Genomic DNA, 144179 nt, shown 5'->3' on the forward strand with positions numbered 1-144179 from the left:
TCCATTCAGGTCCGACCTTAGACTCCGCCTCCTCCAGCAGAGCCAGCGCTGATTGGCCGAATTCCGTACTCTGGCCAATCAGCACTGGCTAATGCATTGTATTGGCGTGATGAAGCAGTGCTGAATGTGTGTGCTTAACACACACATTCAGCTCTACTTCATCGGGCTAATAGAATGCATTGGCCAATCAGCGCTGGCCAATGCATTCTATTAGCGTGAACTGAGTTTGCACAGGGGTTCTAGTGCACCCTCGGCTCTGCTACATCAGATTGCTACATCTGATGTAGCAGTGCCGAGTGTGCATCAGATGTGTAGTTGAGCAAAACTGACTCAGCACTGCTAAGTCTCTGCATTCGCATAGGAATGCATTGGCCAGCCTTCGGCCAATCAGCGCTGGCTCTGCCGGAGGAGGCGGAGTCTAAGGTCGGACCTGAATGGAGACTGGTGTGGAGCGATCTTAGACTCCGCCTCCTCCAGCAGAGCCAGCGCTGATTGGTCGAGTTCCGTACTCTGGCCAATCAGCACTGGCCAATGCATTTCTATGGGGAAAAGTTAGCTTGCGAAAATCGCAAACTGACAGGCATTTCCATGAAATAAAGTGACTTTTATGCCCCCAGACATGCTTCCCCTGCTGTCCCAGTGTCATTCCAGGGTGTCGGTATCATTTCCTGGGGTGTCATAGTGGACTTGGTGACCCTCCAGACACGAATTTGGGTTTACCCCTTAACGAGTTTATGTTCCCCATAGACTATAATGGGGTTCGAAACCCATTCGAACACTCGAACAGTGAGCGGCTGTTCGAATCGAATTTCGAACCTCGAACATTTTAGTGTTCGCTCATCTCTATTCAAAAGTAACAAATGCAGAGACCTTTACCTTTCAGTACATGCTCTGTAAAACCCCATTCACACGAATGTAATTTGTGGGCACGTAATTCTGGATCTGCACAGTTTTAAGGTTAAATTGCCGTGTTTACACTCCACGATAATTTATTGGGTTTTGAATCGCAGTTTGGGCACTAAGTCTCAAAAAGGTTTGCCATCACTGCCATAGACCATAATGAGGTCCATGTGCTTTCCACACGGTCTCCGCACTGAACATGCGGACAGAAAAGTAGTTCATGATTTACTTTCCTGTCTGCATGACTCGTGCGGAGACCATGCGAAAAGCACACGGACCCCATTATAGTCTATGGGGTTCATGTACTTTCACTGCACACCGCTTGCCAATGCGTTCGGTAGTCTGTTAGGGGGGAGGTCCCCATGCGAACTCCCCCGAATGGATTACTGACGCAGATGTGAACCAGGTCTCAGTGTCAGACACCTACAGATAAGATAATGATAACCTATTCTGTGGATAGATCATCAGCATCAATACATACCTCCCAACTTTTGAAGAACCGAAAGAGGGACAAAATGTGCGGCGCGCGTAGCGTGCTGCGGCAAATTTAGCCCCGCCCACTTTTGTGTTGACTCCGCCCACTTGTTAATTTTTCATGTGCCCGCACACAGTATAATCCTCCTACAGTCACCCGTAAATTATATGTCCCCCCTCTATCTCTCCCCCAGTTTCATATACACCCTTCATCTGCCCCCAGTTTCATGTCCCTCTTCCATCTCTGCCCCCAGATTCATGTCCACTCCATCTCTGCCCCCAGATTCATGTCCCCACATCTCTGCCCCCAGTGTTATGCCGTCCTCTCCTTCATCTGCCCCCAGATTCACGTTCCACCTCCACATTAAACTTACCTTCTCCTCCGCTCCCTCGCCGCTCTCTGCCCGCCTCTCTTGCTGACACATGCGGCTGAAGGAAGGAGCTGACACAGATCAGCTCCTCGCTTCCCCGCTGCCCGCCTCTCTCCCTGACACATGCGGCTGAAGCTGCTCGCGTGCTCGCTTCGCCGCTGCGTCTCTCTCTCGCTGACACATGCGGCTGAAGCGAGGAGCTGACCTGTGTCAGCTCCTCGCTTTGCCGCTGCCGCCGGCTCCTGTCTTGTACATCGCGTCTACAAGCCAGGAGCCGGCGGCAGCAGCGAAGCGAGGAGCTGACACAGGTCAGCTCCTCGCTTCAGCCGCATGTGTCAGCGAGAGAGAGACGCAGCGGCGAAGCGAGCACGCGAGCAGCTTCAGCCGCATGTGTCAGGGAGAGAGGCGGGCAGCGGGGAAGCGAGGAGCTGACCTGTGTCAGCTCCTTGCTTCAGCCGCGTATGTATTCAACTCAGATCGGCGTCCTCTGGACATACCTCCCTCCAACCGGGACTGCGGGACATGTCACCCAAATCGTGACTGTCCCGCGGAAATCGGGACGGTTGGGAGGTATGTCAATAAATGCATTTAGGGACGAATTATATAATTAATATATCCCAAACTGTGAATGCTGTAAAAGAAAAGCTACAATATCCCGCCAGAAATGCTGGGTTTTTTACATCTTGCTGCACAAAAAATGGAATAAAAAGTGATCAAAAGTCATATGTGCCCTAGAATAGTATCAAATGGTATTAAGAACTACAGCGTAAAGAAGAAAAGTCCTGGAAGTGATGATATAACGATAAGATGACCCCCCCAGAGCCCTGAACATCATCCATTCTGTTTGAGATCACATGAAGAAGATCTTTGCTTAGTTCTCCAAGATGTTTAGAACAATCTCCCTGCTGAGTCCTTAAAAAAAATGAATAATTGATACTGTTTTAAAGGCAAAGGTTCACACCAAATATTGGGGAAGATTTATGAAGACTGGCATTATCAACCGTTGGTGGTGCAGGTTGAGCTTATTGCCATGGCAAGGTGCACCTGCATTCAACAGTCCCAAAGAAAAAAAGGTATGAATTCAGCATTCAGTCCAGTATAATATTTAAAAACTGTAGTACTTTAATTAGGCCATCTTAAAAAATTTGAACATATACAGAAACCAGTGAAAAAATAGAAAAACTGACACAGCACTTACATGACAATGGTTACACGAAAAAACAAAAGCCGCCAGGCGGCTTTTGTTTTTTCGTGTAACCATTGTCATGTAAGTGCTGTGTCAGTTTTTCTATTTTTTCACTGGTTTCTGTATATGTTCAAATTTTTTAAGATGGCCTAATTAAAGTACTACAGTTTTTAAATATTATACTGGACTGAATGCTGAATTCATACCTTTTTTTCTTTGGGACTGTTGGATAAATACCTGCACCGGCAGGGTTTTAGGTTGTTCGTGCAACAGTGCCAGTATATGGAATAATTTTTCCTGCTTACACATTGGGTCCACGTAAAACAAACACCTAGGGCTGTGAAGCATTTTTCTAGTAGCACCTGCATTCACTCTTCATATCATATGGCATTGCTACCATGGGCAAGCCCACCAGCCATCTGCCCAAGGCTTATTTAATTAGAAGATAATATTGGTGAAAAACACTTCCCTTTTATTCCTTCAGAGGCCACAGGTCCAGTGAGAGGAGGCTGTTTGTAGTGTAAACTAACCATATTATGGCTAAAATACATTTGTCTTTCAGGGGAGGCATTTTCTGAAAGTCTACAAGCCACCCTACAAGATGCTTTCATTAGTTCGATACTGATTTTCCTGCTGACAGACTCCCTTTAGGCCCAAAAAGCGGTGAGTCATTTTAATGTAGCAGCCTATCTAAAAGAGGCCACCTTGTCGCTGGCAGAAGGACTTATACAGTTTTATATACTATAGGAATTGGCAGTACTGCTCCTGATGCCATCAGAATGATGTCGCAACTTTTTGCATTTGCAAATCTATGTTCATAGCTGGAATAGATTTCCAGCATCATTTACACCAGGTCTCCCCATCCCTGCCTCATGCATTTCTGGGAAAATGGCGAGGGTAGCACAAAAAAAAAAAAGTCATAAATTTTTTTGCTGAAGCATCAGATTTGCACAAAAAAATTTGACTTTTCATGTGTTGTATGCTAGATAACTAAAAAACATAGTAAAAAACATAATAAATCTGCCCCAATAATTTGATTTAGATTTCTCTTTATTTTTTTGGCATCTTGTTAATTGACTATTAACAATTCTATTTCTGAAAGCAAATCTACTTTGCAATATTTCTTCCACACCTGCCTAAAACCTTTGCACAATACTGTAAATATACAGGTTGGACCCCACCCCACCAGTACAGACCAGCTCTTACACTTCAGATGGGTGAAATTAAGCACCAGTTGTGTAAGTCCTTACGGCTGAGGCCCCATATTGCAGTGACATAGATTTTTTGGTTTCAGATTTTGCTGTAGTTTTATGAGCGACAGCCAAGAATAGCTACAGAAGTAAAGGGAAATACAGTCCTATGAAAAAGTTTGGGCACCCCTATTAATCTTAATCATTTTTAGTTCTAAATATTTTGGTATTTGCAACAGCCATTTCAGTTTGATATATCTAATAACTGATGGACACAGTAATATTTCAGGATTGAAATGAGGTTTATTGTACTAACAGAAAATGCGCAATATGCATTAAACCAAAATTTGACCGGTGCAAAAGTATGGGCACCTCAACAGAAAAGTGACATTAATATTTAGTACATCCTCCTTTTGCAAAGATAACAGCCTCTAGTCGCTTCCTGTAGCTTTTAATCAGTTCCTGGATCCTGGATAAAGGTATTTTGGACAAACAATTCAAGTTCAGTTAAGTTAGATGGTCGCCGAGCATGGACAGCCCGCTTCAAATCATCCCACAGATGTTCAATGATATTCAGGTCTGGGGACTGCGATGGCCATTCCAGAACATTGTACTTGTTCCTCTGCATGAATGCCTGAGGATTTGGAGCGGTGTTTTGGATCATTGTCTTGCTGAAATATCCATCCCCGGCGTAACTTCAACTTCGTCACTGATTCTTGAACATTATTCTCAAGAATCTGCTGATACTGAGTGGAATCCATGCGACCCTCAACTTTAACAAGATTCCCGATGCCGGCATTGGCCACACAGCCCCAAAGCATGATGGAACCTCCACCAAATTTTACAGTGGGTAGCATGTGTTTTTCTTGGAATGCTGTTTCTTTTTGGACGCCATGCATAACGCCTTTTTTTATAACCAAACAACTCAATTTTTGTTTCCAAAATGAAGCTGCCTTGTCCAAATGTGCTTTTTCATACCTCAGGCAACTCTATTTGTGGCGTACGTGCAGAAACGGCTTCTTTCTCATCACTCTCCCATACAGCTTCTATTTGTGCAAAGTGCGCTGTATAGTTGACCGATGCACAGTGACACCATCTGCAGCAAGATGATGCTGCAGCTCTTTGGAGGTGGTCTGTGGATTGTCCTTGACTGTTCTCACCATTCTTCTTCTCTGCCTTTCTGATATTTTTCTTGGCTTGCCACTTCTGGGCTTAACAAGAACTGTCCCTGTGGTCTTCCATTTCCTTACTATGTTCCTCACAGTGGAAACTGACAGGTTAAATCTCTGAGACAACTTTTTGTATCCTTCCCCTGAACAACTATGTTGAACAATCTTTGTTTTCAGATCATTTGAGAGTTGTTTTGAGTAGCCCATGATGCCACTCTTCAGAGGAGATTCAAATAGGAGATCAACTTGCAATTGGCCACCTTAAATACCTTTTCTTATGATTGGATACATCTGGCTATGAAGTTCAAAGCTCACTGAGGTTACAAAACCAATTTTGTGCTTCAGTAAGTCAGTAAAAAGTAGTTAGGGGAATTCAAATCAATAAAATGATAAGGGTGCCCATACTTTTGCACCGGTCACATTTTGGTTTAATGCATATTGCACATTTTCTGTTAGTACAATAAACCTCATTTCAATCCTGAAATATTACTGTGTCCATCAGTTATTAGATATATCAAACTGAAATGGCTGCTGCAAACACCAAAATATTTAGAACAAAAAATGATTAAGATTAATAGGGGTGCCCAAACTTTTTCATAGGACTGTATATAGGAAGTTGTTATACTTCTAACTTCTGTTCAATCCAGTACTGGGTTTGGTTCATAAACGCAGAAAAGTCTGCAGGAAAGAAAAGCTGAGTTTCTGCAACATGGTACCTCAATCTAAGACATTAAGCTGTAGCAAAAACTGCAGCAGAAACAAATCATGGTTTCTCCTGCAGCGCTTTTCACAAAAAATCCACAGTTTTCCTGCTTCTATTTTACATATACGGAAACCACCAGCATCTCTGTAGGTATAATTGACATGCTGCAATTTACAAAAACGTTAACATTTTTGAAACTGAGATATTTCCACTGCGGATTTCTTTTTTGCAATGTGTGAATGAGATTAGCCAGAATCCATAGCTCCCGATTTTAGACTGCTTTCCTGCATGGTTTACCGCATGTCCCGCTCTGCCACAGAAGTGTTTTGCTTATTAACAAACTTTCCTCCGATCACCATCCGCTCTTATAACAGTAAAAAGGTTGTAACTGGGATAAGAGCGGGTGGTGATTGGGGAAAAGTTTGACTAATGTACTCAGAAGGACCTGTGTGACATCAGACAGTCACGTGACTAGGTATGCATGTCTTAGCATCCCATGCAGTCCAGGAAGAGATGGAAACACTTCAAGAGGGCTCACGAGGCTCCATTACAAGTATATGTGTGTTATTTCGCGGACTGCGGCCAAGAATTCATAAAACAAAACCAGCCAAAGGTTCATCAGTATATACATACAAACCAGCATCCTTTCAAATGCAGTCACAAAGGAACTGGGGGGTAGACTGTGTGTGAGGGGAGACATGTGAGATGCAGGGCAGACTGTGTGTTACGGGAAGATGTGGGGGTGCAGGGTGGACTGTGTGTGACGGGAACATGTGGAGGTGCAGGGTGGACTGTGTGTGGGGGAGAGATGTGGAGTTCGGGGTATACTGTGGAGGGATGTGGGATGCAAGGTTGACTGTGGATGGGAGGAGAGATGTGGGGTGCATGGATGTACTGTAGGGAAGAGATGTGGGGTGCAGTGTGTACTGAGTGTGGGGGAGATGTGGGGTGCATTGTGCACTGTGTGGGGGGAGAGGTGGGGTGCGTGGGTGTACTGTGCAGGGAGAGATGTGGGGTGTAAGGTGTAGTCAATGAGAAATGGATGGGAAGGGGCGACACGGTGGCTCAGTGGTTAACACTGCAACCTTGCAGCACTGGAGTCCTGGGTTCGAATTCTGCCAGCAACAACATCTGCAAGGAGTTTGTATGTTCTCCCTGTGTTTGCATGGATTTCCTCCCATTCTACAAAGACATACTGATAAATGTACATTGTGATCCCTGTATGGGGCTCACAATCTACATTTAAAAAAAAAAGACAAAAAGATGGGAATGGGCAGAGTAAATTTAGAAGTGGGTGGAGATGAATTTGTCACGTCCCGCCCACATTTTCTCCCTCTTTCTGTCCTTTAAAAGTTGGGAGGTATGTAGAATTCCATCCACTTTGCAGGTACTATAAAACGCCTGGATTTATGCCATGACATTTCTGCCAAGGCCAAATTGCGCCCTGTATTCTACATGTGGCGCTGGCCTAAAAGAGGTTGTGAAGCAGATAGAAGAAGCTCTCAGACTAGGGATACAGAAAAGCTTTCTGTGTGAGAATCAAATGTGAGTAAACAGTTGCTGGAGTGTGGTTTTGGTAAGCTGGCAGAACAAAGCTCTCCAGTTGTCAGGCAAGAATATTTGATGCAAAGTAAATGCTGAACAGGCAAGGATTTATTTTGTGGTTATGTTATTTTTGTTTGCAACCCTTTAAGTAAATCTGATGGCAAGACAGCTTAAACCTATGTGGTATTGTAGTCTTGGTTTGAACGTGAATGCAGATATTGAGCCATTTGACCCCAGTAAAGGCGATTAGAGATGAGCGAGTACTGTTCGGATCAGCTGATCCAAACAGCACGCTCCATAGAAAAGAATGGATGCACCTGGTACTTCCGCTTTGACGCCGGCCGCTTAACCCCCTGCGTGCCGGCTATGTCCATTCATTTCTATGCGAGCGTGCTGTTCGGATCGGCTGATCCGAACAGTACTCGCTCATCTCTAAAGGCGATACTGATGAAAAGTCAAGTTACATACAGGCTACAGTGAGAAAAGTGGACATTAAAGGAATATTCCCATGAACATAATCATATCTATGTGTGTAGATAATTAAAAGTTAAGCATTTTTGCAAATATAAGTATTCGTAATATAAGTCTGTTGTCTTGATTGGTTGACAATGGATACGACTACGAATACAGAAACTTTCTATGGTCTGGGACTTGTCAGGAACCCAGCCATGATTTTCTTATTGTAGCCGGGTTATCAGGCAGGGACACTACAAGTATTAGAAGATATCCCGGCCACAATAACGAAATCTTGGCTCATTTTCTGACCTCAGAAAGTTCCTGCTTTCATGGTATTATCCCCTGGCAACTGATCAAGACAACAGACTGTGACCACAAGATATTTAGAGAAAATATTTAAAACTCTGCAATTTTTTTAATTACTTATATTTGCAAAAAAGGTTAACTTTTAATTATCTACAAATTTAAAAATGGTTATGTTAATGGGAATACCCCTTTAACCCTATCACTGTAATATTAAGATAGATATTGAGTCTTCAAATATGGCTCCTTCTCAGAAGCAGAACAGTTGCCATAACCGCCGGTTCTCCTCTGTTTCATACAACAGCAGTAATACAATCACAGTCTTCTCTGATCATGGGCATTACCCTTTCAAATGGTCCATTCACACGGAGGATAATGGCGCTTTATTTGGCGCTGAATTTTCGGCGCTGAAAAAAAAAGCCTCCCATTGATTTGAACGGGTTTTGCTAGCTTTTTTTTTCCTCCGTGTGAATGGACCCTTTATTTAAACCTAATTATCCTTTCCAGCGCCACACCACCTCACTTTCGGTCAGAAGGAAGGCACCCGCATAGCAACATCGCGGGATCTATGACAGTTGGAAGCCTTGTGATGATTTGCAGCCTGTCATAGTACTGTATCTATAGGCATTTTGTCACATATTGCAATACAGCTGTAATGCAGTCTATGGCACAAAGACTGGATTTAAGCTCTCTAAGGGTTAAAAAAAAAAAGCCAAAAAAAAAAAAAAAAACTTAAATAAATTATGGATCCCCATATATGAAAATGTATGAGCTACAGACATATGAAAATATTTTTCTCATATAGTGAATGGCATAGCATAGTGTATGTCCATGAAAGTGCACAGACTGCTCTTATTCACATGGCAGTGAATAATGGCCATGCAACGGAGGTCACATAGGCATTATGATCCATGATTTTCACTGAGGCTATTCACATGCCACTGTCTCTATCTATCTATCTATCTATCTATCTATCTATCTATCAATCTATCTAATATCTATCGAAAAATGGACTGTTACGTCAAAGAAACAAAGATGTGAAATAAACTCAATGTGTTGTCAAAAGGGAGGTGTGTCGGACCAGTCATTGCAAAAGCTGCTGTCTCATATATCCTTTTCACGTGAAGAAACCCTTACCATCTTCTTACATATAAAAAAGTTATGGGTGTCCAAATATGGAGACTCCAAGAAATGTTTTTTTTCAAATTGTAGGTAACTTTATTTTGGCTCTACAGTAAATGCTGTAGAAACAAAGAAAAAAAGGGCACAAATGCAATTTTTTTTCTAAAACCCCTCATTCTAATTTTTTTGCAACTTATTAAATGGTACCACTATGTAGTATATTGTAAATGGACCCACTGGGGGTTATTTATTATTTCACAGCATACTCATAGATACAGCAGGGAAAAGAAACTCCACTTTGGCCGCTCCCCCTTTCCCTGACAAAGATCAGGCAGCATAACATCTGCAACATCTGGAAAATAAAGGAGCAAATGCATCATAAATAAAGCGCAGCCTAAAATATAAATAATAGGTGGAATTTTAGCTCAATAACTGTGCCCCATTGACTTGTATTGGTCCATCTGTCTGTGAAAATAGAGAAAAGTAGGACATATCCTACTATCAGGGGCGTAACTACTGTAGAGGCAGTGGAGGCAGCTGCCACAGGGCCCGGGCCATTAGGGGGCCCGGTGATGGCCGCTACCGCTGCGTTTTTGTTTTTTTTTTAATAGGCCGTTACGGGCCCTATTCACTTGCCAATCCTGGCTGGGCCGGGATCGGTAAGTGACACTGCGGGCCCCACGAATACTATCATTATACTCGGGGGGGTCTTTGCAGACCCCCGAGTATAATGATCGGCGGACTGAGAAAGGTAAGGGAACGTAAAAAACACTGTTACTTACCTCTCCACGATCCTGCCAGGCCTACTTCCTGATGTCTCTGACGTCACATGAACCCGGCCTGCGTCCCGGGTCATGTGACGTCTGACGTCATTTCAGAAGGACAGCAGTGAAGAAGACAGCGTAGGGAGCCGGGGTCTGGTAAGAAACAGTAATTTTTTATGTTTTTATTCCCCCGGGTCTCCGATTATTATACTCTGGGGTCTGAAAAGACCCCAGAGTATAATAATTGTTTATGGGTGTCCACTATGGGGTATACTACTGTGTGCAGGGGACACTATTGGGGATAATACTGTGTGCAGGGGCCAGTAAGGGACAAAATACTGTGTGCAGGGGCCAGTAAGGGACATAATACTGTGTGCAGGGGCCAGTAAGGGACATAATACTGTGTGCAGGGGACACTATGGGGGATAATACTGTGTGCAGGGGCCACTATGGGGCATAAAACTGTGTTCAGGGGCCACTAAGGGACATAATAGAGTGCGGAGGAGGGGGCGGTCGAGGTCTTCGACTTCAGTGTCAGTTGGGGGGGGGGCCCATGTCAAAAGTTTGCCAGGGGGCCCCGCCATTCCTAGTTACGCCACTGCCTACTATTTAATGGTCCATTAAAAAACAAAAACATATATCTCCCTGTTGACTCTTATTATTCTAAAAATGGACGTTGCATGTCCATTTTTCACTTTCATGTGCGTGCTCATCCCACTAACATATGGTATATAAAATCTTTGTATATGCTATGTAGTAACTGCAAAGTACTGTTCCGAGAGGTAGCAGATTATTTTTGTCTCTTTTATTGGGACATAGTATACAGTGTTTTTGCTTCCAGTCATATACAGATAACGCGTGACACAATTATGGTAGAAGCCTTAAAATATTAAACATTCCCTTCGTACCTGGAGGACAATATATAATTTTAGCTCCAGGTAACAATACTGACATCTGATACTTTCTCAACTCCCTGAGAAATAAGTTGTCGCTGAATGTTTCTGAAGAGAACAGAGGAGCTGATGAATGATGACATGAAAAGAGCGTATAGGAGAAGGAATACAGCTGGAATACACAGCTTATGTATAGGTTGTCTGTTCCAGTAATACTTAATGTGTGTCTAGATGACAGATCACTTTAAGATCTGAGATTCTGCAGTTTTTAGGAGAACATCCTCAGCTGACATATTTTTCAAATAGGAATACCTTTCTCAAGACTAGAAGTAAAAAGAATAACAAAACAGTAAATGCAAGTGACTTTTGGAAAGTCTCTAGATCTGGTTGTTAAACTGGATCACAGCAGCAGCTGTCGGCTAAATCTTGCCCCAGTTAGGGGGCATTCACACGAAGGAAGTTGAGTGATTCTTACGTGAGTTATCGTGCCAGAATCAGCGCCACTTTCCTCTGTGTGAATGGAGCCTTGCCTTGTAGGTTTACCACTGTGTTACAACTAAACACACCTTAGTGGATGACTGCAGACCAACTAGGCCACCAACTAGGCCACAGACTAGGCCACAGACTAGGCCCTGTTTCAGGGGGTAATAGTTCTGGGGACTCTATTTATTATATTAATATAATTGGGTAGATTTAGACATGATGTGGCTTATGGCTTCAGAAGCATTGCTCAGGAACGAACAAAGTTTGGAATATACTACGTTGTACTATATAACCCCCCCCCCCCCCCCTACTGTATTTGTATAGGATTCTGTTGTTATGTGGAATATTTAGAACATTTTAAATGTTTTGCTTAATTTGACACTAGATTTAGTCTGGCTGTAATGGCCATTTTGCCTTTTTTAGTTGACGAATGGCTGGCTATCTTAGGCCTGGTTCACATCTGCGCATGGGTTTCCGTTCAGGAAGTCACATAGTTACATAGTAGATGAGGTTGGATAAAGACATGAGTCCATCAAGTCCAACCTATAACCCTACAATCCCTACAGTGTTGATCTAGGGGAAGGCAAAAAAACCCCGTGAGGCTCATGCCAATTGCCCTATTTCAGGGGAAAAAATTCCTTCCCGACTCCAAATCTGGCAGTCAGTATAAAACCCTGGATCAACATGTCCTTAAAATCTAGAGACCATAACCCATTATATTTTTCTCTTCAAGAAAGGCATCCAGGCCCACTTTGAACTTGTTCAGTGAATCCGCCATCACCACTTCCTGGGGCAGAGAGTTCCAGAGCCTCACTGTTCTTACTGTGAAGAATCCCCTTCTATGTTTCTGGTGAAACCTTCCCTCCTCCAGACGTAGGGGATGTCCTCTTGTCACTGTCACTGGCCTAGGAGTAAAAAGATCCTTAGAAAGTTCTTTGTATTGTCCCTTCATGTATTTGTACATTATTAGATCTCCCCGTAGACGTCTTTTCTCTAAACTGAATAACCCCAAGTTTGTTAATCTATCGTTGTACTCCAGTCCACCCATTCCCCTAATCATTTTGGTTGCCCGTCTTTGCACTTTTTCAAGTTCACTTATGTCTTTCTTGTATATCGGGGCCCAAAATTGTGCACAATATTCTAAGTGTGGCCGTAGCAGTAATTTGTATAGAGGCATAACCATGTCCTTGTCATGAGAATCTAGACCTCTTTTGATGCATCCCATAATTTTATTTGCCTTGGCAGCAGCTGCCTGACACTGGTCATTAAAGGTAAGCTTGCTGTCCACCAAAATCCCTAAGTCTTTTTCATTGGCAGTCTTACCCAGTAATTTACTATTTAGTACATAGTTCGGGGGATATTGTCACTCCTTAGGGAGAGACCACCATATAGGTGTGTGGAGACTTGTTAAGCCTTTAGCACTCCACTTTGCAAGGAACTATGGGAAGAATATGCAAATCCGCCTTCCATGATGTAATTAGGAAGACAGTTGCTGCCTCATTGTTGCAAACCAATAGAGGGCGCTCACTGGAATGTGCAAGCCTGTCTTAAGACAGGATTCCAGTGAAATAACCCAATAATGGCTGCTCCCTTTAGCCTCATGCCCGACCTTCCAAGAGGCCTTTGTTTAGCAATGACGCTGGGATTATTACCAGGTTATAGTCTCTCAATCGAGGACAGCTGTTTCGATCTGGTTGGATCTCATCAGCCCGATGTAGAGAGGACTATAACCTGGTAGAGGTGAGAGGCTTAGACAGGGTTCGGGGGATATTGTCACTCCTTAGGGAGAGACCACCATATAGGTGTGTGGAGACTTGTTAAGCCTTTAGCACTCCACTTTGCAAGGAACTATGGGAAGAATTATTGGGTTATTTCACTGGAATCCTGTCTTAAGACAGGCTTGCACATTCCAGTGAGCGCCCTCTATTGGTTTGCAACAATGAGGCAGCAACTGTCTTCCTAATTACATCATGGAAGGCGGATTTGCATATTCTTCCCATAGTATTTAGTACATAGTCATACATTTTATTATGTTGCCCAAAGTGCATTACTTTACATTTGTCAACATTAAACGTCATTTGCTAAGTCTCCGCCCATGCTTCCAGTTTCCTTAGATCCCCTTGTAATATTCTACTATCCTCCTCATTATTAAGTACCCTACAAAGTTTAGTATCATCTGCAAATATAGACACCCTGCTTTGTAAACCCTCTACCAGGTCATTAATAAAGATATTAAACAAGAGAGGACCTAATACTGACCCCTGCGGCACCCCAATGGTGACTGTGACCCAGTCTGAATATTTACCATTAACAAGTACCCTCTGTTTCCTATCAGTGAGCCAGTTGCTAACCCAAATGCATATGTTTTCCCCCAGTTCCAACACTCTCATTTTGCATACCAACCGTTTATGTGGAACAGTATCAAAAGCCTTTGAAAAGTCCAGGTACACCACGTCTACTGCATTACCCATGTCCAGTCTTGAACTGACCTCCTCATAGAAGCTGATCAGATTAGTCTGACAGGACCGATTCCTCATAAACCCATGCTGATTTGGTGTTATAAGATTATTTACATTGAGATACTCCAGGATAGCATCTCTTAGAAAGCCCTCAAATATCTTTCCCACCACAGAAGTTAAACTTACTGGCCTATAGTTTCCAGGTTCCCTTTTACACCCCTTTTTGAAAATTGGCACCACATTTGCTATTCGCCAATCCTGTGGAACAGACCCAGTCATTACTGAATCCTTAAATATTAGATACAAGGGTCTACCTATGCCCATGCTTAATACCCTCAGAATTCGGGGGTGTATTCCATCTGGACCGGGCGATTTCTCTATTTTAGTGTTTTGCAGGCGGCGCTGCACTTCTTCCTGGGTTAAGCAGGTGACATTTAATTGAGAGTTTACATTACCCCTAATCATGTTGTTGGCCAATGGATTTTCTTGTGTAAACACTGTAGCGAAGAAGGCATTTAATACTTGTGCTTTTTCCTCATCCTCCTCCACCATTACACCCAGATTATTTTTGAGAGTGCCCACATTGTCAGTTTTTATTCTCTTATTATTTATGTAATTGAAGAATAATTTTCAATTACTTTTACTTTCCACAATCTAATCCACATAAAAAAGTAGTTACTTTAGGAAACCCGCGTACCCCATAGGCTATGATGGGGCCCATGTGGTTTCTGCTCAGTTTCCGCACAAAAAATGCGGAGAGAAGAGTGCTGCTTGCAGAACTTTTCTCTCTGCATTTTTCATGTGATGAGGGGAACGAAATGGCCTGAATGCAGATGTTAACTGGGCCTAATGTAGATGCTAGATATAATGTAGATAGGCCTAATGTAGATTTCATATTTTAAATAAACAAAGAAAAACACCGAGCGGCCAATAGTATAGTATTTCTAGATCCCAATGGGGTTAACTTCCATCCTTAGGGAGAGACCACCTTTTCAGGAGACTTATACAGCCATAGTTGCTCCACTGCAAGGGAACATGGGAAGAATATGCAAATCTGTCTCCACATTATGCAGTAAGGACTTCTGGGAAAGTCGGGCATGATGTTCAGGGTGCTTCCCATAGAGGGCAGCATAACAGAGGTACTGTCTCCCTGTTTACATCTTGGGAGATAGATTTGCATATTCTTCCTAGATCCCAATGGTAATAAATATAAAAGGCAGGTTCTTACCTGACTAGGTTGTGTTTACACAACCCTTTGGAGGTGTTGGAACCAATCAACTGAGGGCTCCTCTCTGTGTGGGGACGGTTACAGCTGCAATAAATTCCAGAACACCTCAAGGTGTGTATTGGCAGTAGGAAAAGGACCAGACATGGACCCACTGGGAAACCAAGTCTCAGGAATTGCGCTTCCACCACAATGAAATTTGAATCGGCTTTATTTAGCAAAACATTACGCGTTTCGGGCTTCGCACAGCCCTTTATCAAGTGTAATAAGCTCAGCTGATATTTTGGGACAGTTGTCAGCTGAAAATCTTAGTATTTGGCGAGATCGTTCGCTTGTCGCTGATCATTAGCCAACTTGCTAAACTATCCTCTGCTCGGGCAGCCTAGTTGTTAATGATGATTGTAGGATTGTTTGTACAAATGATCCAATTCTCAATCAGATCACTGCTTGGCAGTTGCACAAAATGTATGGCCATTCTAAATAGACATAAGCATACCTATTGCCGTCAGGTAGGAAACATGTTCTAAATGTGAATACTATCTAGAACTGTCTGAAATATATACCAGTACCAGAAACTCCCTACAGTAAGGGTATGTTCACACGGCAGAATTTGCATTCAGCGTGTGAACACTTCCGCACGGCTAGCCGCGACGGGATGCCGGTGCAGTGCACTGGCATCCAGTCGCGGCATTCTGCTCCGGATTAGGCCCGAAAAATAGGCCTAATCGGGAGGGAGCTTTGCACCACGGACGCCGCGGCTGAGTCAGCCACGGAATCCACGGTAAAATAGGGCAGCTCTCTTTTTTTTTTCTGCTACTAGCTAGTGGAAAAAAGAAGCAAGCAGATCCCATTGAAGTCAATGGGAGCCATTTTTGTAGCCGGATTTTGAGGCGGATTCAGTGTCAAAATCCACTCCAAAAAACTTGTGTGAACATATCTTAACTGTGTGGTAGGGGTTATCCTCAAGGATACACTGAATTTCAGTCTTTTTGGTGTATCCTAAGGATAAGGGTAATGTTCCTATTGACTACATTCTTAAATTGCATTTTGGCAACATAATACCTTTTTCCCACCATCTGTAGAGAGGTTATAAAACCGTTCCAGAGATAAAGATTTTCAGAGGGAATGTAACACACAAGGTCAAGGGTATCCTAAAATGGTGTTATATAAGGCCTATGCCAGGGCAATGGTAACAAAGTGAGTGAATCTATTGGATAAACATCTTGACACCACCTAAAAAAAGGTGCAATGGCATATATGATACTGATAGTAGAGATGAGCGAACACTAAAATGTTCGAGGTTCGAAATTCGATTCGAACAGCCGCTCAATGTTCGTGTGTTCGAATGGGTTTCGAACCCCATTATAGTCTATGGGGAACAGATACTCGTTAAGGGGGAAACCCAAATCCGTGTCTGGAGGGTCACCAAGTCCACTATGACACCCCAGGAAATGATGCCAACACCTCTGGAATGACACTGGGACAGCAGGGGAAGCATGTCTGGGGGCATCTAACACACCAAAGACCCTCTATTACCCCAACATCACAGCCTAACAACTACACACTTTACACACTCAATACCACCTCTCTGACAGTAGGAAAACACCTTGAAACATGTGTATTTGGCACTTGCAGTGAGGAGAGCTTGTCACCAGCAGTGAATTTGGCCCTTGTAGTAAGTTGAAGTTGGCACCAACATTTGTTTTGAAAATCAGGGTGGATTGAGCCTCTAACCAGCAGAGTTTGGGCAAATTCATGGTGGAGGGAGCCTCTAAACACCCCAGTTTGGGCAAATTCATGGTGGAGGGAGCCTCTAAAAACCCCAGTTTGGACCAATTCATGGTGGAGGGAGCCTCTAACCAGCCCAGTTTGGGCAAATTCATGGTGGAGGGAGCCTCTAAAAAACCCAGTTTGGACCAATTCATGGTGGAGGGAGCCTCTAACCAGCCCAGTTTGGGCAAACTCATGGTGGAGGGAGCCTCTAAACAGCCCAGTTTGGGCAAATTCATGGTGGAGGGAGCCTCTAAACAGCCCAGTTTGGACCAATTCATGGTGGAGGGAGCCTCTAAAAAACCCAGTTTGGACCAATTCATGGTGGAGGGAGCCTCTAAACAGCCCAGTTTGGGCAAATTCATGGTGGAGGGAGCCTCTAACCAGCCCAGTTTGGACCAATTAATGGTGGAGGGAGCCTCTAAACAGCCAAGTTTTGGGAAATTCATGGTGGAGGGAGCCTCTAACCAGCCCAGTTTGGACCAATTCATGGTGGAGGGAGCCTCTAACCAGCCCAGTTTGGGCAAATTCATGGTGGAGGGAGCCTCTAAACAGCCCAGTTTGGACCAATTAATGGTGGAGGGAGCCTCTAACCAGCCCAGTTTGGACCAATTCATGGTGGAGGGAGCCTCTAACCAGCCCAGTTTGGGCAAATTCATGGTGGAGGGAGCCTCTAACCAGCCCAGTTTGGGCAAATTCATGGTGGAGGGAGCCTCTAAACAGCCCAGTTTGGGCAAATTCATGGTGGAGGGAGCCTCTAAACAGCCCAGTTTGGACCAATTCATGGTGGAGGGAGCCTCTAAAAAACCCAGTTTGGACCAATTCATGGTGGAGGGAGCCTCTAAACAGCCCAGTTTGGGCAAATTCATGGTGGAGGGAGCCTCTAACCAGCCCAGTTTGGACCAATTAATGGTGGAGGGAGCCTCTAAACAGCCAAGTTTTGGGAAATTCATGGTGGAGGGAGCCCCTAAAAACCCCAGTTTGGACCAATTCATGGTGGAGGGAGCCTCTAAACAGCCCAGTTTGGGCAAATTCATGGTGGAGGGAGCCTCTAAAAAACCCAGTTTGGACCAATTCATGGTGGAGGGAGCCTCTAACCAGCCCAGTTTGGACCAATTAATGGTGGAGGGAGCCTCTAAACAGCCAAGTTTGGACCAATTCATGGTGGAGGGAGCCTCTAAAAAACCCAGTTTGGACCAATTCATGGTGGAGGGAGCCTCTAACCAGCCCAGTTTGGGCAAATTCATGGTGGAGGGAGCCTCTAAAACCCCCAGTTTGGACCAATTCATGGTGGAGGGAGCCTCTAACCAGCCCAGTTTGGGCAAATTCATGGTGGAGGGAGCCTCTAAAAAACCCAGTTTGGACCAATTCATGGTGGAGGGAGCCTCTAACCAGCCCAGTTTGGGCAAATTCATGGTGGAGGGAGCCTCTAAACAGCCCAGTTTGGGCAAATTCATGGTGGAGGGAGCCTCTAAACAGCCCAGTTTGGACCAATTCATGGTGGAGGGAGCCTCTAAAAAACCCAGTTTGGACCAATTCATGGTGGAGGGAGCCTCTAAACAGCCCAGTTTGGGCAAATTCATGGTGGAGGGAGCCTCTAACCAGCCCAGTTTGGACCAATTAATGGTGGAGGGAGCCTCTAAACAGCCAAGTTTTGGGAAATTCATGGTGGAGGGAGCCTCTAAAAAACCCAGCTTGGACCAATTCATGGTGGAGGGAGCCTCTAACCAGCCCAGTTTGGGCAAATTCATGGTGGAGGGAGCCTCTAAACAGCCCAGTTTGGGCAAATTCATGGTGGAGGGAGCCTCTAAACAGCCCAGTTTGGACCAATTCATGGTGGAGGGAACCTCTAAAAAACCCAGTTTGGACCAATTCATGGTGGAGGGAGCCTCTAAACAGCCCAGTTTGGGCAAATTCATGGTGGAGGGAGCCTCTAACCAGCCCAGTTTGGACCAATTAATGGTGGAGGGAGCCTCTAAACAGCCAAGTTTTGGGAAATTCATGGTGGAGGGAGCCCCTAAAAACCCCAGTTTGGACCAATTCATGGTGGAGGGAGCCTCTAAACAGCCCAGTTTGGGCAAATTCATGGTGGAGGGAGCTTCTAAAAAACCCAGTTTGGACCAATTCATGGTGGAGGGAGCCTCTAACCAGCCCAGTTTGGACCAATTAATGGTGGAGGGAGCCTCTAAACAGCCAAGTTTGGACCAATTCATGGTGGAGGGAGCCTCTAAAAAACCCAGTTTGGACCAATTCATGGTGGAGGGAGCCTCTAACCAGCCCAGTTTGGGCAAATTCATGGTGGAGGGAGCCTCTAAAACCCCCAGTTTGGACCAATTCATGGTGGAGGGAGCCTCTAACCAGCCCAGTTTGGGCAAATTCATGGTGGAGGGAGCCTCTAAAAAACCCAGTTTGGACCAATTCATGGTGGAGGGAGCCTCTAACCAGCCCAGTTTGGGCAAATTCATGGTGGAGGGAGCCTCTAAACAGCCCAGTTTGGGCAAATTCATGGTGGAGGGAGCCTCTAAACAGCCCAGTTTGGACCAATTCATGGTGGAGGGAGCCTCTAAAAAACCCAGTTTGGACCAATTCATGGTGGAGGGAGCCTCTAAACAGCCCAGTTTGGGCAAATTCATGGTGGAGGGAGCCTCTAACCAGCCCAGTTTGGACCAATTAATGGTGGAGGGAGCCTCTAAACAGCCAAGTTTTGGGAAATTCATGGTGGAGGGAGCCTCTAACCAGCCCAGTTTGGACCAATTCATGGTGGAGGGAGCCTCTAACCAGCCCAGTTTGGGCAAATTCATGGTGGAGGGAGCCTCTAAACAGCCCAGTTTGGACCAATTAATGGTGGAGGGAGCCTCTAACCAGCCCAGTTTGGACCAATTCATGGTGGAGGTAGCCTCTAACCAGCCCAGTTTGGGCAAATTCATGGTGGAGGGAGCCTCTAACCAGCCCAGTTTGGGCAAATTCATGGTGGAGGGAGCCTCTAAAAAACCCAGTTTGGACCAATTCATGGTGGAGGGAGCCTCTAAACAGCCCAGTTTGGGCAAATTCATGGTGGAGGGAGCCTCTAACCAGCCCAGTTTGGACCAATTAATGGTGGAGGGAGCCTCTAAACAGCCAAGTTTTGGGAAATTCATGGTGGAGGGAGCCCCTAAAAACCCAGTTTGGACCAATTCATGGTGGAGGGAGCCTCTAAACAGCCCAGTTTGGGCAAATTCATGGTGGAGGGAGCCTCTAAAAAACCCAGTTTGGACCAATTCATGGTGGAGGGAGCCTCTAACCAGCCCAGTTTGGACCAATTCATGGTGGAGGGAGCCTCTAAACAGCCAAGTTTGGACCAATTCATGGTGGAGGGAGCCTCTAAAAACCCCAGTTTGGACCAATTCATGGTGGAGGGAGCCTCTAACCAGCCCAGTTTGGGCAAATTCATGGTGGAGGGAGCCTCTAAACAGCCCAGTTTGGGCAAATTCATGGTGGAGGGAGCCTCTAACCAGCCCAGTTTGGACCAATTAATGGTGGAGGGAGCCTCTAAACAGCCAAGTTTTGGGAAATTCATGGTGGAGGGAGCCTCTAACCAGCCCAGTTTGGACCAATTAATGGTGGAGGGAGCCTCTAAACAGCCAAGTTTTGGGAAATTCATGGTGGAGGGAGCCCCTAAAAACCCTAGTTTGGACCAATTCATGGTGGAGGGAGCCTCTAAACAGCCCAGTTTGGGCAAATTCATGGTGGAGGGAGCCTCTAACCAGCCCAGTTTGGGCAAATTCATGGTGGAGGGAGCCTCTAAACACCCCAGTTTGGACCAATTAATGGTGGAGGGAGCCTCTAACCAGCCCAGTTTGGACCAATTCATGGTGGAGGGAGCCTCTAACCAGCCCAGTTTGGGCAAATTCATGGTGGAGGGAGCCTCTAAAAAACCCAGTTTGGACCAATTCATGGTGGAGGGAGCCTCTAACCAGCCCAGTTTGGGCAAATTCATGGTGGAGGGAGCCTCTAAAAAACCCAGTTTGGACCAATTCATGGTGGAGGGAGCCTCTAAACAGCCCAGTTTGGACCAATTAATGGTGGAGGGAGCCGCTAAACAGCCCAGTTTGGACCAATTCATGGTGGAGGGAGCCTCTAACCAGCAGAGTTGGTGGAAATCAGGGTGGAGGGAGCCTCTAACCAGCAGAGTTGGGGGAAATCAGGGTGGAGGGAGCCTAGTATTAGCAGAATTGTGCAACGCTTATGGTGGATGAGTATGAGGATGCGGAGGAATTGGAGAGGTTGAGTACAGACATGGAGTTTCATGTTGGGGTGCTTTACACAGGTGGGCACAAAAATGACGGCTCTACCCAGTGGTGGTTCATTTTTATCAAAGCGAGCCGGTCGGCACTCTCAGCTGACAGACGGGTGCGCTTGTCAGTGATGATGCCACCGGCTGCACTGAACACCCTCTCAGATAGGATGCTGGCGGCAGGACAGGACAGCACCTCCAAGGCATATAGGGCAAGTTCAAGCCACAGGTCCAACTTCGACACCCAATACGTGTAGGGCGCAGAGGGGTCGGAGAGGACAGGGCTGTGGTCGGAAAGGTATTCCCGCAACATGCGCCTATACTTCTCACGCCTGGTGACACTAGGACCCTCCGTGGTGGCACTTTGGCGAGGGGGTGCCATCAAGGTGTCCCAGACCTTAGACAGTGTGCCCCTCGTTTGTGTGGACCGGTGAGAACTTGGTTGCCTACTGGAGGAACTGCCCTCCCTGCCGCCAACGTCACATGCTGGAAACATCTCCATCATATTCTGCACCAATTGCCTGTGGCAAGCATTGATGCGATTGGCCCTCCCCTCTACCGGAATAAAAGACGAGATGTTGTTTTTATACCGGGGGTCAAGGATAGCAAAGATCCAGTACTGGTTGTCCTCCATGATTTTGACAATACGCTTTTCGGTTGTAAAGCACCCCAACATGAACTCAGCCATGTCTGCCACAGTGTTAGTTGGCATGACTCCTCTGGCCCCACCGGAAAGTTCAATCTCCATTTCCTCCTCATCCTCCATGTCTACCCATCCGCACTGCAACAATGGGACGATTCGAAGTTGCCCGGAAGCCTCCTGTATCACCATCACATCATCGGACAACTCTTCTTCCTCCTCCTCCTCCTCCTCCTCCTCCTCCATTAAACACAGTGAAGCGGACAGATGTGTGGACCTACTCTCCAGCTGTGACGGATCGGATGCTATCCCTAACTCCTCTGTGTGATCTGAGTTATCCCTGATGTCAATCAGGGATTCTCTCAGAACACACAAGAGCGGGATTGTAAGGCTCACCATCGCATCCTCAGAGCTCACCCTCCTTGTGGACTCCTCAAAGACCCGTAGGATGTCACAAAGGTCTCTCATCCATGGCCACTCATGGATGTGAAACTGAGGCAGCTGACTTTGTGGCACCCTAGGGTTTTGTAGCTGGTATTCCATCAAAGGTCTCTGCTGCTCAACCACTCTATTCAACATCTGAAACGTTGAGTTCCAGCGTGTGGGGACGTCGCACAAAAGCCGGTGTTGTGGCACATGCAGGCGTTGCTGGAGAGATTTTAAGCTAGCAGCGGCTACTGTCGACTTGCGAAAGTGGGCGCACATGCGCCGCACTTTCACCAGTAGCTCTGGAACATTGGGGTAGCTCTTTAGGAAACGTTGCACCACTAGGTTGAAGACGTGGACCAGGTTCCGGCCGTTATCACAAACGACCATGCCTGGGCCCAGGTGCAGCGGCTCAAACCATATTGCCGTCTCATCGAGGAGGGCATCCCTCACCTCGGAGGCAGTGTGCTGTCTGTCCCCCAAGCTGATCAGCTTCAGCACAGCCTGCTGACGTCTACCAACGCCAGTGCTGCAACGTTTCCAACTCGTAGCTGGGGTCAATCTAACAGCGGAGGAGGAGGCGGTGGCGGAGGAGGAGGCGGTGGCGGAGGAGGAGGCGGTAGAGGAGGAGGAGGAGGGGGGTGTTCTTCTCGTGTCCCTGCCAGGAATGTTAGGCGGGGAGACGAGGTACACCGGGCCAGTTTGGGAAGCAGTCCCAGCCTCAACTACATTCACCCAGTGTGCCGTCAGTGAAATGTAGCGTCCCTGTCCGCATGCACTTGTCCACGCGTCGGTGGTCAAGTGGACCTTTGTGCAAAGCGCGGAACTAAGGGCCCGCCTGATGTTGAGTGACACGTGCTGGTGCAAGGCGGGGACGGCACACCGGGAGAAGTAGTGACGGCTAGGGACGGCATAGCGAGGTGCCGCAGTTGCCATCAGGTCCAGGAAGGCGGGAGTTTCAACAAGCCGGAACGCCAACATCTCCTGGGCCAGCAGTTTAGCGATGTTGGCGTTCAAGGCTTGCGCGTGTGGGTGGTTAGCAGTGTATTTCTGCCGCCGCTCCAATGTCTGAGAGATGGTGGGTTGTTGTAAAGAAGCGCCTGATGGTGCCTTTGATGGTGCAGGAGAAGGAGATAAGACAGGAACAGGGGAGGATGAGGGAGAAGTCAACAAAGTGGCGGAGGCAGATGAAGTGGTGTCCTGGCTCGTCCTCTGGAGTGCATCGCCAGCACAGTCAGCAGTGGCAGTGGCAGAGGCAGAGGCAGTGGCAGAGGCAGTGGCAGTGGCGTGAACGGCAGGCGGCCTTTGTCCTGCCGTTGCTGCCTGCCACTGATTCCAGTGCTTGGATTCCAAATGACGGCGCATTGAAGTGGTGGACAGGTTGCTCTTCTCAGAGCCCCTAATCAATTTCGAGAGGCAAATTGTGCAGACAACACTATATCTGTCCTCGGCGCATTCCTTGAAAAAACTCCACACCTTCGAGAAACGTGCCCTCGAGGTGGGAGTTTTTCGGGGCTGGGTACGAACTGGAACATCTTGGGAGATTCCGGGTGTGGCCTGGCTTCGCCTAAGCTGCTGACCTCTGCCTCTGCCTCTAGCTACCCTTTTTGGTGCTGCACCTGCCTCAACATCCACACTACTTTCCCCGCTTGACATCCCCCCTGTCCAGGTCGGGTCAGTGTCCTCATCATCCACCACTTCCTCTTCCAACTCCTGTCTCATCTCCTCCTCCCGCACAATGCGCCGGTCAACTGGATGCCCTGACGGCAACTGCGTCACATCATCGTCGATGAGGGTGGGTTGCTGGTCATCCACCACCAAATCGAACGGAGATGGAGGAGACTCTAGTGTTTGAGCATCTGGACACAGATGCTCCTCTGTTAGGTTCGTGGAATCGTGACGTGGAGAGGCAGGTTGAGGGACAATGAAAGGAGCGGAGAACAGCTCTGGGGAGCAGGGACAGTTTGGGTTATTGTTCTGTAAAGCTTCGGAATTTTGGGAGGAAGGAAGACAAGACTGTTGGGTAATAGGAGGAGAGGAGGCAGAGTCTGACTGGCTGCTGGACAATGTGCTGTAAGCGTTCTCTGACAGCCATTGCAAGACCTGTTCCTGGTTCTCGGGCCTACTAAGGTTTGTACCCTGCAGTTTAGTTAATGTGGCAAGCAACCCTGGCACTGTGGAGTGGCGCAATGCTTGCTGCCCCACAGGAGTAGGCACGGGACGCCCTGTGGCTTCACTGCTACCTTGCTCCCCAGAACCATTCCCCCGACCTCGCCCACGGCCTCGTCCACGTCCCTTTCCGGGAGCCTTGCGCATTTTGAATTCCTAGTTAGAAATTGGCACTGTATACCAGTAGTAAAAATTGTGGGTGCACGTAACCCCAATATATTCTTTGAATTACCAGTCAGAAACTGGCACTATATGGCAGTAGCAAGAAATGAGGGTATTTATAACCCCAATATATTCTTTGAATTCCCAGTCAGACAATGGCACTGTATACCAGTAGTAAAAATTGTGGGTGCACGTAACCCCAATATATTCTTTGAATTCCCAGTCAGAAACTGGCACTATATGGCAGTAGCAAGAAATGAGGGTATTTGTATTCCCAATATATTCTTTGAATTCCCAGTCAGACAATGGCACTGTATACCAGTAGTAAAAATTGTGGGTGCACGTAACCCCAATATATTCTTTGAATTACCAGTCAGAAACTGGCACTATATGGCAGTAGCAAGAAATGAGGGTATTTATAACCCCAATATATTCTTTGAATTCCCAGTCAGACAATGGCACTGTATACCAGTAGTAAAAATTGTGGGTGCACGTAACCCCAATATATTCTTTGAATTACCAGTCAGAAACTGGCACTATATGGCAGTAGCAAGAAATGAGGGTATTTATAACCCCAATATATTCTTTGAATTCCCAGTCAGACAATGGCACTGTATACCAGTAGTAAAAATTGTGGGTGCACGTAACCCCAATATATTCTTTGAATTACCAGTCAGAAACTGGCACTATATGGCAGTAGCAAGAAATGAGGGTATTTGTATTCCCAATATATTCTTTGAATTCCCAGTCAGACAATGGCACTGTATACCAGTAGTAAAAATTGTGGGTGCACGTAACCCCAATATATTCTTTGAATTCCCAGTCAGAAACTGGCACTATATGGCAGTAGCAAGAAATGAGGGTATTTATAACCCCAATATATTCTTTGAATTCCCAGTCAGACAATGGCACTGTATACCAGTAGTAAAAATTGTGGGTGCACGTAACCCCAATATATTCTTTGAATTACCAGTCAGAAACTGGCACTATATGGCAGTAGCAAGAAATGAGGGTATTTGTATTCCCAATATATTCTTTGAATTCCCAGTCAGACAATGGCACTGTATACCAGTAGTAAAAATTGTGGGTGCACGTAACCCCAATATATTCTTTGAATTACCAGTCAGAAACTGGCACTATATGGCAGTAGCAAGAAATGAGGGTATTTGTATTCCCAATATATTCTTTGAATTCCCAGTCAGACAATGGCACTGTATACCAGTAGTAAAAATTGTGGGTGCACGTAACCCCAATATATTCTTTGAATTACCAGTCAGAAACTGGCACTATATGGCAGTAGCAAGAAATGAGGGTATTTATAACCCCAATATATTCTTTGAATTCCCAGTCAGACAATGGCACTGTATACCAGTAGTAAAAATTGTGGGTGCACGTAACCCCAATATATTCTTTGAATTCCCAGTCAGAAACTGGCACTATATGGCAGTAGCAAGAAATGAGGGTATTTGTATTCCCAATATATTCTTTGAATTCCCAGTCAGACAATGGCACTGTATACCAGTAGTAAAAATTGTGGGTGCACGTAACCCCAATATATTCTTTGAATTACCAGTCAGAAACTGGCACTATATGGCAGTAGCAAGAAATGAGGGTATTTGTATTCCCAATATATTCTTTGAATTCCCAGTCAGACAATGGCACTGTATACCAGTAGTAAAAATTGTGGGTGCACGTAACCCCAATATATTCTTTGAATTACCAGTCAGAAACTGGCACTATATGGCAGTAGCAAGAAATGAGGGTATTTGTAACCCCAATATATTCTTTGAATTCCCAGTCAGAAACTGGCACTGTATACCAGTAGTAAAAATTGTGGGTGCACGTAACCCCAATATATTCTTTGAATTACCAGTCAGAAACTGGCACTATATGGCAGTAGCAAGAAATGAGGGTATTTATAACCCCAATATATTCTTTGAATTCCCAGTCAGACAATGGCACTGTATACCAGTAGTAAAAATTGTGGGTGCACGTAACCCCAATATATTCTTTGAATTACCAGTCAGAAACTGGCACTATATGGCAGTAGCAAGAAATGAGGGTATTTGTATTCCCAATATATTCTTTGAATTCCCAGTCAGACAATAAAGATAAAGATAAAGATAAAGATAATCCTTTAATAGTCCCACCTTGGGGAAATTTCAGCGTGTTACAGCAGCATAGTAATACAGATACAGGATAATACAGAGTAATATGTTACAGACGTAGACACAGATAAGCTGAGAAGAGAAGATATACTAGGAGTCCATGGCAGCTAAGGAAAAACAGAAGAGAAAGAGGAAGACCTCATGGTCATCCTCATAATCATTAGTTCTCTGTGCGGAGTGCTCTTCGTTTGGTCTGATGTAGATTATACAGCCTGGTCGCAGTTGGAAGGAAGGACCTGCGATAGCGCTCCTTCTCACACTTGGGGTGAAGCAGACGGTCGCTTACAGTGCTGCCAAGTCCCATCAGGGTCCCATACATGGGGTGGGATTTGTTCTCCCGCATGGAGGTCACCACAGACAGTATCCTTCTGTCACCCACCACCTGTACTGGGTCCAAGGGGCTCCCCAGGACAGAGCTGGCCCTCCTTATCAGCCTGTCAAGTCTATTTCTGTCCCTGGTTGATATACTGCTTCCCCAGCAGGCCACACCGAAAAAGATGGCTGAGGCAACCACAGAGTTGAAGAAGGCCCTAAGAAGTGTCCCCCGGACTCCGAAGGCCCTCAGCCTCCTGAGCAGGTAGAGTCTGCTGTGGCCCTTTCTGTGCAGCGCCTCCAGGTGATCAGCCCAGTCTAGTTTATTATTGAGGAGCACGCCCAGGTACTTATAGGTCCTGACTATCTCAATACATGTTCCTTGGATCTCCACCGGGGTCGGAGCACCTCTCCGTTTACTAAAGTCCACCACCATCTCCTTGGTCTTCCCAGCATTAATCCTGAGCTGGTTCTGCTGGCACCATTCAACAAAATCCCGGTTTAAGTCTCTGTATTCCCTATCATCGCCATCAGTGATAAGACCGACTATAGCAGAGTCATCGGAGTACTTCTGTAAGTAACAGCTGGATGAGTTGTGCCTGAAGTCAGCAGTGTACAGTGTGAAGAGGAATGGGGCAAGAACTGTACCTTGAGGTGCCCCCGTACTACAGATCACAGTGTCAGACACACAGTCCTGGGCTCTCACATACTGAGGGCGGTTTGTCAGGTAGTCTAGGATCCAGTTGGACAGGTGATGGTCCACACCACCAAGGTTCAGCTTCTCCCTCAGTAGCCCTGGCTGAATGGTGTTGAACGCACTGGAGAAATCAAAGAACATTATTCTCACAGTGTTCCCGGGTTTCTCCAGGTGAGAGAGAGCTCTATGAAGAAGGTGGATGATGGCATCATCTACCCCAATGCCTGGCCGGTAGGCAAACTGGAGGGGGTCCAGAGCGAAGCTCACTAGGGGGCGTAGGTGTGTCAGGACCAGTCTCTCTAGGACCTTCATCAGGTGGGATGTCAGTGCTACAGGTCGGTAGTCATTGTAGCCCATCGGGTTGGGTTTCTTTGGGACTGGTACCACGCAAGATGTTTTCCACAGTTGAGGTACTACCCCCAGCTTCAGGCTCATATTGTACATGTGCGTTATAATACCACACAGCTGGTCACTGCACATTTTAAGAACTCTTGCGCTTATACCATCTGGTCCCCCCGCTTTGTTCGCTCTAATGTTCTTCATTTCCTTACACACCTGAGACTCCTGCAGGATCAGATAGTCAGATTGCAGTTGACCGCAGGTCGGTGGGGGTTGGGTCTTGGTGTGTGAGGGGAGGGCGGTTGGCTGACATGCTGGTGGAGGGAGCATTTGCTTGGAGTCGAATCTATTGAAGAATAGATTAAGCTCGTTAAGCCACTTCCTGTCCCCTACTGTTCGGCGCCCTGTCTTTTCCTTGTGTCCTGAAATTGCCTTAAGGCTGTCCCACACCTCAGAGATTCTACCCTCCCCCATCTGTAGCTCCATCTTCCGTCTGTAGTTGGCTTTCCCTTCCCTGATCAATTGTCTCAGCTGTTTCTGAACCGCCCCCAGGCCATCTTTGTCCCCAGACCTAAAAATTCTCTTTTTTTGCTTGAGGAGAGTTTTAATCTCAGAGTTAATCCATGGTTTGTTATTGGAGAAACACCTCACCTTCCTAGTTGGTACCGTGCTGTCCACACAGAAATTAATGTAGTCCGTTATGCAATGTGTGAGTCCCTCAATGTCCTCTGGAAATGAGTCTTGAAACACTTCCCATAAAGTTATATCAAAGCAGTCCCTTAGAGACTCGACACTTCCCTCTGACCAAATCTTCACGGTACGGGTAACCGCCGGTTCTCTGCGCACCAGTGGAATGTATGTGGGTCGCAGATGTACCAGGTTGTGATCTGATCTGCCTAGGGGTGGTAGGGCAGATGAGTTATATGCATCCCTTACATTGGCAAAGAGCAAGTCCAGCGTCTTGTTGTCTCTTGTATGGCAGGTTACATACTGTGTGAAGCCTGGTAGAGTGGATGCTGAGACATGGTTGAAGTCTCCAGACACTAGGAGCAGAGCATGGGGGTGAGATGATTGCAGCTCACTCACAACAGCATGGAGGACTTCACAGGCAGCGTCAGCTTTAGCAGAGGGGGGGACATATGCAGCTAGTACGATAACATGTGATAGTTCCCTTGGCAGGTAAAAAGGTCTCATGCCCACGGCTAGCAGTTCAATATCCTTTCCACACAATTGTTTCTTAACCACAATATGTCCTGGATTACACCATCTCTCATTGACAAATATTGCAATTCCTCCGCCTCTTCGCTTACCGCTCTCCAGTGTTCTGTCCGCCCGAAGAAGTTTGAAGCCCTCCACGGAGGCAAGTATGTCCGGAGTGATTTCAGTAAGCCAAGTCTCTGTAAACAGCATCATACTGCACTCACGAAACTCCTGTTGATGTCTGGTCAGTGCTGTCAGTTCATCCATCTTATTCACAATTGATCTCACATTCCCCATAATGATGGACAGGATCACATGCTTTTTGCGTTTTCTTCCTTCGCGTCTCAGTATGCCGGCTCGTTTTCCGCGTTTTCTGCGTTTTCTAAGTCTCCTTATTAGTTCGTGGGGGATGGTAAGAGCATGCTTGTCCTGTAGCTTGTCCAGCTTGTCCTGCAGCATGCTTCTAAGGTGTAATAGTGTCTCCTTAGTGTAAACCAGTCTTCCTTGTCTGTGTGGAGGCATGCTTCAGACAAAAAGGCTCAAAAAGGATTTCTTTATAAGAGTTTCTGCATCAAATTCCAGCCCATGGTAAGTTCTTATACTAATACTCCTTATAGTAATAGAAAAAAGTGAAGAAAAAAGGACGGGATAGAGAAAGATCAGTTTAGTTTCAGCAGCTGTAAACACATGCAGCCACACACTAGGCAGGCGCAGGCAAAAAAAAAAAAAAAAAAAAAAAATGGCACTGTATACTATATGGCAGTAGCAAGAAATGAGGGTATTTATAACTCCAATATATTCTTTGAATTCCCAGTCAGACAATGGCACTGTATACCAGTAGTAAAAATTGTGGGTGCACGTAACCCCAATATATTCTTTGAATTACCAGTCAGAAACTGGCACTATATGGCAGTAGCAAGAAATGAGGGTATTTGTATTCCCAATATATTCTTTGAATTCCCAGTCAGACAATGGCACTGTATACCAGTAGTAAAAATTGTGGGTGCACGTAACCCCAATATATTCTTTGAATTACCAGTCAGAAACTGGCACTATATGGCAGTAGCAAGAAATGAGGGTATTTATAACCCCAATATATTCTTTGAATTCCCAGTCAGACAATGGCACTGTATACCAGTAGTAAAAATTGTGGGTGCACGTAACCCCAATATATTCTTTGAATTACCAGTCAGAAACTGGCACTATATGGCAGTAGCAAGAAATGAGGGTATTTATAACCCCAATATATTCTTTGAATTCCCAGTCAGACAATGGCACTGTATACCAGTAGTAAAAATTGTGGGTGCACGTAACCCCAATATATTCTTTGAATTACCAGTCAGAAACTGGCACTATATGGCAGTAGCAAGAAATGAGGGTATTTGTATTCCCAATATATTCTTTGAATTCCCAGTCAGACAATGGCACTGTATACCAGTAGTAAAAATTGTGGGTGCACGTAACCCCAATATATTCTTTGAATTACCAGTCAGAAACTGGCACTATATGGCAGTAGCAAGAAATGAGGGTATTTGTATTCCCAATATATTCTTTGAATTCCCAGTCAGACAATGGCACTGTATACCAGTAGTAAAAATTGTGGGTGCACGTAACCCCAATATATTCTTTGAATTACCAGTCAGAAACTGGCACTATATGGCAGTAGCAAGAAATGAGGGTATTTGTAACCCCAATATATTCTTTGAATTCCCAGTCAGAAACTGGCACTGTATACCAGTAGTAAAAATTGTGGGTGCACGTAACCCCAATATATTCTTTGAATTACCAGTCAGAAACTGGCACTATATGGCAGTAGCAAGAAATGAGGGTATTTGTATTCCCAATATATTCTTTGAATTCCCAGTCAGACAATGGCACTGTATACCAGTAGTAAAAATTGTGGGTGCACGTAACCCCAATATATTCTTTGAATTACCAGTCAGAAACTGGCACTATATGGCAGTAGCAAGAAATGAGGGTATTTATAACCCCAATATATTCTTTGAATTCCCAGTCAGACAATGGCACTGTATACCAGTAGTAAAAATTGTGGGTGCACGTAACCCCAATATATTCTTTGAATTACCAGTCAGAAACTGGCACTATATGGCAGTAGCAAGAAATGAGGGTATTTATAACCCCAATATATTCTTTGAATTCCCAGTCAGACAATGGCACTGTATACCAGTAGTAAAAATTGTGGGTGCTCGTAACCCCAATATATTCTTTGAATTACCAGTCAGAAACTGGCACTATATGGCAGTAGCAAGAAATGAGGGTATTTATAACCCCAATATATTCTTTGAATTCCCAGTCAGACACTGGCACTATATGGCAGTAGCAAGAAATGAGGGTATTTGTATTCCCAATATATTCTTTGAATTCCCAGTCAGACAATGGCACTATATGGCAGTAGCAAGAAATGAGGGTATTTGTATTCCCAATATATTCTTTGAATTACCAGTCAGAAACTGGCACTATATGGCAGTAGCAAGAAATGAGGGTATTTGTATTCCCAATATATTCTTTGAATTCCCAGTCAGACAATGGCACTGTATACCAGTAGTAAAAATTGTGGGTGCACGTAACCCCAATATATTCTTTGAATTACCAGTCAGAAACTGGCACTATATGGCAGTAGCAAGAAATGAGGGTATTTGTAACCCCAATATATTCTTTGAATTCCCAGTCAGAAACTGGCACTGTATACCAGTAGTAAAAATTGTGGGTGCACGTAACCCCAATATATTCTTTGAATTCCCAGTCAGACAATGGCACTATATGGCAGTAGCAAGAAATGAGGGTATTTATAACCCCAATATATTCTTTGAATTCCCAGTCAGACAATGGCACTGTATACCAGTAGTAAAAATTGTGGGTGCACGTAACCCCAATATATTCTTTGAATTACCAGTCAGAAACTGGCACTATATGGCAGTAGCAAGAAATGAGGGTATTTATAACCCCAATATATTCTTTGAATTCCCAGTCAGACAATGGCACTGTATACCAGTAGTAAAAATTGTGGGTGCACGTAACCCCAATATATTCTTTGAATTACCAGTCAGAAACTGGCACTATATGGCAGTAGCAAGAAATGAGGGTATTTATAACCCCAATATATTCTTTGAATTCCCAGTCAGACAATGGCACTGTATACCGTAGTAAAAATTGTGGGTGCACGTAACCCCAATATATTCTTTGAATTACCAGTCAGAAACTGGCACTATATGGCAGTAGCAAGAAATGAGGGTATTTGTATTCCCAATATATTCTTTGAATTCCCAGTCAGACAATGGCACTGTATACCAGTAGTAAAAATTGTGGGTGCACGTAACCCCAATATATTCTTTGAATTACCAGTCAGAAACTGGCACTATATGGCAGTAGCAAGAAATGAGGGTATTTGTATTCCCAATATATTCTTTGAATTCCCAGTCAGACAATGGCACTGTATACCAGTAGTAAAAATTGTGGGTGCACGTAACCCCAATATATTCTTTGAATTACCAGTCAGAAACTGGCACTATATGGCAGTAGCAAGAAATGAGGGTATTTATAACCCCAATATATTCTTTGAATTCCCAGTGAGACAATGGCACTATATGGCAGTAGCAAAAATAGTGGGTGTATATAGCCCCAATTCTATTACTAGGGGACTTGCAGGGTATTTCTGGGGTGAAGGTGGGGGGGCACACCGTTGGAACGGGTATCGGGGGTATATATCGGGTATACGGGAATACACTGACAGTGTATTCCATTCAGGATCCTGGGAAAGCTGGGTTGCGGCGATTGAGCCCGTCAGTGCCACGTTACACTGACAAGCTTCTCCCTGGAATTTAGCTCTTACAAGAGCTGTTGTGGTTGTCTTCTCCTTCCTATCCTAGCCTGTCCCTGCCTACCCAGAATCTAAGCCCTAGCTAGCTGGACGGAAACCTCCGTCCTCGGTGAATTGCAAGCTCAGAATGACGCGAACCTGGGCGGCGCTGTTCTTTTAAATTAGAGGTCACATGTTTTCGGCAGCCAATGGGTTTTGCCTACTTTTCTCAACGTCACCGGTGTCGTAGTTCCTGTCCCACCTACCCTGCGCTGTTATTGGAGCAAAAAAGGCGCCAGGGAAGGTGGGAGGGGAATCGAGTAATGGCGCACTTTACCACGCGGTGTTCGATTCGATTCGAACATGCCGAACAGCCTAATATCCGATCGAACATGAGTTCGATAGAACACTGTTCGCTCATCTCTAACTGATAGTACAAAGACTTTAAGGATTTGTATGGAAATCTTGGCCACTTTACTCAGATGCAGACCTGAAGGAAGTGTTATCTGATGTATACAATAGGGGGAGGAATTTAAGAGAGATGTGTACTATAACCATTTCTCAAGACGTAATCCGAGGAGCAAAAGTTCCTGATTAAGATCTTCTGTCACTGTCACCTTTTGGGTATTGTGCTTTCTGTACTTTATGCCCAAGTTTTGTCCATCCAGTGGATGGCAAACTATATGATATATGGCAATTCTTATCTAAACCTCATTCAATATACAACAATCCACAAAACTTTTAGGCAACTACGGAAAAATGCTGAAAAGTAAGAATGCTTTCAAAAATAAAAGGGCTTATTTTTATCAATTAACAAAATTAAGTGAATGAACAAAAGAGAATTGTAAATCACATCGATATTTGGAGTGACCACCGTTTACCTCCAATACATCATCAATTCTTCTAGGCACAACATTTTTGAAGATGTCCCAAACATCTTAGAGAACTATCTACAGATTATCTATAGAAGTTGACTTGATCAAGTCCTTCTATCTCTTCAGACACAATGACATAGAGTTCAGGGCTCTGTGGGGGCCATATCATCACTTCCAGGACTCCTCCAAAGGGTGGTCACCCCAAATATTGATTTTATTTAGATGTATCTTTTCTGAGTTTTCAGAAAGCTGTTGGCAGACATTTGTGGAGGCTGTGTGGAAAGATCAGCCCCCCCCTTCTCCATCCCCTATTTTGCAGCATTTTTCCACAACTGACCAAAACAGTCGTGTATATAACTGCTTCACTGGGATTGGGCTTTTGGTAAAGAAATGATAGCCAAATTATGCCAGATAAGAATAACAGAGTGTACATGGCATGACTGAATGATCTGTTCTTGGTCTTTATTAGTGTTGAGCGAATAGTATTCGTCGAATACCTTGTCAGCATAGGAATGCGTGTAATAGGCCGAACACCAAGGCGTTAAACGCATTGAATCTTCGAAGTGTTTAACCCCTTGGTGTTCGGCCGATTACACGCATTCCTATACCGGCGAGATATTCGATGAATACTATTTGCTCAACACTAGTCTTTATGAATCTGACTTTGAGAAACGTTAGTTTATGACAGATGAAACTGCAGCAGAGCCGGCCATGCAATCACAGCTTGCCTATTCTGCAGTGCCGGCTGGTCTACTCTGTACAGTGTAACACTAGGTTCACACTAACGTTTGGTCTCCAACATTTGGGTCTACATGGGGACCTGAAGGATGGAGACACTGTCTGCTTAAAAAGTGGCTACCCATGGAAAACTGCAAACCCTGTAGCCTATAATGGGGTCTCCTTGAAGGACTTTTCTCTCTGCTGATTTTAAGCGGAATCCTGCAGAGACTCCAGCACAGATGTGAATCCAGCCTGAGTCTGTGAGATACACAAATGGAGCAGCTCACTGAAATCCTCTCAATTAATAACATTAATTATAATTCTTCTTCTCCTGTCCTAAGTACACTAATCCCTAGAAGCCAACATTGTCTTATTTGTGCATTATCTTAAATCTCTCTACTGAGAACCCCATAAAATCTTTTCTTTCTGAAATAGCATTTTCTACTCCCTGTGAGTCATCCGTGACCCTAAACCTATTAGCCCATCATAATTGTCTGTTCCCTGTCATGAGGGCTGTTTCCTGGGCATTCTGGGCAAGCCTATCTGATCCCTAAGAGTTCTTTCTCTACTCTCTCCTTGCTTTCCATATGGCGGCCACTGTTTCCACCATTTGTGAGAACTGAACTCCAAAAAGTTCTGAACTGGTTTGCTCATATATAATAGTTATTGGGGATTTTACAACTATTTTAAAAGAGAAACTTTGCTTAATGAATGGTTGCTGTGAAGTAATACTTTCCTTTATACCTACCATACACTGGTTTCTTTTGTCATTAGTTAGGGCTTTAACCAGATCAAACAACTGATCAGTCATTTTGTGGACTGTACTTATCTCCGTTGAACCCTGCTGCACACTCAGCACTGCTGCATATCTGTGTGTGCTGAGCTCGGCTGCTTCTCCGTGTAGCAGAGCTGTGTCAGCACTGCTACATTTGAGATCGGACCACAATGGAAACTGCTGTGGACGGATCTTAGACTCCTCATCCTCCGGCAGAACCAGCGTTGATTAGCCGAATGCTGTATTCTGTATGGCATTTGGCCAATCAACGCTGGTCAATGCATTTCTATGGGAAAAAGTCAGCTTGCGCATATCGCAAACTGACAGGGATCCCGACCGGATAGAGCCCCAAAGAGCTGGGTGAGTAACATTCCCCCCTACATAAAGGTAATCCCTAGCTAACCCTGCCTGTAGATCTGTCCCTGTCTCACAGTCACATAGTTCACAGTCTCAAATTAATCGAATGTTAAAGGGGCTCTATCAGCAAAATCATGCTGCTAGAGCACCACATATGCGTGAATAGCCTTTAAAAAGGCTATTCAGGCACCGTAAAAGTGATATTAAACTACCCCCACCCCCCGTTTTCAAATAAAACCCTAAAACAGAATGTGATCTACTTACTCATCGTGCACGCTGGGCGGGCATTCAGGGTGTGTCTTCTTCTTCATCCATGCCTTCTCTTCCTCCGATGTCCTCAGGTCCCGTCCTCCTCCGGCGCTCGCGAACTGACGTTGCTTAAAAAAAATGGCCTGGGCGCATGCGCAGTAGCCGTAGTAGAAGCCGCATGCTACTGCGCATGCGCCCAGGCCATTTTTTAGCAAATGTCAGTTCGCGGGCTCCGGAGGAGGACGGGACCCGGGGACATCGGAGGAAGAGGAGGCGTGGATGAAGAAGACGGCGCACCCTGAATGCCCGCCCAGCGTGCACGATGCGTAAGTAGATCACATTCTGTTTTAGGGTTTTATTTTAAAACGGGGGTGGGGGGGTAGTTTAATATAACATTTACGGTGCCTGAATAGCCTTTTTAAAGGTTTCTCACGCATATGTGGGGCTCTATCAGCATGATTTTGCTGATAGAGCCCCTTTAAGCAGGGTTCACACTAGCTGCGTCCGTTACATTTTGCATTATTTTAAATGGGACACCATGCAGAGTCCTTTACTGTCCGTGTCTGTCCTTAAGTGACGGTTTACAAGATGTCCGTCTTTACAAGCGGACAGGTAAATTCTACTTAAAGGGGCTCTATCAGCAAAAATATTTAAATCGGATTTGAATCGCCGGAAGAAGATGACAATGAAGCCGGGACCGGAGGGCGTCGCCGAAAGAAGAAGAAAGAAGATGTAGGCATGCCAGAAGAAGACGTCGGATTGTGAATCACCGCCCAGCGTGCACGCAAAGGTATAATTTACATCTATGTTTTTATAGTTGTATTTTAAAACGATAGGGCGGTTTAAAATAAGATTAGCGGTGCCTGAATAGCCTTTTTAAACGCTATTCACGCATATGTGGGGCTCAAACAGCATAATTTTGCTGATAGAGCCCCTTTAAGGACAGACACGGACAGTAAAAAGTAAAGGACACTGCATGATGCCCCATTTAAAATAATGCAAAATGTAACAGACACAGCTAGTGTCTGATGCTAATGTCTGCGCAAGATTTCGCGCGGACATTAGCTGTCGGACACCGGTGCTAGTGTTAACGCCCCCTTAGTTTTTGCTCCTATGCATTTGGTTTTGTGGCAAGGCTGTCCAAGCCTTAAAGGGGTACCTCCAGGGAATTTTTCAATATCTACTTTCTACATAACTCTGTTTGTAATGAAGCACAGGTTCCTGGGCTGGATCCAACCACATGTTCTCTTTCCTCTTCGCTGCCAGTTACTTGTACTGTGGTGATTGGATTTACTGTTATATAAAGACTTATACAGCTAAAAAACCTGGGGTAGGAAGGAACCAAACCTGTGGTTCATCACAAACACAATCCCTGATCCCTGGGCTTCCTCTCAATTCTTCTCAGCACCCCTCCCACTATTCCACCATGTTCCTCCTTTATTTTCTTGCATCTATTGACCCTTACTTTTCTGTGATGTTGTGTTTCTTGTGTTCTTCTGGTTTATCGCTGTCTCTTTCATTGCTATTTCCCTGGTGCTGCGGTTGGTGACTTCTCTGTGGGTGACTTCTCTGTGGGTGACTTCTCTGTGGGTGCCTTCTCTGCAGCACTTCAGTATTTTTTTCCTCTGGTTATAATTACTAACATATACAGTGTGGTCTTAATTGCTTTGCTGCTGAAAATCAATATATACTGTGTATAAGTTGCTTTATAGATATAAGTAGGCTAAAAATACAGTTACAGTTTATCAATAATTCATGATGTTTCTTAGATTACTGTTTGGCTTCAAAGTTTCCATGTCAAAATTACATCATTGTTCTCTGATATGTATATGGACTCAAACAACGTACAAAAGAAAAATGCTATGCACTGACTAAGCCGCACACATTAAGCAATTTCATTCAAGCTCACCAATTTTGGTTTCTTCCAATCCCCTCCCCCATGACAGATGACAGGAAAGAAAGATGCTGGACGTCAATATGTCTCCTATTCTTTGTTTCCACGAAAGCTAAGCAGCTGCCAGAAATACCTGACAATAGATTGTCTCCCAGTCCCTAATGAAACACACACTCATTTGGACGAGCAGAGCGTGCAAGTTTGTGGGGCAGTGAAGAGGGATAGTTTGGAGCCCTCACTCCACATTGTCCCTGTAAATTATTATGCAGGATGGCCAGATGAATTTTATTCCCCGTTGTCTGAAAGTAACAACCGGCATAGATTACACTGGTCAACAGCCAAAATGTTTTGGGCATCAAACCAGTTGTTCTTAACTAATTTTGGGGTGCTGAGATTGAAATTGATGCTAAAATTTTAAAATTGGCTTTACTTTTCATGATATAGACGTGCATTTTATATTTCTATTTATATTTGGTTAAGAAAGCCTACCACCTGTATTTTGGCTGCAAAATAGGCGACCAGGACAAGAGTTGGGCTCCACACATATGCTGTAATACATGTTCTTCAACTCTCAGACAGTGATTGAACCGGAAGAGTCAGTCTATGCCGTTTGCAGTGCCAATGGTCTGGAGAGAGCCATCTGACCATAGTGACAATTGCTACTTCTGCAAGGTGCCTCCAATTGGGAAAGGAATTTCAAAAAGAAAGAAGTGGACTTTACAGTATCCGAATATTCCATCTGTGATACCCCCAGTAGCTCATTCTGAAGAATTGCCAGTTCCAAATGCTCCAGAAACATTCTCGCTCGATTCCACTGACGAAGAAGAAAGAGTTTGTCATGAACCATCTACCTCGTCAGATCCAGACTTTCCTGCATCACTCTCCACTGAACCGCACCTTATATCGCAAAGTGAACTTAACGATCTTGTTAGAGATCTAGACCTGCCCAAGAGTAAGGCCGAGCTCTTAGGTTCCAGACTTCAACAGTGGAATCTGTTGGCAGATGATGTTCGAATTTCTTTCTTTAGGAACCGTCAACAGTCTCTTGTCCAATTCTTCTTCAAGGAGAGTGATCTTGTTGTATGCAATAACGTTTGTGGTTTAATGAATGCTCTCAAAATCAGCTATAACCCCGATGAGTGGAGGCTATTTATCGATTCATCAAAGCTAAGTCTTAAAGCTGTCTTACTTCACAATGGCAATGCACTACCATCAGTTCCAAATGGTTATGCTGTTCACATGAAGGAAACCTATAACAACATGAAAGAGCTCTTGAGATGCATAAACTATGATCAACATCTGTGGTGCCTCTGTGGTGACTTGAAGGTGGTAGCGCTAGTGCTTGGTCTACAGGGAGGATACACCAAGTACTGCTGCTTCCTATGTGAGTGGGACAGTCATGCAAGATCAGAACACTACAAGAAAAGAGACTGGCCACTCAGAAAGTCACTGCAGCCAGGGGCTAAAAATGTTACGCATCCAGCACTTGTTCAAGCAGGAAAGATTCTGTTACCTCCTTTACATATCAAGCTTGGTCTTATGAAGAATTTTGTAAAGGCAATGGATAGAAATGAAGAGGCATTCAAATATTTCCTCTGTAAGTTTCCAAGGTTGAGTGAAGCGAAGATAAAAGCAGGAGTCTTTATTGGTCCTCAGATTCGTATGCTTCTTCAAGATGACGAGTTTTACCATTTGCTGCGTGGCAAAGAAAAGACTGCATGGGAAGCATTCAAGTTAGTCGTGACTAATTTCTTGGGAAACACCAAAGCAGATAATTATGAAGAGTTGGTTGAAAATCTCCTGAAGGCATTTAAAAACCTAGGATGTAACATGTCTTTAAAGATTCATTTCTTACACTCTCATCTAGACTTCTTTGCACCAAACTGTGGAGCGGTGAGCGATGAACATGGTGAACGATTTTATCAGGAAATTGCGACTATGGAAAAGAGATATCAGGGTAAATGGAACCCATTAATGCTTGCAGACTACTGCTGGACAATTATCAGAGACAATCCCATGTCTGAATACAAGAGACATGAGTAAAGGAGCCGAATAGCAATTCAATAAGGATCTACGTTCCAAAGTTCAATAAACATACTTCATTTGTAAAAAATTCTTAGATATGACTATAAATTATAGTTGATTTTAGATAGAACTAAGTTTCCTAAGAATATATTTCCAAAATTTTAAAAACAGTAAACTTGTACCTCTATTATTGCAGAAGTAATAAATATGTATCATATTCTATACAATTCACAAAACAGTAAAATGAGAACTCTTCGATATCATAGAAACTAGAGCCAATTGACAGTTTTCCTTGTGATATTTGAATTCAGCACATAAAAATCATTAGGGAATGACTCATTTCATTTCAGAAACAAACAACTTTTGAAAATTTGTTGACCAGTGTTATCACATTACTAGTTAGGGCTCGTTCACATTTGCGCCCGGTCTCCATTCTGCAGGTTTCCGTTTCCTGCACAAAACAGGCAGGATACAGAAACCTGCAGGACTCTTTCATACCCATTCAATTGAATGGGTTTGAAAGATGTCCGGCTGTGAGCGAAACAGAAACCGTTTTTTTTAAATCGGACACAGAGTCGTACATGCAGTACTCTGTGTCCGATTTTAAAAAAACGGTTTTGCGTTGGAGAGCATAAAACGCTCACCACTAGAGATGAGCGAGCACTGTTCGGATCAGCCGATAGAAATGAATAGAAGCACCTGTGACGCTGACTTTGCCGGCGGCCGGCCGGCGTCACAGGTGCTTCCATTCATTTCTATGGGTGCGTGCTGTTCGGATCGGCTGATCCGAACAGTGTTCGCTCATCTCTACTCACCACCACTCACGGCCGGACCCGCTCTGACAGCTTTTTGTCTTCTGCCTGCAGAAGATGGAAAGCTGAGAATGGAGACCCGAGTGTGAACCTAGCGTTAGAAGTTAAAACCAGTTCAGGTGCGACTCCCTCCTCCGGTTTTCTTACACTTAGGATCACTGGGTAGATTTACTGAGCACTTGGGTACCAGATAAACAGGCCTAGTGGACTTGTGTGGCTAGGTAATCTGTGCATTAACCAGTTTATGGCATTTTACATAGGACTGCAAGTTGCGACTTAGTATATTAATGACAATATATAGTAGCATGCATGGTTACTATTTACTATTAGCGATTGGGAAGATTGTTTTATTCCTCAACTGACAACATAGGCATACTATAGACAAACACAAGGTAAACCTTATTTGGTAGAAAAACCTATGAGGGCAGGTTCACACCTGTGCCCGGTCTCCGCTTTAGCCAATCTGGCGGGTTTCCGTCTTCTGTCCCGAGAAACTGGACAGGGGAAGGAAACCTGGCAGTCAGTTTTCAAACCCATTCTCTTGAATGGGTGTGCAAAGTGACCACCTGTGTGCATCTTCTGACTCTCTGCAGCGAAACCGTTTTTTATTAACCGTACACAGAAGTGAAGGTAAGGTCAGAGTAACTTGGTAGAAGATGTTGCAATTTGTTTGAATGAGTTCTATAGCAGGAAGACTCCAGGTAAATGTAATTTGATAGAATAAGATGCATAGTGGATAGGACTAAGTGAAGGTAAGATAAGTATTTAAGTGCCATTTAGTAGAATATGATCCATAGGAGATTAGAATATGTTTAGGTAAGTGAAGGGGACATCTCCCCTACATGATTATTTGTGATCTGTCTGTGACTCATCTGTGCATGAGTTATCAGTTCCTATGAGCTTCAATGTTTTTTATTATAAAGGTTTTATGTATATATGGGTCCATCCACCCTACATTTTAGTGTAATATTTATCCTTCTGTTTGTAATTGTTTTACTTATTGATGTATTAGTGCAATTTTAAGGTTATCTGTATGCACTTGAGAAAGAGCAAGATAGGCTCGAAACACGTTGTGCAAATAAAGTTTGTTGATTTACCCGGGCGAGCGCGGTTCTTTTGTTCTCCCCTCGAGTGAGAAGGTCCACCCCCAATATTGTCACATCAAGACCCTGTCATGACCAGCCCAATCTCCAGACCTGAACCCCTTTGAAAACCTCCGAAATGTAATCAAGAGGAAGATGGATAGTCACAATCCATCAAAGAACTGCTTAAATTTTTGTGCCAGGAGTGGCATAAGGTCACCCAAAAGCAGTGTGAAAGACTGGTGGAAAGCATGCCAAGACACATGAAAACTGGGATTACAAATCATGGTTATTCCACCAAATATTGATTTAAAACATGACTGAGTTAAAACATTAGTATTGTTGTTTCTAAATGAATATGAACTTGTTTTCTTTGCATTATTTGAGGTCTGACAGCACTACTTCTTTATTATTTTGCCGATTCCTCATTTGCTGCAAATGAATACAAATTTTTTTTGCTATGAATTTCGGAGACATAGCCTGAAATAGAAGTGCCGATATACAGTGGGGCAAAAAAGTATTTAGTCAGTCACCAATAGTGCAAGTTCCACCACTTAAAAAGATGAGAGGCGTCTGTAATTTACATCATAGGTAGACCTCAACTATGAGAGACAAAATGAGAAAACAAATCCAGATAATCACATTGTCTGATTTTGTAAGAATTTATTTGCAAATTATGGTGGAAAATAAGTATTTGGTCACCTACAAACAATCAAGATTTCTGGCTCTCACAGACCTGTAACTTCTTCTTTAAGAGTCTCCTCTTTCCTCCACTCATTACCTGTAGTAATGGCACCTGTTTAAACTTGTTATCTGTATAAAAAGACACCTGTGCACACCCTCAAACAGTCAGACTCCAAACTCCACTATGGTGAAGACCAAAGAGCTGTCAAAGGACACCAGAAACAAAATTGTAGCCCTACACCAGGCTGGGAAGACTGAATCTGCAATAGGCAACCAGCTTGGATTGAAGAAATCAACTGTGGGAGCAATAATTAGAAAATGGAAGACATACAAGACCACTGATAATCTCCCTCGATCTGGGGCTCCACGCAAAATCTCACCCCGTGGGGTCAAAATGATCACAAGAACGGTGATCAAAAATCCCAGAACCATGCGGGGGGACCTAGTGAATGAACTGCAGAGAGCTGGGACCAATGTAACAAAGCCTACCATCAGTAACACACTACGCCGCCAGGGACTCAGATCCTGCAGTGCCAGACGTGTCCCACTGCTTAAGCCAGTACATGTCCGGTCCCATCTGAAGTTTGCTAGAGAGCATTTGGATGATCCAGAAGAGTATTGGGAGAATGTCCTATGGTCTGATGAAACCAAACTGGAACGGTTTGGTAGAAACACAACTTTTCGCGTTTGGAGGAAAAAGAATACTGAGTTGCATCCATCAAACACCATACCTACTGTAAAGCATGGGCGTGGAAACATCATGCTTTGGGGCTGTTTCTCTGCAAAGGGGCCAGGACGACTGATCCGGGTACATGAAAGAATGAATGGGGCCATGTATCGTGAGATTTTGAGTGCAAACCTCCTTCCATCAGCAAGGGCATTGAAGATGAAACGTGGCTGGGTCTTTCAACATGACAATGATCCAAAGCACACCGCCAGGGCAACGAAGGAGTGGCTTTGTAAGAAGCATTTCAAGGTCCTGGAGTGGCCTAGCCAGTCTCCAGATCTCAACCCTATAGAAAACCTTTGGAGGGAGTTGAAAGTCCATGTTGCCAAGCGACAGCCCCAAAACATCTCTGCTCTAGAGGAGATCTGCATGGAGGAATGGGCCAACATACCAACAACAGTGTGTGCCAACCTTGTGAAGACTTACAGAAAACGTTTGACCTCTGTCATTGCCAACAAAGGATATATAACAAAGTATTGAGATGAAATTTTGTTACTGACCAAATACTTATTTTCCACCATAATTTGCAAATAAATTCTTACAAAATCAGACAATGTGATTTTCTGGATTTGTTTTCTCATTTTGTCTCTCATAGTTGAGGTCTACCTATGATGTAAATTACAGACGCCTCTCATCTTTTTAAGTGGTGGAACTTGCACTATTGGTGACTGACTAAATACTTTTTTGCCCCACTGTATTGCAATGCATTGTAATGCATTGCATTAGTGATCATACCCCCTGGGGTTCAAGACCTCTAGGGGGTCTAATAAATGCACAAAAAATTAATAAAAAAAGGTAAAATAAATATAAAAAAATGTAAAAGGTATTACAGATTCAAATCACCCCCCTTTCCATAGAACACATATAAAAGTACTTAACCACTTAGCGCAATTTCACGTACATGCACGTCAGGGAATGTGGTTAGTTCCTGCATCCCCACATGCATGTACGTGATGGAGATCGCACGGGCTCAGAAGCAGAGCCCGTGCGATCACCATGGGAGCCCAGCTGTATCTGACAGCCAGGCTCCCGCTGTAACAGCAGGGACGGTGATTGCACCGATCCCTGCTGTTTAACCCTTAAGGTGCCGCGATCATGGCACCTTAAGTGTTTGCCGGCTATAGTGGCTGCGGGCAGCGGCATCAGGAGCCTGTGTTAGCTGTAACTTACAGCTAACACGATGCTCCTTAAACCTCCATTGGAGCGAGCTCCGATAGAGCTTTTAACCCCTTGCATGCCGGCAGGGCCGCCGATAGGCCAGTACTACTGGTACTGGCGTCAGGGGCCCGGCCAAATTGAAAAATGGGGGGGGCCCGGTTTTGGCCCGCTACCGTGTGCCGGCCCCCTGGCGCCCGTAGCAGTCATTGTGTATGTCCTATTTCAACTCAGATCTGCATCCAGAGGACGCAGATCTGAGTTGAAGACATATGCGGCTGAAGCAAGGAGCTGACACAGGTCAGCTCCTTGCTTCGCCGCTGCGTGCCTCTCTCGCTGACACATATGCGGCTGAAGCGAGGAGCTGACCTGTGTCAGCTCCTCACTTCGCCGCCGCCGCTGCTACTGGCTTGTAGACGCGATGTGATCACATAAATAAAATGTAATACATAATGGGTATGTCGCAAATTAAAGTAGTTTTAAAATGGCGGCGGGGGGGGGGGGGGGCAGACACTTAGGCTGTATGGGGCCCCAAAATTCCTGATGGCGGCCCTGCATGCCGGCATCAAACATGATGCCGGCATCCAAAGGGTTTAGTTGGCTTGCTGTCGGCACCCCCCGCGGTGAGATAGAAATTGCAGCCTGGGGTCTGCCCAGTGACCTCCAGGCTGCTAAGACCCCCTGTTACCTGGTTGATCCTGCCGGCACGAGAGGAAGCTAGTCTATGTGTTTACATAATTAGCTTCCTCTATAGACTGCAATACACGTGTATTGCAGTCTATAGTTAGTATAGAACCAGCGATCCTCACTGATCGTTGGTTCTAGTGTCCTTATAGGAAAAAAAAAAAAAAAGTTAAAAAAAATAAAATAAAATTTTTTTTTACAGTTATAAAGCGCCCAAAACTCCCTTTTTCTATGCAAAATGAATTACCGTATATACTCGAGTATAAGCCAACCCGAATATAAGCCGAGGCCCCCTACCACAAAAACTGGGAAAACTTATTGACTCGAGTATAAGCCTAGGGGGGGAAATGCAGCAGCTACTGGAAAATTTCAAAAATTAAAATGGTCGTAGTTTTTGGGTGCAGTAGTTGCTGGGTGCTGGGGAAGGGGAGGGGGTGTTTTGGTTGTCTGTCTGCCCCTTCCCTGAGCTTGAGGACTGAGTTTTTTCCCCCCACTTGGAATACAGTCTGGCTGAATATAGGGTATCTGCAGTGCTCCTATTAACCCCTTCCAGACGGAACAGGAGCACTGCAGATCCCCTATATTCAGTAGGCCGGGCACTTTTAGACACAGGGATACCTAATGTGTATGTGTTTCATAGTAATTTTCAACTTTTGTATTTTTACTTCTAGCCGAACTTCTACTACGGCTACTGCGCATGTGCCCAGACCATTTTTTTTATATCAATGTCAGTTCATGAGCGCCGGAGGAGGACGGGACCCGAGGACATCGGAGGAAGAGGAGGAGTGGAGGAAGAAGAAAACACACCCTGAATGTCTGCCCAGCGTGCACGATGCGTAAGTAGATCGCATTCTTTTTTTAGGGTTTTATTTTAAAACGGGGGGGGGGGGGGGGGGGGGTAGTGTAATATAACATTTACGGTGCCTGAATAGCCTTTTTAAAGGTTATACACGCATATGTGGGGCTCTATCAGCATGATTTTGCTGATAGAGCCCCTTTAAGGCACTTTTGGGCTGTGTCCTTAAGGGGTTAAATACTGTGAAACACATACATGTTAGGTATCCCCGTGTTTGAAATCGCCTGCTCTACAAATCTATAAAAATATTTTTCCTGTACGGTAAATGCTGTCGCGGTAAAAATAGTTAAAAGTGCCAAACCGCCGTTTTTTCACTGTTTTGATTCTGATAAAAATTTTAATAAAAAGTGATCAAAGCAATAGCATTTCCCGAAAATGGTAGAACTAAAAACTACACCCAGCCCCACAAAAAAAGACACCCTATGCATCCCCGTACATGGACGTATAAAAAGTTACGGCTGTCAGAATATGGCGACTTTTAGAAAAAAAAATTTTTAACACAGTTTTGGATTTTTTTTTTTTTAAAGGGGTTAAAATGTAAACAAAACAATATAAATTTGATATCCCTGGAATCATACCAAAACACAGAATACAGGGGACATGTCATTTTGGCTGCACAGTGAACGCCGTAAAACCAAAGCCCGTAAGAAAGTCGCAGAAATTCATTTTTTCTTCAAATCCACCCCATTCTGAATTTTTTTCCAGCTTCCCAGTACATTATACAGAATAATTAATGGTGGCATCATGAAGAAAAAATGTCCCGCAAAGATTAAGACCTCATATGGCTCTGGGAGTGGAGAAATAAAAAAGTTATGGGATTTAGAAGGAGGGGAGTCAAAAACGAAAATCAAAAAATGCCATCAGCAGGAAGGGGTTAAGAAAGGCTATTCTTCTCCTACCTTTTGATGTCTTCTCCATACCGCCGTTCGCTTGAAATCCCTGTTTTGTCGGTATTTAAATGAGTTCTCTTGCAGCACTGGGGGTGGGCCCCAGTGCTCAAACAGCACTGGGGGTGTCCCCAATGCTGCAAGAGAACTCTGTCCAGCACTGCCTCCATCTTCTTCAGCAATGGCCTCTTCACACGTCTTCTTCCGGCGAGCAGGGGGGTCAAAATTCAACACATGCGCAAGTCGGCTCTGCCAGCGGGCCGCGGGCAGAGCCAACTTCACATGTGGGCAACCATTTTTTTGTGGCCGCTTATGCGAGCATGCGCAGTACGCTCCTGTAGTTCTATGGAGTAATGATGGAGTAAATGATGTCCATAGAGGAGACATTAACAGTCTTACTTTTACAGGTTTACTAAGAATAGATGTTCCCCCACATGGAGGTGACAGAAACCGACAGCTCCTGCAGGAAGAAGCTAAATTAATCATGCTCACAGAAGCAACAGGTCCTTTAGGGCTTAATGACAGGCTCGATATGAGCGTCTTTTTATAAGCATAAATAGTGTTATACATCTTCCACTTATTTAGTATGTTTAATAGCACTGCCATAGCTCTATTTATAATGGTATAATAACTTTTTGAATAATGTATCTTTTTCATTCCTTTTTGCATACTATGTGTGCTTCTACTGTTATGTATCCCGTATGTGACATGAGTGCCTATATTTGCATCTTTTGGCATTTCCATAGAAGCATTAACCTTATCCTTAGTACACATTACGGAATGATACTAAAAAGGCTTATTCCATAGATGGTAGTCTCGACACTTAGTTTGCCTTTAAACCTGCTTAAAATCTAAAAAACAGTCTTTATTATAATCCGTTCCTAAATAAGTCTTATATATAGACACAATCAGAGATTGTATTTATCTGTAGCTTTGTATGAGCAGAGAATCTCTCTCACTTTAAACGCTTCTGATTGGGTATTCATTCTTACAAGAGTTCTCATTGTGGTCCGATTCCTTGCCACTCCCACTTATAGGCATAGCTTAAGTCGGCGGTCTTCTGGTTGGATGTTACACTGCCATGTGCTATTCAAACGTTCTTTAATGTTTTCAGCTTCAGTTTTCTTTGTGGTCCGCTCTCCGACCACTATCAAATGAGCTAAACTCGGCATCATTCTAATTGGATGATGCCTTATACTGAAATTAACAGAAGTTGCTGTCCTAAATATAGGTTTTATAGCTCCTTTAATAAAAAGAATACAACTTATACTCTTTCTAAAGTCGGAGTAAAGCCACAATGATCATTTAAGCTATTTGTATGTAAGTCACCTTCATAAAGATCGCTGTAAGAATTGTTTTTAATTACGGAGATGTGCTTACAACTAAAGTGCTAGCTGGACTTTGTTAGTTTTATAAAGTTTGAAAAAGTTTAACCATTTAATGTTTGAATCAGCTGTGATTTTCTGACTATATAAGGAAGCAAGCACACCTGAAGAAATTAGGTTGAGTTTGAGGAAGTGCAACTCACATGAAACAGTCGTCGCTCTTTCCATTCAGGCGTGCCTTCTCCTGTCTTTTTATTATGCATAAAGTTTTGATATAAAGTCTGGATTACTTTTATTGAACTCTTTATGGTGAGTGCCCAGTTTTTTCTATTTTTCTTTATATCCACATAAGCTATCAGTATCGATAGGATCCTTGAGATGGGACAACCCCTTTAACTCAACTTGCCGTGTTTGGAGGAAGAGAAATGCTGCCTATGACCCAAAGAACACTGTCCCCACTGCCAAGCATGGAAGTGGAAACATTATGTTTTGGGGGTGTTTCTCTGCTAAAGGCACTGGACTACTTCACTACATCAATGGGAGAATGGATGGAGCCATGGTCTTCCAGTAGGACAACACCTGCTCTGATAGGAGGCCATGTATCCCAAGGGAGAAGGAAAGAGAAAGGGAGTAAAAAGTAGGGTGTCTGAGGGCCTAGTGTGAGTTCCAAACCAATCATAGGGGAGGGGGGCAAGGACCAGTAACTCCCTGTACCTAGGTGATGAGGAAAATGTGATCCAGTAGTACTATGTCCTCTTAAAGCAGTTTACATGCTCAAAAGTGATGTGAAGAAGATTCTCCACCTGATTGATCTCATTAACTCTTTCCAACCATTGTGCAATCGTTGGAGGCTCGGAAGAAATGACTGTTATTGTGAACTGTTAAACAAGTTGAAGATGAAATGTTCTTTAAAAGGCATAAATTTACAGATTAAACACATTTGTCTGTAATCTTAAGCAATAACAATGTATTATTATGGATAATCAGAAAGAGATGAAGATCAGCATCACTCTGTGGTAAATGTAGAAAAAGTTCTTTAATCCATATTAAGCGTAAAAAACATACAACGATGAAGAAAAAGTACTAACAAAAACACATTAAAAAACGCCTTTTTTAATGTTTTTGTTAGTTCTTTTTCTTCATCGTTGTATGTTTTTTACGCTTAATATGGATTAAAGAACTTTTTCTACATTTTCCACGGAGTGATGCTGATCTTCATCTCTTTCTGATTATCCATTTCACTTGCTTTGTTGCCCGGAAAGCTGATCGTGCACCCCGGTTGGAACATCAGAATATACACGGTGAGCTCCAAAATTTTTCTTTTTTGGACTTAATGTATTATTATGCTTGAGTACAATTTTAAAGTGTGAAAAAGGGAAAGGAGTACCTTGCTTAACTGCTCACAATAACAGTAATTTTGAATGCCACTGTATATATATATATACATTTCTTTATAATCATTCATTTGCTCACTTCAATCTTTATAGTCCCTGAGTCATCGGAGGATGTTCCACATAAGATGCACGTTTCTTAATAAATGAAGTGTACCCTGTGCTCATAGCTGGCTTAGGGGGCATTCACACTACAGGACATTCACTGCAGTAGAGTAAAGGACATAGAACGAGCCCCCTGGTTTAAAGCAGAAAATACATCACAAAATTTGATAATACATTTCCCTGGACTATGGAAATAGCTCACATGTGCATGTAAACTATTATTTGGGCACATGGCAGGGCACAGAAGGTTAAGGAGCGCCAATGGAATTTGGGAGGGTAGACTGTACTGAAATTATTTTCAGGTTTCCCTGACGAAGTCTGCATGGCAAAATTCAAGGGTACTTTATGATTTTGCTGTGTTTGTATATATTATGGTGCAAATTAGTCTTTATTGTAGCACACAGTGTAATGTGTACAGCTTTATGCTGCTCAGAATCTCAAAGGAAAATAAAAGTCCTACTCCTCTCCGGCGGCTAACTAAACAGTTCAGTCCCTTACTAACCAGGGGTCAGCCTATCGCTGGCCTCCTAATAAACAAAATTTGTGGGTAAACAAGGGGTATACATACCCAGCTCTTAGCAGCATTCTCTGTAGCAGACTTCTCTCACACTGGTCGACTGCCCCAGTGTTTCAGCCTCCCCTCCACTAAACAGCACACCTGTGCCACTTACATTCTCCTGCTGGTGAGTTCTCAAGCTTGGAGTGGACTGACCTGTAGGACTGGCATGAACTCCTACTCCAGTCCAGGAACTAAAAACTAAATGCTTGCGCATACAGCAACAACCTTGGGGAAATATGGCGATTCTCCCAGACTATATCTTTCTCAACCTCACTATATATATATATATATATATATATATATATATATATATATATATATATATATATATATTAGCCGTTTGTGCATTATTTTGATCCATTTCCACCATTTCTGCTGCTACATGAGAAGTTTAGAGGACAGACTATGTGGACATATACTTACATGTACATGTATGTAGCGTATTAAGTGTCACACACAATTTGCTTTGATATCTTTATACATTACATTTTATAATAAGATTTCGTACCAGCATCATTACTACTTACGGCTTCCGTCCCTCTAATATGTTTCTCTCTGTGTCTGTGTTCTGTGTTTTTCTTCCCTTCTATTTGATGTTTTTTTTTTTACTATTTATTCAATAAAAGTTAATTGTATTACTTTTTGAGGCAGATACCAACAAAACTGATAGTGTGCTGAATTCAGGGCAACGTCAGCCTTGCAGGGGTATATAACGCCGGTTTGGCTGCAGAAAAAAACACAGTGTTTTACAGTCACTGCATGGTGGATGGTATTTTAGCGAATCCCATACACACACTGCATAACCATTGCAGTTTTGGTAGTCACGGCATGTCAATTATACCTATAGAAATGCTGGTGGTTTCATTAGTTATCATGGAAGCAGAAATTCCACAGGGAAAACCTCTGCAGACGTCTGTGAAAAGCGCTGTGGCGAAAACCACTATGCATTGTCCCTGCTGTTTTTCCCACAGCGCTTTTTTTACTGCAGCCCACTACGTGGAGCCTTAGCCTTAAAGAGGTTGTCCTGAATAAAAAAAAAAAAAAAAAAAAAAAAGAAGAATGAAGGCAATAGGGTAGTATAAAGATAGCCCAGCATTTATACTTACCTGTATCTTTCCCTCCACTCCTGTGCCAGTCGCCTCATCCGCTGCTCTATTTGTATGCAGACTGCTGCATTGGTGATGTCATGTCAACAAGACCAGTGCAGCCAATCCACGCAGTATACAGATGAGAGCAGTCAATGGCTACAGCAGTCCTGTTGCTGTGACATCACTGCTGTAACCACTTCGTATACATACAAAGAGATAGCTGGCCCATCGGAGGAACAGAGGAGAGGATGCAGGTAAGTATAAATAATTTTTTACCCCTTGAGTGTTGCATTAATTTATATTCCAGAAATGAATGAAAAAAAGAAAAATTAAATTTTTCCAGAAATACGCCATTTCAATGGCCAATATGTTGTGCCCAGCTTGTGTCAACAGAGACACACACTCCAAAAACTGTTAAATCGGTTATCTCAGGTAAAACAGTTTTTGCAGTTTTTGTCTCTGTAGACACAAGCTGGGGACAACATATTGCACACTGAAATGGCTTATTTCTGGAATATTTGCAATTTTTACTTTTCACCATCTGCTGTACATTTGTTTCTGGAAAATAAATTAATATGAAATTCAAGGGGTATAAATGCTTGCTATGGCTTTTGATAAATTTCTTGAAGGGTGTAATTTCCTAAATGGGGTCACAAGTACAAGATTGCATTCGAAATGTTGCTTGCTCGACGTTCCAAATCACGCAGTCTATACTCTTCCTGAACATGCCATCGCCGTCTATCATCCCAGAAAAAATAGACTTACCTTCTTTCTTCTAGACGCTCTTGCAGTTCAATACAAGAGCATACTGCGCAGGCATCGGACTGAGACGGAAGACAGAAGAGGCGGGGTTGCAGCTGAAGATAGAGGCGTCGCTGGAGTGAGCTCTCGCTCAGCAGTGGGGATACCCCCATTGCCATTTGAGCGCTGGGGCCCGCCCTCATTGCGGCGGAGAACTCATTTGCATACGGATAAAACCGATATTTCTAAGGAACGGCACCGTGGAGACCACGTCTAAAGGTAAGAGACGAATAGCCTTTCTTAAGGCTATTCCGACGTAATTAGAAAAAATGTTGGTTTAGTGGTCAGACTTTTTTTGTACTTGATGATGAGGTTTGCACACGTCAGGAGGAATTTTGGTCCACTCCTGTTTGCAGATCATCTCTAAATCGTTAAGATTTTGTGGCTGTCATTTGGCAACTCAGAGCTTCAGCTCCCTCCATAAGTTTTCTATGGGATTAAGGTCTGGAGACTGGCTAGGCTACTCCATGACCTTAATGTGGTTTTCTTTTTGAGCCACTCCTCTGTTGCCTTGGCAGTTTGTTTTCGGCCATTGTCCTGCTGGAAGACCCAGCTACCACCCATTTTTAATGTCCTGGTAGAGGGAACGAGGTTGTCATCCGGATTTTATAGTACATGGCTCCATCCATTCTCCCATTGATGCGGTGAAGTAGTCCTGTGTCCTTAGCAGAGAAACACGCCAAAACATAACGTTTCCACCTCCATGCTTGGCAGTGGGGATGGTGTTCTATAAGATCATAGGCAGCATTTCTCTTCCTCCAAACACGGCGAGTTGAGTTAATGCCAAAGAGCCCAATTTTTGTCTCCCCTGACCTCAGCACCTTCTCCCAATCACTCTCAGAATCATCCAGGTGTTCATTGGCAAACTTCAGATGGCACTGCATATGGGCCTTTTTGGGCAGGGGCACCTTGTTGACCTACAATGTGCTTTTCTGGATTTTGATACAGTAAAAATCTGTTGGGAAAAAAAAAATGAAGTGTGTGGACAAAATATATATATTTTAATAAAGTCTCAAAATGCCCCTTTCCTATTTAAAAATAAATATTTAAAAGAAAATCCTAAAAATTACTAAAAACAATACATGTTAGGTACTGTCGAGTCTGCAACAATGAGTACAATGAAACTGAAACATTATTTAACCTGCTCAGTGAACATCCGGGGAAAAAAACGCTGGAAATTATGATTTTTCACCATCTCGCTTTACAATTTATGCTATAAAAAGTGATCAATATGTTATTTGTACCCCAAAACTGTACATGTACCTATACAGCAGATTATGACCACATATGGGGTATTGCAGTGTTCAGGAGTAATTGTTTAGCAAAATGTGGGGTGCTTTTTCTCCTTTAACCCCTTGTGACAATGAAAACTTTGAGGATAAAGTGATGTTTTAGTAATTTTTCATTTACACATCCTAATGTTACTAAAATGGCTGTTGGGTCAAAATGATCACTATACCCCTTGAATTCTCTGAGGGGTGTAGTTTCCAAAACAGTATCACTTTTTTGGGGATTCCCATTGTTTTGGTACTCTAAGGGCTCTGCAAATGAGACATGGCTCCTGAAAACTATTCCAGCAAAATCTGCTTTTCAAACGCCCAGTGTCGCTCCTTCCCTTCCATGTGCTGTCGTTTGTCCAAACATCAGTTTACACCCACATGTGGGGTATTTCGGTGCTCAGGAGAAATTGCACAACAAACTATGAGATGCACTTTCTCCTTTAACCCCTTGTGAATATATTTATTTTAGCGCTAAATGAATGTATTAGTGGGAAAAAAAAAAATGAAATGTCTAAATTTCACCTCCATATTCTATCCATATCCATATTTTAATTCCTGTGAAAATCTTACAGGGTTAACTAACATCTCAAATGCTGTTTTGAATTGTTTGACGGGTGCAGTTTTGAAAATGTGGTGATTTATGGGGGGTTTCTAATACATAGGCCTTTATATTCCCCTTTAGAACTGAAGTGTTCCCTAAAAAATAAGTTTGGAAAATTTTCTTGTAAATATGGAAAAGCGCTGTTATACTTGTAAGCCTTCAAACATCCAAAATACATTAAAAGACGATTAAAAGTTGATGCCAATATATTGAAGAGATATGCAGAGATATCATACATAATAGTTATTATATTTGGGTGGTATGACTATCTTTATGAAAACCAGAGCATTTCACAATTTGAAGATTGTGATTTTTTTCAAAATGTTTTTATTATACAGTATACAGTCCTATGAAAAAGTTTGGGCACCCCTATTAATCTTAATCATTTTTAGTTCTAAATATTTTGGTGTTTGCAACAGCCATTTCAGTTTGATATATCTAATAACTGATGGACACAGTAATATTTCAGGATTGAAATGAGGTTTATTGTACTAACAGAAAATGTGCAATATGCATTCAACCAAAATTTGACCAGTGCAAAAGTATGGGCACCTCAACAGAAAAGTGAAATTAATATTTAGTAGATCCTCCTTTTGCAAAGATAACAGCCTCTAGTCGCTTCCTGTAGCTTTTAATCAGTTCCTGGATCCTGGATGAAGGTATTTTGGACCATTCCTCTTTACAAAACAATTCAAGTTCAGTTAGGTTTGATGGTCGCCGAGCATGAACAGCCCGCTTCAAATCATCCAGATGTTCAATGATATTCAGGTCTGGGGACTGGGATGGCCATTCCAGAACATTGTAATTGTTCCTCTGCATGAATGCCTGAGTCGATTTGGAGCGGTGTTTTGAATCATTGTCTTGCTGAAATATCCATCCCCGGCGTAACTTCAACTTCGTCACTGATTCTTGAACATTATTCTCAAGAATCTGCTGATACTGAGTGGAATCCATGCGGCCCTCAACTTTAACAAGATTCCCGATGCCGGCATTGGCCATACAGCCAGAAAGCATGATGGAACCTTCACCAAATTCTACAGTGGGTAGCAAGTGTTTTTTTTGGAATGCTGTTTTTTTTGGACGCCATGCATAATGCCTTTTTGTATGACCAAACAACTCAATCTTTGTTTCATCAGTCCACAGGACCTTCTTCCAAAATGAAGCTGGCTTGTCCAAATGTGCTTTTGCATACCTCAGGCGACTCTGTTTGTGGCGTGCTTGCAGAAATGGCTTCTTTCTCATCACTCTCCCATACAGCTTCTCCTTGTGCAAAGTGCGCTGTATTGTTGACTGATGCACAGTGACACCATCTGCAGCAAGATGATGCTGCAGCTCTTTGGAGGTGGTCTGTGGATTGTCCTTGACTGTTCTCACCATTCCTCTTCTCTGCCTTTCTGATATTTTTCTTGGCCTGCCACTTCTGGGCTTAACAAGAACTGTCCCTGTGGTCTTCCATTTCCTTACTGTGTTCCTCACAGTGGAAACTGACAGGTTAAATCTCTGAGAAAACTTTTTGTATCCTTCCCCTGAACAACTATGTTGAATAATCTTTGTTTTTAGATAATTCGAGAGCGGGCTGTCCATGCTCGGCGACCATCAAACTTAACTGAACTTGAATTGTTTTGTAAAGAGGAATGGTCCAAAATACCTTCATCCAGGATCCGGGAACTGATTAAAAGCTACAGGAAGCGACTAGAGGCTGTTATCTTTGCAAAAGGAGGATCTACTAAATATTAATGTAACTTTTCTGTTGAGGTGCCCATACTTTTGCACCGGTCAAATTTTGGTTGAATGCATATTGCACATTTTCTGTTAGTACAATAAACCTCATTTCAATCCTCAAATATTACTGTGTCCATCAGTTATTAGATATATCAAACTGAAATGACTGTTGCAAACACCAAAATATTTAGAACTAAAAATGATTAAGATTAATAGGGGTGCCCAAACTTTTTCATAGGACTGTATGTGGTATCGCAACGCATAATGACACCAGTGTAACTAACATTTTTGATGTCATCGAACAGGGCTGAAGACTGAACAGGGAGTTACACTAGAGCTCGGGAGAGGTAAGCAACATTTTTTTTAAATGTTCGTCACCTCCCCTAGGCCTCTGATTATAGTTTGTGGATGGTGAACCCCAAAAATGTAGGGTCTGCCAAACCCGAAATTTTTCCAATATTTGCAAGGACCACCCTAGGGGACACTATGGGACATAATATTGTGTGGAGGGGCCACTGTAGGACATTATACCTTGTGAAGGCACCGCTGTACGACATTATACCTTGTCAAGGGGCCGCTATCGGACATTGTACTATGTGGAGGGGTCGCTATGGGGCGTTATGCCGTGTGGAGGGGCGGCTATGAGACATTATACTGTGTGGAGGGGCCGATATGGGACATTATGCCATGGGGAGGGGCCACTATGGGACATTCTACGTTGTGAAGGGATCACTATGGGACATTATGCTGTGCGGAGGGGCCACTATTATACTATACTATTATACTATATTATACTGTGTGAATTGACTGCTATGAGACATTATTCCTTGTGAAGCAGCAGCTATGAGACATTATACTGCGTGGAGCCCACTGTGGGACATTATACTCTGTGATGGGGCCACTGTGGGACATTATAGTGTGATTAAATGGGACAGGAAAGGGGGTACTATGCTATTGGAGGGGTGGCAAAAGTATGTTATGGGGCCCAGTCTTTACTAGTTACATCCCTGTATATATTTATCATATCCTGTCTGTATGTATATTTATAAATGTATGTATATATGTATCTGTGGAGGCCAACTCAGCTTTTGCATTGAGCACTTCCATTAATACAGATGAAAGTGTTCATCACTAGTGTTGAGCGAGTAGTATTCGATCGAATACCCGCCCTCCATAGGTATTTGTGTTATCAAGCGAACACCAAGGGGTTAAATGCATCGAATATTGAGCTCCAGCTGTTTTGCAAGAAAGAATGGGCAAGAATTTCAGTCTCTCGATGTGCAAAACTGATAGAGACATACCCCAAGTGACTTGTAGCTGTAATCGCAGCAAAAGTTGGCGCTACAAAGTATTAACGCAAGTGGGCCGAATAATTTTGGATGCTCAATTTTCCAGTTTTTTCTTTGTTAAAAAAGTTTAAAATATCCAATAAATTTTGTTCCCCTTCACAATTGTGTTTTCCACTTGTTGATTCTTCCCCCAATATTAAAATTTTATACCTTTATGTTTGAAGCCTGAAATGTGTTCTGTCCCCACAAGAAGGCAAATGAAGTTGTGACTAATAGTGGCCCTGTGACTTTCCTACCTTCGTATCCAAGCAGTGGAGCAGACTGGACCGGCAGGAATTCAGGATAGATGGATTCAAACGTAGACACGATGATATAAACCAACGTGGGTTTATTTGACCCAAGAACAGTGACAAGCGATAACACAATACTGTAATAGCCTTGGTAGTAGTGGTACTGATGCAGTCCTGTTGGTGTCTTCCCTGAAACTAACTGCTGGTCAAAAATTGATGCCTTCACATGCCCAAGTCCTGTCACACAGCTATGAAGAACTAGAATGGCTGCAGGAAGTGACATGAACCAGGGCTGCCTAAAACCACGCCCAGAGAGAAAAACTTTATTAACAAGAGCAAGGGCGTGCAGCATGCAAATTCTGGCCAGCAGATGGCAGCAATAACAATACATAGAAATAACATGAGAAGGAATTAGTAATACAGGACATTTAACTAATAAATATGAGGAGAACAGCACAAAATGTGGCAAAAGGTTGAAAAGTTCAAGGGGGCCGAATACTTTCGCAAGGCACTGTAGGTTGCTCCAAAAGGGCACAAAAACCTGGAGCCGGCTCTGCTTTTTTTAATTGGTTTTATAGGAGGAGTTTCACATTTTTCACTTTAAAATGAAACTCTAACTTTACATAAATGGAGGAAAACCAGTTTTAAGGACATATCATACCAAAAATAACTGAGTAAAAATGCCCTCAGAATAAAAAGTTTATTATTCTTGCTGAGAGTCTGCATGTCACAGGTTAAAACGAGGGCTTTGTGAACACTACTTTCTCAGTTGTATGGAGCTATATTATGGCCCCACAGATGCTTATCTGGTGACATATATAAAGCATGTTCATGTGGAATATGCATGTAGGGTTAGTGATCGCTGTAGTCAGGACACTTTCAGATTTTGTATTTTTTATTTAAAGTTTAAACAAAAGAAATTTCTTTTCAGGTTGCTTAGAAATCAACACACATTTGTTCCACAGGGATATTAAAAAAAAAAATCCTGTTCCTTTGCTTTGTAAGCAATATACACTTCACTCATATATTTGCTTGCTTTAGATAAGAATCTGAACCTTTAATAAAATGATGTAAAGTGAAGCTCCTCTTTAGGACATCTTTTGCTTATTATGAGGGGTACAAATACAAGGTATTTTGTAATGAATGGTTTCAATTTTTGGACAGTCTCTTTTGGACCAGGAGCCAGCAATGAAACGCATTACTGGTACCCAGATGGATGGAATCAGCATTAGGGTGTCCATCTCCAGCAGGAGTCCGTCTGACTTTTTCCCAAACATGGGGGATATTTACAGAATACTCTTAAACCGTTACTATGAGAGTTAAACATCCTTTTACATATAATTTTGATTAACTTTGTAAATATATTGCTTTATTTATCTTATACTGGTCCTAACTAATAGTCTGTATTGAATCTTGTGCACATGCGTATATTAGAGCTCCGTACAACCTATGAGCTGTACGCAGACATAATACACTACGTGTAGACTATGGGTCTTTAATATGGAACCTTACAAAAAGAGAGTTCCGTTAGATGTTTCTTTTGAAAGCAATGCTCTCTAGGAAGAATAAAACTGCTATACCATAGCGTATGGAGTACCATACAGCAGCACATGGTTTTACTACAACTTTGTCGTGTGGCACATTAGGGACTCTATGTATTACTACACAGCCTACTGCGAACGACTGTGCAATGGCCCGACATAATACCTTATAATAAGACCTGCATTCAAGTTTTTGCTCTTTTCTTCTTTTTTGGAAACAGTTGACACACTTATTGAAAGTTACAATCCTAACAGCTCAGTTTGGCTTTGAGGGTACATCCAAACAAGATGTTGACCCCCTTCCCCATCCCATAGTGGACCGCACTGTAATTCAGATGAGAGTCCATAGAAGATCTTGGTGCGGATTCTATCATATGCATCGCAAGCCATGAATATAAATTCCGCACCGCATTTCAATTTATGCATGGAAGTTTTCTGCAGTGTGTGGGTAACATTTCTTAAAATCTCATCTACTTTGCTGAAACTGTATTGCACTGAGAAATTTCCACCTGTAAATCCAAATGGAAAATCCGCAGCATTTCCACTAAGGGTTAAAGTAGTCTTACGATGCACATTACATCATACATTAGAAATGACCTGAGCCAGCTCTGTATAGACAATAAATGTTTCTATATAGGCTTTATATGTATGTTAAATGAAAAATGTAATTCAAAGGAGAACATATGCTTCAAATGTGGATCATTTCAGAATGAAAAGTATTAGCAATTCAGTCAATAAAATCTTTAATATGTAATGGCATCTTCGGTTCAGTTGCTGAATTTTTAAGATGGAAATAGCTGATTTGCGCATCCAAATTTCTCATTGTATTGGTTAGGCATCACAGATTGCTCAGATATACTACTTGTCCCATTCTTAAGAAATTCCCTGGAACTGCATTCAACCAAAGTGATTCTTTAGAAATGCAAACAGCACCGCATACATGAGTTTAACTGATAGGAAAGTCATTAACTGAGCATCTGGTTTTACTTCTGTTTGGCCACAGGCACTATGAAACAGTTATGGCAAAAGCCTTTTGAGTTCATTGAAATAAATAAACTGTATAAAAGGGTTGTACACACTCCAAAATGTGCACAATAAATAACCACTGCAAAGATTTGTCGTCCCCATGCATTGTCCTCCAAGCTAAAAAGTAGCTTGAGAATCCCTTGTTTTCCTCTTCTCTTTCTTCAGGCTCCATTTAGTCCTACTTAGGAGGAATAACTATTACCGGTTGTCCTCTTTTCGGCCTCCACATTAGCACCTGTGCATCATTCGCATTGGGCTTTACCAGTGCATTGGGTGGGATTGGCTCCATGCGGCTTAAAACCCTAGGCTGCTCCTGCTGAGTCCTACCCACCAGTCTGGCCCGTTTGCCCAGTATCTGAGTGGGATCCACCTCAATGTCTACCCTCATCCTCCATTTGATTGTTTGTAGAATGATCTTCTCCTTGGTGTTTGCATTCATAGCTACCAACCAAGTTGTGAAACTTTGGTCTCTTTTAATTCTGGTGAGCATGGGCACATTGCTTTCACTCACAGGCACGGCCCACGTCACACTAGGGTAGAAGTTATCATTCATGCTTACTGAGAACCTGGAAATTTTGTTTGTGGGACCCATCAAGGTCACAGTTTCAGTGGTGTTTCCATACCACGGGTAGCTTACTCCATCTGAGTCACTAATGGCTTTTACCCGTCCTTCTCTTAAGTCAGGCAGTTCCCAGCTCGACCTAGAAAGAAATAGAAAAAAAAAACATGAAGTGAGTAAAATATCATTTACTACAAGTCATTCTTGACCAAGTCTATTAACCACGCTGAAAAAATAGAGAAAGTAGAGTTTGCCTGTTATTCTACAGTTTGTTGTACAGATATCCATGTGATAAGGGCAACAACAAAGTATACAGTAATATCTGGCCAGATGTTACCCTGTTATCTGCCCATATCTGGACAGTATGTTACCCTGTTATCTGCCCATATCTGGCCAGTATGTTACCCTGTTATCTGCCCATATCTGGACAGTATGTTACCCTGTTATCTGCCTATATCTGGACAGTATGTTACCCTGATATCTGCCCATATCTGGACAGTATGTTACCCTGTTATCTGCCCATATCTGGACAGTATGTTACCCTGTTATCTGCCCATATCTGGACAGTATGTTACCCTGTTATCTGCCCATATCTGGACAGTATGTTACCCTGATATCTGCCCATATCTGGACAGTATGTTACCCTGTTATCTGCCCATATCTGGACAGTATGTTACCCTGTTATGGTGATTATTCAGCTTACTTTTCCTTTTCTGCATTGCTCATTATAGGACAGGAAATAGAGAAACTGATTAGTAAAGCCAATATATCACCAGAACATGACCTATTATCTTAAATCAAGTTTTTATATTACATGTAATTTTAAAGGATTTTTGAAGAATTTTTGGCCACTAAGCCTAATAATAGACCTACACTTTCCTTGCAGTAATCATTTCACCGACATCACAGACAGAATTAAAAGATAACACCGATGATTACATCCACTTCTGTCTACCCTGCACAGAGCATACCTAGAAAACCCTCTCACTGAGCCAATTCCAGTACATTGCTGCCTGTGGCCATGACTATGTTGTAAAGCATATCACTAAATGCCGCTAACAGTGCCAAGAAGAAGCTCAGAAAAAAATGGCAGCCGCCATAACCATGCACAAAAAAACAGAATAAGAAAATGTAATGTAATAATGTAAATGTAAGCAATAAATCAAACAGATTACAAAAAAAATGATATATTTTATTGCTTTTAGTGAATTAAAAAAAATAATATATTCCCTTTATTCAGCATTTTGCTCAATATTCAAGAAAATGGTGTGGAGGAGCAAGTGCTGCTAGTCTCAGACACAAGTATGTCTTTTGTCATGGCAGGAGTGCCTCTGTCTGATGATATTTGGAGCTGTTACGTGATATAGGTAGGGTGCATTGCTAAATTCATGCATACTATATTATTCATGGACAGACCTTCCTCTATTAGGAAGGACACAGATAGGCAGAACCATCCTGCATCATGCACAGTAGACTAAATAACATAGTTAAGGGCAGATAATAAATGCTACGTTTAGCAAATTACATCTAAATTAAAAGTACTGTCTGACAGATATATAAATGCGAAAATCCTAAAAGAAATAATGAAATATTACAATTTTTAGATTGGCCACTAGATGTCAGTGCAGAGGCCTTAACCTCATGATGGTAAAGAAAGACATCTTTTTTTCACTTTACAGCACAGCCTAATATATTAGTATGTTCATCACTAGTAGGAGGAAGGTTTTAGAGACTTCAGTGGAAGTCCCTTTATGGAAATTTATCAACTACCCACAGGATAGGTTACAAATGTCTAATCGCTTGGGCCAGAGGCGTACCTAAAATCTTGTGGGCCCCGATGCAATCTTTTCTCCGAGTCCCACCTCATCCCTATAACGAATTCTTGATAGTAATGGTTACGGGTGCTAAGGAGTTTAATCCATTTTAGTGTGGTTAGGGTAATCTGTGGGTCTCCTTGGCTTATGGGCCAGATAGAAGCTGCAATCTCATTACTGATGTCAGTGCTTATGGGCCCCCTAAGGCTCCTGGGCCCCGGTGTGACTGCACCCCCTTGACTTATGCCCCTGGCAGGGGCCCCAACCTAGGATCTAAGTCAGTTACTAGAGCTGGGTCCTGTGCCTCCCAATCCACTTCACTGAGTGAAGGAGATTATTGGAGTGGGTGGTAAAGCATGTGCCCTGCTACTCCATTCAGAGCTTAATGGACTGTCTCCCTCAATCCAATAGACTTCAAATGTAGCAGAACTGTACACACTGAACCACCTGGTGAAGTGTGGAGCAATGAGGTTTCAGGATAATAAATAAGTGGGGGTAACAGTGGTGGGGTTCCCAGCAAGTGTATACATAGAGCGTTTACAGAGATAGAATAGTGCTAAGCTTACAAACTATGGGGGGGGGGGATTAATATCTCATATATGCCAGTTTTCTGGCATAGACGGGATAATGTGGTGCACATTTGATACAAGGCCTTTTCTTACACCCATCATTCGCCACATCCCGCATTCTGCACCTCACTTCACACTTTTGCGCAAATGTGGGCAGAATGAGGTAGATGCTTTGGCCCAACATATTTATTATAACTTACACCATTTTCTAGTTATACAGGAAACCTGGTCCATTCTGTTTGATTTGTTAAGAGGCTGGAATCTCTTGAGGAATCAGTTGCGACTTGTGACAGTCAAGGCCTAAGACAGGCGTACAAAAGAAAATAAAGACTAAATAGTCTTAATGAGTCTGGCCCAGCATCCTAGCGTTTGTTCTTGCCCCTGTAATATTATTGTAGCCCTTCTTATACAGTATAATGTTGTTAGTATACTTTAATCCCATTTTAGACTCGGGCCCCACAGTGCGTAAATGCAGCATTTTGGCCGCGGTAAAAAAGAAGGTTATATTATCTGCAAGGTAGATGGGATTGTGGCTAATCTCTTCTACACATTGCAAAAAAATCCGCAGCGGAAAACAGTTTTCCATATAGGTATAATAGTAGCAGAAAGTCCACAGAAGACAAGTTGTCTACAGACTTTCGGTGAAAAATGCTATGAAAAAAAACCACAATGCATTTCTTCTGCGTTTTTTTTCCACAGCATATTTTTGTTTTTGCTGTAGCCCGCTACGTGGGGTCATAGGGCCTATTCACACGGAGTAAACGCGGCACGCAATGTGCCGCGTTTACGGGACGCGTAAACGCGGCGCATTGCGCGCCTGTTTACTCCATGTGAATAGGCAATTAGCCTAAGGCTGGATTGAAAGTCTGCTGACTCTCAGTTCAACTGTATTACAGCAATGTGCACACATGTATGTTGAAATTTCATGCAAATTTTGGTTCCCTGACAACATTCTCTTGAAACCAATATGCCACATGCATGAGAAAACTTCCACGTGGAATTAAATCTGCCATGGAAAAAAGTGGCACAGTATTTATTTTGGCCAGAAATCCAAAGCAGTAGGAATAAGGATAATTCTTGTAAATGTGGTGTGGATGTGCTGCAACTCTCATATAGAAAGCAATATAATCTTGAATTAGTACTGTGGGAATATACATTAGATTTTTAATCTGAAATGTGAATACAGTCGGGTCAGTTCGCGCAGAGTTTTTTGGTCAGGATTTTGAGGCCGTATCTGCCTCAAAATCCTGACCAAAAGGACGGCTACCATTGAAAACAATGGGAACCTCTCAGGAGTTTTTTTCCAGGAGCCGGAAAAAAAAAAAGAAGAGAGATGCTCATTCTTCAGGCTGAGTCGCCTCGTGATTCGGCCTGAAGACACTCCCTCCTCCGGACTAGGCCCATTCACTGGGCCTAATCCAAAGTGGAGTGCACGGCTGGATGCCGATGCACTGCACCGGCTTTCAGTCGCAGCCACCCAGCTTTTGGACTGGAACCTGAGGTGGCCTCCGCCTCAGGTTCCAGTCCAAAAAACTCTGTATGAACTTACCCTAACAGTTTCACTAAATCTGGAATGCCATACCGAACTTTGCTGAAATTTTATGTGGTGTCACCAAGTATAGAAATACTCTGTGAGTTGTAAAACACAAAGTGTAAGTAAGTGTCCTAAAATTAGAATAAGATCCAGCCCAGATGTCTCGAGGCTGCTCGCTGGTCCTTGTTTATAGGTTGCTAGCCCACATATGTACTGGCATGGCTGACCTGTGACCACTCTGCCAACAAGGCCCGAGGCACTGGAGCACCAGGGGGGCAGTTAGATGGGGACCTTCTTATTAATGTATATACTGCTTTAAATTCTAAATAAATAAAGGGAGAAAGGGATTCACCATAGCAATAGCAGCTACACAGACTAATGCTCTTTCACTCAGTGCAGACTACATGACTAGTTAGAGGAAACTGTGAGGCCTCATGTTCCTGTGGTAGTAACTGCAGGAAAATTCGACACACATCCAGATACAACGTCGTCCCTTCTGACCCTTCCCCCCTTTCTCTAACGCTCCCCTCTTTTAGACGCGCCATTTCCGCTCGATGCACAGCTTCCTAGGGAACAGTCTCTAGGCGACCACCACATTGCCGACTGTGGCAAGTCTTTTCTCACATCTCAGCCACAGCTTATGACAAATCTACCTGTCTCTACTAAGGGCCTACCAATAGTTAAGGAAAAATAATGGGTGATCGTTCAGCTGTAATAAGGGGAGGCTTAGTCCTCCACACACATTGCTATCTTTTTAGATTACCAGTGTGGATATCGTAACAGATTGTATCGTAACAGATGAGTGAAAACCCAGAGATCAGGCATTACCATGAATCCAGTAAGTACGGTAATATTCTCACCTATAAACCTGTGATAAGGTAATGACCCCCTGTCTCCAGATGAATGTCTGTGCTGTCATATCTTTGCCTGTAGTAAACAGGACCCCCTCCCTGCTATCTAATCAAGTGTTGGATCAACATCAACGGAGTGTTTTCCCGGCTATTTATACAGCCAGCATATCCACCTGCACATAATCTTACTCAATTAGCACAGCCAGGATCTCAGATCACAGCATGGAAACTTCGACAGTTTTAACTCATTGATTCTTCAGATGTAGAGCTATGTAAAAATTGGTAACAAACAAAACTGTAGCGGTGAGTAAAGGCACTGGCACCGAGCATATAGTATACAGGATCCATGCACTGCCATAAAGGCTCTGCCACACTGTCGTATGAATGGAGAACACAACACTCCACACACATCTGCAGAAAATGGTGAGTGAAGGGCAGAAAAGGGGACGTGGTGCATCTTTGGAACAAGAAAGGGGCTTATGTCAAAGAGGCGCAACATTATCGTACAACTGTGCCAGAAAACTGGCGAACGCCTTCACATATGTACATATATATTGTAAGAAGGTGATAGGCAGAGTGCTGGAGTCACGGTATATCTCACCTAGATTCCTGACTTATGTGTGGTCCAGGGCAGGTTTTGAGGAGGCCTCATCCCAGGTATGGGTCATAGGCTCATTACTGGGCCATAAAAGGCTGCTGAGCCTTCACTTCAGGGCCTAGGAGTGAGAAGAGGCACCTGGGTCTGTCCGGACACTGAGAGCCTTGTGTTACAGTACAGTGTTGTTTTGGTTGATTCATGTGGCTTGTAGTAAGTTATATGCATGTACAGTTAGTATTTTCTGTTTAGTTAGTGCTCAGACGAGCAGGTTTTGTTTTGCCTGAAGTTAAGGCTGCATTTTATTTTCCTTATCCTGCGCCTGACGTAAAGATTTACTTATTTCACTGGTTTTATTATATATATGTATGTATGTATATGCAGTTTGATGGAACATGCCACAATTTATTTTTGTCAGTCATACAGAATCTGACATAAAAACCCTGCTTCCATATGAAATGAAACACATATACATGTATGGTAAGGGACCTTGTATCTCTATTAGAGCTCCATACAAAAGATCCGTCATACTGCTATGTGCCTGAAGCCTAAAATGTAGTGATGATCACCAGGAGAAAAAGTGCAAAAATATCAGTATTAGACAGAGAAAAATGGAAATGCTGCAGGTAAAAAATGATGAGTTCTGTACAATATCACTTGCATTATTCGGTATCTAAACATTCTCAGCACATGCAAATTAGTAATATCTAGCAAGAATATCTAACAAGTCTTGTCATTCATTTGATAGAATTTTGTCATTTTGAATTTACAGAGGAAAATTTATTCAGGTGTTTTCTATGCCAGGCTTATAAAGGCTCCTGACTTGTATGAGGTGGGCCTGAATTATCAAGAGACTCCGGCATATAAGTCATGGCAGTTTTAGCATAAGTCATAATAAATATGCCATCACATCCCTTCCCGATCATTTTCACAAAAAGTGGTGAACGACGGGCAGAAGAGGGGGATATGGCACAAGAAATACTATTTTATTTTTTTTTCTTTACAGAAAGCCCGTAAAGTTTTCCTCTGCAGATTTCTGTCTCTACCTATATCAAAAACACCAGCATTTCCATATAAGTATGCTGCAATTTTTCCACAGTGACATGCTGCAATTTACAAAAACACATTTTTTGAAATCGCAGCATTTCCGCTGCAGATTTTTTTCTGCAATGTGTAGATTGGATTAGTGAGAATTTCATCCACTTTGCAGGTACTGTAATATGCAGTATATTGGTACCGTCCTGCTTCTCCCTGGCCCCTACTGGGTTCTGGAGATTACATGAAATATAATTTTAATTTTATGGAAAAACCCAAAAGTCATTATCTCAGAAAATTAGAATATTATATAGGACCAACTGTAAAAAAAATTATTTAACACAGAAATGTTGGCCAAATGAGATGTATGTACAGTAAATACCCTCAATACTTGGGTCAGGGCTCCTTTTGCATGAATGACGGCATCAATGCGGCAATGTGGCATGGAGGGATCTGCCTATGGCACTGCAGAGCTGTTATGGAAGCCCAGGTTGTATGATAGCAGCCTTCATCTCGTCTGCATTGTTGGGTCTGGGGTCTCTCATCTTCCTCTTGACAATACCCCATAGATTCTCTATGAGGTTAAGGTCAGACGCGTTTGCTGGCCAATCAAGCACAGTGATACCATGGTTATTAAACCAGGTAACATTTGGCAGTGTGGACAGGGGCCAAGTCCTGTTGGAAAATGAAAATTTCATCTCCAAATAGTTTGTCTGCAGAAGGAAGCCTGAAGTGCTGTAGAATTTCCTTGTAGATGGCTGCGCTGACTTTGGTCTTGATAAAACACGGTGGACCTACACCAGCAGACTCTCCAAACCATCACTGATTGTGGAAACTTCACACTAGACCTCAAGCAGCTTGGATTGTATTCTAATTCATTGAGATGCACTTGTACTAAGAATATTAACAAAATTATTCATTTTAGAAGATTCCCTCCCCCCTAAAAAATAACCCTGTCTTTAAACACCTTCCTTGAAGAGATGTTGTACTTTTGTAGTGCTATTGATACTGTCATTGTAACAAGTCTTCTGGTAACAGGTTAGTGACATACTACTATTTAGGATGAAAAAATGTACTTCTGCAGTTAAAAAAAAAACGAAGCACTGAAACTATGTAACGTAAAATCTCCATCCGTCCAAAGAATCTCTCCAAATGCACTTTGAAACATTGAGGATCATCGTTTTGAATAACAAAGCACCAATTGACCCATTTTATAAAGCGTGGATTCAGGTCTTCCGCAAGTCTTAGCACCATAGTAAAGAATTGGATTCCAATTGACCCTTTTCTCAATAATCGGATGTTAAAGTATAAAACATTGAAACAGACAAGAGCACAAAAATCAGTTTTAGTTTAAAAACTAAATCATCCATTATACAGAGCAATGTAAATCTGATAATGCAGGCTGAAAGAAGAACGCTATCACTATAAAACCTAAGTACAGTGCAGTAGGATATACGACTGTATCAGCTCTATGTCGATCTTAAAGGGGTTGTATGTGCCTAGAAAACCAGGGCCACTTTTTTCTATAATCGGCTATACTTTTGAACATGTTTGTGTCTGACTTTGCAGCTTAGTCCTATTCTGGACATGAGTAGTATTGTTTCTGGAAGATAACAGCTATTCGTTTTAGCCTTGTCCAACCAATGTTGCAAAAAAAACAAACAAAAAAAAACAAGAAAATCTGGCAGCAGAAAATGCAAAATATGACATATGATGCAGTGATATCCTGAGCGACCCAATCACAGTGGTACTCTTTAAAATACCCCCACAAAAATTAGACATCCATCAAACTTGTTTATATCAATTTCAGGGAAATTGAAGGTGCCTTGAGTAACTCCTAGTCTTTTTTTTTATGTAAATTCTACCCACACTTACAGCTCACACCCTTGTAAGGACTTCCAAAGGGCCTACATTAATGGTATCATCACAAGTACCTCCTTACCAGTATTAGAAGATAATACGTAGAGGCAAACTGTTCCAGCAGACTACTCTCCCAATACACAATGCCAGCTACAACCCAAAAACAGTTATACCAGACCATATAAACAGCATCAGAAATGTGCCCCATAAACAGCTATTAAGGTGACCCCTTAAACAGCACCAGCTAAATGTCTGCATTCCCTTCCCCTTCACTATATAATAGCGTTTACCATGGGAGTGCTGCTGGAGCAGTATTGGGGAGTAAAGAGTAAGGACTTACGGTATATTTCATTTTAGCCCATAAGCAATTTTTATTTAAACCCTTTAGGATAAATTCACATCCATCAGATTTGCTGGCAAAATGTCTGTGACTGATGTGTTTACAATATTATAGATGCTAATGTCAATTTCAGGACACATAGAGTACAGCTACTTTACTTAAGTGCATGCATTATACACTAAAAAAACCCAAACACACCCACATAGAATTGTCAGATTGCTGCAGAACTCAGCATTAAGTTATGTCTCAGGCAGAAATGACTATATGTGCTGTCTGATTAGACCCTGGATCTTGCTTTCAGAGGAAATAATGGTGCCCACCCCGCTGCCCTATAAAAAGTCTCTCAGAGGCTACTTTTGGGTAGTGTGTACCTCTTGGTGTGGAATTGTTGACTGCTAGACATGCCTCTACAATACACTGAAAAACATTCTGCCCATTTGACAGACTTTGAGAGGGGACATTAATTTGATTAATTCACCATTTCAAATAAATTGATTTTCACCAGAATAGTGAAATTGTTGCCATGGAGTCTGGTAAAGTATATTCTTTGCAGGCTTTGTCCTCACTGCTGCAAATTACGATCTACAGTTTCTTCATTGTAGTTGGGTGGTTGGACGAGAAACATTGTGCAAAATATATCTGACGACTACTCTCTGTCCTAGCTCACTCTACTTTTTTAAATTTCTTTAAGCAAAAACATTAAAATTGAGATTAAAATTGAGAATTGCTAATCTGCTTGAATAAAAGGAATTGCTCATTATCTAGGCTGTAGCTACATTTCCTACATGTGTCACCAAAACATTTTAGTGCACTTCAAATATTATTTTCCTTTATATTCCTTTTCTTTATTTTCCAGTTTTCTATTTTTGGGCAGCAATACTAAATATTGGTCCCACAGAAGCTGTATTACAGCAAATGACCCCACTCAAGCAAATTACATCAGAATATGCCCAAAGCTATAATACAGTGTGCTATGTGATAAAAACACACCGTGATCCATGTATCACAGGTTGCAAGTGATAGTACCACATATCTCCCACTGCTATGTAGATATTTAAGGGGTTTTTTTTTCAGTTAAAGGGGCTCTATCATTGAGAAAAGTCATTTTTAACTAAGCACATCCTTGCATAGCCTTTAGAAAGGCTATTTCACACCTACCTTTTGTATGTAAATCACCTCAGTAGTTTTTGAATGAGCCCGTTTTTATTCATATGCTAATTAGCCTCCAGCGAGCACCGAAAGTTCTCAGTGAGCACTGTGTGCTGTGTGTGAGAGCAGGGAGATGAGTCATCAGCAGCACAGCTGAGATTTCTGGGGTGCACGCTGGAAGCTAATTAGAATATGAATAAAAACGGGCTCATTCAAAAACTACTGAGACAATTTACATACAAAAGATACATGTGGAATAGCATTTCTAAAGGCTGAATCTTTGAGCGGCGGTCCTGCCAGCGGCCAGCACACCACACCGCTATCATGTGTTACAGTGTTAGCTGTTTATTTTGTGAAGTGAGAAAAAGACCCCTGATGACTCTTTTTAATAGAAGAAACGCTGCGTAGGGTCATAAATTCCCAGTTAGTCAGTGGACTTATCATCCAGTTCAGCATTTGTACGGTGACCTGACTGTCAGTACCTCTCTCCTCTCTGTTGGCGTGGCAATAGGCCAGTAACCTCAGAGGGGGGGGGGGGGGGAGTGATTTGCTGGAAGTTCATGCTTTGGGTCCTGTTCACAAGTTGCTGTTTGGAAAAAAGCCACTGTGGTTTATTAGGGAGTGAGGGTTTCAATATCCTATAGGGCATATATAGGTGTATATACAATTGCCCCTCCCTAGTTATTTCTTCACTTCTGTATGGACTGAACAGGTGGAACACAATCATTTTGTTTTACTTTTTGGATTGGTTTTAAAGGATATCAATAAAAGTGAAATTTTATGTGTTTATTTTTTTGGGCAGATGGTGTCATTTGTCCCTCTGTGAACTGTGTAAGTATATGTTTAGTTAAAGATGACTTTTCCCAATAACAGAGCCCCTTTAAAGTTGCAAAAAAAGGTAAGTTGTTGCTTACTCATTTCCAGGATTTGTGCTGTAACTAATAAAACATTGTTAACTGAGTCACAATTCTAGACAAACCCTAACTACTATAAGTAACACACAATCGTATGTACTGTATTTTATTAAGCACATTAATAATGCGGGAGGAAAAACTACCGTAAGTGAAATAGTGAAAAGTTAATAACCTGTAGATCCCGCTTTAGCATCAATCAACTCTGCTAAGCCTTTTCTGTACTAACAAAAAAGATTTGTACAACACCGAAGAGAGGTTTTTGGACCATTCCATATATGTTTCAGGTCTCCAATGTTTCTGGAATGTCTTGCATGCACAGCTCTCATGCACCTGCATCTCTTAAAGGGGTTGTCCCATCACAAGGATCCTATCTATACTGCTTGTTAATGTGGATGTAAGACTTTTCCTAAATACACTGCTTCAGCAAAACTGCTTTGTTTGTCCACTATCTTACTTTATTCAATTCATTGTTGACACAGCCCTTGACTTATCTGGTCAAAAGTCAAGTGATGTATCTGCTGTTCTCAGGGGGGAGGGTGGAGGGGCTAAGTGCACAGGAGCGAGCCTGTGTTTCTAGCTATTCCTGTGTCTGCAGCACGTGACCTAGGTCCTGCACTCAGATAGAGTAGAGGAGCTGCTTTCATTTCTGGACTCTCTTCTGTTCTCCCAGATATCAGGTTAGCAAATTCAATTGTGTCCATTATGGCAGAGACAGACAGTATTTTTCATATTGTGTTGTTTGAGGACCTTTGATGACATCACAGGCCCTTCAGCCGCCCCATAGGATCACGCTATGAGGTGGGCGGAGCTACAAACTAATTTGGGGGCGGAGCTAAATGGCAGGTTGCATGAAACCCCGCCCACCAAATGATGCAAGAAACCAGGAAGAAAGAAGATTTTACAGCAGTGAAGACTGGTGAGAATGCGACATGGGAATACCCCTTTAAGGATAATGTCAGTACTAACTTATCATTCCAAAACGGCATATTTAACAGTATGCAGGCTGAGGCTGAAGCAGACACACAGTAGATACAGGTACAGAGTCAATATGGTGATTAGGCAGATTCCAGTGCTAAGAAGTCAGGTAAGCAGGCAGAGGTAGACAGAACACAGACGTAGATAACACCTTCACAAGTACTAGCAAACTAGAAACCTTATTGCTTTGAGAAGGTATACTTTTTTTTTTTTTTTGCTCACTTCTATGGTGCCATCATATTGTCAACACTGTCCCAAGTAGTGCGCACAGATCTAAACACCTTATCAATATTTCTTTGGGGTATGGGAGAAAACCCTCGCAAATAAAGGGACAGCTCCTTGCAAGGAAATTCCTTGCAGATGTTGGTTGCGAACCTAGGACTCCAGCACCACAAGGATACAGTGTTAACCACTGAGCCACCATGCAAAGTGCATAAGCGTTTTTATGGTTATACAGCCCCATTAAAGCGCTTGGAATCAACATTTTCCAAAATATATTTTATAAATAAAATTCCTATTAAAATGTCCTATGACTGCATCAGTGTTTCATTATTCTGGTATATTAAGACGGAGTGCTAATCTGGTACGTGGTAAACATTCTGGAAGGTTACACTGCTGACCCTCTAATAAATGAATAGAACAAGCAGTCAGCAATCCATTTTTGATAGTAATATGAGCTGACTGGGCAGTGATGGATGAGTTTATTAAATATGTGCTATATAAAGCTTGTGGCTTGTGGACTATTATCCCTTTGAGTAGCAATTTCTATTTCTTTTTTCCCACTATTTACCTTGGTGAAGCATGAAATTTCAGTTTGCCAGCTATTTTGCAGACTTGTTTATTCCCGTAGTTTCAGAAGCAGTAATAAAATAAGTGACACGGTAATTACTACAGTTCAACACGATTATGTCATCTATCACCTCATTACACTGCTCTATATACTCTAGCAGTCATACACAACAATAAGACACAGGATTACAAATTGCTGTGTTTGTATAAAGAAAAGAAAAGCGCTTCTAATAAAACCAGATAATATGCCTATCATGTAAAACACAAAGACAACACAGCGAGGCACATTTGCTAATACTGTCTAACTGTATTAGACAAGATGGTCTAAAAAAAGTGCCAGATTTATCACATTGGTTGATGATGACGGATAATAAATCTGTTGCCTCTTTGGGCTATGGTTCCACGTAGCATGCCACAGCCAAAGAGCGCTGCAGAAAAAAAAACACAGCAGAAAAGTTTTTCCTCTGAACTTTCTGCTTCTATCATACCTATATGGAAAACACCAGCGTTTCCATAGTATAATTGACATGCTTTGACTAACAAAAATGCAATGTTTTTGGAAACTACAGCATGTCCGCATAGGATACTTTTCTGTACTGTGAGGATGGGATTAGCCAGAATCCTTTCCACTATGCAGGTACTGTAAAGTGGTTTGTGCCGTGGCTTTACCACTGCAGCCAATTTGCGGCATTTACGCTACGTGGGGCCCCAGCCTTTGACTATCTAGCCTAATGCCTGGTTCACATCTGTGTTTGGTAATCCGTTCGGGGAGTCCGCATGGGGACCCCCCTGAACAGAATACTGAATAAATTGGCATGCGGAGAGCTTATGAAAGCACACGGACCCCGTAGACTATAATGGTTTGGTTACATCAGTATTGCTGGTAGCGGTATGGAGCGGGAGGAAGATCTTGCTGCAATGTTCAGCCATCCCAGAACATGCCCCAATGCACTCTCACCTCATTTACATAGGAATGAAGTTTTATTTATTTATTTATTTTTGTCTAAATCAAACAGCCATTTTACAAACTCTGAGCACTAGTTTGCTGCTGACAGACTCCTTTAAGGAAAGCCTAATCCCTTTGCAATAAGCCCCAGCATCTTGCAAAATACAGGAGTGTCTAAAGCAAATCATAAATGTGGTATACATGCAATTTTGGCACATTTTCATTAATAAATGTATATCAATGTACATAAACCCCCAAAAAAGAATACATAAGATATAGGAATATTGATGGAAAGGTCATCATTTGGTGGGACTGTAGAAAAGACATCTGTATTTCCCTTACAGAAAGGATTCCATTATATAAAGCTCTGAACACTGCCTGATTTTTGAGGTGGATTCAGCGTCAAAATCAGTGCCAAAAAACTCTATGACTGACCCTTACACTAGTAGACATAATAATGATCTGGTCCCTAGACCCCTACAATATATTATGTCACCACTGCTTGTCAAGAAAAAAAGTTTGTATTTGTCTACAAATGGTTATAGCACAAATAGAGTCTTTGTTAGCCAAATTGTCATATTTAAAGTGACTCTATCATTAGATTTTCAGGTTCAGGTGCTGCTAATCGGTTTAGAAAAGACACCCCCCCCCCTTTTTAATAACATACCGGTAAAATTGATATGCTAACTAGCCCCTCCGTGCACCCTGGGCGTTCCGTGCACCCCTCAGGGTCATCCCTTGCTCACGCCCACCTCTGTGGCTTGTGCTCTAATTTAGTCATCCTCCTCCCTGTGAGTAACCGCCTCTAGCGTTTGGGAATTGAAATTTAGGGCATGCGCAGTAAGAGTTCTCCACAAGAAAATGGCGCTCGGCATGCTTACTGTGCATGCGCGAGATTTCATTTCCCAACCACTGAGAATACAGATGCTGGAGGCAGTTACTAGCAGGGAGGAGGAGGACTAAATTACAGCACAAGCAACAGAGGTAGGCATGAGCAAGGTATGACGCCGGGGGGTGCATCGAACACCCAGGGTGCACGGAGGGGCTGATTAGTATATCGGTTTTACTGTTATGTTATTAAAACGGGGGGGGGGGGGGTGTCTTTTCTAAAATGATTAGCAGCACCTGAATACAATCTTGAAAGGCTATTCAGGCATATGATTATCTCAAATCGCGAAAATCTAATGATAGAGCCCCTTTAACGAATTTATACAATACTATAATATAATATAGTATACAGATAGGTTACAGTCATGAATTTGCTTCCCAAATTCGTGGTTGAAAATTCATAATCTAATATAAAAGAATTATTTATGTTTAAAAAAAAAAAAAAAAAAAAAACTTTTGAAAATGATTTATGAGGCTGACTGAGAACAGAAAGAGGATCCGCGCCTGGTGGAATGCAGAAATGTAAAAACCATGTCACAGAAGAGAATTACATAGTAATGAAGTTGGACGGGAGGCGTACGGTCTCTCATCGGCTTTTAAACAGCTTTGGTGGATTCTGTAAGTGCTTTCTCTATCCCTGGGAATCAAGGTCTGGTTTCAGGGCAGCTAAATACAAAACATAATGGCTGCAAACCTACAAGTGAGAACAACAAAAAGCTTAGAATGCAGTAGAAAGGTCATATCTTATGAATCCTCCACGGCTCCAATTTTACCATTACCCAAAGACCCCCATGGTCTCTGCTTCCTGGCCCCTCTCGACACACAAGAAATGACACTAAGTCACTAAGTGGCCCCCATACACGTCTGCATGCAAGGCGGGATAAGGATACAGATACAGGTGACAAGAAACTAACTGAAGGGAAAGGGAGCCTAAGTCATCACTTGTAACTATTGTATGGACACCTTGCAGAGTTTGGCTATTTCAGGTGAGATCTAGTGGAACTTTTCAGTAGACATCCTTATTGATGAGATAACATTGATACTATCACATTACTTTGCTCTGCATCGCTATGAATCACGTACAAACAGTCATGAGGTGTAGAAGAGTCATTTTTTGTCAGGGTTTTATTTGCTTCCAGATGCATGTGGGCTCTCTGACAGTGAAGGGATCCAAAATATGACTCGAATAAGCTGTAAAATTCAGCATTCACTAATCCTGGCAAGAGCTTTTGAGTGAATTTCAGTAGGACTCCCCTTCACCGCAGGCAGCTTCATATCTTCATTATGGTGAACAGGGGATTCTGCTGGGCAGTCGATCTAGACTTCCCTCCTAATCTGACCTGGCTGCCCAGAGGGAACATAGCAATGACTGGGGAAGCACAGGCCGTCACATGCAGCATGATAATTACATTGAGGGCGGCTGAGGACAGGATGCTTAAACTTTGCACAGATTTACACAATGTATCACAATGCACCACGGTCTTGTAATTTCATTGCTTCCTATTGCTTTTCTGATCTCTTTTCTCATTCATTCTCTGACAGAGCATGATTTATTAGAAGTACTAAGAGGAAACTATGGCAATTTGCTAGATTATTTTTCTTCTATTTGTCAGCTAAAATCTACTCTGATGTCTTATGAAATGGATCAGTGTGTCAGTAACAGGCAAGCCTTCAGTGTAGCGTTAAATGATGAGAAATAAGAATGGCTTCTGAATGTTGCTATGTCTCACTATGAACTGGACTTGGAGGAGCACGTTACATATTCATTTTATTACGGACACAAATTACTGTACACTTGTGACTTGTAAGTTCTTCCAGATGTGATCAACACCTAGGCAGCTCTTCACTGCTAGCTACCACCATTCACGACAATGTAAAAAACATGATCGAAGCTTTCTTCATCAAGTTGTTTTTGTTTTGTTTTTTTGTTTTCTGATGTAATACAAAATCGTGCATGTAAGATTTTTTTTTTCATTCATCATATATTGGAGAGAATGGGAACGGACACAGAGGGAGGGAGCTCCTATACACTGCACGCAGATAGCAGAGGATAGTCTGCTCATATAACTTTTTAAAATTTCATTTCTCATTCACTCAGAAGCCCTCGATCAGAATCATATGGAACATTATAGAGAAATACTGACCATGATTAATGTGAAAAAAGCACTTGGGGTGAGATGACAACTTACTATTTAGCTTCATCAGTCTCTTACTGCTCAGTTCTCCACATTCCTTTCTTCACAAGAAGTCTTTGTAATGTGATACATCTGACAGCTACAGTGTGCCATGCTCTAGGAAGACTAATTCAGCAGGGTTTCAGAGAAAACGCTTGTTTAGGAGTGAGGAAAAGGGGAAGAATAGAGCCAGATAAGTGGAGAAAGCAGTATTTTTCTCTGATAAGATATACAAGGTTATATTACAAGGTTTCTTATATTTGCTTGTACTACTGGACTATGCAAAAATTGTTGAAAGTTACTGATGTGAAAAACCTAGTAACGCTAGGTTCACACCTGCGTTCAGCCTTCCGTTCTGTGCTTTCCGTCTTCTGCATGCCAGAAGACGCAAAGCACAGACCGGGTCTGGCCGTGAGCAGCGGTGAGCGTTTTGTGCTCTCCGCCGCGAAACTGGATTTTTTAATCCGGACACAGAGTACTGCATGTCCGACTCTGTGTCCGGATTATAAAACCCGGTTTCGCGGCGGAGAGCGCAAAACGCTCACTGCCGCTCACGGCCGGACATCTTTCTCACCCATTCAAATGGGTTTATTTAGTTGTATCTCCTGCTCTCTGTCCACAGAAAGCGTGCTGCAGCAAATACAAAAACTGCTTCCCTTTACAGCGTTAGCTGTCCCATTATACCAATCGATATCGAGGTAATTAATGCCTCCTAACATCAGAACACTGCCATATTGTGCAACATGACCTATTTTTTTTTATAGATGAGCCCAAACTTCATCATATATGCAAAAGTGGTGACATAATACAGATCGGTTAGTTTTAGAATGAAATGCCACCCATTTAGATCCTTTTCCTATCATCTTCCACCCCCACTTTTACATCCTGGACAATGGACATCTTTACCATAGTTGACACTCTGAGCATAAACAGAATATTCACCCTAGCGCACACATTTTGGTGATAGCTGATGATAGTTTTATATGTATGGAAGCCTCCAAACTTTTTGCTATCAGAAGATGCTAGCAACAATGTTCAAATATTATTTGTAGCTATATGAATCATTTGGTTGAGGTACATTCAGCTAAAAGAATATCTGCTAAAAGGAACTCTTTAATTGGGAAAAGTCATTTTTAACTAAGTATATCCTTTAGAAATGCTATTCCACACAAACCTTTTGTATGTAAATCACCTCAGTAGTTTTTGAATGAGACTGTTTTTATTCATATGCTAATTAGCCTCCAGCGTGCACCCAGAAGTCTCAGTGAGCACTGTGTGCTGTGTGTACAGCACAGGCTGCTGCTGCTGATGACTCATCTCCCTGCTCTCACATACACAGGGTGCACGCTGGAGGCTAATTAGCATATGTATAAGAAAAGGCTATGCAAGAATATGTTTAGTTAAAAATGACTTTTTCCAATGATAGAGCCCCTTTAAAAGGGTTATCCAGGGAGTAATAAAGCGTAGCAGTGCCTTCCCTGCACTTCTCAAGCATTATTACTAATGTAGACCCTGGTCTCCCACAGCCCTATTTATTATTTTTGCAGATTGAAGACTGGAACTCTGGTTCTTCTGCCTCCCCCAGCTCTAGGTTACATAACCGACTGCATTCCGAATGGAGCTTTGGCCTGAGTTATTGAGGCACTGATTATGTCTTAGAGTTAGAGTGGCTGTGGGGGAGACAGAGGAACAACTGCATAAGTAATAGAAAGGGCGGCAAGGCACTGGTGTGTATATTAGTAATAAAGCTTAACCAGTGCAGGGAATGCTATATTACTCCCCAGATAACCATTCAATTGCACTGTGGATGTTTACTTAAAGAGGACCTTTCACCTCCTGGGTCACATGCGGTGTAATACACCGCTAGAAAGCCGACAGTGCACTGAATTCAGCGCACTGTCCGCTTTCCCGATCTGTGCCTCGGGTGAAGAGCTATCAGTGCCGGTAACGGTGTTCCTTCCCGCTCACACAGCACAGCGCTGTAGGCACTGCTGTGCAGAAGGACGTTCCTGACAGACTTTCAGAAACGCCCTTGTGACTGTGAAGAGCTACGGTACCGGCACCGATAGCTCTTCACCCGGGGCACAGATCGGGAAAGCCAACAGTGCGTTGAATTGAGTGCACTGTCGGCTTTCCAGCGGTATATATCCCGCATGTGTCCTAATCCATGGAAGGTCCTCTTTAAGACATGAATGGTACATTTCACTGCATCTTATTAGTTTACTTATAAGGTATTTGTCTATAATTGTGACTTAGATGATTATTGATCAATATAGAAACCCAGCTAATTCTAACGTTTTACTTACTTTTCTCCTTAGTTATGTATAACTACAGTATAACTATTAGTCACATTTATAGCATAAGCGAGCGGAAATCCCAGCTTACTATAAGAATCCCATTTTATTTGTTTCTATTTTCATCCGAGGAATCCCCGTTCAGCTGCCATGACACTCGCCCCACTTCACATACCACTAACCCATGTTAGCTCAGTGTTTTCTATATTATACCTTTGACTAAGCGGACAAACATGCAGATACATGCTCTGCTGACCATGCTGAATGCCATTTACAATTCTCTTTTTTTTAACCCAGAAAGTTTTTTTTTTTTTTTTTTTACAACAGTAGCTCTTCAGTGATATGACAATAGAGACCTAGAAGAATCTAATGATATCCACAGGCTTTTACAGCAGACAGCATTCAGCATGTCCCTGCAATCCTGCTGCGACCCAAGTATGGCATTACAACTTGGTCAGCTGAGTGTGCAAAGCCAGGCAGTAAGACTACATTTACACAGCTGACTGTGCCATCCATGTCAGGCTATGGCTCTGCTGTATAGTTAATGAAAATATTTCTGAAGATATCCGAATTCTTTTATTTCCATGTACAATGACTGACAGTATATGTACAGCGCAGCGGAATAGGTTAGCACTATACAAGTAAGATAAATTATTCTACAATGTTTATTATCCCTGGTAACATCCGGTGGTAGAATCGTTGTTGATCATCATCAACCTCGTGGTAATCTCCATCCAAGGTGCTAAAGAGTTTTGCCAATCACACTGGGGCAGATTTACTAATCGTGTGTAATATTATTATATCCTACTAATATTATAAATGTGAAAGGGAGCGTTCATACTACCGTCAGTGTCCGACAGCTAGTGTCCGCTGCTAATGTCCGTTCAAAATCTTGTACCGACATGTAGGTTTTTGCTGTCTGCTTGAAAATTTTTATCAGAAGCAAAACAGTGAAAAAACAGCACTTTGGCACTTTTGACTCTTTCCTGCTACGGTGTTTTCCGAACAGGAAAAATAATTTTATAGATTTGTAGAGCGGGCGTTTTTGGGCACAGGGATACCTAACGTATGTGTTTCACAATATTTAACTACTTTTATATGCGTTCTATGGAAAGGGGGGTGATTAGAATTTTTAATACTTTTTAATTTTTAATACTTTTTAATATTTTTTTTTTATTTATCTTTTTGCATTTATTAGACCCCCTAGGGGTCTTGAACCCCAGGGGGTCTGATCACTAATGCAATGCATTACAATGCTAATGCATTGCAATATATTGCAAAAAAAAAAAACTGCATAGAGCATTCTGCAAAAGAATATCACTGCAGACAAGCCTGGGAGCCTTTACAAGGCTCCCGGCTGTCATGCCAACGTGACGTCGGCCCTGGAGCATGCTCCAGGCGCTGGCGATCACCTACAAAATGGCGGACACCGCCGGGAAAATGGCGCCTCGGTCAGCTTTAACTGATGCGCCAGAAGGGTTAATGCCTCCAATCGGTATAGTTAAACACCCAGCGTCCGCCATAGTGTTACGGTGGATGTCGGGAAGGGGTTAAAATAAGATTAGCGGTGCCTGAATTAACTTTTTAAAGGCTATTAAGGCATATGTGGGGCTCATACAGCATAATTTTGCTGATAGAGCCCCTTTAAGGGTGACAGTGCTTATCGGATGATGTCTGTCATTGGACCATATAGACTATGTGGTCTTTACACGCAAGCGATCACCCAGGATATACAATATAGGATTAAATCCAGAGCTGTGAAGCAGAATCCAACACAGTGGGGCAGATTTATTAAAAATTAACTTTCTTATGCCAGTCTTGATAAGGCTTGGCACAAACTGCAACCGAATTAAGAGGTTCTGGCCATTCAGGAGTTGCTGTAGATTTCCACTATAACTCACACCAGAAAACTACTCACCTCAATCCACAGAGTGTGACGAGTGAGACGCAAGATGGAGGATGTGTTAAATCTTTGGGAAAGATCTTGCTCCAAAAATGTGTCACATTATCATCCATTTATGTCAGAAAACTGTCATAGAGGGGTTAATGAAGAGGAAAAGAAACACTTAGAGTGAATGCACACATAATCCAGTAAAAAAAAAAAAAAAAAAAAAAAAAAAGTGGACAGTTTTGGATTTCAGGTCCTGACCAGTAGAACAAATGCTATTATTTCTGATTGTATTTCTAAAATGCACTGATACTTGGGATCACAAGCACAGCCTTTAGTTCTTCTTTTATATCATTTGTCTTCTTTTCTTAAACACAACCATTTGCAAATTATATGAAATCCAAGTAAAGACTGTAAAAAAGAAAATCAATATCATTCCAATAGTACTAAATAGGTTTAGACAGTGACTTTGGCTATAGACACTTCGGTTACTTGTGTAATTTGCTTGTATTTCCAAAAAGTTTGAAAATAATAAAGCGATGAAGCAGGAAGGTGACGGGCGCCGGCTAATGAGCAAAAATAACAGACATTGTGCCTGCTGTACACGGAGGAAGGAAAGAGTTACTCGATATCTGGGCTTTTTCTCACTCTTTTCCCCACCCCCACCCAGTCAGCTGGTGGCTCAGGCACAGGAGCTGGCCAAATGCTGAAAATGCTTTGAATTCTTGCTGCTGTCCAATATCCCCGCTATAAGCTCCTTAATATCTGAAAGAGAAGATGAATCCTTGCTTTGGATGTCACTGATGGAGGTGGGAAGCACCAGAGGGATGAATGTAGCAAGACACAGAAGCAGGAACATAGTGGCGGTAGTGTGTATATCTGCTCTGACCCAAGAAAGCTGTCAAGTGCACTTATATATGGAGCTGTCACAAGCATCTGTGTACTTTGTAATTTTCACATCACGACTATTGTCAGATATAGCCATAAGTGCTTCTCTGCTATATTGTTCAGCCAATAGACGCTTTAATGTTTCTAGAGAATATTTCTTGATCTTTTGTCTGCGTCTCAGCAGGACGCTGCTAAACTTACATTACACTAGAATGCTCCTATTTATTTTTAATTGCCCATTTTGGATACAGAACCTCCTTCATCTTTAAAGACGATGTCTGGTATTTTAAGAAATTTCCCTAGGGGTGAGAACTGGTGTACAATAAAGTAATAGCCTATACTCACTGCTCTAGCACCAGCTCTTATGTGGTCCTGCAGTAATAAATTCATGTAGTTCATTCATATACCCACGGCAGCCAATAGCCTCAGTGATCATGTACTATATGCAAGCATCACCTTAAAGGGGTTATCCACTGTCTAATATTGATGGTCTATCTTTAGTGGAAAGTGGATAGTCCCTTTAACAGTAAGTTATATACCATTTTGTTCTCTTATAGAAATCTATTTATATTCCTAACAACTCCCTTTAACTCTTTTGCTAATTTTTTTGCAAGACTTGACTTGAAATGAGCTAGTCTATGTGTCTGATACATGAAAAGTAGATTGTGAGCCTGACTCACAGGGATGTATACAGCACTCCAGAATATGTTACAGGGGTCTTCTGGCACTGGGAAAGGTCATCAATATTAGATCTGTGTGGGACCAACACTTAGATCTGCTGATAGAGGAGGCTGCAGTATTTGGACAAGTGCTGTAGCTTCTTCACCAAGCAAAGTGTCATACACTTTATAGTGGCTGTACTTGGTATTGCATCTCAGCCCCATTCATCTGAATGGGGTTGTGATTCAGCATGGCCTAGTGACTAATATCAGTGGACAGGGAAGAGGAAGTGAAGCTCATCAAAGCACCCCAAGTTCTTCAATCAGCTGACTGGCGGGGGTCCTGTTGGTCAATACTTTGTAAATTGTTTGATGAGGTTCTCGCAGACAAAAAAAATGTATGGCATCTTTAGCAAATGCTAGCTAACTAACAAACTAGTCCCTTTAATGATATTAGACTCAGGATGCTTGTGAAAAACAGAAGTCATATCTTCTTTAGTCCAAAAATCTAGATGTGGTGTGCCGCATTCAGAATGTTACCTGCTATACTACTGCTATCATGGTTTGCTCTATGAGTATGTACAGCAGAGATGAGACATCAGCACAGCAGCCTCTGCTGTACATACACATAGAGCAGACAGTGCACAGAGACACTTCCAGTGCACGGTAGAAGCTAATTAGCATATGAATAAAAATGATCTTATTCAAAAACTACTGAGGCAATTTACATACAAAAGGTAGGTGTGGAATAGACTTTCTAAAGGCTATGCAAGGATTTTCTTATCTAAAAATGACTTTTCCCAATGATAGAGCCCCTTTAATTGTTAGTGGTGCTACTGGTGTTAATTTTTTGTATTACTTTTCTTTAAGGTTGACCATAAAGTCTAAATATCCAGGTCTGAGTTCAGTTAGAGACACCATATTTCATTCTTTGATGTTTACTTGGGGATTCTGCCACTATTGGCCGATTTCATTGTTCTGGAACTTGAAAAACACAATATGACCACAGATGAATTTTATACCCATACAAATAAAATAGTGATTCCATAGGGCAAAGTGGTCAATTTATTATTATTCTATCCACGACAGCTCTCAGTTTCTTAGACTGTTTAGTATGAGAAGAGTGAAAAGAGACTATGTGTACCTGTGCTCAAATAAAGATTTTCAGATAATCCCATCCACAAAATAAAGAACAATACGCGCAGTGGAAGTGCTGGGAATTCCAAAGCCGTCATGGTTTTGGAAAATGCTGCATGTCAGTTATACCTATGGAAATGCTGACGGTTTCCTTATAGGTAGTTTTTCCCGCAGCGCTTTTTTTGCTGTAGACTGCTATGTGAAACAGTTCCCACTTCAATGTTCGGTGGTGTTGTTCACTACTAAGCAAAATCTTAAAAGTGTGTTTAGCTGTTGTTTAGGAGGAGACCATGTCAGTCATTACATCCCTACAAACATGAGCATTTCATTAAAAGTGACAAAAGGATATGGAATTTATTACACTATCATTTTCTTCTTATGTACACGCAATAGTGGGCACGTACACAGAGAAAAAAAGCACACTGGGGTTAATTCAATTTATTTGTGTGTGTGAATAACAATCACTCTGCTCCTCCCTAGGCATCTATGTATGATAAAGCCATTAAGTAATGTGGAAAAAAGAAAGCTCTCGCTATAACACAGCTCTCTTGTAAGCACCACTATCCATCTACTGATAATGTGGCCGAATGTATTAAATAGCTGAAAGAATTCAACATAGAATATCTGCCATTTACATCTAGGTCTAGTCTGTCTCAGATCTTTTAGCTTAGATGTGTAGAAACAAGACACATACTATATATAAGTATAAACACTAGAACCTTACACAGTAGGCAGCATACAAGTTCTCTATTATTTCTGACAATATCTACAAAGTCTGATTTTTCTACTGCAATCTTACATATGTATAATGTTGTTCTGTTGATTTTCTATTAAAAGGAATGTGTTTTAATGTGATTATTCTAAATAATTTCTTATGATAAACATATTGGGGGGAATTACGGTATTCATACAGCCCCTAGCTGGTGCAGATTTCAGCTTCATGCCACATGGATCAACTAAGATGCACCAAGATTATAAAGGGGCATGTGTCTGCTAATAGGTTTGCACATCTGAAGCCAGCAGGGAATGGATACAGTTAGGTCCATATACAGTCCTATGAAAATCAACTCAGGCATTCATGCAGAGGAACAATTACAATGTTCTGGAATGGCCATCCCAGTCCCCAGACCTGAATATCATTGAACATCTGTGGGATGATTGGAAGCGGGCTGTCCATGCTCGGCCACCATCTAACTTAACTGAACTTGAATTGTTTGTCCAAAATACCTTTATCCAGGATCCAGGAACTGATTAAAAGCTACAGGAAGCGACTAGAGGCTGTTATCTTTGCAAAAGGAGGATCTACTAAATATTAATGTCACTTTTCTGTTGAGGTGCCCATACTTTTGCACCGGTCAAATTTTGGTTTAATGCATATTGCACATTTTCTGTTAGTACAATAAACCTCATTTCAATCCTGAAATATTACTGTGTCCATCAGTTATTAGATATATCAAACTGAAATGGCTGTTGCAAACACCAAAATATTTAGAACTAAAAATGATTAAGATTAATAGGGGTGCCCAAACTTTTTCATAGGACTGTATATATATTATATATTTGAACACTGACACAAATTTAAGTTTTCTTTACCTATTTACTGAAATATATTCAAGTTATAGTAATCTAATGGACAGGGGCCTAAAGTGCAGACTTTCATCTTTCATTTGAGAGTATTCACATTAAAATTGGACGGAGGGTTTATGAGTTTCAGCTCCTTAACTTGTACCCCCCCTTGACTCTGTGTCTGTTTCATGGGTGGGTGGGGCAATTCCTTCAATATGTAATTCTTAATTAGGGCTTGTTCACATCTGTGCCCCGGGTCTCCGTTTTGCAGGTCTCTGGGACTAGGCAGGAAAAGGAAACCTGCAGGCAACCGTTTTTTTTTTAACCGGACACAAAGTCGGACATGCAGGACTTTGTGTCCAGTTAAAAAAAAACGGTTGGTTTTGCCGCGGAGAGTACAAAACGCTCACGAACACTCATGGCCACACATGGCCATGACAGGTTTCCGTCTTCTGTCTGCAGAAGACGGAAACCTGAGAACGGAGACCGAGGCGCAGGTGTGATCCCAGCGTCTAGCAGATATAAGGCCTGGAGTTGATTTGAGGTGCGGTGCTTGCATTTGGAAGATTTTGCTGTGAAGAAAACATGCGGTCAAAGGAGCATTCCATGTAGGTGAGAGAAGCTATCCCTAAGCTTTGAGAACAAAAAACTCATCGAGGAAATTGCTACATTATTAGGAGTGGTGCATCTTTAGAAAGAAATAAAGCACAGGTGAATTCATCAATGCAAATAGACTGGGATGCCTACGGAAGACAACAATGGTGGATGATCACAGAATAATTTCCATGATGAAGAGAAACCCCTTCACAACAGCCAACCAAGTGAAGAACACTCTCCAGGATGTAGGCATATCAATATCCAAATCTACCATAAAGAGAAGACTACATGAAAGTAAATACAGAAGGTTCACCGCATGATGCAAACCACTCATAAGCCTCAAGAATAAGAAGATTTGATTGGACTTTGCTTAAAAAACATTTAAAAAAGCCAGCACAGCTCTGGAAAAACATTCTTTGGACAGATGAAACCAAGATCAACTTCTAACAGAATGATGGAAAGAAAAAAGTATGGTGAAGGCGAGGTAGCGCTCATGATCCAAAGCATATTACATCATCTGTAAAACATGGCGGAGGCAGTGTGATGGCTTGGGCATACATGGCTGCCGGTGGCCCTAGGTCACTAGTGGTTATTGATGATGTGACACAGGACAGAAGCAGCCGGATGAATTCTGAGGTGTTCAGAGATATACTGTGTGCTCAAATCCTGCCAAATGCGGCCAAACTTATTTGTCGGCGTTTCATAATACAGATGGACAAATACCAAAAACCAAGGACCAAAAACAGAAAGCCAAAGCAAACCAGGAGTTTATTAAAGCAAAGAAGTGGAATATTCTTGAATGGCCAAGTCAGTCACCTGATCTCAATCCATTATGGCAGCTGCCATAAAGTGCAGACACCCTTCTTTACTGAACATGGCCGCCCATATGGGAGGATTTATAAATACCAAATAATCAGCTAAATAGATACTTAGATCTACTTTATGAAACTAAAATGAAATACCTGACACATTTCCTTTAATAAATCCATTCAATTCACACCATGCTATAATATGGTAACTGGAAGGTAGAATTTTCTCACCTACAATTTGCTACCTACTAAATCACTTTCTACAAATGACTTCCTTTAGTATCACACTTTTCAGCAATGATTTCCAAGAGTAAATGGAAAGACTGGATTGCTCATATCGCCATTACAGGATTCTAAATGAAGAGTTATTGTAAAACAGATTGGCCAGATTTATATCTGTGTGCCAGATGTTCGGTCGCCATTATCAACACATTGACACTCACATTTTCACTATTCTAAGCTCACAAACCCTGGGGAAGATCTTATTTATCTATTGACTTTTACAAAGGTAGATCCAGGAATTTACAAACTGGCAAGATCATATTTAGGCAAAGTGTTCCCATGATACTGAAAGGGTTTGTCTTATAGGAGCCCAGAACAGAAGTATGTTTACTTGGACTTCAATGGAGAGTGAGCATGTGCAACGCAACCTCTCTGGTGTGAATAGGGACACAGTAAAGGCAGAGCTTGATCAAGGTCCTTGTTATCAGAAGGTAAAAGCAGATTGGATCCTGATATGGCATGTATGTGCTATAGACTGGTATAGATTCATTTTGCTATACAAAAGATTGTTCCATAAAATGTTTCCGTCAACCTGCTTATGTCTGCATGCACATATTGTCACATATTCATCACAGCTTAGTAGACGAAAAATCTCAGAGATCCAAATGCCAGTAAACATCTGAGTCACAGAGTCGACAAATAAAAGCACATATTCTGACTGACTGGTAAGAGGGGTAAAAACACAAAGAAAAGTTCCTGTTCGGCCCTGGGGATCACTGGAGGCTGCACAGAGAAAGAGATGACAAGGCTGTGATCTTCCTTCCTAATGATACTTGCAGCTTCCTCCCTCCTCCTCCTCCCTCACCCGCACAACCAGGAAGTAAGATAACAGAATAAGGAGCTTGATAGAATCTGAAAGCTAAGATTCTGGGATATAATATGTTATCTCTAGTTCCTATGTCCTAGGCACAGGAAGCATTTTAAGGGTTTTTCCAAGTCCTGCATATTGATGACCTATCCTAAGGATTGGTCATCAATATGTGATCAGTGGGAGTCTGTCATTTGGGACCCCCCACCTATCATCTGCAGCACTGACAAGCAATGGGGCTACCTGCCTGTGCTGATGACGTCATGTTCATCCACATGGGACAGTAGAAGCTCAATCCCATTTAAGTGAACGGGGCTGAGTTGCAATAACAAATACAGCCCCAACCTGACCACTGCAGCATTTTATAACATTGGCAACACAACACTGGTCCCCGCCGGATGGCTACTGCTTTCTGTAGAATAGAGAACACTGCACAAGTAGGTACAAGACATGAGTATTTCAGCTGGCATCAAAATTGCAGCAAATTCATATGCAGTGTTAGAAGAAATTCTATGGCAGTACATTTGTCACTGCAAAACTCACACTGTAATGTCATGAAATCTCTGTCCAAACAGCTATAAAGCTCTGTTGACATCTGCACATACAATCTGCCTCCATCGGGGATTCCATCTCTTTCAGGTAACATGGTATAGAGTACGAATCTTGTTGCTAAAAATTGCAGAAAGCTATGAGATGCCATTATAAAACATTGGGGCCCGACTGTATCCAACATATAGCGGATCATGGCTTCCATTAGAAACAGAAGCTAGACACTATTGTGCACACACCTAGACATGTACAGAAAGAATGAAGTGATAGATTTGTTCCCCTAGTAGGGAATACCTGCTTTCATCCCCACTACAGAACCTCTGAAGTAGAATATGCTGAAGGATTAAGCAGTAATTGTCCTCACTCGGAGAAGGAAAATAAGGGTATAAGAAAGCTAAACCACCCCTCTTCCTAATTTGAAGATATAATGATAGCTTACATAGGATACCATGACAGGCAGCTGCTCAGGGGTGTACATGGAAGCCAGCTAAATGAGATTCAGTCATTGCAATGCGCCTCTAATGAGTGATCTAAAGACTTCTAATCCTATATTGTTTCGCCCTTACCCTACTACTGGTAATGGTGTATACATTTCATATAACCCAGAGATAAGAAGTCAGCTAATGTCTCCAGAATCAATAGCAGCAGAAAGTGATCTATGTTACATCATCTGCTGAAGGCAGGACACACATGAAATATACATGCTCTGTGCCTACATGGCAATCTGCCAGCACACAATCTGTCCAAAGATATTCTGCAAACAGCAGTAATTCCTATGTAGAGCGGAGAACGATAATTAACGCTGCAGCTGATACACGACGTCTTCTGACATTCAGGATATACATCTTTCATAGGCCTCCATTTAAAAGCAAGTCAAGCCTTGTCATGTTGTATATGATTCTCACTGGATTTGATAAATATTCTAGGTCTTTTACAGATCCTAGTGATCATGATATAAGGCTTAGTAAAAAAAAAACAAAAAAATCAGTTGTAAATGATTACAATAAAGCATTAAAGTATCATATAAATGTATACTTATGTAATAAAGTAGTAATTATGGGGACATATATATTTCTATACTTCCTGTTATGTATCCCATTAAATTATTTTGTGGTCAAGCTCCCCTGCTGCGGGCATAAAGACAGTAACAGGAGGCGACAACCGAGTTATATTATGAAAATAATGTCATATTATGTCATATATATAGGCGCAGATCTCAAACACCTCAATAGCTTATATAGTGTAAATATCAAATTCTGTAGCCTTGTACATAGAATGGATCACTCACATAAGACCCTGTTCCGAAGGGGGTTTTACAATGTAGATGTCCTATTTCAAGCGCATGTACACAAAGGTCAAAATCAGAAAAAAGTGAATTAACCCATCAGTAGGGACGTGGCGTTAGGTAATCCCAACCACTAATTCCTGTATATTTCCACAGCCTGACTCCGACTCTGTCACAGTCTCAAGCAGTAAAGATCTTCTAATTCATTAAAATCATTAAAGTAAATCTGATTTATACAATACAATAATTATATAATATAATTAAAAATTATTTTATTTTGAAACCAGAGTCAGGAACTATTTTGTGAAAATTAGCCCCATCTCCATAACTCTTACTCCACAACCCTGCACCCGAATACTAAAGTTGCCCTTGTTTTGAGCCACCGTGCGCTCCACCCAAAATCAAGATGGAAATTTAGCCCTCTGACATATGTTCTAAAATGCCATACGTTTCATAAAAGTTGAGGTAAGGTGATAAAGCAAATTAAAGGAAGTCTGTCACCAGGAAACTTAATATCAAACCCGTCACAATACATTGTCAGAGACCTTATGCTGAGCACCGTCATATCATATGTTTCTTACAATGGCTGGTTTGATATCAACTTTCTTGGTGACGAATCCCTTTTAAAGACTTGGAGTTTGAACAGGACCAGGGGATGACTGAATACACAGATGTGTCCACATTTAACTGTTCTAAATGTTGGTTAAGGATGTCGAATTCTGATTAAACCACTTCAACACAATGATATTTGGCTTAGTCAGCTTATAACTTGATGATAACTTATCACTAAATCCTATTGTTTTTAGAAACACTGCTTAAAGGGGTTGGCCATTTTCAGATCAATACTGATAGAATGAATATTATTGTTTTTATAATAAAAAGTGTTGCAAGGTTCCAATATACTTTCTGTATCAATTCCTCATGGTTTTTTAGATCTCTGCTTGTTTTCATTCATGGGGAATATGCAAATCTGTTTCCCAGGATGTAATTAGGACAACAGTGCCTCTGTACGCTGCCTCTTAGGACAGACCCCTTAACATCATGCATGACTTTTACAATAAGCCTAATAACATTATCCCCTGACCCTGTTTTCATTCATTTTACTGACTTCTAGTAACCCCCAAATGTAAAGCACCATGGAATTAATGGTGCTATATAAATAAACAATAATAATAATAAATAGAAATCAGTCCATGGTCATGTGATGAACACACAGGTGCACAGCTTGTTACCAGGTAGATGTCTGAGTACTGTGCTGTAAATATAATGAGCTGTGCACCTGTTCATCACATGACCATGGACTGTATATCACATGACAATGGACTGTATATCACATGACCATGAACTGTATATCACATGACAATGGACTGTATATCACATGACCGTGAACTGTATATCACATGACAATGGACTGTATATCACATGACTATGAACTGATTTTTATCCACTGGGAGTAAGCAGAATGAATGGCAGCAAGTCGAGATCTAGAAAACTGTGAGGAATTGATACAGAAAGTATATTAGAAAATTGTACAACTTTTTATTACACATAAAACAAGATTTGTCTGTCAGTATTGGTGATCAACTCCTTTAACTTGTGATTCACATATCTGGACACGTCCAGTTGAGAGGACAAATAAGCAAGTACACATCTATATAAAATAGAAAGAATAGCTGATAAGTCCTCCAGAGTATATAAGCCAGTGTCAACTGTAAGACAGACGATTCCATCAGATAAAGCTTAAAGGGGTTGTCCAGCTTAAAAAAATTTTTTTAATTTAGGCAGGGGAAGGTATAAAAAAACCAAACAAACAAAAACAAACCACAAAACATCACCTCGACCCGATACTCCAGTGTCTCCCAGCTCAGCCCAGTCCGGTGGAAGTCCCGACCGCACACGACTGCTGAGACCAATCAGCAGCCTCAGCAGAACGGATACGGGATGTCACAGCTGACAAGGACTTCTGGCACAAGACGACAGCCAAATACAAGTAGCAGGATCAGACTGCCCTGGGAGGACACCGGAGCACTTGGGACAGGTGATATGTTTAGGCCTTCAGTGGCATAATTAAAAAAAAAAAAAAAGTTTCAGCCTGGACAACCTTTTTAAGAAGGGAACGAAATGTTATGTTGTATTGACAAAGAAAAATGAAATACTTTGCATTGGCTGTTTAGAATATTTTCAAAATGATAGAGGGGGCAATAACTTTACTGGCCAAGTATAATCAAACAGGCCAGTAGTTTTTCTTGTTTGTCTTCCAACATTGTGGATGGCTTTTTCACATGGCTGGTTATAAGAAAATACTTGCACAGACCTTGGGATTTATTTATACACAGTAATAAGATCAATCCTTTTATGTAATCCAATAACCCCAAGTTCTCTAGTCCTGGACAGCACGTGACTCATAAGACTTCTGCCTTTTAACCCTTTCCAGCTCTGTTTATCCTCCAAAAGGATTTTTAGAAACATTTATTGTAGTCATTTCTCCTGACATGTCTGCTTCACTAAATAATTGTGTTCCCTAAGAAATTATGTTTCTGGAGCATTTTTTCACAGAATTCTTCTATGTGTCTTCTTTTGTTATTACGCCTAAAAATGTATGAATAGATTGGCACAAAGTCGGTTACCATTCACCTCAAAGGAGTGTGTGTTGCTATATGAACTGATACTGAATGTACTAACTAGATGGAATGAACACCCCAAACTGGTAAATCCCTGCTAAAAACTTGGGCCTGGGTCACATCTGCATTTGGTATTCTGTCCAGGGAGTCCGCGTGGGTACCCCCCAAACGGAATACCGAACACATTGTCAAGCGGTGAGCAATGAAAGCACATGGACCCTATAGACTATAAAGGGGTCCATGTGTTTTCCGCGCGGTGTCCGCATGAGTCATGCGGAGAGGAAAGTAGTTCATGAAGTACTTTTCTCTAACCTTGTTCCGTGCAGACACCACGCGGAAAACATACAAACCCCATTATAGTCTAGGGAGTCCGTGTGCTTTCATTGCTCACCGCTTGTCAATGCGTTCGGTATTCCGTTCGGGTGGTCCCGAAGCGCCCAAGCGGACTCCCCAAAAGGAATACCGAACGCAGATGTGAACCAGGCTTTAGTCATAAATGTAAGAAAAACAGCACAATGTAAAATACTAAAATAATGTTCACAATTACTGTATAATGGCATACAAGGACATATAACTGACATACAAGGAGAGTCGACTGGTCACCTTCAATCAGATGGGAAATAATCCAGTTCCAGGTTCTTCTAGTCTACTGAGTGAAAGTTTAAGACATTCTTAGGCAGTCAGTAAATCTGCCGCACTTATCACAGTGACTCCGGATGAATGAGAAATCTGACATATTTTTAGACTGCCTGGTCTAGGTTTATACTGCCTTTTAGCTGCATATTGGAGCCAGAATTTTACAACACAATGTTAGCACATTTCTGGTAAATTGTGGCACATTTCAGCCATGCCTCCTTTTTCTGAGCATCCACAACCACACGTCTAAGAATTTTAATTAAAACTAGATGTACCACGGATACTTCACATTGTAACCACAATAGTAAATCTGACTTGTATATGACTATTCATGTTGCTGCCAATAGCTTTGTTTCTGCTACTACAGAAATGTAATCTACTTTAATGAGAAGTTAAGCAGAGACTTGGCTAGAGGGAAGGCCTAAGATATATTATATCTGGACATGTCTAATAATGAGATGCAAATAAGGTTTATTGGTAGAGAAAGAATATATCCAGAAAGTTGTGACTTCCGACTTGTACTCTGAGAATAAGTGGTAAGTTTTGGGAGCATTGCTAGGGAGTATTAGCCGGACAAGTAATACTTTATAATGGCACCCTTTAATAATCCTTACCATGTATTAAGAAGCTGGGGAAAAAAAAGATTAAAGGGTGGAATACAGCTGCACTATTTTTTCGGAGTTTTACTCTTACAGCATTCACTGTGCAGAATGATTCTGGTGATATAGACTGTATATAGTTTATGAACTGGCAAAATAAATACATTTCTTTGCATCCACATATTCTGACACCCATATATTTTTTTTAATCCATCAAGGGGGCTTTGAACAGTCTCTTGGGGAAGTTGTAATTTTTATTGACCTTTCTTAAATCAATGGTTGCTCAAAATTAGGAAGTGAACCTATGAAGAAATTGTGAATATTTGACTTTTGCTCATTACAGTACCATATGGTATACATACTTTTATAGTGTATTAGTTTGTGCATTGTCAGACGATGACTTCAGGAATGGGGTGTAAGTAAGTTTTGATATCATGTATTACCAGTAGAGAAAGCAATGATGGCGTTATCTTCTATTGTATTCCTGCCTTTCATGTAAAAGGTGATTTCTGCAATGAAAACCCCTACAGAAATAGCAAATGTCAGTTTGTTACTAGGCATAGTTTCCAGAGTGCAAATTTCAGGATGTAGTACTTTTTTAAAAATAAATAAGGACATGGAAAATTATAAAAATATAATAATCAAAAATATGTCTAATATAAAAACATGGTTTAAAGGGATCTATCATTAAAATCAAATTTTTTCTCGATCACACATAGGAATAGCCGTAAGAAAGGCTATTCTTCTCCTACTTTTAGATGTCTTCTCCGCGCCGCCGTTCGGTAGAATTCCCGGTTTTTGTCTGTATGCAAATGAGTTCTCTTGCAGCACTGTGGGTGGTCTCCAGCACTCAAACAGCACTGGGGGCGTCCCCAATGCTGCGAGAGAAATTTCCAGCCATTTTTTTCAGGAACGCTCTCTCCGCATCTTCTTCCAGAGCTAGGTTCATCGGGACTCGGGCAGAGCCGACTGCACATGCGCGCAGCTATTTTTTTGTGGCCGTTTACCCCAGCTTACTGTGTAAACGGCAACAAGAAAATGGCCACTTACACCAGGCAGGCATGCGCAGTTGGCTCTGCCCGAGGCCTGACAGCAGAGCCGACTGCGCATGACTAGAAGTTTGAACTCAGCTCTGGAAGAAGATGCACAGAGAAGAAGATGGAGGAAGCACTGGAGATTTCTCTGGCAGCATTGGAGACGCCCCCTGTGCTGTTTGAGTGCTGGGGACCACCCCCAGTGCTGCGAGAGAACTCATTTGCATCCAGACGAAAACTGGGATTTGTACGGAATGGCGGCGCGGAGGAGACCTCTAAAAGTAGGAGAAGAATAGCCTTTCTTAAGGCTATTCCTACGTGTGATCGAGAAAAAAATGTGATTTTAATGATAAAATCCCTTTAAGAAAATAGGTAATTTCCTGTTGACACCTTAATAATTCTGTTAAATATATGCAGCATCTGTTTCACAACTATCTTTGTTGTCTCTGTAACGTAACTCCGCACTTGTAAGTGAAACCTTTATCTTTGTTCGTGCCATTAGAAGGTGACAGCACACAAGATAGACACAGATGATAAGGATATGATACAGTGTATACAATTATAGTGCATTTTGTAATGTTAAGGTCTTTTTACTCAGGTAGATTTCCTGCCTGGTTATATACTTAAATAGAGCAATGATCACAACTAAGGAGACGTACAATTGCTAATACAATTGTTATTCTCCCTACAGATTGAAGGTTGTTAGAATCACATTCCCTGTTAACATTAGGAGAAATTCTACCCACAAACAATCATTTTATGCTAGCATTAAAGATACGATCAGCCATAAAATGAGCGTTTGATCGTTAGACAGTCAATCACTGTCATGTTAACACTAAGCAATGATTATGAATGAACACTTTGCCTTTTTCTATTTGGCTGATGAAAAAGTCCATTTACTTGAGGAATTAGAAAGTCCATATATTATATATAGACTTGATAATGACAAAGAGCCATAGACTGGGATGGATTTGCTATTTCTGGTGTCCTCTAATAATGTCCTTCTGCATAGTATTCTACACCCTTAGAGCTCAATATGGTACACTGCCCCCTTATTGATACCCAGATTTTACTTTCACATCAACTGCAAGGCTCCAACTCTGCCATCATGGGGATTCTTCAGGAACTACTACACAATGTCTGGACACTGAGCACTAGGATGCCATGTGTGGAAGTTGGGCTGAAAGAGAGGATCCAAGAACGAAAAGAGGTGTACCGTATATACTCGAGTATAAGCCAATTTTTTTTTAGCACAGTTTTTGTGCAGTACCCAGCACCTACTGCACCCAAAAACTCCGACCATTTTAATCTTTGAAATTTTCCAGTATCTGCTGCATTCCCCCCTAGGCTTATACTCGAGTCAATAAGTTTTCCCAAGTTTTTTGTGGTAAAGTTAGGGGCCTCGGCTTATATTCGGGTCGGCTTATACACGAGTATATACGGTAATCATTAATATTGGCAGTCACCTGTAGTCAGTCTGGTTAGCTTGGACCCCATGTAATTGCTTGGCTTGCATGGCGAGTAGCACCGTCATTAGACATTGGATTATTGTTAGCAGGCCCTGTTGTTTAGTTTGGATATGCTATTATTCTATTGCCAATTGGTTGTTCTGCATTTTCTCCTAGCGTTTTAAGAAACATTATACTTGTACCTCTCCAATCCTTACTTTTCACAACCACCAAGGCAAAGTTTTACCAACAAACCAACAACTCTCATCACTTCAACCACCATCATACATGCAAACTACATCTGAATATGTTATTTTCTGATCAAAACATTAACTGACTACTATATATCTAACCTGGATGTGACCGCTGAAGACACCCACACAGACATAGCTTGATTTGGATCTGAATATCTGGCCATGTCAGGGTCATATAATTCCTTTGACTGATGGCAGGAGATGTGTCAGGTAAAAGCTCTTTGCTATTTAGCCCAAGGCTTAAACAGCAAGGAGCTATATAAGGAATTCTTGTAAAGCCTATGTCTGACGCAGCATTACTACAGGAATGAGGAATCAATTGAAGACTGAGTAATTGATAGGCGATTCCTGCAATCTGCACAGCTTGTCATCCAGTTACAGGTCAGCATATGTGCAGATTTCAGTCACAGATCAGTACTCCTGTCATGGACACAGATGATATGGCTTATATACTAGTCCACCATAAGTACAGTTCATACTATCTCACCTATAAATTCATCATTTCCATATTCCATATAAGTTTTAATTCACTATATACCATTGTCTACTGTTCATTCTAGATTTTGAGAATTAGGTTTTTTTATGTATCCCACACTGCTATTTGCTCATGGCTCAGCTGAGATGATTATAGCATGTCATAGCTGTCAGGATTCTCAATTACCGTGTCAACCTGGGAAGCTTCTGCAGTTTAATAAGTTTCCATGGTTGGTCCAATTAGCAGCTGAGGTGGCCTATATAAGACCCCTCTCTCCTGACACAGGCGCCGACTAATTGTTTCATTTCTCTAGTTTGGATACCTGTATGTGTGTGTATTTAATTGCTGTTCTGACCCTTGGCTTGTTCTTTGGATACCGCTTTTGCCTGCTGATTCTGCCTTTGACATACCCGTTCGGATTTGACCCTTGGCATTCTACTGGAAATCGCCTTGTCTCCTGATTCTGCCTCTGATGTCCTCTCCTGGTTTTGACCCTTGCCTGATTTCTGGATCTACCCATTAAGTCAATTGTGAGTTCTGGTTTTAGTTTCAGTTTACAGTGTCCTTATTAATTGTACAGATTTCTCTTTGGTAACAATTCAGAATATCAGATTCTGCAAAAGTCTCACGGCCTGCTCTGGGTCTGTCTTGGCTCGCAGTGCTGTGGTTATTTAAATTGCCGGTTCTACTGCTCACTGTTATCAGCCAGCTCCTGCTTTTTGTTTGACCTTGCATCTGAACCCTAATCACAGCAGTGTATAATGTATAGTGAAAGAATAGAAGGAGGAAGGACTATTGTAGCCTCATTGGCTGTTTGTAAAAAGTTCTCAATAAACATTTTTACCCCCTAATCCTAATAAGTGTGTGTTGTGTTACTATTACTGTAGCAATAACCATTAGATTCAAGCACTATGCCGAAGTGCCACTATGGGAATGGAGGCTGAAGCAGTACGGCAAAGATATCCTGAACGGTAACAATCTGAGAACACCCCGCTGTGATGCTCATTAAAACAGACCCTGACCTTTAACTGCTCATGGACATCTCTCATTTACACTGTCCTGCTCAGTAGAAAATGAAGAAATAACACAAAACGAGAATCTTAGCGGGCGAAGGATTAGTAATAAGCCTGCTAACTCCTCCACCATAGCAACAAGTAAACACAGCCACAAGATAACGTAACAGCATAGCAACATGATGCTCTAGTAACACAGTAACACCCTTTCATTGTCTTCTAATGTTCACCAGTTGTCTTTCACAGAAGTCAATACAATAGAATAAAATATTTTATTAACTTCTGCTCAATATAAAAATAGCTTTTACAATAAATCACAGAATCCGAGACATCACTAAATAACATATTGTGAAATCTTGTACTTGCTTGAGACAAATTCTACCATCATATATTCCTCAGATGAGATATTAATGTGAGGGAGTTCTTAATAGCCATTGGCCTATTGCTTTCTTATTTGGCACTATAACTAAATGTAAAGTAATATATACACATGTAGACAAAATTGTTGGTACCCCTCGTTTAATGAAAGAAAATCCCCTAATGGTCACAGAAATAACTTGAATCTGACAAAAGTAATAATAAATAAAAATTCTATGAAATTGAACAAATGAAAGTCAGACATTGCTTTTTGCTTTAACAGAATTAAAAAAAAACAAAAACTCATGAAACAGGCCTGGACAGAAATGATGGTTCCCATTAACTTAATATTTAGTTGCACAACCTTTTGAGGCAATCGCTGCAATCCAACGATTCCTGTAATTGTCAATGAGACTTCTGCACCTCTCAAAAGGTATTTTGGCCCCCTACTCATGAGAAAACTGCTCCAGTTGTCTCGGGTTTGAAGGGGACCTTCTCCAGGCGGCATGTTTTAGCTCCTTCCAAAGATGCTCAATAGGATTTAGGTCAGGGCTCATATAAGGCCACTTCAGAATAGTCCAATGTTTTCCTTTAGCCATTCTTTGGTGTTTTTAGTTGTGTGTTTTGGGTCATTATCCTGTTGCAAGACCCATGACCTGTGACTGAGACCAAGCTTTCTGACACTGGGCAGTACATTTCTCTCTAGAATCCCTTGATAGTCCAGAGATTTCATTGTACCCTGCACAGATTCAAGACACCCTGTGCCAGATGCAGGAAAGCAGCCCCAGAACATAACAGAGCCTCCTCCATGTTTCACAATAGGGACAGTGTTCTTTTCAAGATATGCTTCATTTTTCCATCTGTGAACATAGAGCTGATGTGCCTTGCCAAAAATTTCGATTTTTGTCTCATCTGTCCATGGGACATTCTCCCAGAAGCTTTGTGACTTGTCAACATGTAGTTTAGCAAATTACTTTTGTCAGATTCAAGTTATTTCTGTGATCATTGTGGGTTTTTCTTTCCTTAAACGAGGGGTACCGACAATTTTGTCTGTGTGTAGATACAATTCTGCCATACTCCATATAATCTGAACACAGAATGAACAGCCATGTATTATTATGTGGGTTTCAACCAGGTACTTTTCCCACAAATTTAAATGTTGCTTGCCAAAATATTTTAGTCATTGGACATTCACACATACAATGAGAATAGTCGGCTTTGTGTATGTTACATTTTGGGCGTTTCAGTACAAAGCCTTATATATCATTTTGTAAGTTTGGATGTTTGTTCCTCAATCACGCCAAACCGCCTGCACGGATTAGCCTCACAATCAGCACACACATATAGTGGAACTGGGAAGGAAACATAGGCTAGTTATTATGCGGCTAAATACCCGTACCTCGTTACCGGAGCCGCAAAATTCATGTTCGTGCTGGGCTAAAGGACCCAAGATGACGTCATCTCAGGCCCTTCAGCCATTCGCCTGTAGGATTGCATGAGTGTGTGGGCAGCACTATATAGTAGTGTGCGGGCTCAGGAACATGGCGTCGCGCTGCTCCGGGCTGCCGCCACCATGGGGCCTCGGTGTGTGACTCCACGCCGTCTGTCGGCTGTGTGCTCACGGCTTGTCTCCTCAATATTTAGCCTCTGCCGGCGGGGAGTGACAGTAGCAGAAATGTCAGCGGCATGTCTCGGCTCCACATACTGCATGAGTACGACGGGGGAAGCGCCTCTGCAGCCGACAGCATGGGGGGGTTTAATGGTATGTCGGGAGCCCGCTAAAGGAGCGGGGTTTATTGCCTAGAGACTGCGGTGAGGGGGGGTGCCGGGAGACTGCTGGAGAGGGGGGTTGGTGCCAGGAGACTGCTGGAGATGGGAGAATGGGGGGGGGGGGGGGGGGCGTGAGACTGCTTGAGATTGGACAGTGGGGGGGGGGGGTTGGTGCCGGAAGACTGCTGGAGATGGGAGAATGGGGGGGGGGGCGGGAGACTGCTGGAGAGGTGTCCAGGAGTCTGCTGGAGGGGGGGCCTGGAGTCTGCTGGGGGGTGCGCTGGAAATGTGGGGGCGCAGAAGGGTGGTTGTGGGGGCCCCCTAGAATGCGCAAGAAGTGGGTGTTGTGCGCATACAGCTAGCTGGAGGAATTGGGGGAGCAGGGCCGCACCTGCGGATACTATGCACATACTTAGATGTCGTAGAACCAGGACGCAAACCTAGGCAGATTATTGCCAGCACCCATTGCATACGTATACGCAGGTCGGCGCCAACAAACAACTCGCGGACGAAGTCGCGGGCAGATGCTAGTAGTATATTAAAAACATATAAGATGGGGTGTATAGTCTTATGTGCTAGTTTTCTCAAGCTTTTAGAAACACTAATTTTTCTAATTTTCCTGTATCGCTTGAGTATTGTTTAGTATATATTATTATATTAGTTACTAGCATCTGCCCATGGCTTTGTTTGCGGGTTGGTGTTGGTGCTGAGCCACTTATATTTAGCCAATTGCTGGTGTGTATGATCCGCCTGCTCCTGCGTCTTGGCTCTACTACATCGGTGCATATGCGCAGCATACTCAGTTGTATGTACATCTCTGTATATGGATAGCGTACTGAGCTGTGCTACAACGCTGCCTAAGCTCTGCAACATCAGGCCATTTGGATTAGAGGGGTGTTCTTATGTCAGTATCTGAGAAGCTTCTGTGTTACAAAGGGATGAACGGATGTTGCTGAAATGTGCCAGAGTTCGATCAACCTGCTCCCACGTCTCGGTTCTGCTACATCGCTGCATATGCGTAGGATACCCAGCTGTATGTACATGTTTGCATATGGAGAGCCTATAGCGGTGTGCTACAGTGCTGCCTAAACTCTGCTACATCAGGCAATTGTGATTACAGGGGTTTGGTTATGTGACTGTCTGAGCAACTTCTGTGTTACAAAGGGCTGAATGGATGTTGCTGAAATGTGCCACAGTTTTCCTCCCTCCTCCATCAGAGGCAGAACAACACATTCCCCATCGTACTCACTGAAACTGTACACCCGATATAGTCCTCTTGCCCACACACAGCCTGCATGTTCTGTAGTCTTCTGATCTTCCAGGAGACTCCATTTTCTTCAGCTTTCACACTGTCCAGCTTCATCCTATATAGCTCCGCCCACAAAATAGCGTGTAGCCCTGCCCACTGCCTAGCATGATCCTATCCGAGAATGGCTCAAGGACCTGTGATGACATAATCACAGGTCCTTTAGTGTTGTGTGAACCTAAATTCCTTCACTGCGGTCATGTAGTGACGTCATTTACCGGGATAAAAAGTAGCCTATGTTTTAACCCCTTCCCGCCGATGGCACTTTTTGACTTCCTGACCAAGCTCGATTTTTCAAAACTGACATGTGTCACTTTATGTGGCGATAACTTTGGAACGCTTTAATTTACCAAAGTAATTTTAAGATTGTTTTTACATAACACATTGTACTTCATGTTAGTGGTAAATTTTGGTTGATATGTTTTGTGTTTAATTATGAAAAAATTTGGTGGAAATTTTGAAAAATATGCATTTTATAAAGTTTGAAATGATGTGCATTGCACACAGACCGCCAAAATTATATCATAAATCTCATGTCCCAGATCTCTGCTTTATGTCGGCATCAAACTTTAGTCACCCTTTTATTTTTTACGGACATTAGAAGGTTTACAAGTGAAACAACAATATTCAAAATTTTCAAGAAATTTCCAAAACCCATTTTTTAAGGGACTAATCCAGTTATGAAGGCGTTTTGAAAGACCCTTGTATTAAAGCCTCCCATAAATCACCCCATTTTCAAAACTGCACCCCTTAAATAAGCCAAAACAACATATACCTAGTAATTTAACCCTATAAGTGCTTAACAGGAATTAATACAAAATGGAGGTGAAATTTTCAAATTTGAATTTATTTTACTAATATTTTCGTTTAGCCCTAGAATTTGCACATTCACAAGGGGTTAAAGGAGAAATCGCATCCCACAATTTGTTAGGCAAGTTCTCCCGACTTACATAGTACCCTACTTGTGGGTGTAAACTAATATATGGACGCACAGCGAGACGCAGGAGGGAAGGCGCGCCAAAGAGCTTTTAGAGGGCAGATCTGGCTGTGATCAGTTTCAGGAGCCATGTCGCATTTACAAAGCCCTTGAGGAGTCAAAACAGTGGAAACCTCTAGAAAGTGACACCATTTTGAAAACCGCACCCTCAAAGAATTTATCAAGTGATGTAGTAGCATTAGTAACCCCGAAGTGAATATGTAAGCTGTGCGGAGTAAATTGGGCACACCAAATCCCATTCTATTTTCCCACCAGCTCCCATGACGCGGACGGGGAAGAGGGGCATTCTGGGGATCAGAGCTGGTGTATTATCTCTCATAAGCTCTAAATATGGGGCGTCCCCTGAAAACGCCCGCACAGCTTACACATTTCCTTCTAGTCGCAGCCACTTATGTCTTAATGATTTAGCGACTTTTGGGGTTTTTGTCTTCACATTGTACAAGGTAGATTTTTATTTTTATTTTCTGGCAATGTGGCCATATGAGGGCTTGGTGTTTGCGGTATTAGATGTGCTTCTCAATGCCACCATTTAGGGGCCTGTAACTTATTGACTGCATTTTATTAAGTCTTTCTGGGTGGGATGTAAAAGGAAACATCAATTCTGGCATTGCTTTTTAGCATTTTTTTTTTTCCCGTGCAGCGTACAGCATAAGTAACATGTTACCTTTATTCTGCGGGGTGGTACGGTTACGGCGATACCTCATTTATATGATTTTTTAATGCGTTGCTATTTGTGCAGAATAGAATTCAATTCAGGGAAAAAAATCATTATTTTTGCATCGCCATCTTCTGAAAGGCATAACGTTTTTATTTTTCGCTAGACAGAGCTGGTTGAGGGCTTATTTTTTGCGGGAACACCTCTTCTTTTTATTGGTACCATTTTGGTTTTCATCTGACCATTTGATTACTTTTTATTGAACATTTTGTAAGGGAAAGGTGGTGAATAATCATTATTTTGTGCGGTTTTCTACGTTTTTTTTTTTTTTTACGACATTCGCCGTTCGGGTTAAATGTTTTAATTTTATTGTTCAGGTTATTACGGACGCGGCAATACCAAATATGTAATGTTTTTTTCTATTTTTCTTTATTTTGCATAATAAAACATTTTATATGGGGAAAAAGGGATTTTTGGGTCTTTATTTATTTCTATTTTATTTTAAACTTATTTAAAATTTTCTATTTTTACTTTTGTCCAACTTTTTTTTTTCTGTCCCCATGGGGGATTGAAGCAGTGATCAGCTGATCACTGCTTCAATAGAGATACGCTGCAATACACGTGTTACACGTGTATTGCAGTGTATAGGAAGCTGTCAGCCTGTGTAGACGCACAGGCTGACAGCTTCATTTACGGCAGGATCAGCCAGGTGCGAGGACGGGGTAAGTGATGGGGCAGCCCGGGGTCACTGATCAGACCCCGGGCTGCCCCCTACGAACACCGGCACCCCCCGAAACCGGCGCGGGGGGTGCCGATCGGCACCATTTGTTAACCAAACCCCGGAGGTGCCGGCGGTCATGTTGATCGCCGGCATATCAGGGGTTAACACCCGCGATCGGACCCGGTTCCGACCGCGGGTGTTACGGGGCATTGTCAGCCGTGTATTACGGCTGACACCCGCTGTGCATGGTGTGCACACAGGTTCTGTGTGCGCACCATGCATCCGCAGTAATAGTACGGCGGTTTGCGGGAAGCCCTTCCCAGCAGCGCCGTACTATTACGGCGAATGTCGGGAAGGGGTTAATCGGGGTTCCTATCTATGTATGTGGCAAATTTTATGCAAATCTGTTTAGCCGTTTTTGCGTGAACAAGCATCCAAACAAACAAACTTTCACATTTATAATATTATTAGGATTTCCCACTTCCTGGAACTAGTCCTCTATATCTGTGTTAAGTGCATTCTCAAATATTTTTTAATATGTTGATGATTTCAATTAACTTATCAAAATTGTGTTCCTAGTTTTGCGTTTTATCATCTCCCTAAGGAGACCAGCACTAGCCATCATATCTTTAAGAGTTTCTATACTTCTAATGGACTACTGTGCCTATTTAGATTTAAGATAGAATTTGCTCCAGGATATACACTCACATTCACTTTGGCATCCAAGTGTCTAGATAGATTGTACGTTTTACCTATTATTTTCCAGGTTACAATGTCATCTCTGAAAATTAACATTTTTTTTTCTCATTACTTTAAAATTAGTTCTGGGCAATTACATCAATTTGATTAATTTGCCCTTTCAATAAAGCACAATTCAGATTTTTATCAGAATCGGAAAACTAATGTTTCCCCAGTCCATGGTATGAATAATTTCATGCAGACTTTCTCCTCCTAACACAAGTTACGAATTAGTACACTGTAGTCAATGGTTGCGTGGTAGGACAAGAAAGTCTGCATCAGATATATCTGTCTCCTTCTCACTGATTTTTTTTCTTGTTTTAGTTTCTTCAAGCAAAAACAAGAAGAAACCTGGGAATCAGCCAAAAGAACGAAAAAAATGTAGAATTAATTTTAGACCAAATAACCCTACTGTAATTTCTTATGACGGAGAAGCCCAGTCTCAAAAGTCCAATGCCATACCTTATTTAAAAGACCATGTTATCCTGAACATTTTGGTGTTCTGTTCGGCCATTCCTAAGATATTTAGTGAATTGGACAGGTCAGTAGAAAGGACATACACCGGGTGCCGTATGTTCTGTTTTCTCAGAAGCCCGTACTTGCACACTGTAATGTGAATGGAGTCTTAGGGGACCATATCAGAGAAAAATGAAAAATCCTCCTGACAAAGTTTCAATACAAGTGAAATATTTGTGTTAGTGTTTCTTTCCCACCTGCTAGAGTCCCCCACCAATTAAGTCTCTGAAGAAAGTTATTTTTATTGGTGATCTATGATTTTTTTTGACCATGTGTGATATACTGTATATAGTAATATATCACACATATACAATGCACTTTGTGAGAAATGTGCATTACAAATGTTTCTATTCTGATATTTTGTTCAATATTTCTAATATCTATATTATATTTAAAGGCCATTTTCTTTGTGGTTGGTTTTTGTAATACCCTAGTAGATATTTAGCTATTGGGACATATTCTTACCATTATCATCATATATTTATGAGAGTACGTGTACTTGTGGCGGTTGTTTCTTTCATTGTCTTGGGTATCTTTTTTTAAATTTACTTTGATTACATATTTAATATACTGACCATTGATGAGTTCAATAAACTACTTTATGTTGGTTTTTGATTTTGTTGAAGGGTCTGTTATATTGCAGTTTAATAGCTGAGGCCCCATATTGCCGAAAATCTGCATTTTCTGTTGCAGATTTTGCATTTTTTTGAGCCAAAGTCTGGAGTGAATTTAGAAGGAGGGATAAATATAAGTGTTTCCTGTATATTTGCCATTCATATTGAAGCCATGCTTGGCTTTGGGCAAAAACTGAAGTAAAATCTGCAACGGAAAAAGCTGTTTTTTCTCAACGTGGGGCCACATCCTAAGGCTCCGTTCCCATGGAGTAACGCGCCGCGCAATCAGACACGTATACATGTGTCAGAGTGTGAGAGCTCAAAACAGATCCCATTCACCTCAATGTGTGCCGGCTTATGGGCGCTACACATTGAAATCAATGGGAGGCTTTTTAACCCATTGATTTCAATGTGTTGCGCGCGTGAGCCGACACACATTGAAGTGAATGGGATCTGTTTTGAGTGCTCACACTCTGACACGTGTATACGTGTCTGAATGCGCAGCGCGTTACTCCGTGGGAACGGAGCCTAAAGGTGTTTATTGGAAATGAAGACTCAAGATGGGACACAACTGAAAACTGCACATAAACTAAACAGGTTTACCCAATGGACTGCCAACATTATTCTTTAATAATAACTTATAGATTTTTCTTTTTGCTGGAGTGCTTCTTTAATCATAAAGTTACACAACTTTCTTATACACTTTCAAATCCTAAAAATTTCAATACACTTGTTTGCTGATAGTGAATTAGAACATACCCATAACAATTATTGGACAGCTGACGTATATTTCACACTCGTTCAAAAGGTAGGTCCTGCTGTTGATAACCACATACCGTAAGGATTTTACGACCCATGAATTGGAAGAACCCAAGTTCATGGAAAACCTTAAGAAGCTGGTAAAATAATCCTGATAGAATAGTTTTATCATTCAGTAGTTCCTGGTCATATAAGTAGAGATGGAAGTTGATCTGCTTAAATCCCATTCACTTCCTGTTTTCTTAATATGTGAATACTGGGAAATATTAGGAAATAAGAATAACTTGAGTGCTACAGTATTATTTATAGAACATGCCTGTCAACTATACTGCAGAGGATATTATAGTCCTAAATTACCACCTGTCAGAGCCAATGCTCAAGTAAAAAATAGTGTATGTAACACTGTCTTTAGTAACATCTCATGCTGACAAGAAGGATGCCCTAAATACCCCTTTAACTGCACAACCTCTACCCATTTTAGTGTAAGAGGTTCTGAGTGAAATAATGCTAATGATTTAGTAATATTTACTAATATTCAATGTGTGGTATGTTATATCAATTGCAGCCAGAGATCAATCATGGAAATCAATAGACTGATCAGTATGGTCACAAATTGTTATTTATACTCTCATTGAGATAAAAAAAATTACGCACCTAGATAAAATGTCAGATCACTGCAAAACTCAGCACACAGTTATGTCTCATGATGATGTGCAATTGACTACAGGTGTTATCTGAATAGACATTGGGTCTTGCCACAGGAGGGCGTAAAGGTGCTTTCCTCGCTGCCCTGATTAAAAGGACTATCAAGGGCTACTTTTTGGTAGTATACCTCTTCGACAGAGTCATTGACTGCTAGATATGCTCCTAAGAGACACTCACAGATATGTTGCCCAGGTGAAAGTCATTTTTAACTAAGCACATGCTTGCATAGCCTTTAGAAAGGCTATTTCACACCTACCTTTTGTATGTAAATTACCTCAGTAGTTTTTGAAGGAGACCATTTTTAATCATATGCTAATTAGCCTCCAGCGAGCACAGGAAGTTCTCAGTGAGCACTCCTCTCTCCTCTCTCTCTCTGCTGTGTGCTGTGTATGAGAGCAGGGAGATGAGTCAGGAACGTCCTTCTTCACAGCAGCGCCTATAGCACTGTACAGTGTGAGAGGGGAGGAACAACCCCCCCCCTCCTGATAGTGCTCATCCATAGACAAGAACTGTGAGGAGAGGGAGGAGGCGTTCCTCCCCGGTCTCACTGTACAGCGCTATAGGCGCAGCTGTGAAGAAGGACGTTCCTGACTGATTGTCAGGAACGCCCTTCTGACTGTGAAGAGCTACGGTATCGGCACCGATAGCTCTTCACCCGGGGCACAGATCGTGAAAGCCGACAGTGCTCTGAATTCAGTGCACTGTCGTCTTTCCGGCGGTATATAAAACCGCCTGTGCCCCAGGTTATGAAAGGTCCTCTTTAATGCATTCGGTATTCCTTTTGGGGGAAAGGGGTTCCCAAGTGGACTCCCCAAACGGAATACCAAACGCAGATGTGAACCAAGTCTTAGAAGGAAATTTGGTGTTATGGCACTCATTATGTGTCCTGCCATTGATAGCCAGCTAATGCAACCTTCATCTGCAGTGGTATCATTAAGAATAAACCAGGGGCCTACTTAATAATTTAGGTAACCTCCAATACAGGGCATAGATAAAGGATAGCATCGGAAACAGTCTTGAGGAATTTCCCACCATGGTGTATACCCCCTAAGATTAAGAACCTAGACAGCAGAGGGCAATGTAGGGGTGAAAGTGGAAGTTTGGGAACAAGTAGAGCTAAATAACTTTCATTAATATCCAATATTTGGTTATACTCCAAAACACTATGTAGGTATACTTAAGAAACCCTAGTATTTGGTTACACCTGTAGTGTTTTATACAAGGTGGTTAACTTTCTCCTGATATTAAATGAAGCACCAGCTATCCAAAGTAAAGACTGTCTCAAGTTAACGCAACTACTTGGCCAAATGTTAATAACCACACTCCTGTAAAATGAATTCATCTACAATTTAGACTTTGTATGTGATCATTTAAAGGTCATCGTCTGGTTCCTTGTCAATTCTACAACTCCTTTTCTCTTCTACACCAATTAATAAGAATATAATTACTTTACAGTCACAAATGGATTAATTTACATATTTTACATTTATTACACACGGTTGTCAAACCTACTGTCAAGAAATGCTTCTTTTTAATCCTTGGGTGGCTCAGATCAACTCATTTATAGCATGTCATAGTCTAGTGAATAAATGGCCTCATAATTGGCCTGTGATTACAGAATCTCACTGTCTTGTATTCAAGAGCTTTCCTGGTCATTTGTAGTGTACGTGATAAAGTGTATTCTCAGGGCAAAGAGATACAAGTGAAGAATGAAGCTGTAATAGAACGTCAGCACATTAGACACTGCAAATGCCAGGAATCCAGTCTATAATAGTCCAAAAAAATCTGCTAATCTAGCATGAAGCAAAATAGGAGCTCATTCACAAAGCGCTGTATTACATGTATCTGTATGGATGTCAGTACTTGCTGGATTAGCAGGACATTAAAGAAGTGTTCCAACTTTTCTGTTATTGTTTAAACATTCTGCTGAAGGGATCATAAACATAAAGGAACATTACTCAGCTCTTCAGGGCCTACGACTAGCAGCGGCAGCTCCGATCTTCTGTATATAGGTCCCCTAGATGATATGAAAAGTGACGCTCTGTCTGTGCTAGGTGACAGGCCTCTTCACAAACATCAAGTTACTGCGGTGAAGAGGTGACAACTGAGGCCTGTGATAGGCTACAGGGGTCAACTGGACACCTGGAGACATAAAAACCAAAGACCATTATTAGACTGCTGGAAACAGAGGCTCAGGGAGAGATGAGTAAGGTTCTGTATGTTTATGGCCCCTTTAGCAGCACAATTAAACAATACAAAGGAGTTAGAACACCTGTTTAAAGGGGCAAACTGAAGGTTCAGTTATCACATTCTGATTCAAGCTGCTGGCAATACCCATAGAAGTCTATACATTGGAGATGGTGATTAGATAAGACATGTCTTAAAATTCTGCTCAAGAACAGGAAATGAAGTTAAATCAAATATATAAAAAATAAATAAAAGAAACAAACAAACAACCTATACTGTAATCCCCCTGACTGATCACATATCGCTGATCTGGTGGTCCACACAGGTCTCTGATCCCCTCCTGAATGGATAGTGTGTCATAAATGTACATGGACCACTGTAACAAATCTCTGGCCTCAGTGGTCACAGGTATCACCAGTATGGTCAGTGACTAGAGGCCACATGTGGATGTATGACAATAGGCAAGTCATTGCCGCAAAATGTAAGCAGAGAACCTCAACCGCCAGAGCAGGGGTGTTGGAGCAGCTGGGAATTAATGGGGTTATCCATCTCTCTAATATTGATGCCCTATTCTTAGGATCAGCTGTTCTGGGACAGCACTCGCCCCTGTGATATTTACATGCCGGGAACCATGCTGATCACTCGCTGTACATTGTACAGTAGCAGCTTTAGGGCATGTAGTGCTTTCCAATAAACTTCAATGGGACACAGCTCCCGGCGTGTAAGTATTACTGGTAGCTGCAAAGTCCTGAAGCAGCTGATCTGCAGGTGTCCAAGCTGTCAGACCTGCACAAATCTAAACTTGATGATCTGTCTTAGGATAGGCCATCAATATTAGGATTGTAGAAGACCCCCTTAAAGGGGTATTCCCATCTACATAATTATTTTTACATTTGTAGATGATTAAAAGTTAAACATTTTTGCAAATATAAGTAATTAAAAATTCTGCAGAGTTTTAAAGATTTTCTCTAACTTTCTTAGTGGTCACAGTCTGTTATCTTGAACAGTTGCCATGGATACAACCACCAATGCAGAAACTTTCTAAGGTCAGAAAATCAGCCATGATTTCCTTATTGTGGCCGGGATATCTTCTCATACATGTAGTGTCCCCATCTGATAACCCGGCTACAATAAGAAAATCATAGCTGGGTTCCTGACAAGTCCCAGACCATAGAAAGTTTCTACATTAGTGGTCAAATCCATTGCAACCAATCAAGACAACAGACTGTCACCACTAAGAAAGTTAGAGAAAATCTTTAAAACTTTGCAGAATTTTTAATTACTTATATTTGCAAAAATGTTTAACTTTTAATTATCCACAAATATAGATATGATTACGTACATGGGAATACCCCTTTAAAGAGGTGACTGAAATTTTTGTCAGTACCTGAAAAAAAAAGGCTACTCTTTATGTGATAATCCTTAATAATCTTTGCGCTATAGCCAAAAAGTAGAAAACAATTAGCCGCAGAGTAATGCACTGGATGGCTCTGACATTTTCAGCACAGTGCATTAAATCTGATCTTCCCTATTTATACTTCGTCCATTTTAGTAACATTGCTGGCCCTGTCACAAGGCAGATTTAGACGTCCGGTGCATACTGAGCACTTCATGAATATAGAAATCACCTGCTTATATATTGGGTAGAAAAACAGAGTGGGCACATTCCTGGCCCATTCTGTGCATTCTTTCACCACCATAAGGAATGCAGCATTCACACCTGCCATGGTGCGGCATCACGACGAGCTGGTCCAGGGAAGTCAGCGCTGCCAGACTGGCGTCATGCTCATTCAACTACAACTTTTAAGATTATACTGTGATAATAACAGGCCAAACATCCTAGCAAGTAACTCCTTCACAGCTGGTCTCGGTGTCTGGAATATTTGGATGCTACATTATTATAAAACAATTTGATACAATCAGTTACGTCCTTAGGAGAATGTATCCAAAATATTATTTCATTTTTAATGAAAAACAGGTAAACAGAATATTATCCACCAGTGAAATAATTCAATATGAGGATATTGCCGAATCCTGCTTGTAGATATTTTACAATCCAAAATCTAAGGCTTAGTTTATGGACACTAGTGAAATGATTCGGTCTTCAGAAGAATGGAGGAGGTGCAGTATGGAGGTGGATAAACTGAGTCATAGCAATCCCTGAGAGCAAAGGACCACGCAGACAATGATTTACTGTACAAGCGCTGCTAAAAAGCGTTCAGATCAACTTAAAGGGAGACACCCCAATATTTTCATAAATATATATACATACACATATATATATATATATATATATATATATATATATATATATATATATAACCTGGAGTGGAGGCAGCAAGTTAAAGTAAAAAAAAAATGGTTCATTTATCAATACAGCAAATGTATGAAAAAAGAAATCTATTTCTGTTCTTCACTCGAACCTCTGCTTATTCACTTGTATTATAGCTTGTGACATGAGTGTCCCCAGTAATATGCTGCTTCTTTTAATACATACATGGAAATAGATTTTATTACTGAAAAGTATAGTAATAACACATTAAATTAATAGAATTTCAATAAAAAGTCCCTATTTTTCTTTTTTCACCCAAACTGCATTGGAAACAGCATTCATACTAAGCATGTGTGAACACTGATAAGGAACCACAAGTTGAGGCTAGGTTACTAAACCTACATAAAATCATCACCTTATAAACTAACAATTCCAATAAAAGCTGCAAATATTATGCAACTGTGTCTAGAGTTTCTTGCATCTTGTGATACTGGATATGTGATAAAGTTGTGATCAGTGGGACAGACAGGCATCAAACTGTAGAACTATACAATCCCTCTTCCTCCTGATCTGAAGTGGCTGCTAGCAGATAACAATAGACTGTACTCATCAGCAAATAAGTATAAGCTATTCCTTACTGTCTCTACAACCTCCAATATCCATGCCCTAAGCAGATAAATCTTCCTATTCCTAACAAAAAACCATAAATAAACCTACATGGAATAAGGAATCCCAATATACAATCAACACCAAAAGACTCAAATACCACTTGAATAGAAATGCAGGACTTTGTGATCGTCCAAAAAAATGGTTTCCAGGCGGAGGGGCTGTATACGGAGACCGGCAGTTTGCTTTAAAACCCCATTCATTTGAATGGGTTTTAAAACTGGCCGCTGGCATGCCGTTCCCTATCCAGTTTCTCCGGGGATTAGGACAGAAACCCCTGGGAGAACAGCAGGCGCTAGTGCGAACGCTGCATCCGTGGGACACACTGTAGCCTTCCATCAAAGGTACCGTATTTTTCGGACTATAAGACGCACTTTTTTTCCCCCAAATTTCGGAGGAAAATGAGGGTGCGTCTTATAGTCTGAATGTGGGTGGAGGAGTGGGTTTGCAGCATGGCCGCGCTACTGTCACCGCTGGTTTTCTTCAGCGGCAGTAGCGCGGCAATCTGCAGGCCCTGGCACTTAAGACAGTCCCCGGCATCTGCTGTAATAGACCGGTGGATGCCGGGAAGTGTCTTAGCTGCCGGGGCCTGCAGATTGCCGCGCTACTGCCACCGCTGGTTTTCTTCAGCGGCAAGAGCGTGACAATCTGCAGGCCCGGCAGCTAAGACACTCCCCGGCATCCGCCGGTCTATTACAGCAGATGCCGGGGACTGTCTTAGCTGCCGGGGCCTGCAGATTGCCGCGCTACTGCCGCTGAAGAAAACCAGCGGTGGCAGTAGCGCGGCCATGCTGCAAATCCGCTCCTCCTCCACAGGTCCCGGCAGTCAGTTAGCCCCCCCCCACCAGCCCCATACCTTTAGTGATGCAGGCCGGCTCCTGCACGGCGAGGCCGCAGGAGCCGGCCTGTTCCGATGACAGCCGGGAGCCTGATGAAGGCTTCCAGGCCTGTCATAGATATATATTACTATCGCGGCTGGTCTATGACACTCCGCGATAGTAATGTATAGAATCTCCCATAGACGGCAATACACTTGTATTGCCGTCTATGGGACTTGCAATCAAATGATTGCAGGTTCAAGCCCCCTAGGCGGGGGATATTAAAATAGTAAAAAAAAAAAAAAAACACACTTAAAAAAAATATAATAAAAAATAAAATAAATAAAAGTTCACCTCCTTTCCCTAGAATACATATAAAAGTATAACATTACTGTGAAACATACACATTAGGTATCCCTGTGTCCGAAAATGCCCGGTCTACTAATATTTTTATGTACAGTGAACGTCAAAATCAAAAGTGCTAAACTGCCGGGTTTTTCTCTCTCTTTTGCCTCTGAATTAAATAAAAGGTGATCTAAGCAATAAACATTTCCCAAAATGGTATATCTAAAAAGTACAGCTGGCCCCACAAAAAAAAACGCCCTATACATCCCCGTACAGCTGCAGAGTCACCTGTCAATGTGGCCTTGCAGCTGTTCCAAAACTACAACTCCCATATGCTAAATATTTTACCATTTTTTGCCTGAAAATTTTTTTTCCCTATTTTTCTCCTCTAAAACCTGGGTGCGTCTTATAGTCCGAAAAATACGGTATATGCCATAAGCTTTTCACTGAATAAATATAAAATCAAGTGCCATCGTGTCATCTTTATAGGTGCCCTCGAAAATGTATTCCACTGCTTTTAAAATAAAGTTGGAGGTGTTGTGACAGTAAGCTACAGAAAAAAATACTAAATCAAACAACTTTACACATCTAGTCATTGAAAACCTAGTGTTATTTACATGCAGTTAGACGTTATCTGAAAATGTATATACGGTAATAATCCGGAATAAACAGCAATACTCAGAAATGATACAAATCATGAGACAAACTTCACAACCACTTCCTTAAGGAACAGGACTTGGCGAATGTGCCTTCCAACACCATATGCAGAATACAGGCTTCCATAAACAGCCATGTGTATTCTGCTGGAAAAGATGTCTGAGAAAGGCATCCATATCCCTTAAAGGGATTCTACCATTAAAAAACTATTTTTTCTAGGTAACACGTCGGAATAGCCTTTAGAAAGGCTATTTGTCTCCTACCTTTGGAAGTGCTCTCCGCCGCGCCGTTCGTTCGAAATACCGGTTTGTACCGGTATGCTAATTAGTTCTCTCACAGTGATGGGGGCGTCCCCCAGCGCAGGAGATGCGATGGGGGTGTCCCCATTGCTGCTCGAAAACCGACTGCAGCGCCGCCTCTATGTTCCTCTGTATCCTCCCCTTCCTTCTTTGGCTTGATGTCGGACGCCTGCGCAGTACGCTCTGTTCGGCGAATACTTCGAGGAACGTACTGCGCATGCGCGAAATCACTGTGTTGGCACTATGGCCGCGGGCATGCGCAGTACGTTTGGCAAAGTTCGCTGAACAGAGCGTACTGCGCAGGCATCCGACATCAAGTTGAAGAAAGAAGGGGAGGATACAGAAGAACATAGAGGCGGCGCTGCAGTCGGTTTTCGAGCAGCAATGGGGATGCCCCCATCGCATCTCCTGCTCTGGGGGACGCCCCCATCACTGTGAGAGAACTAATTAGCATACCGGTACAAACCGGTATTTCGAACGAATGGCACGGCAGAGAGCACTTCCAAAGGTAGGAGACGAATAGCCTTTCTAAAGGCTATTCCGACGTGTTACCTAGAAAAAATAGTTTTTTAATGGTAGAATCCCTTTAAAGACTCGTCCATATTCCTTATGAGGCAGATGCACATCATAGAGCAGAAATGTTCCTTAGCTCACTTTTATGAGCCAAAACAATAAGTTCTCTGGTGGACCTGGCCAATTTACAATATGCATTGAGGCTAAAGCCCCATGTTGCGCAAATGCAGCTTTTTGCAGATTTTGCAGCGGTTTTTCAAGCCAAAGCCAGGAGTGGATTGAGCAGAGAGGAGAAGTATGAGAGCTTCCTATATAATTCCCATTACTTTTGTAGCCATCCTTGGCTTTGGCTCAAAAATCTGCAATAAAAAAAAATCTGCGTTTCTGCAACGTGGGGCCTTAACCTGAAGGGGTTTTCCGGTGGATAGGTATGTGATCTGTGTGGGTTCGATATCCAGACCGGGCACAGATGAACTGTAGAAGCAGACTGAGGGTGCCGGAAGCTTTTAGCGGATGGGAAGCTGAAGCAGAGCAGTGCTTTGAGGAACTGATAGAAGAGCTGATCTGTGCAGGGTCTGGAACCTTTCAGATCACGTTTTGGATAATCTCAAATAAACATTGCAAAAGAAAAATCTGCAGTGGAAAAGTTACATTTTCAAAAAAAACCTGCATTTCTGAAAATTGCAGCATGTCAATTACACCTGATGAAACGCTGACATATTCCCTATAGGTATAATAGAGCAGAAAGTCCACAGAGGAAAAACGTGTTTTTTGATGCGTTCCTTACATGGGGCCCTAGCCTTAAATAAATTGCCTTCCATTTTAATGGCAGCCATGTTATACCACTTTTTCGCTATATTGGCTAAAATGTCTGTACAAATGCAGCTTTCCCAGGCAACAAAAACTGTGGAATTAAAGAAAAACGACCCTTCAAGGATTTGTAAGGCATTGATAGGGAATATACCATACTTTCCTAGTGGTGAATTTGCACAAGACTTATTGAACTCTTGTCCATTTTTTTTAGGAAATTAGACACATAGAAATACACCTCAGAAAAAAGGCGCACACCGCTAAAAAGGAGCAAAAAAGCCACTAATAATAAATTTCGCCAACTGTCATTACTTCCTGTCCCTCGCACAATCCAAATTCTCTATCAATATGTCTTTGGAGTGTAGAAGGAGACCTGAGTACCCGGAGCCACGCAAACACAGGAAGAACATACAGACTCCATGCATACGTTTGCCTTAGTTGGATTAAAACCCACTGAGCCATTTACAGAACATAATAGAGAAAACTTATAGTAAGAAACAATTCCCTGATAAAGGTATTTTCACCAAACAGGAATGATCACTGCTGGGAATTCCTGCAACAAACCACTACCTTGTTGGTACCATTGGCACAGTACTGGCACTGCATGATAATATACTAGACATACAATGCTATATTTTTAGATTTGTCACTAAAACTCATCTGACACCGATCTTTTCTATGCTGAAGAGTCATTTTATACAGCGGTAGACCTGGATCAGTAACATGCAACTTACTGCTGCCATTTACAGATTTGACCATGTCATTTTCTGCCATTCTTGGTCATGTGGGCATTGAGACATTCAGTTATTAGTAAGTTACTGGCTTCCAATGTAATTGCTCCCCCAGGAGTATAATCCCACTTAGTGTGTCCTTGATACCAGGGACATCAGTTCATGACTCCAACTTTGTAGTAGTGCCAGTCAGGGTATCCTGTAACTCTACTGATAGGAATAGCTTCAGACCTAGAGCCCAGTATCAGATTATGGGTACAGACAAAGAAAATGACCAGCGCGACCAATGCCCGTACATGACAGCTGATCTCTTAAATGGAGGCTCCACTGGAAAAACCAACTTGACCTGCCACTGGGGCACAGTAAATCGGATTCAAAGTTAGGAAGATCTCCACTGAAGGCCTAAAAGGTCCCAATGTATTACCCGGTGCCATTGCATGGGCACTGGTGGGGGTCCCTGTTCTCAGACTCTCATCACATCCAGATGCCATTACTTGGCACCTAAACCCTCTGGAGTTTACCTGAGATTTCCATAACTTTGGATTTCTGATAAAGAGTTGGACTGGCAGTGCCACCATGTACAATTAGCAGATACATAAGACCGAGCTAGGGGCAGGGGATGCAATGTCACATAACCTTGGGGCAGGGCATTACACACATTACACTGGAAAGGCTGACTTACATGCCCAGGTCGCTGTAGATGTTGAAGAACTCCATTTGGTTGCAGGCTTGGATCCATCCCACCACCCAGGTCTCATTCCTAGGCAGGGGCGGCATGACCACCCGGGCCGAAGCTTTGAAGTAGGGGGTCTTGTACCGTAAGACAATGGGCGAGTTCTCCTCTATGGAGGTCGGACACTGGTCTATGGTGGCACACACGTCATACACGGTGATGTTCTCCCTCCTGATGCGTGACTTGCAGGTGAGGCTCTGCAGACAGCCCATGATCGCCGCTTCGCTCGGGGGCAGGAGGGCAGAGGCATCAATTCCACGGAACAGGGCGATCGCCGCGGTGGGAAACAATGGGGCATGCAGTGTGTGTGCCAGCCGCCGTGCCCTGGGTCATGTGTGACGGTCCGGGCATGCAGCGGCGGCGGCGGTGGTGAGGATGATGAGGATGAGGAGTAGTCCTGGGAGGCTGCTGAGTGCAGATGGTAATATTATACAGCCGCACACTGATGGATGGATGCCCCCCTCCCCGCCCCTCCTCCTCCCTACCATGCTGTTCTCCAGTGCCACCTGCTTCTCCTTCCCAACCTGTGCCCCCTGCCCCAGGCCGCTCCTAGCCTGTCCCCCGGTGCTCTCCTGGGCTCGCCAGGACTTGTCATGTCCCAGGTGGCAGGAGCCGGCGCGGTGGTCGGGCTGCCTGTCAGCCGCTCCGTGCAGCCTGGGAGGAGAAGCCGCTTTCAGCTGATGCTCCCACCCACCGCGCTGTCAGAGCATCAGTAGCGCCCGGCAACAGCGCAGCCATATGCGGCCTCTGTGCGCTCTGCTAGCGGCATGCCGTCGCCGCCGTGTGTGTCCGTGTGTGAGGAGGAGCTGCCGAGTGTGCGGGGAGACACTGACTGCAACGCATCCCCATCAGCGCCTGCACACACCCTGAGCTGTCATAGCCAGTCCTAGCTATTACCGGCTCACGAGCAGATTGTCCCTTCTCGGCAGCGGTAAGATTAAAAGGTGTAAATCCCCCGCTGCGGTCACATGCAGGTGGAGTGTGAGGGGAGGACGCGCAGGCTATACGGTGACACATGACATGCGGCCATTAGAAGGCGACACTAGAGTGCCGTCATCTGCCGGTTGTCGCTGGATGCCCGCTATTTCCCCGGTTATAAGATAATCCTTTAATAGAATGCCGCTATTTCCCCTCCACCATACATAAAGTGTGCCCATTCATACAGCGAGGGAGCCCGCACTGCCCCATCTACCTTGTGCTTTGTATACAAGCTGCACTCACAAAGCCTGTGACCACTAGGGGGAGCTCAATGTGTACGGATTTCATTCAATGAAGACTGTATAAGGGAGTGTTCATACAAGTGAATTTGCAAATGAGTTTGAGATGGATTCCTTTTCACAATCAGTATGGTTGGTAGGGATCTGACCTCTGAACCCCCAACCCCAATGAAGTGAAACAGTACAGCTCCGTACACTATGCAATAGGGCGAATTTTGGCTAAAAACTTTTAGTCAAGTTTATGGGGGTTGTTGGCGTCGATGATCCGCCTATATTCAGCAAATTGCTGCCGTTGATGGTTTGCCTGCTCCGGCATTTCAGCAGCTGTCAAGCTGTCCTGCTGCTGAACTCGTCCCTCACGCTGTGCCTGTGATTGTTCCGGCAGCTCGCTGGGACGCCATATAATGAGCGTATTGTTGGTGTGGATGATCCTCCTCAGCTCCGCTTGAGGAGAGCTCTGTGACTTCTGGCTTCCTTCATAGCTCTTGTTGTTTGCGACAAATTAGATTTTATTTATCCAGGCATGTTGAAAAATTGACAAACTGCCAATTTGGATGAAAGGTGTTTGCCCATGTCAGTTTGTCAGCATTGTCTGGACCAGATCAGATAATATGCAAACCATCAGCGGCAGCAATTTGCGGACGAAGTTGCAGGCAGATGCTAGTTTATAATATTAGTAGGATTCTCAATTTATTTTCAATTTTCATGCTTCGATTTAAAAATTTGAGAGCACTAGCAGGGGGAGTCACATATAGATGAGGCGGTGTCCTCATCCTACCTTCTATCTATTGACTACAAGCAGGAAGTTATTGATCAGAATTTGAGGCAGGAGGAAAAAACCTCAACAAATCAAAATCCCAAATCTTTGAAATGGTGCCTTAATTAAATGAATGTAATTATTTGCACCGCCCTATTATTCACTGGCTGGACTGGCTTTAATGGGAGAGAGCTGCAATACCGTTATACAGCGCCGCACCTCCCATGAGGCGACCTGAAGCAAGCACTTCAGGCGGCTCTATGCCAGGGCCTCAGGGAGGGCAGCATTTTTGGTTACCTAAGCCAGTCCAGGACAAGCTGTCCTGGACTGGCTTAACACCGAGCGGTGGTTTGGGGAGGCCACTGGAGCAGCGCCACTGGAGCAGCCTCCTCTCATGCTCAGACAGGCATGGAGACGACCTGCTCTCTGCCGGCGAACAGTGCTAAGCCCCGCCCCCTGTAATTTGCCACGCCCCTCCGCTCCGCCCCCTCCTCGCGGGGGGGGGGGGCTTTCTGTAGTTCGCCTCGGGCGGCGAAAGGGGCAGGTTCGCCCCTGCCGTTATAGCAACGCATTTGTAATGCGCTTTTCTCACGATAGATGTACTCAAATGTAAAGCACCATGGAATTAATGGTGCTATATAAATAAATAATAATAATAAAGTACAGTACACTGGTTAACGCAAAGGAAGGTATTTTACTGTATCCTATATATCTATAGTAAATGTGTTCTTTGCCCTCAAATTTTGAAGACATGCGTTTTGAGTCATGATTTATAATTGTTCAAGGATGAGCTCTCTTGTCTGGGTCTGGGTCAGCCGTTTGTTCTGGCTCCCGAATAAAAGAAGCGACATGCTCATTCTTTAGGTAGAGTCGCCTCGCAAATCCACCTGAAGACACTCCCTCCTCCTGACTAGGCCCATTCATTTGGGCCTAATCTGGATCGGAGTGCCGTGACTGGATGCCAGTGCACTACACCGGCATCCAGTCGCGGCTACCCATATTTTGGACCGGAACCTGAGGCAGACTCTGCATCAAATTCCAGTCCAAAATACCCCATCAGAACCCGGCCGTAAGGTGGATCCTAACAGACAGTATATTTGTCCCTGCTGATCTGAGAGATCGACAAAGATTGTGGGGCTTGTAACTGGGGGCTGGTTATCAGGCAAGTAAGATGAGCAGAGGCTTGCTGCAAATTCACACTGGTGCCTTTATTGGGTGTAGTTTACAAAGTCCAAACACAAAATATCTTCCATCAGCAAAAAGGCAACTTAAACAGTACAGCTTACTTCAGCCACATGACAGTAAAGTCCAGCAATAGAACACAGTCTTTGTGATTAGACACAAACCCACAGGCTCACCCGGTTGGCACTTTATCTCCACTTATAATTCTCCACACGGTCAGAGTGTTTGGTGCGCAGGTTCCACTGTCAGCAGCAGGAAAGAGAGTGAGCCCCAGCATCCTGTCTGGACAGGGTTAAGGCTCCAACTGCTGCTGTAACAAAACCCAGGACTAGCGTTTTGAGCCCAGGTCTATAATCAAACCCAAATCCTGGACATGGATTCCAGTCCACTACCAAGTGGAGAGGAGCCATCTTAATGGGAGGTATCTTCCCTCCACAATCTTTCCCTCTGCCTCAAAAAAAAAAAAAAATAGAAAAAAACAGGGCACTCACCAACAGTGTCTTTAAAACCAAAGATTCTTTACATTTGAAGGATGGTAGCACTGGATGAAAAGCAATGACTGTTTTGTAGAGCAAGCCTGAGGAAGTGTGTAATACACAAAACGGTCATTGCTTTTCATCTAGTGCTACCATCCTCCAAATGTGCACATATTTTTAATGAAGATGGAATAAAGAATCTTTGGTTTTAAAGACGCTGTTGGTGAGTGCCCTGATTTTTTCTATTTGTTTGATGTTGATCCACTTTTTATTCAGTGAGCACCACCTCACTTACGTTGAGCAGCGGTCTTTGTCTCCACACCACCATCTATTTCACCTGCTGGATTTGGGGGTAAAGATATTTAAGTTCGGCAGTGGTGCCACTTTCAGTTCTGTATCCATTGTTTCCCTCTACCTGCCTACAGGCTTCAAAAGATCTTGTCAGTAGTCATCTTTGAGGCTGAGGCCCTATGTTGCGAAAACGCAGTTTTCTTTTGTTGCAGATTTTGCTGCATTTTCTGAGCCAAAGTCAAAAATGGATACAAAAGGAATGAGAAATATACAGGAAGATCTTATACGTCTACCTTCTGCTCAAACCTCCCCTGGCTTTGACTCAATAAATCTCAGCAAAAAAAACTGCTTCTGCAACTTGGGTCTCAGCCTAAAAGTTATTTTCCATCAGCTGGTGAGTGGAGGATGGGGGTTATGGGAGCAATGGATTGGATTGTTTGGTTATTAACCTTGCCGAAGCATTTTGGACTAGATGAAGGTGATGTATTTCTGAAGACCTACATATAAAGCATTACAGTAGTCCAAACATGAAGACATGGACCAGCGTAGAGAAATCTTCTGTTGGAAGAAGGTGTTTGATTTTCTTCAATATGCTTTAAGGTAGCAGTACAAAGATTTGATAATGGAGGACACCTAGTTCCTGAGAGACAGTTTCCCATCAATAACTATGCCCAAGTTTTGCACATAGTCTGAGCTTTGAAGAGTTGTGTTTCCTAGGGATAGAGGTGGTGGAAGTTGCCATTTTTCCATGAGGCACTGGCCTCCAACTATGAGAACTTCAGTTTTGCCTTGGCTCAGCTTTATCCAGCAGGCATTCATTTATTATTATTATTATTTATTTATTTATATAGCACCATTAATTCCATAGTGCTTTACATTTGGGGGTTACATACAGTACACAAATTATACAGGTGGATATAATACTAACAATGACTGATTGGCACAGTGGGGTAGAGGGCCCTGCCCGCGAGGGCTTACAATCTACTATTCTTTTAGTTCAGCTAGGCATTAATCTATGGTTGATGATGCGTCATTGACTCCAGGCCTGAAGGTTATGTATATTTGGGAATCACTTATATAGGAGTGATAGGCCAGGCCATAGTAGTGGATTAATTTGCCTAATGGAAGCATGTAAACTGCAAACACCATTGGGGATAGCGCTGACCTATCCATAATTTGAGGGGGCTGGTGATGAGCCAAGAGATACTCTTTGTAGTCTGTCAGCCAGGAAAGAGCTAAACCACTGAAGAACTGTGCCATCAATCCCACTAAACTCCTTAAGTCTGTGTATTAGGATGACAGTCCTAATTCCAGCTATTACATAGTAGATGGCTCTGTGCTGTTTCCTGTGCCACTCTCAAATATCTTGTTTTGTTATTTTTTTAATATTTTTGGGGGTCAATCCAAAAGAAATGACTTTATTCATCTTATTTAGATTGAAGGACAAAAAACAACAAAACCGGGGGTGAGGGAGCCGGGGGGAAGGGGGGGCCAGGGGTGCGATGGTGGGGGTGTAGCACATGGGGGCGTAAGGAAAGGGGCAGGGGGGAGATCGGGTACCGCAGCGGAGGTGGATAGCGCGCTAGGGGGGGGGGGGGCGGTTGCGCCGCGGACGAAGTCATGGGTATTGCTAGATATATATATATATATATATATATATATATATATATATATATATATATATTACTTTATATGTTCTTCATTATATGTATTTGTGATTATTTATGATATGTTTAATTACATCATTTTATACTTCCTTTACGTTCATTCATTTGTCCATATGGTAATTTATTTATCCCACTATTGTGCCCTGTATTTTATTTCACTGCCATATTCATATCATATTTATTTATATTTATCATTCCCTTTAGTCCCCTCCTACATCCCCCTTTCACCATTAGTTCCTCCCCATCTTCCCTCCCTCTCTACATTTCTAACTTAATTTTTTTCCACTCCCATTTCCATTACCTAACTTTCCCAAATTCGGATTACACTCAATCACACGGCCTCCTTTCCCCTTTTTAGGAGGTGCTGTGGATTGAGCGCTGTCAAACACTGATACTTCAGCGCTTTTGCAACCAGCGCTGTTACCCGTGTATCCTTTTTTATCAATAGCAGTGCGCATCACGCATTAACAGTTAGTCTCTATCCCGTTGTCAGATGAGACCCACACCTTACTCTCGCGCATGCGCAGTAGACCTCTACACAGAGACTGACAGCTGGTCCCATGGACTTCTTTGGACCCTAATATTTCCCTGCTCTTATTATATAAAGTTTTTCCCTGTCTATTACTGTCTAATTGTATCCACCTCTATATGCATACCACACATATTTATATATTTCATAGTCCTATGTATCTGAATGAATTTACCTTTGACCTTACCTGGTGACCCTAAGAAGGCGGAGTTACTGCCCATTTTTGTTGTGGGTTTTTGCTGTTTTATGTTGTATATATGTGTTCCATACCCATTATTTCTTATATACACACTTGAGAAAGGGCTTCTTTCCGAAACGTCATGTGTTAACCAAAAGCAATAAAGAATTTTATTTTGGACTAGCGTTCTCCCTGCCTCATCTCTCCCTCACATTGATGACATTCTAGAACCCAGTCCTCTTGGGACAGAGCACCTGTCTGTCGCCAACTAGTCCACAATCCACTCGCTCCCTGCAGGTCACCGGCAGCACTCTCTCTGTGGAAAGTTTGGTCCTTCTAGGTGTAACAAGACCACCAACAGTACTGAACACCCTCTCAGCATTTACCCTTATGGCTGGACAAGATAAAACGCTGGGCAAGTGATGTGCAGTGAAAGCACATGGACCCCATAGGGCCTGTTCACACAGAAGGGGCGGATTATGGCGTGGAATCCACGTCATAATCCGCGCCCTCACAATGGTGGTCTATGGAGATCGCTCATGGAAAAAAGAAGCGAGCTGCCCTTCCTTCAGGCGGATTGCGCAGCTCGTTGAGCCGCGGTGTCTGCCTCATGGCAGCAACCTCCGTAGTTGACCCATTCATTTGAGCCTACTCCGGAGGGAAAAGCCGCGACTGTCGGAAGCCCCGATAGTCGTGGCAGGCGGATTTCGTCCCGGGAGTGATGTGGCTCCCCGCGTCACTCTCGGTGCCAAAATCCGCCCTTCCACTCCATAGACTATAATGCGGTCCGTGTGCTTTCCGCACGGAACATGTGGACAGAAAAGTAATTCACAATCTACTTTCCTGTCTGCATGACTCCTGCGGAAAGCACAAGGACCCCATTATAGTCTATGGGGTCCATGTGCTTTCACTGCACACTGCTTGCCAATGCGTTTGGTAGTCCATTCGGGGAGGTCCCCATGTGGACTCCCCCGAATGGATTACCGATGCAGATGTGAACCAGGTCTAAGGGTGGCCATACATGGTCAGTTTTTGTTTTTGTTTTGAAGCTTATGGCAGATCTAAGGTTTCAGTACATATAGTGGTAGTGTGCCATGCAGTTTCACTGGTTTTGCCACAGTTTCGTATTGCATTTTGCTATTTGCACAGGGCAAACTCATAGCTTCAGTTTGTTTTACCTGACCAAAAAATACATAGTGAACCCTCTGCAACATGGTGGAAAAGCTTGAAGTTTTTGTATACTGCAATGAATACAGGGACAGCTTGAAGGATATGCTGGAATTTGTCATCAATGTCTGACCGGTTTGGACCTCTGTGAATCCTGGCTATCGCTAGCATGAAGTGGCAGCAGCACTAGGGGCCCTGCCACTTTGTCACATTTGGGCATATTTTGGTTGGATCATAGTGAAGGTCACGTCATGTAAAGCTTTAATGGCTCTCTAACCAATGTTGCAATTTGCATATAAATGAAGTTTTATTAGTGTGCTGTCTGCTTCTTTCTTTGGCAGCCTATCTGCGGCTTGTCACTATGTCACATTTACTGTACACTATTGCTTTTATGCTGTAGACTAGTATGTCTGCCAGCTTTACTAATTCATTTGGATCTTTCCAGAAATTTTCCTTCTCATACAGTGGATATGCAGAGAACTGAAATGAGAAAGGCTGCAAGTCATGGTGGAATCTTCTGACAGATTATAAATAGGCGAGGAATGTGCCCTGCTATATCTGATACCTCCAAAAGGTTCTGCTCTGAGCGGTCTGGAGTCGACTTGCTCATGATAAATGTGTTTACTGGACTGCACCTTTATGTGGATGAAACACAGAAAAAAAATGCAATTTACTTCTACAACACTGAACCTGACTAACATTGTCACTTTTGTGACATTTTAGGCTTAAAAATGGTAATCCAGCTCCTACCAGAAATAAAATAATATTGGGATATTGTCAGAATAAAAAAAAGAAGCTAACTCACCTTTAATAGGTCTTTCATTGCTAACATCCCAGTAATTTTACTTGTATTCCGGTCACTGGTTTCAGTGGTAAACTGCATACAAACAGCAGTTTAAGGGGTTGTCCAGGATAAAAAAAAATTAGGCCTGAGAGAAAAAAACAAAGAAAAACTCACCTGTCCCCGTTGCTCCAATGTCTCATAGCATGGTCTGGTCCTGCTGCTCCAGTGTTTTCTTGTGGCAGAAGTCTCCGCCACACTGTGACATCCTGTGCTTTTTGCTGAGACTGTAGATTGGTCTCAGCGGTCACATATGGTGGGGACTTCCGCCAGAAGAAAACACCAGAGCAGTAGGACCACACCGCGCTAGGAGACACTGGAGAACCAGGGACAGGTGAGTATAGGATTTTTTTTTTTTATTATTATTATTATTTTTTTTCACCTTCTCTGGCCTAATATAAAAAAATACTGCTTTATCTTCTGAGGTCAGTGGGTCACATGCCATTTCTGTATAGGTCATTGTTTCCAGCAGGGATACAAATGCAATTGAAACACTTCCAGTCTAGCAAAGAATGTGAATTAGCCTTATTTATTTATCTGTTTTTTTGGACTGAGAATTTCCGAACATTATTTCATTACTGAGACAGGTTGGATCTCTCCTTTGAGTGAGCATGCTCCAAAAACAAGAATTTCCCATAAACAAATATATACAGTATACAGAACATATGCACAACAGTTTTGAGAATTTTATTCTGTTTTTAAAAACAAAAAATGCTATAACCAAGTACTTTTATATAACCAAGTTTTTCATATGTGCCACACAGATGCGAGGTTCACACTAGCGTTCGGCTGTCCATTTTTCAGGTCTATAAAATGGGGTCCGTCGAGTTTCCGGGTATCCATGGCAACCGATCAAGATAACAGACTGTCACCACTAAGAAAGTTAGAGAAAATCTATTATATTTGCAAAAATGTTTAACGTTTAATTATCTACAAATTTAAAAATAATTATGTAGATGGGAATACCCCTTTAAAGGATATTGGTAATGATATTGGTAATTTATTTACCTGTGCTAAGTTATTGTAGATGATGGGTTGCAGCCTTGTCAGGATCCCCAGATCATGTGACCCAAAGTGGCCTTCAGACTCCTGGGTCAGTCCGCCATTTCATCTACCAATCTCATATATAATTAATTACCTGTGATATGGGGGTTGTCTGACTATAATCAGCATAGGTAATTAATTACCTGTGAGATCGGTAGATGCAAGGCTGGAGTTAAATGTCAGTTCAGGTACCATGACCCAGGGGTCGTGATGTGGCCAGAACCCCCAGGTCCATAATCTGCAGTAACCCAGTACAGGTAAAAAAAAATTACCAATCCCCAGATCCTCCTTTAAACTCAACTCAACTCCCTATTGTGTTTATTTTCAGAATACAGAGAGATTTATATAATAAGTAGCAACTGTGGGGAACCGCTCAGATAGATGCTTGTCGCAGTGCAGGAAACAGGGACACAGACACTGGATTGCACACAAGTTCAGGCTTTATTCACATGTAACGCATACACTGCTTTTGCAAAGCCACAGGATAAACAAAACAAAACCCTTCTCGGCTGAGAAAACTAACTTAAACGTAAGGAAACTTTTCCCTGACTATACAGGAGACTGGCTACCAGTCTCCCACCTTGGCAACAACAACGAGTGGCACAGTACCTGCTTTGGAGGTCCAGTCTGGACAGTTCAACTCTGTGTTGTCACACTGCTAGTCTTCACACTCAGACTGTTATTAGGGCCTGATTAGTCAGCTGACCTCCCTGGTGTGAATCTTTACCATACACCCCTTAGGTGCCTGGCTGGAATATACCTGTCTTCCCAGACTACACCCTTCACTCTCTCACACAACCAATACCTTTATTTTCTGTGATCTACATATCTACATGTGGGGAAACTACAAATAAAGCTCTATCTATCTATCTACATTTGGAATCTTCCAGTACATTATGAGAATTATATTAAAATCATTAAAATCAATTACAAAGGGTACAAATGGCCATACATGGGGCAGCCTGGCCACATCAGGCATGCACTGTTTTCCAGGACAGACCTAAGACTTGAAAGCAATAATAACAGTGTTGGTGCATTTAGCGAAGCGGTGAACCTAGCCTCTCTGCTGCCTGAGGCGAGTGATCAAACGACGCCCCTTCCCCCCAGGTATTGAGTCGGGGGGGGGGGGTTTGGGAATGCTAGCGGTAACATTACAATAAATACAATGCAGTAATATTTTGTGCAGTAATAATCACAGTAGTAGTCTTCTCACGTTTCCACATTTCCCGTCGCTTCACTTTAGACCGCCACAACCACTTCTTCCAGCTGTGACTTGACTCTGCAAAGTTTGAAACACAGACATCTTTGACTCCTCACTTCTCCACGCACCCAACCCCTATATATATACTGTATATATATATATATATATATATATATATATATCCCACAACGGCCACTGCAGCCTATAATAATCCTAGGCTCAGAGCCTGTGCTAGCAGTCTCAAACAGGCCAAGAGCCTGTGCTAGTAGTAACAGCCTGTTGCCATAAAGGCGCAAAGCCTGTGCTAGCAGTAACAGGCTATTACTACTAGCACAGGCTTCGGGCCTATATGGTGCTGCTAGCACAGGCTTTGGGCCTATATGGTAATATCCCAGACCACGTGACGTCTGACACATTACCATATAGGCCCGAAGCCTGCTAGGATTAACATCGGAGGTAACACTGTTTATTATGTTCCCTCACCTCCCCTGGGGCTCCGATTATTATACTCGGGGGTCTGAAAAGAACTCCGAGTATAATAATAGCGGTAGTGGGATCGCGGCCTGGGCCCGGGCCTACTCACTGCCATTCTCTGCAGCCTATAGTACAAGGGGAAGCGAGGGCGGCTACTGGGGATACTCCATCAGGTAGCGGCCTATTATAAAACAAAAAAAAAAGTTATTTTACTTGCTCCTGCTGCCGCCTCCTCTTCATCCGGCAGTAAGACGTCTGTGTCTCAGCGTAGGCGGCGTGACGATGCCACCTGCGCTGAGACGCAGACATCTGAACCAGCGCAGGAGAGTGGCAGCTCTCCTGTATTAGTTTAGAGGAAAAAAGCAAAAAAAAAAATCGCCCGTGCTGCCGCCCCCTCCAGAGCGCCGCCCGAGGCGGTCGCTTCACCTCGCCTCTTTGGAGGTGCGGCGCTCATTTAGCGCCATTTGTCTTACTGCAGTCATACTTCCTATTGTTTCAAATGGAAAGTACAGGTGCAGCCCAGCAATTGGTGCATGACAGGTATAGCTAGGCTTTATTGTGTGATGGCACCCTCAGGCACTGTTCACATTACATTTGGGCCAAGAGATGAAGTATACTTTAAAACATAAATGAAATTAATGTATATACATTTCTAAGTTTATGTTTTATTGATAAATGCATTTAATCAATCCACCGGAGTAAATATACATTTTTCATATGACTTGTGTTTGCTAAGAAAACAAAGGCTTATTGTGATTTTCTGATTTTAGACTGATTGTGCAAATTTATGCCATATAGATCTGTCTGCTACGTGAGCAGACAGATGCTGTCATAGCATATGTGCACCTTGTAGTGTTAAACCATAGAAAACTCTTATGCTCAATATCATTAAGAGTATCCAGGTGTATATGTGTGATGTATATGATGGCCCCTCAGGTTACTGTAGCCTCAAGATACAATATTTCCAGCATACAATGGTGTTTTCTGGGCTACTATAACTTGAAACCACATTCAGAATAGTTTAGACAAAGACATTACCTATATGCATATTGCATCTGTGCATATTACTGAAAGTCTGGTTTTATTACAAGCAAATTTCTGTGCCTAATGAGTGTCAATCATTGGTAATTGTTTGAAAGGACACGGATTTGTTCAAACCCTCTTCTTACATGTTGATATGGCGAGATTTATAGTGTTACCTCGTTTGCCTACTGATCACTGCCAAGCTTACACTGGGCAATGATCAGGAACAAACATTAGTTCAGCTGATCATCAACCCAAGTAAAGGACTCTGAAGGTGTACTGGGGGCATAAAACATATAAGTTTTGGGGCCACACGGCGGCTCAGTGGTTAGCACTGCAGCCTTGCAGCGCTGGAGTCCTGGTGTTCAAATCCCACCAAGGGCATAAAACCATCTGCAAGGAGTTTGTATGTTCTCCCCGTGTTTGCATGGATTTCCATCCCATATCTCACAGACATACTGATAGGGAAAAAAATGTACATTGTGCGCTCTATGTGGGGCTCACAATCTACATTTAAAAAATAAATAAATAAAACATATAAGTTTGCCTAATGTTTACTGATGTTGCCATATTTGTGTCACTGTATGTTTAAAGGGGCTCTATCATTGGAAAAAGTCATTTTTAGCTAAGCACATACTTGCATAGCCTTTAGAAAGGCTATTCCACACGTATCTTTTGTATGTAAATCGCCTCAGTGGTTTTTAATTGAGCTAGTTTTTATTCATATGCTAATTAGCCTCTTGGTGCACCCCGGAAGTCTCATCGTGCACCCTCTGCCTATTGTTTCCTATGTATGTGTACAGCACAGGCTGCTGCTGCTGCTGACTTCTTGCTTGCACACACAGATAGGAGAGGATAGCAGAGAGGAGGCTGCTGGGAACTTCCTGTTCTGTGTGGAAGCTAATTAGCATATGAATAAAAACAGGCTCATTCAAAAACCACTGAGGCAATTTACATACAAAAGGTATATGTGAAATAGCCTTTCTAAAGGCTATGCATGTATGTGCTTAGTTAAAAATGACTTTTCCATATGATAGAGCCCCTTTAAATTGAGGTACACAACAAAATTATATACATAGAGAGAGAGTGTTTAATAACACTACCGTATTGAGAAGATACCTTTCGACGCCTTACTTCTGTAGTTCGGTAATAAATAAGCCCTCGTGACAAAACCAGGGGCAATTGGATCGATCAAACAGAACAGCTACTTTTTGCTTCTGCTGGCGTTCTATTGCGCAGGCTCCCTTGTGAAGGAAGCAATGCCCAGCAGCAGAAGAAGAGGAAGTGAGTGTTGGTGAGTATGAGGGGGATGGAGGTGAGGGAGGGGTACTGATAATCTCGTCTCCGGAAACAGTGAAACGGAAAGTCACCAGAAAATCAGAAAATGTGCCTGGGATGGTTACATGACAAATACAGCTCAGTTTGCCCATCTCTAATTTGCACTTAATAGGCTTCGATCACTTAAAGACACAAATTCAAATACATTGGCAACATGTTGGCTCAGTGGTTAGCACTGCAGCCTTGCAGCGCTGGAGTCCTGGGTTTGAATCCAGCCAAGGACAACATCTGCAAGGAGTTTGTATGTTCTCCCTGAGGATTTCCTCCCATACTCCAAAGACATACTGATTGGGAAAAATGTAGATTGTGTGGTACAGTTGTAATGAGTCATGCAGTTGGATATAAGACGTCCTAAATCTACTTGTGTAAAATATCCATTTTTATGTGAATTATTTTTGTGTGTATTGTTTTATTAAACATATTATATTATGCAACCATATCACTAGTACACCAGGAAATAGCTAGTGTACTTTATTCCTAAGGACTAATTCACACTAACGTATATTTGGTGTATCAGACAATAGTCACATAAACACTACAGCCTTGACCGATAATCACTTGTTACCCCACATCTCTGCAAAGGACCCCAAGTTATTGTAAAGCATGTATAAAAGAGATAGCTTTGTAAGGAGAGATTTTGTCCTACTTGGCAGTATCTCCAGCTTAGTGGAAGCTTTTTATGGAAAGAACCAAAATGGACTGATAGTTGTGCATAACCATGTATGAGGACTCTTATTGCCAAAATACACATCAGTTTGGTTGCCGAAAATGAGTTGATCTTCATTTTGTGATTTGGTGATTTAGCATTATTATAAGTGACCTAGATTCGCAACCAAAGCTCATTTGTGGTTATTGAGGTTCACCTGTTCAGTATAATAGGTGGAGCAGTTTGGATTTGATGTATGAAGTGGTTTTCTAGAGGATTATTGGTGGGCGCTGTAGTATTTATAGGGTGGTACAAATTTCCGTGTATACTACTAGCAGCCATTCCGTTATTTGTATAGGGAAGTGTTTTGTTTGTTGCTGTCCATACAATTGTCCATACGAGGCAATATTTCTATTTATTAGAGTATGTTTGTTGCGCGTTGTATATGTCTACAATAGGTACACACAGACACACAGCAGTCAATGCTGCAAGTCACACTTTAGTTTTACTTTTCACATGGACACATACATCCACTATATTAGTTGCAGAGGATACAGACTCGGAGGCAATCTTCTTCAAAGGTCTCCAAGTCCATCACCTTTACATCTCCACAGACATACAGATCGCCACACAAATTTAAAAAAAATCATACATTTTTGCTGGCGATTTTACATATGCTCATGTGAATCAGGTCTTATGGTGTGCAATGGATTCTGGACAACAGATAGAGAGAATAGAGGTATTAGATAGAGTATAGTAGTAGTCAGATGCACTGAAGACCACTCCTTCATCATTACAATTTGATTACTGCATTTTAGTACCGTAGGACAGTATAAAATACAAAATGTATTAAACCGCTTAAGGAAATTTCCAAAGGAAATAGATAACAGCATTTGTAATGATATATTCTCCATCACACAAGAAACACCTGCGAGAGCATTAAGCATTTTACCAGTTGAGAGGGTTCAATAATGCTCGATGCTCTCCTGGGGTAATACGAGCTCGTATTAAACACTATTTTTAATTGAATCTAGTAGAATAGATGCCATAATGCATTCTTCATTAGAAGGAACATATGGCTGCACCAGCCTCCCCTAAAGTGGAATTTACAGACTTCTTCCAACAGTAAAGGTGTTTGCAGTGAAGTAAGTTAGGCACCTGCACCAAAAAAAGAATAAAGTAAAGCTGTCTGTACACAAGACTTAAGGTTGACCACAATGCTGCCTATCAATCGATGGTGGGATCATTCAAAAAGAACAATCCTGCCATCAACATTACCAACAAATTGACCAAACAGAGGACAGTAAATCCAAGAATAAAAAGGAATATCCAGCACAGCCGTTCTCATAGTAAAAAAACTTTCCTTTTTCTGCTAGCAAATTCCTCACCATTTTCCTCCGTGTGAATGCACCCTAAATATTTTCAGAACAAATTGTTCTTTGTGACGCTATCATTTATTATTCTGTACAATGTCCTGGGAAGCTGGAAAAAAATCTGAATGGGGTGGAGTTGGAGAAAAAGTGCATTTGTGTAATTTTCATACAGGCTTTGTTTTTATGCCGTTCACTGTGCAGCCAAAATGACGTCACCTATATTCTATGTCTCAGTATAATTCCAAGGATACCAAATTAATGTGGTTTTTATTTACATTTTAACTGGTTCTTGCCTATACCTCTGAAGGCTGGTGCTATTTTTCTACATATGTCCCGACTTCCCAGTGACAGACACCAGCAGCTGCCCTCCATACCAACTTGGTTGATGTTAATTGGTTGTTGTGTACCACACAACCAAACCAGGTGAGCAGTCACCTGTTCTATGCATTATTCTCACATTATCGAAGGTACTACACTACGCAGCCTCCACTACATTCACCCAACCTGTCGTTACAGAGATGCAGAGTCCCTGTCCGCATGTGCTTGTCCAGGCATCGGTGGTCAAGTGGACCTTAGAGCAATACGCGGAATTCAGGGCCCGCCTGATGTTATGGGACACGTGCTGGCGCAAGGCGGGGACAGCACACCAAGAGAAGTAGTGACGGCTAGGAGCAGCATAGCGAGGTGCCGCAGCTGCCATAAGGTCACGGAAGGCCTGAGTCTCCACTAGCATAAACGCCAACATCTCCAGGGCCAGAAGTTTTGAGATGAGGCCATTGAAGGCTTGGGCATTTGGGTGGGTTGCGCTGTACTTCTGCCTGCGATCAAACATCTGGGAGATGGATATTTGCTGGGAAGAAGCGCATGATGGTGCAGGCAAAAGGAGCAGAGGAAGGAAAAGGGGAGGATGAGGGTGAAGTCCCCAAAGTGTCAGAGGTAGATGTGGAGGTGTCCTGGCTGGTGGTCTGGACTGCAGCGCCAGCACTGGAGACAGCAGAAGAGTCAGCATTGGCAACGATGGCCGACGATTGTCCTGCGTTTGCTCTCTCCCACTGAGCCCAGTGCTTGCCTTACAAATGATGGCACATGGGTGAAGTGATCAGGTTGCTTTTCTCAGAGCCCCTATTCAGTTTTGAGTTGCACAGTGTGCAAAATGCACTCAGTTTGTTCTCCACACATACGTTGAAGAATCTCCACACCATCGAGGAACGTGGCCTGGATGGGGGAGTTTTTCTCGGGCCTTGCTGGCTCTGGCCTGGCTTCTGTGAAGCAGCTGTCCTGTGCCTCTGGACATGCCTCTGCCTCTATCCACCTTTTATGGTGTTGCGCTTGTCTCCAAATCTACACTGCTTTCACTGACTAAGGGGTACTCCCCCGAAACTTGTCAGCGGATCAACATGTCGTGTTTGAAAGTCTTGTTCAGTCTGGTATGTCTCTGGATTTCATTCATTTTTTATGCTTAATGTCGTGTTGTGAACAGATTTTTATGGACTAATTATTGCGTCAATAAAGGTTATGTTTTAGAGACTTTATCACATCGTGCTGGATACATTTTTTCTTTTTGATATGCTGTTCATATGTCCTAACCCAGAGGACATATCCCTGCATTTGTGAAGTCTCAATTTATATACCAGGTATAGAGTCTGGCTGTGGACTGTGTTCAGTGTGCTTATTACTTGCTGGCTCTGGCCTGGCTTCTGTGAAGCAACTGTCCTGTGCCTCTGGACATGCCTCTGCCTCTATCCACCTTTTATGGTGCTGCGCTTGTCTCCAGATCTACACTGCTTTCCACGCTACACATCACCCCTGTCCAGGTTGGGTCGGTGGCCTCGTCGTCCACCACCTCCTCTTCCAATTGCTCACTCTCCTATTATTGCAAATCACACATAACCACAGCCTGCCCTGATGGCAACTGTGTCTCATCATCATCACTGAGGCCGAGAAACGCTTGTTGCGGGTCCACAACTACAAAATTGGCAGGAGATAGCGGATGTTCCAGTGTTTAGGCATCAGGACAGAGAAATTTGTCTGTTAGCTCCTTGGATTCATGAAGTAGTTGAACAGAGTCAAAGAGTGGAAAAGGACCCAAAAACAGCTCCTGGGAGGCGGCAACGGTGGGATGACTCTTCTGGGAAGATTGGGCATGTTGGGAGGAAGGAAGCGCAGACTCTTGGGTATGAACACGACTGGAGGTAGTGGCTGACTGGCTGGTGGAAAAGCAGCTGGAAGCACTATCCACTAGCCCTTGTAATACCTGTTCCTGGTGCTCGGGCCTGGTCTGCGTTGTAGCCTGCACCCTACTTAACGCAGCTATCAAGTCAGAGATTGTGATGAGCACAGGCTAATGTTTCTTTAGGTTTCAATTTGTTTTTCTTTCCATATTAATGTAGAGGAAAGAAGGTTTCCAAGTATTTTTCCACTTTCCATAGAGGTTCTATTGAGTGTGGAAAGTGTCTAGTTGATAGGCTGTGATAGTGGGGTAATCCTGGGACTTTGGCTTGTTAGATGCACCCAGACATGCTTCCCCTGCTGTCCCAGTTGCATTCCAGAGGTGTTAGCATAATTTCTTAGGGTGTCATTGTGGACTTGGTGACTCTCCTTAGTCGAATTGTGGTTTCCCCTGAAATTAGGATTTTTTCCTCATAGACTATAATGGGATCGAATAGTCGAATATTGAGGGGCTACTCGAAACGAATATCGAATATTTCACTACTTGCTCATCTCTAGTCATCAGCACTAAGGTCTGTGAATGGCGTCTGCACCTTGGGTGTGAGTAAGAAGTGAAAAGTTTCAAAAAGCCTTTAGGGTTGCTGGAGAGAGAAGAGATGAGGGTGGTGAAATAGGCTTGTTTGGCGAGGTAAAGGGCAGAACTATATGTTTTAAGCATTTGAAGTGGAGGAAATCTGCAGGAGTACGTGATTTTCTCCACAGATGTTTGGCACTAGTAGAGCACTGCTGAAAAAAAACGTGTCTGTGGCGTGTGCCAGGGTTGCTGCCTCCTATATGGGACTTTACGAGTGGAGGGGGGAGCCACCTCATTCAATACATTTTTAGGGTTTCATTATAGTGACTGGTGGTCAGATTGGGACAGGAGATTGATGAGATGGGGGACAGAGAGGACTGTAGGGTATCTGAGAGGTGCTATATATCTCTCAAAAATGCTGCAATTTTTTACACAATTTTTCACAAATTTTAGTTACTTCTTCTCTAAGATTGAGTCTACATCAGTAAAATATTTTCAATAGTAATTCATCCTCTTCTAAAATTAATAATGGATTAACTTAGAAGAAAGATGTTCACTCCAATTAACAAATGGAGCACCATCGCATCTTTTGATAGGAAATGCAATGGTATGGATATTCCGTTTTTGATGGTGAAATCATCTTTCATCTGAATGCTCACTTCTCAGCTACAAAGAACTAAATAAAAAACTTTTCATTAGGCAAATTTATTATTCAGTCCACTTAGTCTAGTTATAAAAATGTTAACTTTCAGATCTAAATCCGTATTGGCTGTCAAGAGACATGATTATTTTGGTAGCACATGTATTTAGAGTTCTTATTCTAAGAATCAAAAATGAATAGCATTTTTATCTAGAAACTACAGTAGTCAGAGATGAAAAGAGACAAAACAGTCATTCCATCCTCACAATTGTGACCCCCTAAACCTAAATTCACATCAGGAGCAGGACAGTAATAAATCACCAAAGTCCTGCAAGCCCACTTTTTTTGTACAGTGATATTAATTAAAAAAAAAAAAACTATACACCCGACAGACCCCATTATTGTCTACGGTGTCCCTTAAGCTCCATTCATGTCCGTCATGAAATGGATCAATTTTTGTCCATTTTCCTGTTCTTCTGGTCCTCCGAAGAACCAGAATGGACTATACAATACTGATCATTTGTACATGGCTTTCTGGTAATTAATTGGTTTATGGGTCTTGCTGTATATGAGGAAAAGGAAACCTTAAAGGGATTCTATCATTTGAATACCCTTAACTAAATACACATAGGAATAGCCTTAAGAAAGGCTATTCTTCTCTTACCTTTATTATTCTGAACTGTGCTACCTTTCCTGAGAAATTTCTTCTTTCCTCCATATGTAAACGACTTTTCAGACAGCACTGTTGGCATTCCCCTGCACTCATATAGCACTGGGGGGGTCCCCTGTACTGTCTGAAAACTCTCCAGCAACTCCTCTGTCTTCTCCAGATCAGCTCTTCTCTCCCATTGCATCTTCACCCAAAAGCGCCGACTGTGCATATTCGTCACCCTTTTTCCCGTGGCCTCTCCCTCTCCTATTTATATAAGGAAGACATGTCACCTGTATTCTATGTTTTATTGCGATTCCGGGGATACCAAGTTTATATGGTTTTATTTACATTTTAACCCCTTAACAAAAATCCAAAAGTGTGCCCCAAATTTTTTTTCTAAAAGTCGCCATACACACGTAAGTTTTTTTTATACTTCAGTGTACGGGAATGTATAGGGCATTCTTTTTTTGTGGGATCATGTGTACTTTTCAGTTCTACCATTTTTGGGAATGTCTATTTGCTTTTATCACTTATTATTAAAATTTTTATTAAAGGCAAAACAGTGAAAAAACGTTGGTTTGGCATTTTTGATTTTTTTTTTTTTTGATGTTTACCATACGAGAAAAACATTTTTATAGACTTGTAGACTGGACGTTTTTGGACACAGGGATACCTCATATGTAGGTGTCTCACATTATTTAAGTACTTTTATATGTGTTCTAAGGAAAGGGGATGTTTTGAACTTTGGTCTTGAGCCCCAAGGGGTCTGATCAGTAATGCAATGCATTACAATGCTAATACATTGCAATGTTTTGCAAAAAACAGCAATTCAATCCATTGAATCACTGGGAAAATGGTGGCGCCTATGTGCTGCCGGGAAAATGAAACCTTGGTCAGCCTTGACTGAGGCGCCAGAGAGGAGAATGCCTGCGATCGGTGCAGGCACCAATCATGGGCATTAGCTATGGTGGCCACCAAGCTCCCAAGCATCCGCCATGTTTAAACACTCGGCATCTGCCATACTAGTACGGATGTCGGGAAGGGGTTAAGGTTTATGACACTTGTCATGTCTAATAAATAACATTTATTTCATTAATTTCATTATAGGGACTGTTATGGATATGATGGTGCCAATTGTTTATTAACAAAAGAGAAGAAATTCTATTATAACTTTTTATCTTGTGCAACTATTCAAGTGGCTGGTTTGCTGGAGTGGAAAAAAGATAAGAGCAGGTTCCATTCTGTATAGCAGGGTAGTCCCGTGTTTGGGTGCTTGATGAACCTCATTAGGCATCATCTGGGAGAACTCCTGAAGAAAGGAGATCATCACTGAGATATTGCTGACTCGAGGAAGGGCCTGGAGAGCTGCACAAGCAAGTTCTGGTGTGAATGCTGTTTTGTTTTGAGGTTTTAGATGTTAGAGTGCATTCACACGGAGGAAAATGGCACAAAATTTGGTGTGGAATCTGCGTCAAATTCAACGCTGAAAAAAAAGCCTCCCATTGACTTCAATGGATTCCTTTTTCTGCTAGCAATGGGAGGCTTTTTTTAGCGCTGAATTTGACGCTGATTCCACACAAAATTCAGCACCATTTTACTCTGTGTGAATGCACCCTAAGACCCACACCCTGATCGTAAAGGACACTATACTGTGTAGTTAGTGGTCTGATGACCAGGATTTGTTTTGTGAATCTGAGTTGTTTCTCTGCACTCTATGGCTGGACAAATAAAGCTTCTGAGGTCGGGTTTGAGCCTGAATGGTCTGTGTGGTACTGAAGTTCTTTATGCGCTAACCATTAGAGATGAGCGAACAGTGTTCTATCGAACACATGTTCGATCGGATATCAGGGTGTTCGCTATGTTCGAATCGAATCGAACACCGCGTGGTAAAGTGCGCCAAAATTCGATTCCCCTCCCACCTTCCCTGGCGCCTTTTTTGCACCAATAACAGTGCAGGGGAGGTGGGACAGGAACTACGACACCGGGGGCATTGAAAAAAATTGGAAAAAGTCATTGGCTGCCGAAATCAGGTGACCTCCATTTTAGACGAATAGTGGATTTCAAATCCGGGTCATATGAGAATGTGAACTTTGTGACTATGAGACAGGGATAGCTGTACAGGCAGGGATAGCTAGGGATAACCTTTATTTAGGGGGGAATGTTATTAAAAATAACTTTTTGGGGCTCTATCGGGTGTGTAATTGTGATTTTTGTGAGATAAACTTTTTCCCATAGGGATGCATTGGCCAGCGCTGATTGGCCAGAGTACGGAACTCGACCAATCAGCGCTGGCTCTGCTGGAGGAGGCGGAGTCTAAGATCGCTCCACACCAGTCTCCATTCAGGTCCGACCTTAGACTCCGCCTCCTCCAGCAGAGCCAGCGCTGATTGGCCGAATTCCGTACTCTGGCCAATCAGCACTGGCTAATGCATTGTATTGGCGTGATGAAGCAGTGCTGAATGTGTGTGCTTAGCACACACATTCAGCTCTACTTCATCGGGCTAATAGAATGCATTGGCCAATCAGCGCTGGCCAATGCATTCTATTAGCTTGATGAAGCAGAGTGTGCACAAGGGTTCAAGCGCACCCTCGGCTCTGATGTAGCAGAGCCGAGGCTGCACAAGGGTTCAAGCGCACCCTCGGCTCTGATGTAGCAGAGCCGAGGGTGCACTTGAACCCTTGTGCAGCCTCGGCTCTGCTACATCAGAGCCGAGGGTGCGCTTGAACCCTTGTGCACCCTTGGCTCTGCTACATCAGAGCCGAGGGTGCGCTTGAACCCTTGTGCACACTCTGCTTCATCAAGCTAATAGAATGCATTGGCCAGCGCTGATTGGCCAATGCATTCTATTAGCCCGATGAAGTAGAGCTGAATGTGTGTGCTAAGCACACACATTCAGCACTGCTTCATCACGCCAATACAATGCATTAGCCAGTGCTGATTGGCCAGAGTACGGAATTCGGCCAATCAGCGCTGGCTCTGCTGGAGGAGGCGGAGTCTAAGGTCGGACCTGAATGGAGACTGGTGTGGAGCGATCTTAGACTCCGCCTCCTCCAGCCGAGCCAGCGCTGATTGGTCGAGTTCCGTACTCTGGCCAATCAGCGCTGGCCAATGCATTCTATTAGCCCGATGAAGTAGAGCTGAATGTGTGTGCTTAGCACACACATTCAGCTCTACTTCATCGGGCTAATAGAATGCATTGGCCAATCAGCGCTGGCCAATGCATTCTATTAGCGTGAACTGAGTTTGCACAGGGGTTCTAGTGCACCCTCGGCTCTGCTACATCAGATTGCTACATCTGATGTAGCAGTGCCGAGTGTGCATCAGATGTGTAGTTGAGCAAAACTGACTCAGCACTGCTAAGTCTCTGCATTCGCATAGGAATGCATTGGCCAGCCTTCGGCCAATCAGCGCTGGCTCTGCCGGAGGAGGCGGAGTCTAAGGTCGGACCTGAATGGAGACTGGTGTGGAGCGATCTTAGACTCCGCCTCCTCCAGCAGAGCCAGCGCTGATTGGTCGAGTTCCGTACTCTGGCCAATCAGCACTGGCCAATGCATTTCTATGGGGAAAAGTTAGCTTGCGAAAATCGCAAACTGACAGGGATTTCCATGAAATAAAGTGACTTTTATGCCCCCAGACATGCTTCCCCTGCTGTCCCAGTGTCATTCCAGGGTGTTGGTATCATTTCCTGGGGTGTCATAGTGGACTTGGTGACCCTCCAGACACGAATTTGGGTTTCCCCCTTAACGAGTATATGTTCCCCATAGACTATAATGGGGTTCAAAACCCATTCGAACACTCGAACAGTGAGCGGCTGTTCGAATCGAATTTCGAACCTCGAACATTTTAGTGTTCGCTCATCTCTACTAACCATTTCAGGCTTGAAATGGTGATCCTGTGAATAAAAATAACCCCTATGTTGTGACAATCTATAAAAAAAATGTAGGTGCTGCAGTCAGTATTGACCACAGCATGTAAGGGGTTAAATGGTAAGTGTGTGTTCAGATGGATAATGGAGGGCGATATCTATGGTACCCCATATCTCATCAACATGTGGATGTAATATGGGTAAATCTTTGCTAACCCGCAGCAGTGAGCTCCTCCAATGCAGGCTCCAGACAAACAGAACATTATAATTCAAGCCCATAGCTATGTGCTGAACAGGAAACAATATGTTAAGGTAACTATGAAGATTTTTGTACCTATTTAGATGAAGAAAAATAATAAAAGCAATGTAGGTGTTCAGACAGAGCAGGAAGCTTCTTCTGCAACACATCATCCTAGTGGTAAGGTACCCTAGGGGAACCTTAACAAAGGAGCTGTGCTTGCTAGATTGCTTCTGGGTCCTGTATTATACAGCAAGGACCCAGGACTAGAGTCAGAAAATGCTTTGACTGTAGATTAGCTCCTCAAGTGCAGTGATCCATATTGATTTTGGCATGTGGGTGATTGGTAAAGGAAGCCTCTTCTTTCACCCTCCCCCCATCCGCTGGGCTGCACCTAGCATTTCCTGAGGTGGCAAATGACAAGACCCCCTGCCTTTCCTGGACTTCTCAGCCTAGAGAGCTATGATGGCGTTGAAGGAGATTTATCAATTCTGGCATCTAGGGATGATATTGTGACGTACATTCTGCATGTGCTCCAACCCCCCATTCTGCGCCTTGCTTGCCACACTGAGCGAATATGGTCATGGCAGGGACAGCTCAGCCCAACGTAGTATTTATAATTCACGTCCTGGTGCTGGGATGTGTACAGGCCAGAGCCCCTTCATAAATCACTTATTCCCTGCACAAGTTGGGACCTTTATTAAGACTGGCATTAAGATACCATAGTCTTAATAAATCTGCCCTATTGGCTGCATTGTGTATATGCCATAAAAACAAAACCCAAATAATGACAGAATTGTAGCTTTTTCTCACACCTTCTTATGTTAATAAAAGTTTATCACACATCAGCAAACTCAGAGATGAGCAGTGTGCTTGTTCTAAATCACACAGTTATCTCTTTACATACAGAGATAAGAGAAGCGAAGAGAAGAATATTGTGTAAAACACTTCAGATAGCTTAAGCTACAAGTTTAAAGAGGGAGTATTCCCTATTTCCACCATTTCCAGTTCTTAGCACCTGTTAAAAGGCATTGCTGTACAGCACAGTTGGAAGTTTTTATCCAGCCCCCACCATTCCCAAGCAACCAGTGAAGTTAGGTTTGATGATTGATATGTTAACCAGCTTTTCTACAGTCAGGTGGGAAGTGTCAAACAGGAGCAGGAAAGCAGTAAGGAGTATAACTCAGGGGCGTTCACACTTTTGCCCGGTGTCCGCCCTGTGCCACTCCACTGGGGTTTCCATTCTCAGCCCTGAGAAACTGGACAGGGGATGGCTACTCAGTGGTCAGCTTTAAAACCCATTCACTTTGAATGGGTTTTTAAAGGTGACGGCCGGTGTCCTCCTGCAGCAAACCATTTTTCTCGGCTGGACACAAAGTCAGACATGCAGGACTTTGTGTCCTGCCAAAAAAAAACCTGTTTCCCTGTGGAGAGGCCTCAGGCAGACACCGGCGGTCACCTTTAAAAACTCATTTAAATGAATGGGCTGACGTTGGGCTGAGGATGGAAACCCGGAAGAATGGCACAGGGCGGACACCGGGTGAAAGTGTGAATGGCCCCTCAGAGCTCCAATCACAGGCAGCCAGTGTAGGAGCTCATAATTACACCCCTGACAGTACAGGCACCAAAACTAACAGCAACTATTGCTTTGGAACGGTGTGTGTGTGTGTGTGTGGGGGGGGGGGGCTAGAAAAAAAGTTCCAGTTATGTTGAAATCAGTAGAGCAGCACCTATTAAATAATTGAAAGAACTGGACTTGGCCAAGGTAGTGAAAAGTCCCCTTTTACTTATAATCCTGGAAATGGGAATGTCCCTTTAATGCCCAAACTAAACTACATTCTTATTCCCATCTACAGGATCATATTTAAAGGGGACTTTTCATTACCTCTGTTCAGTTGTACAGTCCCTCTCTCCTTTCACACAGGTTGGATTTGTTGGTCTGGAAGTGGAGAGGCTCACTTGGTCCCTGGAAAGCAACTGGTGACATATGTCGTCCCTCTCCAGTAACTTGGTTATGTGACTTGTTTCAGAATTGCTAAAGGGATGAATGCTATTTTACAGTGATATTACTGAAGTGGATGCATTGTACCATAGTATATGTAGCCAGCATCTTTTGGATTGCAGTGAAGAGCAAATTCACTATCTGGCAGAGCAGGGATATTGTTCACTCAAACTATATTATTACATTTGGCCTCAATAATAAGGAGATGGTAATGTCTTATTCACACGATAAGCTTCTCCGGCCATGGGCTAGCTGTTACATTAACAGCCTGCATGCTGCTTCATAGACATTAATGGATCTATTCACACAACCTTTTTTTTTTCTTTTTTTAACGGCCCGCATGACCAATCTGTTAAGTAACTGAATACGCCATTTCCTTGGCTGTTTTCATGGATCTCTCAATAGATTCTAGTTTATGTGGGATCCATTAAAACGGGTGTACATTCGGCTAAATATGCACTTCTTTTCAAGCTTTTAATAGTAAGCATTTTCCTGTTACTGACAAGTAAAGTTTATTACAGGGCAAAGAAAAAATATTGGTGGCATCCAGCTTATATTACTTACCATCAGGAAAAATCTAATTGCATCAATTGTAAGTATAAAAACCAGCATTCCAGATGTGAAAGACTAGTGACACTGTAATTACCAGATTTCATGGACCTCACTAGTTCTTATTTTGCAACTGCTAAATTCCATTTCAGTGCAATACATGTTCTGGCAGTGGCGTAACTAGGAATGGCGGGGCCCTTTGGCGAACTTTTGACATGGCCCCCCCCCCTCGACCGACGCCGAAGAACTCGACCGACCCCCTCCTCCGTATTTCTGCGCACCGTATTATGCCCCTAGTGGCCCCTGCACACAGTATTATGTCCCTTTGTGGCCCCTGCACACAGTATTATGCCCCATAGTGGCCCCTGCACACGGTATTATGTCCCTTAATGGCCCCTGCACACAGTATTATGTCCCTTAGTGGCCCCAGCACACAGTATTATGTCCCTTAGTGGCCCCTGCACACAGTATTATGCTCCATTGTGGACACCCATAAACAATTATTATACTCTGGGGTCTTTTCAGACCCAAGATTATAATAATCTGAGACCCAAGGGAAATAAAAACATAAAAAACCCACTGTTACTTACCTGTCCCCTGTCTCCGCTGCAGTCCTCTGTTGTCGTCCTTCTTCAATGACGTCGGACGTCACATGACCCGGGACGCAGGCTTGGTTCATGTGACGTCAGAGACGTCAGACAACTAGGCCTGAAGCCTGCCTGGATCGTGGTGAGGTAAGTAGAGATGAGCGAACACTAAAATGTTCGAGGTTCAAAATTCGATTCGAACAGCCGCTCAATGTTCGTGTGTTCGAACGGGTTTCGAACCCCATTATAGTCTATGGGGAACAGATACTCGTTAAGGGGGAAACCCAAATCCGTGTCTGGAGGGTCACCAAGTCCACTATGACACCACAGGAAATGATGCCAACACCTCTGGAATGACACTGGGACAGCAGGGGAAGCATGTCTGGGGGCATCTAACACACCAAAGACCCTCTATTACCCCAACATCACAGCCTAACAACTACACACTTTACACACTCAATACCACCTCTCTGACAGTA

General features: G+C 42.6%; 1 protein-coding gene across 1 annotated transcript; it reads right to left on the minus strand.

Moving 5' to 3' along the window:
• Window positions 1-58326: 58326 nt before the first annotated feature.
• LOC142218180 (protein FAM78B) lies at window positions 58327-117980 on the minus strand. Its single transcript, XM_075286718.1, has 2 exons — window positions 116969-117980; window positions 58327-60717 (listed from the first exon to the last, which is right to left on the minus strand). Exons 1-2 carry the CDS (start codon window positions 117229-117231, stop codon window positions 60195-60197), a joined length of 786 nt encoding a protein of 261 aa, XP_075142819.1. The 5' UTR covers window positions 117232-117980; the 3' UTR covers window positions 58327-60194.
• Window positions 117981-144179: the final 26199 nt, after the last annotated feature.

This window comes from Leptodactylus fuscus, chromosome 9 (assembly GCF_031893055.1).
Source record: "Leptodactylus fuscus isolate aLepFus1 chromosome 9, aLepFus1.hap2, whole genome shotgun sequence".
Lineage (NCBI taxonomy): Eukaryota > Metazoa > Chordata > Amphibia > Anura > Leptodactylidae > Leptodactylus > Leptodactylus fuscus.

Bases quoted from the DNA above. Each gene is read 5' to 3' on its own strand.
- LOC142218180 (XM_075286718.1), bottom strand. From the start codon at position 117,231: ATGGGCTGTCTGCAGAGCCTCACCTGCAAGTCACGCATCAGGAGGGAG. The intron at 60,718-116,968 runs GTAAGTCAGCCT...ATTTCTTTCTAG, and splicing joins ATCTACAGCGACCTGGGCAT to GTCGAGCTGGGAACTGCCTG.